The sequence below is a fragment of the Prunus avium genome, chromosome 1 (assembly GCF_965620075.1).
Source record: "Prunus avium chromosome 1, drPruAviu1.hap1.1, whole genome shotgun sequence".
NCBI lineage: Eukaryota > Viridiplantae > Streptophyta > Magnoliopsida > Rosales > Rosaceae > Prunus > Prunus avium.
In genome coordinates this window covers 38,567,122-38,709,478 of record NC_142284.1, presented here as the reverse complement: position 1 = coordinate 38,709,478, position 142,357 = coordinate 38,567,122, and the positions used below count along the sequence as shown (strand labels likewise).

Here is a 142,357-nt window from a genome sequence, read left to right as displayed (position 1 = left end):
TGTAATGAAATTCTGAAATTCTGATTAAGTTTTTCTTAGTTCCACTTTACTTTTATTTGTAATGTACATTCTTTCTTAAGTATTCAAGTTTTATTAGTTTCCAAGTTTCAATTATGGTTTTTGTTCTTATTCATTATGCTTATAAGTTAATATGCTAGTTTGAATGATTGATCACCATTTAGGCTTGCATGTTAGCTATCTTGGTTTGAATTAAGAGTAGACACCATGCTTTAATTCGAATTGAACTATGAATAAGAAGAGTATGTATGGACATTCGACAACAGGGATTAGATACATGCTTGGTTGTTTAAATTGTTCTTCTATGCTTAATGGGTTCCTAATGCTTAGTTTTAGGTTAGACAACAAATGATCAAATTAGGGAATTAGGAACACAAGGTTATGACCAAACACCATGGCTTAATCATACTTTAGCTAGAATCAATCCGTTAATCTAATTGAACTTGGGAACTTATTTGCTTGAGTTATTTCATTTTTCTTGTTTTATTTATTTTCTTTTTCATTTCTGTTTTGTGTAGGGAAAATGAATTGGATCATTCAATCACCAATCCTCGTGGGATCGACCTCGCACTTACATATGCTATACTACCAAACGGCTCGTGCACTTGCGAGTATCACAAGTTGAGGATGCAGCTGAATCTATTTTGGTGCAGCTGAATCGAAGCAACAATATATGGAGTCCTATTTGACAATTTAATCTAGAAGGTGTGAGTGGTTTTCAAAAAAAAAAAAATTAAGACTTTTACTGTTATACATTAGAAGAAGAACTCAAGGTTAAGGCGGGGAGTTAGCTTAGGAACTATTCCTCAATGATGACTTGGTTAATTGCAAATCATGGAGTCAGCAATGACTGTTAAATGCAATTGGATTCCTACCATTCTAGTGCACATACCTTTTCCATCTGAAGTGTCTTATGTGAAATGAAATTGCTTTTAAAGACCTAATTGAAAGGGTTTCTTTATATTCATTCACAGCGGATAAGTAATATCATTGTAAAATTCTTAACTTCAAACCTTTTAGCTAACAGTCTATTGAGTGCCTTTGTGTATTTCCTGCATGACTTGTTCATGGAGTTGACTAATGTGACTAATGCAATTTCAGGTTGGTGACTACCCTGAACGAGATCCATTCAAGGAGGATGAAATCTAAGCAGGTCTTAGGGAGAGTACTTATGTATTTCATGTTTCTACATAATCTTTTTGGGGCAATCGCCCTGAAGTTTCCTTATATTGTGCAAGTTGTTATATTATTGGGAGGGAGGGTCCAGGAATGAAACCGAGAACCCTGCTGAGGTTTGAATAAGAACTCTTTTATCTAGTATTTACATCATTCTTGAACATTGTAATGGAGCCAATCTGCTTGTATGCATATCTAATGCTTTCTGCTGAGGTTCCCATTGATGTCATGCCTCTTTTTTCTTTTTTACTTTGCTTTTTTTATTTTGGCTTGTCATATATGTGTGCCAGATAGCTGCATTTGGCACTATGAACTGACTCGGTGGCAGTTACAAATTAACATAGGCCTTAATTCTGGAACTGCCATTCATAAACTCTATCTCTGTACTTAACCCTGTTTTTTTTGCAGGTCGGTCTCAACCAAGTGTTGATTGCAATATTCTAAAGAAGATGACCATACACTATTATTTTATGTAGGCATACGTATGAGATGGCTTAGCTTTAATTGGTTTGGTTGTTCCAAGTTTTATGTACACAATCTCACAGTTACTGCCGAGTTGTTTTTCATTTCATGTATTTCTCCGTGGTTTTTTTCCCCCAATATTCTGATTATGGAGATGAAGTAAATATTACTGTGGAGCTTATAGCATGTTTAGTTTATTTTGTGGGCTTAATTGTGTGAGAGATGCCCTTATAATGTCAAACAAACAGTATTGACATCAAACTTTTGAAATAATTGAAATCACACCGTTTATTATTATTATTATTTTTGTTTCTTCCTCCGAGAACAAGCAAAGTGGTTACAAATATGAAAGATTCCGAATAAGTTTTCTTCTTTCAAATTCCGCATGGACCTAGAGTTCTACGGTACCATCCAATGATACTTCACACTGGTGTTGGAAGGACATGTAAAAGGGTTATTGTGCGTTCCATTGTACAAGCTTGAATGGATTTTCTTTTCTGTTGTATTTGGCCCTTCTCTTTTCAAGCATGCCAAAAATCATCCTGGTTTTGTAATATGTGGTTTGTGCCCAATTAATTTACCGTGGATATTGCATTTTTGTACCCAATATTTGATAGCTACCTTCTTTTGAACGATGATTCATTGAGGGAGAGAATTACTTTCCTTTTGAATATGAATCGATGTGCAACTCCAACTATCATTTGAAAGGTCAACATCAATTCATGGTAATATAAGGATGGATAACAATTGTCGTGTCCGTGATATTTGAATTCAGGATTACTTTGAACGAAGTGGAGACTGTTATTAGACCAAATGCCATGACATACGATATAATAGCAATATTAGGCCAATATACTTACACTATATAGGCAATATTAGAGCAATATAAGGATAATACGATAGCAATAGTATTACAATATACATCCAATAGGGTGGCAATATGCATACACTATCTATACAATACAAAGGCAATATTAAGCAATATACATACAATATAACATCAATATTAAGTGAATCTACATACAATAGACACACATCCATTACAGACTACATTTTACACATGCAAAACAAATCGCCACCGAACCTTAACAATACTATCCCACGAAGGGAAAACGAAGGCAACAAAAGATCCATGTACTCGGGTGAGATGAACGGAAGCAGCACTCACCCTTACTACAGGTCCATCAAAAGATCCATGTCTTTGTCCTTTCACTTGGGAAACTGTCTTCGGATCAGCCTTCCTCAGTAACAAGTCGTGGACAATTGGCGAAGTCCACTTCAGCTCCTCAATCAGTAGGAGATGACCAAAACAGCTCTCTTCAAACCTTCGTAGCTATTGCTGACTGAATTTCTCCTTCATGGTACTGATTGCAGTCTTTGTATGGGATAGGGACAATGCTTTTCCTTGGAACTTTTCTTCCTCTGCAATCATCAACTTAATTGGAGAAACCATATTTCCTTACACGCCAATATTATAAAAATAATTGCAGTCCGTTGCAATCTAGACAATAACAAGCAATAAACAATTAGCACTTATCAACAGCCTATTATAGGATATTAAGTGAAAAATAAACAAAAAATACAGAGCATAAACAAAACCCCAGCTATTTACAACTGACCTACTAATTCAACGGCTCAAAGCCATTTAGAAAATTGTCATATCCAAATAAATAGTGTTGGTTATAACTCTTTTATCGGTTACAACTGTTCAGTAAGCCAGTTGAGGTTAGCTGTAACTATAATAAGATGGTGCAATGTAATTGAACAAATCAGAATATCTAATTTCTTAGCACCTCTTATCTCTATAACCACTCTGTCAAAGTTGTGCTCACAATGGGGTCTTCTTGGACACAAATACTAATAACTAGCTACTAGCAATACCAATATCCTATGATCAAAGAGTCGTTGTTCATAATGTATGCATGTTGTTTTTCTATTATAAATCAATTGTTCAAAAATATTGCATTCAAATTCATAATTAAGCTCACATATTTTTAAAAAAAAACAAAACAAAACAAACTCAGCACTTATCAATAGCCTATTATTATATCATTGTATTCTAAGAGCCTATTACCCTACTATTGTATTCAAACGAGCATTTTTTACACCAAAAAACACCTTTTGCTATGCAAAATTGTGTATTTAAGGAGCCTATTGCTCTGCATTTTAAGTTTTTTTGCCACTTTTCAACATAGCTCATGCACTTATCAAGCCAGCTTGACCAAACAAATACATTATAGAACCATATCATCAGAAGAGAAAATAAGCATGATACAATGGTGTACCTCCACAAAAACCACGGGAATGAAATACCCATTTATTTACTTGAACTACTCTACTATGTTGAATCCAAAGACTTGTAATTGAAATCTGCTTTTATTTCTTAGATATTTAATACATTAACCACACAAAAAAAAATCACGTAAACATTATCTTTTACATCACTCTATGCAAGTTTCTTTTATTTGAACAAAACAATTTCTTCACATGCACTTTCTGTCCTCAACGTCTATCACTAGATGCACTCACAACAATAAATGATATTAACCTTGCTATGATTATTCTAAGGAAATGAGAAATTGTTAGGAACAACAGAACCAAGAATATACCATTTTTATGATTGGCACATGAGATGCCAAAAACAAAACATAGCACGAGTCAGGAGCTCACTTACATGCCATCATGCTTTCCCAATGGTTCAAAAAACACATATTGCAAATGAGATAGCTCCGAATGGAATTATACCCTGAGAGAAATCATTATTAAAGACAGACAAACCTTCATACACAACACGGCCCAACCCACCCCCATATAAATCTAAGAAATTTTGTAGGGCATGGGAAAGAAATCACAGGCATATGATTCTCAGTAGCCTTAAGCCTCCTGCTTGCATCTTGGAAAGAAAAAATTAATTGGGAATAGCTCTAAAGGAATCCCTATTTGACCTCTTTCCCTTCCCCCAATCTCATGGTGTAAAATTAACTGGAAACAAAGGGAATGCAAACCTAAAGCATAACGCTCCATCAATGCTTTACTAATTTTAGCATCTAATCGCAGTGTAATCTATAGGTTATTTTCTTTCCTTGTTGTGAAAAACAATGGGCACAGATGCTTTACATGAGTCCATAATAATTAATAAATGCGAAGACCTCTGTTCAATATTTTCAACCAGGATAAAGTCAGTAACCAGAAGAAAAAAGATTCTTAGAAACAAACCATTAGACTCTGAGTTTCTGAATATGTCACTAAATGACCACGTGGATTCCCAGTAAGTTTAAGTTTCGTCTGCAAGTAGAAAAATTAATTAGAGCAGTGATCATATATACCAAAAAACACTACATAAGAGACTATACTGAGGGCCTCAGTAAAAGGTAAAGAACAGAGTGAGATTAAATGATGGCAGGGGCTTATCTTTCACTACGACATGATCTTATTACTTACAGGTAACTTTGATACAATGAACATAATCTTTTCATTTTTCACAATATAAAAATATCATGAAAGTTGAAGAGCCAATAACACATTTAAATCCATGCACTGACAGGTACAAACCTGCTGAGGCATTCAACTTGTGTATTTAAGGAGCCTATTGCTCTGCATTTTAAGTTTTTTTTGCCACTTTTCAGCACAGCTCATGCACTTATCAAACCAGCCTAACCAAACAAATACATTATAGAACCATATCATCAGAAGAGAAAATAAGTATGATACAATGGTGTACCTCCACAAAAACCACAGGAATGAAATACCCATTTATTTACTTTAACACTAACCAAAATCATAGATATGAAACCAATCTCAAAACCATATCAAATGACCCAAAACAAAAACACATCACCCAATCCTTAGCTAAAATCACAATCACAATAAAGAACAATAAATTAGGGTAATCTCAAGCCCAGACCAGATATCTCATCAATTCCAAAATTTTAAATGAATAAATAAATAAACTTTAACGAATAATTCAAAATGAAAAATTAGAGCAAAAACTATGTATAAGACTTCAAATAAATTTTCATAAGAGAATTGAATCAACTTAGAAATAGAACAAATAACCACAATAACCATACAATACAATGGCAATATAACAGCAATATAACAGCAATACGACGGTAAAATAAGAGGAACACAATAGCAGTATACCAATAACACATCAGAATCACACTATACAGATCTACTACATCAAATGGAAAATCCCAAGTTTCAAGATTCACATATCTAGACCAATCTAAGTGCAATTGGTACAAACCCAGATGACTGAGCATGAATATTCAACAAAACCTAACCCAAAGCAATTAAAGCCAAAACGAATTTAACACAAACCCAAACAATCAAAATATAACCCATTTCACATAATCCCACTGATTTTAAGAAAATAACCATCAACACTACCTTTTTGAGGTCGGCAATCCACTAAAGCTTCAAGGTTGCAAGCAGCTATTTAGAAGACATACCTAAAGGGAGGGGTTCGCGATTCCAAACAGAGAGCAAGAGACCGAATAGAGGGAGAAAAAGACATAACGAAGCTAGAGAGAGAAAGAGCTGCGCTATGAGAAAGAGAGCAAAGAGAGAGACAGAGAGTTGCGCTAGAGAGAGAGAGAGCCAAGAGAGACACAGAGAGCTGCGTTAGACAGAAACCAAAGAGAAAGAGAGTTGTGCCAGAGAGAGAGAGAGAGAGAGAGAGCTGAGTGACCTAAGAGAGAACAAACTTTCTGAACTTGTGAAAATTCAGCAATAAGTGGACAATAATTTTATATTTATTGGTGATAGTTGTACAAAAATTGGGGAGGGGTGGTATTTTTAGTTAAGATTATAAAATTGGTGGCATATAGGGCTATTTCCCAATTTTCTGTGCAATAGCACTAATAAGTATGCTCAATGCAAAGGATCCACTAGTATAGTGGTTTGGAGTATTTGCTCTCTTTGGTAAGGTTCTGGATTTGAGTTCTGGCATTCGTATAGTGTGAGTGAGCTTAGTCTATTATCGTCCCTCTCGATAGGAAATGTCTGAAATAAAATAAAAATAAAAATAAAGTATGCTCAACTACAACCGATATTTCGTCAACAGTATTACTTCTAGAAAATAATTTTCATAATCACAAACAAGACTTTACAATGAAAAATTGGGTTGAGCATTCTCAATGCAAACTGTTGATACTCAAAAATGATTCGGCACTTTTGGGCCCAACTGAGTGATGTCTGGACTTTTGGTATGCCCTAGGCCTCTGGTAAAGCGATTGATTTGCAAGATGGAAACGCTCGGTAAGGACTTGGGCATTGATCGGTGCATATTTACATATCATTTTGTACCCTTCTAGCTTATGATTTGGTTATGTTTTTGAGTTAAACTTGTGCTTTTAATCCTTTTTGTGTTTATCTTTCAGTTCATTGAGCTTTAGGTAATAATGAGGGCTTTGGATAGTAAATGATGCAATCCATGCATGTTAGGGCCTAATTTGGATGAATGGATGAAGAGCTTAAAGACAAACTCAATTTTGGCTACAGTCCCCTGCCAACCCAGTTTCGTAGGTCATATTGCAAGCTTTGTTTCAGCAACCTACATAGCTCGGATGAGGCCACATTCTTCATGAAAGTTGTTCCAATGGGTGTTTAATATAACATATCCAAAATTCAGCCCCATTGGATAAATATGGAGTCTGTTACCTAGCAAACACAGAGCCATGCTCAGGATGGATTTTATCAGCGCGCAAAATGAGTTAGCAATTTGTTTTGGCCTTAACTTCCTCCTCCGACCTTGGATTGGCCCAAATGATATATGGCTGGAAAGAAGACATTCTGAACTTCAAGTTTGAGTGCTTAAAGTCTTAATTTGCTTAAGGGAAGCCCAATTCGTAAGCCCTTGAAGTTGCTGGTCATGCTGACCTCAGGATGAGCTATTATTTCTGGTTGGAAGCTTGGTCATGGTGACATGAAGATGAGCTAGGGCTGCTGGTGGGATTTATTAGTGAAGTGCATCAACCATTTCAGATTTTATAATGGAAGTGTTGTATGCATTAGTGAAGTGCATCAACCATTTCAGATTTTATAAAACAAAGTGTTGTATGCATTAGCCATACTTAATTCAGATTTTCAGCTTCCTTAGGCCTATATATAGTGAGGTTTCCCAAGCTTGTAAACACACCCCAAGGGGGGGAGCTCTCAAACACTTCTCTAGAGCTCCCTTCCCTTCTCTCCCTCAAATTCTCTTAGTTTCTCTTTCTAGTTTTCAATTGTTATAATGAGATCTTTGTGCTGAAATTTTCCTTTAAGTCTTTCCAAGTTCTACTTTAATTTTCATTGTTATGTAAATTCTTTTCTTTAGTTTCAAGTTTGATTAGTTTCCAAGTTTCAATTATGATTTTTGTTCTTATTCATTATGCTTATAAGTTAATATGCTAGTTTGAATGATTGATCACCATTTAGGCTTGCATGTTAGCTATCTTGGTTTGAATTAAGAGTAGACACCATACTTTAATTCGAATTGAACTATGAATAGGAAGAGTATGTATGGACATTCGACAACAGGGATTAGATACATGCTTGGTTGTTTAAATTGTTCTTCTATGCTTAATGGGTTCCTAATGCTTAATTTTAGGTTAGACAACAAATGATCAAATTAGGGAATTAGGAACACAAGGTTATGACCACACACCATGGCTTAATCATACATTAGCTAGAATCAATTCGTTAATCTAATTGAACTTGGGAACTTATCTGCTTGAGTTAGTTATTTTCTTTCTTCCTTGTTTTTATTTATTTCCCTTCTTTTTCATTTCTGTTTTGTGTAGGGAAAATGAATTGAATCATTCAATCACCAATCCTCGTGGGATCGACCTCGCACTTACATACGCTATACTACCGAACGGTTCGTGCACTTGCGAGTATCACAAGTTGAGGATGCAACTGAATCCATTTTGGTGAAGCTGTATCTACACAACAGGCATCGGTGTGGTACTGGCCGAAGACTCTCCGATGCTTAAGTAAGAATTCAGTACAGAGTATTTAGTAATATGGACAGAGTAATGACTAAGTTTGCCGAAAGTTCCAGTTACCTCCATTTTGGGACTTGTGGCCATTTTTATAAGTCTTGGGAGGTGTGCATGTTGTGTAGAACTTCGATGTGGGACTGTAGACATTTACTGTGGGTGCCCCACGTGTCCCAGTAGGTGCTTGGGGTCTGGTCTTACGCTCGGCAGTGAGGTGTGCCGAACGCTGCTCTACTGATTCCCGTTTTAGTCCACGTGTGGCCTCCTTATTGGTCTGTCAAATTAGGTATAAACAGGAGTCCCCCAAGTGCCCATATGAGAAGAGCTTCTTAGTTGGGGACTTGTTGTTATCTTCGGTATCCTTTTTAGCGCGTGTCGTTGGTCCGTTGCATGATGTCGTTACCGTTATTGGTGCTCCGTTCGATGACCCCATCGGGGGTAAGGGATTTAGACATTTTATTGGTTGTGTTGATGTTTTTCTTTGAGTTGTGCTTCTGGTTTCCCAGGGATCACCATAAATGCGTGTGTCGTTCGGGAGGAGCGTTCTTCAGAACGGTATGGCTTACAGTTTTGTCATCGTGGTGCAACAAATGTCCAATGCCGAACAGTAACTTCCTGAGTCTTCTGAATATTTTGGTGGCTTAATTGACGCTTAGGCTTCTATGCACGGCGTGCACGTTGGGAAGCGAAATTGATTGCACCAAATGACACTTAGTCTTTTGCACTCAGCATGCAAGTCGCAATCATTTCTGATTAGTGCCACATGTCGGGGCACGCGTGTTGAACGAAGTAATGATGGCGTCAGCTGTGTTTTTTAGGTGTACCGGTCGATTCTTTCAGTATAAATAGGGGGTGACTCCGAATTAGGAGATCACTTGTGTTTGCGAGAGCCATTTGAGTGCTTGTGAAGTGGCGATTTCCGGCAAACATCCTTCGACAAGAAAGGTGATTTCCAGCGACTATTCACGTTGCGGAGCAATTTTCGGCGACTCCCACCATCGTAGTAACAAGGTATTTCGCTTTCTCAGCCTCCTTTTTTCGATTAATTGTACCTTCTTGGCTTAAACTAGGCTATGAACATGAAGAATACGAAGAATGTTTGGTAGTCTAGTTGCCGTGGGTAGCAATAGTCGTAGGAATCCATAGTTTAATCTTTGCATGGCATTTAGTTTTCCTTTCATTTCTTTTTGTAGATGTCTAATAACGAGTCACCGTTTGATAGTGAACCCAACGCGTCCGATGGAGAGTCATATGACGATCAAAGGGATACCGATAGTGAGGCACTGAGCTTTGACAGTGCCGATAGTGAAGATGCCGAAGTCGAAGTCATTGGGGAGAGAGTCAAAGCTGTGCCCTCGGTCAGCAGGGGAAAGGTTCTACCAATGGACAAGGCAGTGCCGTTGGTTGCGGTGCCGTGTGGCGATGACAGCACCAGCACGAGTCAGTACTATGAGTTCCTGATGAGGGACACATGGGTGCCAGATCGGCACGCTAGCTTTCATTCAGAGACCTCCACTTTTGGTCGTGGGGATGTTGCTGCCGAATCGTCTTCTTGGCCATTGGTCACAATAGTTCAACAGGGAAACCCTAGGGTACCGTTGGGCCAGCCTACGGAATTCTGTTCGGCGTCGATTGTTTAGAGCTAAACAAGATCATAGAAGCAGAGCTGGCGAAATACCGTACCGAATACCGGATCCCATTTTCGGTAAGATGGAGGATTCTGGGGCCCACTAAGTCCTTGAGAAACCCCAAGGATGGTGAAGTGGTTTTCTTCATGGACATTCTCAGGCTTGGGGTTCGGCTACCGTTGCAGCCCCATGTTCAGAGGATCCTAGCACAACTGGGCTATGCTCCGGGCCAATATAACCTGAACTTCTGGGTGGCATTGATGGGGATTGTTGTCGTGTTCGGACTTGCCGAAGAGGGGGAGCCAACCTACAAGCAGTTCTCCAACCTTTAGAGCGTTACTCGGTCCAAGTGCGTGGGTCATGGAGGCTGGGTCTAAGCCAACTGTCTTCGGGCTTCCGAACAGGGGCACTTCGTGAGGGTTGTGTCGACCTCCCAGAAGTCGTGGAGGAATCCGAAGGTGCTCCTTTCCAACGATTGGGAATCGCCTTCGGGTAGGCCCGTTCGTTTTCACATTCCCACCACTTTCCAAATAGCTGGTAGGTCACTAGGGTGCCGTTCGGTAGGACATCTTGACATTGATTTCGGATCCAAGCTAATATATGTTTCTCGTTTTGCAGGAAAGCTAAAGCAGTTGATCCCCACCAGGGCAAATATCCAAAAGGTTGAGCAGGTGAAGACGAAGGTGCCAGCGTCTGTTCGAATCTACCCAGACTTCCCCTTCACCACCAATTTAATAAAGGCCAAACTCGTCAGTGTCGAAGAGAGTAAGTGTTCCTCCTTGTCGTTAGTTCATGCAGATTGTTGCTTGTTTGCCTCTACGTTGCTTATCGAACTTTTATTCTTGTGCAGTGACTGACTCCAGAAAAATGTCTAAGTCATCCAAGAGGCGGCTCTAGGCTGGGGCGAAGGCCAAGCAGCATAAGCAGCCGCCGAAGGCAGGCTCTTCGGTGCAGAAGGTTGTGGCACCTGAGCAATCGGAGTCTGAGCTAGAAAATCAGACTTTGACCGAATGGCTCAGGCAGCTTGATGGCCAGAATCGGCAATCTGAAGAGTTGGCTATGCTGCCAGGGAAGCCTATCAACAGGTCATTGGCAAGCGGCCTGCTGTCATCGAGCTAGATGCGCCCCCTGCACCGAAGAAACCTCGGGTGCCAGACCATTAAAGAGTTGTCTTCGCTGCCAAGGATGAGGACAACCTGGCTAAGGATCCGGTCATCGTCGCTGTCCTCCAAAGACCGTCCAATTTGTGAACCATACGATAGTTGGTTTGCAAATGGATCTCGTTGAGATTGAGAAGCTACTGAAGAAGCTCCTTTAGGAAGAGGCTGGCCATGCTTTCCGCCTTTAGGCTTCAGTAAGACTGATCACACGGTTCATTTAATGTACAAAATCATGTATATGATGCTGATATACTTTGTTTCGATTTTGTAGGCATCCATGGATATGTGGTTGTGCATGAAGCGAGCCATCACGGCTTCTGAGCGAGTTAAGAGGGCGTATGATGATGGCCGATTGAAGGTGGCCGAGGCTAGCAAAGTGCTCCAAGATCACGCCAACCTCATTAAGTACAAGGAGGCTATCGAACAACAAGTGAAAGTAGCCGATGATAAACTTTCCGAAATGAAGGGTACTTTAGAGGCTGCTAAGGAGGCCGAGGAGGCAAAGGAGGCAGTCACGGTGATGCTTGAGGAGACCGAGTGATCTAAGGGTGCCGAAGTTGAGGCTGCATCAAGGGAAGCAGTTAGACAGTACCGCTCGTCAGAAGAGTTCACCGTCCTTTTGGATAAGGAGGTGGGCTTGGAGATGGTGGATATGATCTATTGTTTCAAGCGTTTTAACCCTAAACAAAAGCTGAACCTTAACTTTGCTAGTGACTTCCCTCCTCTACCGGAGGGTATCATCGAGGAGATGATTGAGGATTATGAGGGTGAAGACGCTTCTCCTCAACTGACTGCTGAGGGTGCCGCCGCTGCTGAGGGCCTTGCTAATGCCGAAGATGTTGCCACCTAATTGAGGATTTGTAATATAACCTTATTTTTGTACAACTATAGTTGCCATAGGGCAGCTCTTTTGAACATCGTTGCCGAAGGGCGTTTTATATATATATATATATATATATATATATATATATATATATATATATATATATATATATATATATATATATATCATTTTAAATTCAGTTTTCTATTTATTATTTTTGTTTTTATTTCTAGTATGTTTGAATGATACCAATGAACAGTGATTGTTACCGAGGGTTGACAACCATTTGTTCGTGAGTGGGATGACCATTTGTAACTATACCGTGAGTCCTTACTGTTCCATTCTTATGGCCGATGGCAAAGTAAATAAAAATATAGAACGAAGTAGTGGGTCCGACGGTAGAATGGATACAGTTTGTTTTATACTCAATATAGGTATCGAAGGCATTAATAGGTATAAGTGATATGACCATCGGTAACTACTGCTGATGATCCTTCACCGTATCATTTCATCGCCGATGGCATAAATAATAAACTTTGACCAGTAAATATGGTTCACATCAGTGTAAATACTGCAAGTATCATACATTTGGATATTACCGAGGGTTAAATAGTTTGTCAACAACAAATTTTGAATATATCTGCCTCAACGGGCTTTTCATTTCATCATTGCCGAACGGCGGGGATACATAGGTATTTATAGCGTACCGATGGTACTTTTACAATTATGACCTGCCATTGGCTATGGGACTATTTGAAATAGTGCTTGAGATGTTCTACATTCCAAGGATGACAGAGGGTCTTCCCGTTTGTATCCTGCAATCGATATGTTACAGATCGGCGTATGCCTATAATTTCGTACAAACCTTCCCAAGAAGGGCCAAGGGTTCCTTCCATTAAGTTCTTGGTCGCAAGCGATACTCTACGCATGACCGAGTCACTGATTATGAAAGAGCGAGGTTTCACCCTTGAATCGTAGTATCGGGAGACACGTTGTTTGTATGCTTCATTCCGAAGGTTTGCTTGCGCTCGGCCCTCTTCGATTAGGTCGAGGTTCAGTGCAAGTTAAGCCTCGTTGGCCTTTGGGGCAAAGTGAGTTGTTCGGTAAGAGGCCTCACGGATCTCGACTGGCACAACAGATTCTGACCCAAAGGCGAGTAAGAAGGGCCTCCTTATTGGTCTGTCAAATTAGATATAAACACAAACAAACAAACTTAATGAAAGGAAAGCATATGAAGAGAAGTTTATATGCAACATGCTCGTATATGTATTGGTGGTAGAAATCCTCTACTGTTTTCAATTTATTTTTGCCTTTACCGTTTTCAAAATAATCTGATCAAAATTATGTACATAGAGATAGAGGGGGACTCTTCATTATAATTACATTAAACTATTCTCAGCATCAACAGGGCAACTTCTAGAATCTCACCTAAATTTTTTTTTAATCGCAACTAGGAAGCAAAAGACTCATAAATGTATAACATTCAAGAATTTACATAAATGGATTGGCAAACGTACAATTTCCAAATGCGTACAAGCAATACAATTCGAAACTTCTATCACTCTCTGCTCAAAGCCTCCAATTTCAATACTAAAATTATGATCAACAATACAATTCACTAAAAAAATAAACTGGGGAAATCAAACCTTGCATATAGGAAATTCCCAAATTGCACTTCCCAGCTAGGTCTCCTAGCTCTGTAGCATCCACCATAAACATAGGCCAATCCGGAGTGGCCTGTTGATTGCTTCAGTTACTACTTGGGCTTCAGCTTAGGTTACGCAATCCAGTGTTTGGAAAACTTCATTCCAAGGTGGCCCACTTAGCCAGCCACCAAGCCAAAAATTTTCTCTCTTGAGGAACCTTATTTAAGTGCAATAAATGAGAACACAAAATTCAGCTGTTAGATCCATATGGACGGTTGAGATCAAATTTCCCCCTTAACTTACAACTAGGTAGGTGAAACCCAAACCCGAATTTAATACCCAGCAAAGGTTGAACACATTCAACACCCACGAGGTTGAAGTTTGAACACAAAAACCCATAGAGCTAAGAAACGTAGCTAAACTAGTTTGGAATCCTGCTTAATGACAGTTGAAGGCAACTCTATTCCTTAAACCCTGAAAAATTAGTTAGTTTGAGTGGAACGGGCCAAGTCGTATTCATTGGAGCAAAGCCGCAATTCTTCCATTTCAGAAGTGATAGGTGTAAATATTCCAATGAAGGAGAGCTTAAACAACCCTAAGTTTCAAGTGGAACCAGCATTTGGTAATCCTTTAAGTAATTTAGTGGAATTTCAGTTTAGGGTTAAAGTTACTGTTTTCCCCTATTTTTGGGGTCATTGGTGTTGGATTTGGCATTTCGTGTTTGTCGTTCACTTGAATTGTAGTTTTTGCTTAGGTATATGTAAAATAATCCAATGAAAATCATGTTAATAAAATATCAGTAACACGTATTTACAGAGTAACAAATTGTCAATAATGAAAGGAACAAAATAATCTTTGATGATGTTAAAGCCGATGAGATTTATCAGTAATCTTTATGTGCATCTATTTCGTCAATTTTGTAATGTGGCTGGTTGATTAGTTGTGTAATGTAATACAATCGCTTTGTAATGTAACTGGGGCAATCACGAGTAGGCAATAAACTCAAGAAAATAGCTAGATAAGTACCCTGAGGAATCGAACCCCAAACCATAGGCCTGACTATGTAGTAGAGGGTAGACATTTGATTAATAAAAAAATATGGGGATAAATCGACATTAGAAACTAGCTTCATAAGAAAAGAAACAACGATAATAAATTTATCTATTTCATTGTCTGATTGATGATCCACTACACTTGATTAATCATGTTTTTCTTTTTTCTTTTGGTTAAAATCTGGTTGCATAAAGTACCTGGTAGTAAGTGCAAATCAAGTTTTGTTAATAACAGTCTCAAATTAGCATAGTATTCAGACATTGTGCATTAGAGATTTTTTATATTATATGTTTTCTACACTTACCTTAGCCCATACTAATATGATTTTCATGGTATTATGTGCATTATATGAAGTCTTAAGGTAATTATAAGTATATATATACACACACCATTAGAATACTCAGAAACAAATTTGTATTTGAGTTGCAGTATACGTTTTCTACTAGCTAATTGCTACATTATTAGTGGACCATAAATTGTTGGTTTGCTTCAATAGTCTTGGGAATATAAAGCTCTTCAAGTTTATCAAGTATATTGTATTGTTGGACATGTTTTATGAAAATTTAGATACATTTACCCTGTTAATTGAAGGAAAACCTTCATGCACTATCATCAATCAAACCCTTATTGAACATATCCATTTATGAAAAAATATATCTATATGTGCTAACGTTTTTTCATCTTGTATTTGTGTAAGAATCCTTTCAGGAAATGGGATCCAACGTGCAGCTGGTATGGCCAAAATCAAAGGCATACGTCTCACAAGTGAATAACTTCTCATACGCAAATTCATGCCTAGCTAAAATTCGAGCAAAGTTGATGGAAGAACAATTAGAGCAATTCAAAAAATCATGCTTTAGTCATCTTGAGAATATTGATAAGATTTAGTTTAGTGGGCAAATTGTGCATGTGATTGTCTTGCATTGAGTCGTCGGGTGTGTTGGTAATTTTTAACAACAATATTAAAACCTTGCAAGTGCACAAATCAAATGATAGTATAGTAAGCAAGCAAGGGTCATTCCCACAGAGATTGTAATCTAAAGAGATGTTTATCAATGTCACACAAAGAACTTTGCAAGGAACTTGGAAGCCAATGCTGTCCATGTAGTGATAGATGCACTAGGTAAAGAATAGAGCCACTCCTTGGCTCGTTCCTTAAGTGAGAATGGAAACAAACGCAATCTGATTGCCTCATCACTAATCCCTCCATTGTGCATAGTCGCGCACACGGCAAAGCAATCCTTGATATGTATGTGAGGATCATCCCCAGGCTTGCCATAGAATTGTGGCAAAAGGTGAATGGTGCCACTCTTGATCTCAAAGGTGGTTGTAGTGGCTGGATACGCAATACATGACGGCTGGTCCAATGCTTTAGGAACCGTGAAATCCTTCAAAGGTCGGGTGAGGTTGTTGAGTGCCAACTCGTCTCCCATCTTGATTGGAAGTGTAGCTTGCGTATCTTTATCTTGACGGAGATAACGAAGTGTGTTCTCTAGTTCAGGGTCGTATGGTATAAGCTTGTAACCTTGCGAACGACGTCCCAGCATATACCTGAAATTGAAAACAAAACTTAATTAGATAAACAATCCCCGGCAACGGCGCCAAAAACTTGTTGGTAATTTTTAACAACAATATTAAAACCTTGCAAGTGCACAAATCAAATGATAGTATAGTAAGCAAGCAAGGGTCATTCCCACAGAGATTGTAATCTAAAGAGATGTTTATCAATGTCACACAAAGAAAACTAGAACACAATTAAACACGAAAACAAAATAAAGATTGAAATCACAAGGACTTCCGCACACACGCCAACACCAAGGGGGTTTTGATTTGATTTTGTAAATAAAAGAAAACAAAACAGAATTTAAATTAGAGTTTAAGAGAAATTAGTTTAAAATCAATCAAGAACAATAGCTAGGACTCACTATCCACCTCCAAACAGTCAATCAATCCATAAACAACAATAGATAATCAATTTCTAGCAAGCATATGATGACGACACTCACAACAAGATCATGGCATTTGACTCGAGTTGTATGATTCTCTCTTAAGTGTATGTAAAGTGTATGGCATTTACATCAATACGTGAATTCTTAATTGAAATCCAGTATGGCATTTACTCAATTTAACAATCAAGAATCCATTAAGATCAAAGAGAATATGAGTGTCACAAAAACCCTAAAACATGGCATTTGTTATTAGGAATTCAAGAATCGATTTCTCATAACTAGTTCTTAACCCAATTATTCGTTGCAAACAAGAACACATTCAATATGGCAATTGACCTATGTTCTACAACAATTTAATTCCGATACATGCTTCAAAGTTAGCTACTCAAAGAAACAAAATATCAGAATTCACATAACATCGAGAAACCGAAATCATCCCACTTGTAGAAACTGAAAAATCCATTCAAACTTGTTTATAGAATTGAAATCATGTTTAGGGCTTCAAGATTAAGCCCTAACTAACAAGAAATTAGTTACTCATGTTCTGGGATGAACTCAAAAATAAATACATAAGAACTGAAAATTAAAAGAAGAAAGGAAAAGAAAGAACTCGCTGGCAGCTTTTTCCTCTTGCGCGGTTGATCTCCTTCGGACGTGAATCCTCTGTATGGGGCCTTGGCTGGCCTTTTATATGACTTAAATCAAAGTCCTAAACCCTAAAATTTACTGAAAAGTCGTCCAAGAAGTCTTGGTAAACAAGGAATCCAAATAGGAAAGTAAAGATCACAATTCCTAACTCCACAAGGAAATACAGCTCAGCCCAATTGTCACACGATTTGGGGATCTTCGGCCTTCTAGAAAAATCAGGAAAAATATATTTTAGAAAGATAAATGTCTTATCTTTCCAACCATATATAGCACGTAACTTGGAAAATTCGGGAAGGCTTCCGTTTCTTCATATTCACGTAACATGTACGAAACTGTCCTGTCTGCACGTGGGCTAACTTTACTTGTAATACTGTACCAATTGGCTCGGTAGAAAATTCTGGAAAAATCACAGATTCAACTTCAAGGTGTTAGCTTTCATCTCCAATTGACCTTGCACTAAAATTCCTCCGAAAAGTTGATTTTCCCTTAAAAACCTTCTAAGAGCGCAGAAAAGCTGAAAATCAGAAAAGTGAAGTAATAAGCCCTTTTTAAGTCTAATTCTTCTACAAAGCCTAAGTAAAGAGAGTACATAAATGAGTATATTTATGGACTTATCAGGGTGAGGTGTGAAAGACTTTGATGGATTGAGTTTCTTAATAGAGTGCGACATTATTCTCCACCATACTCAATACAATCCTAACAAATGGTCTAAGCTGTTGGAATTTTAAAAGGTTTTAGAAATTTAACCGTTTTATTTATTTTGGCTATTTTATTTTATTTATTGTGGGGGTTATAAATATTTAATATTCAGGTTTTATTTCTGGTTGGTGAATGCCTTAATTTTTTGGTTGGTGAACTTTTATGGTTGGTGAAGGTTACATGTTTTTGGATGCCTATAAAAGGCCACTCCTCCTTCACATTTGAAACACACACAGTACACCATCAGAATATCACATACCACTATCACCACCATAAACTAATTCTCTCCTTTTCTACTTTTATATATATTATCTACTTTATATTATTATTTTGGCAATGGTTCTGTGACTTGGATACCCATATCCGTCTATGAACGTGCTCATAGCGGATCTTGAGTTTGTGTACAATGGGTCGTATCTTGGAGTCTTGTAGACCGTCAGTACCTGCACGTAGGGAGGCTACAAAGGCTTTAGAACAGCGTCTTTGACGTGCTTCACCGTACCAAACTCACCTTCTTACTTATTATTTATTTTTCTTTTACTTACCTATTATTTTGTTTTCTTCAATTTCATTATACCTTAAAAGCTTTCCTATTTATTTATATGTTATTTATAATATAATCTTTTTTGTGTTTGGCTTTACGGAAAAGGAAAACTATATTTTGTATATTTTTTATAACAGACTGTTCATATACTATATTCCCCATCTCCATTGGATTATTTTATTTTTTGGTTGAAAAGCACTTTTAATACGAAAATGGAGAAGGGAGAAGACAAAATAAATTGTTGTTTCATGTTGCGTCTACCCAAGTGCAAGTAGTCACACGTAGTAATAATCTTGGAAGTCCAAGTATCGTATCAAGGAGCAGGTAAGCAAATGTCTGCACACAAAGAAATAATTAAAAGTACCAAAATAAAAGTGACAAGCAAAATGGACAAGTAATTTGATTTGATTGTTGTAGAGATTGAGTTAAAAAATGAAATATCAATAATGGAAATGCTAAGGCATCAAGGTTCAATTCTTTAAGCAAAATATGTTTCATGCTCTTTAATCCAAATTAAACTCGATTAAAATTATCATTGATAAACTTTAACCAGAAGATAAAGAAATTAAAACCAATTTACTTTTTCAATGTTATCTTTTATTAATGATTGTTCAGAAAATCTAGTTGCTTAATATCTAATCTTTTAATTTAGAAGCATGCTAAGTCAGTTCTTAACAATGAGAAAAATATAATTGAACTCATGAAAAGATAGTAGCACTTAACATCAATCAAAATAAAAGGATATGAAAATATTGAACAACCAAAAATAAAATATTTAGCAATTCATACCATATATTGGATTAAAGAACAATTCACAAAATTACTCAAAGGACATTCCCTTTAGCCTTAGCTAGAGTTCTAGCAACTCATTACAAAGGAAAACATAATTTTGAATGAAATGGATAAAGAAATCTGTCGTCAAGATGCCTTGCCAAATAAGTTGATGGGTGATTTATAGTAGTCAATGAGGTGAGTGGGAAGTTAATACATTCATGGTAGGTAATGAAGGGTCTAAGTGAGAGATTCATTGGATTAAACATGTGATGATGGTGGAGAGTTGGTGGAAAAGAAATAACGGTGAGGTAGTGGCCGTTAAATGGCTATGAATGACATGAAATGAGCTCTTTAGCTTCAACGGTTTTGTCTTCTCTTTTCCTTCTTTATAATCACAATAATCCCACAATCAATTCTTCAATAAAATCCACCAACAATTCTCTTCACACCTGGCTCGAACTTGGACAAATGTTCATCTTTTGGCTTTCCAACTTCCTACAAGAGATAAATTTACTTAATAAGTTCACCAAATTAATATAGAAAATTCATAAATCCAGTTGGTGAAAATAAAATGTAACAACAAGTGAAATTATGTTTATTAAGCCAAAATTATATCATAAAGTCTCCAAAATAATATTAAAAAGATGTAATTTGAGACTCTCATCATTTCACAACCAAACAAACCAAGGAACCAAAGAAAAGCTAAAACACGCCCTTGGGTAACCCACAAAGGCGACTAAAAACATTCCAAAACTAAATTCTGAAGGCAACCTGACTGCAACTTAAGTTGCTTTTTTTAATCCAACTGTCCAATTTTATCCAAAGGCTGCGATATGTCCTCATTTAAGTTCCTCAACTAAGGTTCCTCAAGAGAGAAGCTCCACCAAGCCATCCTACTACTTTGCAATTGGTGTGTTTTTTTCAGGTCCGGTCCGATTTTTAGTTAACCCGATTTGTTTCAGCAAGAGAGTCCACTATTCTAGATAGAACGTCTTCTTTTTGTTTTTTGTTTTCTTGAAAATAAAGGGAAAAACAAATTTTGAAATTAATCTGGTGAAAGGTAAGGCTTGCAAAGAAAGAAAGTAATCTTGTTTCCTAATTTCCTAGTTGTGGTCCCTACAACTCTATTATGCGAACACTTGTTCAAAAGTCGGATCCTAAAATGGCATGGTTCGCATATGCAAGCAGCAGAATAAACTTATAGAGCATGTGTTGTAACTTGTAATTGACCGGCGAGAGAAAAAAAAGGGCAAGAGTAGGTGGATGTAGACATGGAAATGATAGGATGCATGTTATGACAATCTTAGACTCTCTCTCTCTCCTTTTTCTTTTGCCTTTTTAGGGTTTGTTTTGTTGTATGCGCTCCATTTCCTCCAGTTTGAGTGATCTCTATTCCTTCTATCTACACATAATTCCTTAAAAACACAAAAAGTTTTGTGGATTCTGGTCCTTCACGTGACACTATTACATATCACATGCGCTTTGACTTTGCGTCTTTACTTTCCTAAATAAGGTATTTGTTTACAATGTAGTAGAAATATTCTTTTTTCCATGCCCATTTCACTCTTAGTGCCCGTTTGGCATTTGATTATTTGGGCTAACAAGTGATTTCTGATAAAGTTTTTGAAGTTCACCTTGTTTGGCAAGATAATCACTTTTGGGATAAAATAGCTGTCAACGATCGTGATTTTGGAAAGCAGCTTAAGGGCTGATTTTATTTCAGCTTTCGTGGAAAGCTAAACAACGAACCGGGTTGTTTAATGAATTTTAATGAAGTGCCTATAATATCCTTGTTAACTTTTCTAATTTACATCATCTATCCCTGATCTTCTTCCACCCAAGATCAGGGTGAATCTGTGGGAGGGTGGGTTGGGGTGGGGCTGGCAGGAAGAAGCGTGGGTTAATTTTGTTTTAATTTTTTAATGTTATTTTATTTAGGGTGTCTCTCAACAAAAATATTTAATAAAAGATTTGCATACTTGAAAGTGACAATGTTTTGGCCAAAAAAAAAAAAAAAGAAGTGCTACTATTTTTTTTATATATAATACCAAACACTTGAATGAAAAAATTATTTCGAGGTGCTATTGCCCTCGTCGTGTGGTGGTGCCGCCATCTACTTGTTTTGTTTTTACTCACTATTATTATGACAATCGAGTTCGAGGGTGGTCTAGGTGCGAACGGCAACGAGGATTCAAGATGGTTACGGAATTTACAATATATGTGGTGTTGGCGTGAATGTCTCAGATTTTTAAATTTTTTATTCCATTATTAATTTAATGTTTTTACTAATAGATTTAACAAAATTTGAATGGAAGGACCACTTTGACTAAAATAAACAAACACATGGATCAAATTACTCAAATTAATAACACGGGGACTAAATTGACCAATACGGTAAAATAGAGAGACCATTTTGATATTTAAGCCTTTATACTAAGACCCCCGTGTGCTAAGATTACTGGCATCCATAGTCAATCAAAACGTGTTTTTCGCTGCCAAGTTGCCAATTATGCAAAGCGTCATATCTTCTCTCTCTTTTCGTTTTTGTTTTTTACTGTTTGAGGTAATGGAGTAGGTGCATTATTTTGCATACGGTAAGGAACAGTGCAAAATTGTAAAAGTAAAAAAAACAAAACAAAACCATCCATGAATATAAACCCTAATGCATATGCTTTGGTTCTAGTTGCCCCGCCGCGTGGCTTCTCGTTGTAATTTTATTTTTTCGTATTAAAATACTTTAAAATGTCTCTTTTCAAAACAACGTCTTTTGCAAACCATCAAATTATTTAGTGCTGACTGCTTAATTTCTTCTTCTTTAACTTCGAAATGCAAGTACAATGTACGGGGCCAACCAATATCTATCTATATATATTTATTTATTTTTGTCAAATGATGGAAGCAATTTATTAAAACCGAATTGGAATGTTTACATCAGCAGCAAGAGTGTCAAACAGCCACTCAGGCCAAAGTTGATCCCAGTTAAACTTCCCACCCACACGAGATACATGCGCTGCTACCAAATGAGCAGCTGCATTGCACTTGCGATTCACAAAAGTAAACGATACTTGACCCACATGAGAAGCCAGTACCTTAATATCATGAATAATGCTGTCAATAGTAGTATCCGTCTTCATATGACCATGTAACATCGCAACAAGCTGTTTACAATCTGTCTCCACCATCATCCGAGTAGCTCCAACCTCTAGACCCGCAGCCACCGCCTCTCTCATTGCTTCTGCTTCCGCAGCCAGAGCCGACTGGCACGGAAAACCCCCCACACCCCCTGCCATTTCCATCCAGCCATTACTATCTCGAGCCACCCAACCCGCTCCACCTCGCATGTGCGCTTGCGTCCAAGCACCATCGCAATTAAATTTCATCCAGTCATCAACCGGTTTCTGCCAAGTCTGAAAGTCACTGCAATCCCACTCTGGAGGTCTTGGTTGATCATGTATAAGCGGTATACTAGCCTGTCCTGCTGCCACAAACTCCACAATTTGCTTTTGACATGTGAGAGCAATATCTTGTGGGTGTGTATGCTGCCCCTCGAAGATTACCGCATTTCGATTCTTCCAAAACCTCCATAACCCAATCGCCACCCATTGCAAAATATCCTGAGCATTGTCCTCCTTTGTATATTTTTGAAGAAGAAGATGCCAGCATGATAAAAAAATCCCCTCTGTCGAGGATCCTCATATCTAGCTGCAAAGGGCAAGTGAACCAGAATACCCGTGCAAACTCACAGTGGAAAAAAAGATGTACTTGGGACTCCCCCACACAACCACAGAGAGCACAAACATCCTCAAGATCAACATGTCTTCGCTTAAGATTTTGGCAAACTGCCAGAGCGTTCAAACAAGCTTTCCAGATGAAACTTCGAATTTTTGTCGGTACCGGTAACTTCCAAATACTATTCCAAAGCGGTCTGTGTTGATTCCTAACACTGGGTTCCCCCTGCCCTTGTCTCCCCAGCTCCCCATTTCTTTGTAAATATTGGGCGACCTCATAAGCTGACTTAACTGTAAAGCCACCATGCTTCGTGAAATGCCATATGAGCCTGTCTGGGCAGTCCCATCGACTAATTGCCATTCCATTTATCAGTTTGGCTTCCGACTCTATAAACAAACGTTCCACCTCATCGCCTCTCCATTGTTTCGTACCCGTGTCAATCAAGTCCCTCACATATATCGACATGTCTGCATGGTGTGAGATGGATCTAAAAGTGTACGGAACTAGTAACCATGGATCCTCCTTCACTCGAATGTTTGCCCCATTGCCCACTCTCCATCTTAAACCCGCAATTAGAACACTACGGCCTTGCAGAATACCCTTCCAACCCCAGGATGATCCACGAACCGTTCCAGCAGACAGAAAGCTTCCGTCTGGGTAGTATTTATCGTGAAGAAGCTGAGCCAAAAGTGACTCAGAGTTCAGAACTAAGTGCCACCCAATCTTAGCTATCATAGCAAGATTAAAACAAATTAGATCACGAAAACCCAAACCTCCATTTGTTTTACGTTGCGTCAGTTTTTGCCATGCCACCCAATGTATTCCTTTGGTACCCTTTTGTCCTTTCCACCAAAAGTTTGTGATATCTCGCTCAATCTCCTTGCATAGGCTAATGGGGAGTTTGAAGCATGACATAGTGTAGGTAGGCATAGCCATGGCAACCGCTTTAATAAGCACTTCCTTCCCTGCTACGGATAAATATTGTTCTGCCCATCCTTGCAACCGTTGGGAAATTTTTGTCCGCACATTCTCAAAAACTTTTTTCTTCGACTGCCCAAAATCTGCATTTATACCAAGATATTTCCCAAAGGCCTCCTTCTGTTTTATTTGTAGAATTGCTTCCAGTTGTCGGCGCCGTTGTCGTGAACAATTGTTACTAAAGAATAAGGAGCTTTTATCATAATTAATGCATTGCCCCAACCCGGCCTCATAACACCTTAACACCCGCTGCACACATAATACGTCCTGTTCCTCAGCTCTACAAAAAATGACTGAATCATCAGCAAATAATAAATGGGAAATCTGTACCCCCTCTGGTTGAAGCTGAAAACCATGGATGACCCTGTCCTCTTCATATTTACAAAGCAAAGCTGTCAAACCCTCGGCACAAATAAGAAAAAGGAAAGGAGAGAGGGGGTCTCCTTGACGGAGCCCTCTTGACGGCACAATGTGACCTGTAGCCTCCCCATTAATCAGTATACTATACGTGACTGTAGAGATACATTCCATTATCCAATTACAGAAATTCTCGGCAATACCAAGGGTACGTAACATATCACCTACAAAACACCACTCCACTCTATCGTAGGCTTTTGCCATGTCAAGCTTCAGCGCCATCTCACATAACTCACCCCCTTTCTTCTGTTTCAAGGAATGTAATATCTTATGAACCACCAAAATATTATCTGTGATCTGCCTTTCTGCCACAAATGCCGATTGGTGTTGGCTTATAATCTGTGGTAGGACCTTCTTGAGACGATTTGTGAGCACCTTGGATATGATTTTGTAGATCACATTACACAGAGCAATCGGTCGAAACTGCAGCATGGTTTTAGGGCTAGGTACCTTCGGAATAAGCACCAGGTGTGTATGATTCCATTTCTTCGTCATCCTCCCAGAGTGAAAAAAGATTTTAACAGCTTCTATAACATCTGTCCCAACCGTACCCCAAAACTGATGATAAAAGCTTCCAGTAAAACCATCAGGCCCTGGTGATTTTAATGGATGAATGTCCTTCATCGCAGCATAAATTTCCTCTGCCTCCACTGTCTTCAGTAAATCTCTATTATCTTGGTCTGTAAGCCGTTGTTGAACGCATTCTAATATTTCGTGGCTCCGTGGTGGGTAGTTCGTCGCATAAATATTCGTGAAATATGATACTGCAATATCGTTAATAGAGACCTCATCGGTATACCACTGTCCAGCAGCATCCATTAGACCCAAAATTCGATTTCGTCGTCGCCGAGTAGTGACCTTAGAGTGAAAAAACTTAGTGTTTTTGTCGCCGTCATTTAGCCATTGTACCCTGGACTTGAGTTTCCAGTACCCTTCTTCCGCTCTCAGGGCTTTCTTGAGTTCCTGCTCCTTCAATCTCACTTGCTCCCCATTAAAACAATTGGACTGATAGTCTTGAGATAGTTCTCGTTTTAATAACTGGACCCGCTGCATATTATTACAACCTTCTCGCTTGCGCCATCTCAATATCCCCATCCGCAGATACCGTAATTTTTGAAAAACTTGGCAGCCTTTGGAACCTCTAAATTGCTTTTGCCAACAGCCATGAACTACTTCCTTGCATCTCTCCTCTTTTCCCCATCTAGGATCAAAAATAAATCGTCTCCTCCACTTTCTTACCATAGGAGTCGTATTCAAAATTAGCATAGAGTGATCGGAGCCCGGTAGGACCTGCTGAATAACTTGGGCATTAGGGTATAAATTAATCCATGAGTCCGTAGCAAGGCCTCGATCGAGTCACTCTTGAATAAAACCACCTTCCCGTCTGTTTCTCCAAGTAAAAGGGTGGCCAATATATCCCAAGTCCAATAATTGATTTGTCAACCACAAAACTACGAAAATCTTGCATGCTATTGATTGGACGATAGTTTCCCCCATCCTTTTCAGAACTATCTAAAATATCATTAAAGTCGCCCATTAACAAACACGGCTCAACCCCTCCCTGTATTCGTTCCCTAAGGATATTCCATTGACCTCGCCGAACTCGGTCATCTGTACTTGCATAAATGGCATAGAATCGCCACGCCTTGCCTGTCTCTGAGTCCGTTACTAATACTTCAATGACAAAGCCGGCATATTTCACTAAAACAACTTGATTCGCATCTCTCCAAAAGCACGCTAAACCTCCACTGAGCCCTCGTGGCTCTACTGTATGTAAAAAATCCATATTGAGTTGCCGTTTAAGATATTCATAGCGATGACTCCGGGTCTTTGTTTCCAGAAGCACCACTATGTCAGGGGTGTGGAGCCGCACTTGCTCCTTCAAACTAGAAACTGTCAGGTCACCCCCAATACCCTGACAGTTCCATACTATTAGTCTCATGACGACCGTGGAGACCCGTTATGGCCGGTCTCCAATACCTCCTCAGTAGTGTGTCCAAAAGAAAGTTGTCGTCTAGCCCCAGCTGGTTCCACATATGTCCCTGATATCAGCTCTGAGCTTGTATGCCTCATTCTTTTATCTCTCCCATCATCAATTTCCTCCACACCTCTATTTCTCTGCCTTTTTTTACCATACTGACCGCTCTGCTCTTGGATCCTATCTATTAAAGGTCCCAGCTCAAAGGGGTCAGAGTCCGTAGGACATAGATCTTGCTCCACCCTCTCTATGGCCGGTACCAGTTGTTCCTCCTGTGCAATAAAATTGTGGTCCTCTACTGTCTCCATTGTTTCCGCTATGATGTTGAGATCAAAAGATCTCGCCCCTCCATCAGCCAATGAGGTAGGGGATCCCATGTGTCCTTGGACCACCTGCTCCGCTAGCGCCCTCTCATCATAGCCAGCTGGGAGTGTTACCACGTCTCTATCCCCCCCTTAGGATCTCACCCCCTGGCCCTATCATCCCAGCGTCCCATGCCTGTTCCATAGCATCACGCCGCCTCTGCTCGTCTTCTCGTTGCCGCCTGATGCGCTCTGCGAGGCTAGTAGTGGCCGTACCAGATTTGCATGGGGAAGAGGTCGTATCATCCAATTCTGCTCCTTGTGTTCTCCTCCACAATGTACTAGAAGATCTATCACTATTGGACTTTCGGACAAGACTGTCACCATCACCACAATATTGCTCTTTGCACCACCGTGCCCTATCACTTCCTTTCCCCATGAACTGGCCACTAGTATGGCTACTTTGTGATCGTCTCTCCATAGACTTCAATTTTCTCCCCTTTAAATCTATATCTGCTTCCAGTCCCCTAAAAGCCAATTTCCTGTCCTCCCCCTGTTGGTCAGAGTGCGCCGTAATCTCATCAAGTTCCGCGCATACTCGACTTGGATGACCTAAGCAACCACATATCAAGCAGTACTCTGGTAAAAACTCATACCGGAAATCAACCCACGGTGCCCCCTCCCCAGGAAAGGCCACAAAGGCTCCCCGCATAAGGGCTTGTGTCACATCAATACGTATACGCACCCATAAAAAGCGCCCAACGCAGTCTTCATCCCCCGTTTGATCAACTTCTATTACTCGCCCCACCAAAGACCCAATTTTTCGGGCAACCGCAGCTGTCATGGTCAGCGGTGGGATTCCATGGAATTGCACCCAGAAAGTGCCCAAAGTAAGCTTGACAGATCTGGCATCGATACTCGTCCGCACCGCCGCCAGTAGGACTAGTGAGTCTCTGAATGTCCATGGTTCCATATCCAAAACCCTATGCATGTCCCGTTGATTGGTGAAACGAACCAGGAAACGGCCCTCATCAATCTCCTTAATAGATACCTCATCCGTTCCTTTCCACAGCCGCTTGAAAGCCCCCACAAAACCATCCCGGTGGACCGCTCTGGCAGTAAGCACTCGTGCCACAAGTGTAAACTGAAAACCCAACATCATGTTCGCAATCTCATCTTCTCCGATCACCACCCCTTGTCGCTCTTTGTCAGAAAGTTGCAGGTTCGTACCAAACCTGTTTTCCAGTTCCTCCATAGCCGCCCTTCGTGATTATCGTTGTCTCTATATCCCTATCGATATGAGAGAGTTCTTCCTACCACCAATATACGGGTTACGCTACTAGTACGTCTTCTCCAACCCTAGATGAGCTTCTATTACAAAGCCAACTCGTAACTTGCTAAAGACGCCAAACCAAATCAGCCCCACCACTCTATCGTCCTGATGCCCAAAGATTATTGCCGTTACTCCCAAGCAAAGAAACTTACCTAGGGCAGCCGCCACCGCCAGACTTCTCCAAAAAAACCCTAAGCCTAAACCCTCCTCTCCTTGCGAGAGACCCTTAATTTTTTGCGTAAATTAATAGGTTGATATATCTATCTATATATATAAAGCAAAAGACAGAGAATGGTAAAATATTTAAAACTCCAGAAAATGCCCTTGGTTAATGCAAACGTTAAGAATTGAAATTATTAATTAAATGAGAATAATATGGTAAATTCACACTTTTTCATATACAAAAAATTAAAATTAAAAGAAAAATCAGATAATATATCCTATTTTTATGGAACACAACTACCCATTATCTTTTTTAATTCTAAAATAAATTTAAATTTTTTTAAAAAAAGCCTCTTGCAAGCGTGGAAGCTCATGCGGAGAGGCTAGTATATATAAAGCAAAAGACATAGAATGGTAAAACATTCAAAATACCAGAAAATGCCCTTGGTTAATGCAAACATTAAGAATTGAAATTATTAATTAAATGAGGATGGTATGGTAACTTCACACATTTTAAAAAAAAAACAGATAATGGATCCTATTTTTATGGAACACAACTCCTTATTATCTTTTTTAATTCTAAAATAAATTTAAATTTTTTTTAAAAAAGGCCTCTCGCAGGCATGAAAGTGTGTGCAGAGAGGCTAGTACACTATAAAACAAGGACCCTTGAGTATCATTTCTGCATTGCATTCAACCCAAAAGAAAAAACAAAAGAGTATCAATTCTGCATTAAGTTCAGCCACATGGCTCTCTCTCCCTTACCTCCAACTGCCACCATCACTGGCCTTCGCTTCACCACCACTACCACAACTTCTCTCCCAAACACCTTCACCGCCCCAAAACTTCTACGAGAAGATCATGGGGGAGCTCATCGCGGACCCCACATTCTCTCTATCCTTTTGGAACTTGGATGCGCCAACTGGTATGTACATTCCAGAGATTTTCACCAAGTTCTTGCTCTACGACGAGAAGAAGGATCTGGTGCTCGTCAAGGTTTGAGACTCGCTGGACACCATGACAAAGTCGACATTAAGTGGCTCACGTCAAACAAGAGAAAGGCGACGGTTTCCTCTGCTGATCTGACCACGACGTTCCCGGTGTTAACTATGGTTAGTATGTTAACTATGGTTAGCAAGTCAGTAAGTTTGTTACAAGTTAGCACGTGTGTTAGTTAGACAGCTAAGCTGTGTGGTTAGTCAGTTAAGCCTCTCTGTGAATAAGAGGTGGCTATGTGTTGTAAAGATAGAAGGATTGAAATCAAAACACAGAATTTCTCAATTCTTCTCTATCTCTTTCTCTGCTATCTCTGTAATTCTCCTTCTCTTTTCTTTATGTTATCATGGTATCAAGAGCCAGCATCGCTCACGCTTCTTGATCTTCTTGCTTCCGCTATTCAATTCCTTTGCGATAATTCTGATTCAATTCTTCAAATTTTTTTTTTTCTCGCTTCGATCTGTTCTTCTATTCATTGATTCTTCCATTTGTTCTTCAACTCTTCCATTCGTTCTTTCCTTTCTTCAAATCTTAATTTCGTTCTTTGCTTAGGGTTTTCTTGATTTTGGGGATTTTCTGCTTATCAATGGCGATTTCTTCTTCCTCTTCAGTCAAAATTGACGGGTTGCTTGGGATGATTACTCTTCGTCTCAAAGACGATAATTTTCTCAAGTGGAGTTTTCAATTGGAATCTGTTCTTCAGGGTTATGATCTTTTTGGGCATTTTGACGGAACTGATGTTGCTCCTCCTTGCTTTGCTATTGTTGATGAGGAGGGTGTTACATCTGCAGTTACTGCTGCTTACAAGGAATGGATTCGCACCGATAGGGCGTTACTCAGTTTGCTCATAGCCACTCTCTCCGATGAGGCTATAGAGTATGTTATTGGCACCAAGACAGCTCGTGATGCCTGGTTAAGTCTTTCCGATCGGTATGCATCGATTTCTAGGGCACGAATCAATCATCTGAAGACTGAATTACAGACGGCCCAGAAGGGTGGAGATTCGATCGAGCGCTTTCTCTTGCGTCTGAAAACGGTCCGTGACCAATTAGTTCAAGCTGGGGTGAAGGTGTCTGACGATGATTTTATGATTGCTACTCTTAATGGCCTCCCTCAGGAATATGACATGATCAAGACGGTTTTGATTGCAAGGGATTCTCCAATTGCTTTGAAGGATTTTCGCGCTCAACTACTGGCTGCAGAGCAAACCGCAGAGGCTCGATTGGTTCCTCACTCTGCGATGTTCGTTAATCCGTCGCCTTCGTCATATGCTTCTGTGAAAGCTATGGGCTCTTCTAATTCTGGTATGGGTTTATTGCCTACTCCATCTTCTTTACCAGTTGCTTATATGGGGTCCTATGATCAATCTGTTCTGCATTCATTGGATCGCAATTCTGGTTCAAGACCTGTTCTTGGTAATAATGGTGGGTTTAGTCGTATTGGCAATAGTCAGCATGGAGGGTTTTCTGGTTTTAATCATCATTCTGGTTCTGGTAGAGGCAGATTTCAAAGCAGAGCCTCTCCTTCATCTTTCTCAGGAAATCGATTTGGTTCCAATTCTTCTCAAAAATCTGCAGTTGTTCCTGAATGTCAGATATGCAGCAAACGGGGTCACACGGCTGCTAATTGTTATTTTCGCCATGAGGCAAGCTCTTCTAGGCATGGATCTCCGGTTATTGAATGTCAAATATGTGGTAAGAAGGGTCATGGAGCCTTGGATTGTTTCCATAGATCCAACTATGTCTATCAAGGTCAAGCTCCTCCTTCCAACCTTTCTGCTATGACTGCCCAAGCTTCCTATGTGCCTGATCAAGTCTGGATTGCTGATAGTGGAGCGTCTCATCACATGGTGTCTGATATTTCCTCTTTAAATCATGTTGCTCCTTGTGAATCTACAGAGCAAGTGATTGTTGGTAATGGAGAAGGTTTGAAAATTAAACATATTGGTACTACTGCCATTTCCTGTGCTTCTACCTCTCTTAAAATGCCATCAGTATTTCATGTTCCCCAGTTATCTGCTAATCTCTTGTCTGTGCATCAGCTGTGCAAAGATAATAATTGTGTTATCAACTTTGATGCTTCTGGTTTTGTGATACAGGATCGTGTCACCAAGACAATCCTTCTCAAAGGTCGGAGTAACAACGGATTGTATCCTATTCCTTCTTCTGATGTATCCTCTCATTGTCTGTCAAAGAAAGTAGCTTTGCTTGGTCAACACGTTAAGTCTTCCATTTGGCATCACAGACTTGGCCATCCAACAAATGAAGTGGTGCAATCAATGCTTAAAGCCTCTGGTTTGCAGTGTGCAAGTGATTCTTCCAATTCGAATCATTTGTGTTCAGCTTGCCTTCAAGGGAAGATGCATCGGCTTCCATTTCCTGTTAGACATAGTAGGTCTGAAATTCCTTTTCATACAGTTCATAGTGACATATGGGGACCTTCCCATTACAAATCTGTTGAGGGTTACAGATATTTTGTTTCCTTCCTTGATGAATGTACTGGATATTTGTGGGTTTATCCCCTTTTCAATAAATCAGAAGCTTTCTCCAAATTTCTACAGTTTTATGCTTTGATACAAAATCAATTATGTGCTGCTATTAAGTATTTTCAGAGTGATGGTGGTGGTGAGTTTCTTAGCAAGGTTTTTACAGAATTTTTGGCTTCCAAGGGAATTATGCGTCGTGTGTCTTGCCCTTATACTCCGCAGCAGAATGGACTGGCAGAGCGGAAGAATAGGCATATTATTGAAACAGCCATTACCCTGTTAACTGCAGCAGCCTTGCCAGGTCAATTTTGGTTTCATTCCACTGCCCATGCTGTGTATCTTATAAATCGGATGCCCAGCTCTGCTTTACATAATCAATCTCCTTATTTCCGTTTATTTGGCCATCATCCTGATCTTGCTTCTTTGAGAATATTTGGTACTGCGGTATATCCGTATCTAAGACATTATAATGTGCACAAGTTACAACCGCGAACCACTCAGTGCGTGTTCTTGGGATATTCACCTGGTTACAAAGGAGTTATTTGCTACAATCAAATTACTGCAAAATGTGTAATTTCAAGGCATGTTCTTCATGACGAAACGGTCTTTCCTTTTAAGGACATTAACTCTGGTATATGTGGGCAGTCTTCTCAGTTTCCTTCTACTGCATCAGTGGCTCCTGTCATTATTTCTCTGCCTTCAAGGCCTTATCAAGCTTCTCATAATTCTCAGGATTCATTGTCACTTGCCTCTGATACACAAGTAGCTACTTCTCAGACTCATGGGGCATTATCTCACATCCAACATCAAGCTTCGTTGGATGACATTTCAGTAGCTTCTGCAGGTTCTGTACCTGTGTTAAATGAACAACAATTACAGCCTGCCAACCTGCCAGTTTTATCTTCTCTTGAGCATTCATCTTCGGGTACTTCCTCATCTGTTTCTTTACCCATCAGTCCTATTAATACTCATCCCATGCATACTAGACTTAGGGATGGCATAGTACAAAAGAAACAGTTTCCTGACTATGTGGGGTATTATACATGTTTGAATGCTCGTATTGAATTAGATGAACCTGCAAGCTATAAGGTAGCCTCGTTTTCTCCACAATGGAAACATGCCATGCAAGAAGAGATTGATGCCTTACATATGCAAGGTACTTGGACTTTGGTTCCTAATCCTGGAAATAAAAACATTGTTGGTAGTAAGTGGATTTACAAGATAAAGAGAAATTCTGATGGTTCTATTGCTAGGCATAAAGCTCGGTTGGTAGCTCAGGGATTCAGTCAAGAGCAAGGCTTGGATTTTAGTGAAACTTTCAGTCCTGTAGTGCGTCACACCACTGTCAGACTAATACTAAGTCTAGCTGCAATGAATAAATGGCAGTTAAGACAACTTGATGTTAAGAACGCCTTTTTACATGGCGAATTGGAAGAAGAAGTGTTTATGAAACAACCACAAGGTTTTGCTAATCCACGTTATCCTGATTTTGTATGTAAGCTTAAGAAATCATTGTATGGTTTGAAGCAAGCTCCAAGGGCTTGGAATGCCAAATTCACCGGATACTTACCAGCTATAGGTTTTGAAGCTTCACAGTCTGATCCTAGTCTTTTTGTCAGACATTCAGACTCAGAGGTTGTGATTCTCTTACTCTACGTTGATGATATTATTCTCACGGGTTCTAATGAGAAGATGGTTCAGCTTGTGATTGATGAGTTAAGTTCTGTTTTTGAAATGAAGGACTTGGGTAAGCTTAAATTCTTTCTCGGCTTACAAGTTTCCTATGCCTCCAATGGTGATATTTTTGTTAATCAGTCTAAATATGCTAAAGAGTTGCTTCACAAAGCTGGAATGCAATCTTGTCGATCATGCTCAACTCCATGTAAACCACATACACAGGTGTTAACAGAGTCTGGTGAAGTGTTAACTGATCCAACATTGTTTAGGAGCATTGTAGGGGCTCTCCAATATTTGACTTTTACAAGACCAGACCTTGCTTACTCTGTCAATTCTGTGTGTCAATACATGAATCAACCTACTGATCTTCATTGGCATTTGGTAAAAAGGATTCTCAGATATGTGCAAGGTACTCTAGAATATGGCCTGAGTTTCACAGCTGGTGATATGCATCTCTCTGCATATAGTGATGCTGACTGGGCAGGTGACATCAACACTCGCAGGTCTACAACAGGTTTTGTGATATTTTTAGGCAGCAATCCTATCTCTTGGCAGTCAAAGAAACAAGGCTCTGTTTCAAGAAGTTCTACAGAGGCAGAGTACAGGGCTCTAGCCCATACTACTGCTGATTTGGCTTGGATTCGACAGGTTTTGAAAGATTTAAAGCTGTATCTGCCAGATCCTCCAGTTGCATATTGTGATAATATGTCTGCTTTGGCTCTTAGCTCAAATCCAGTATACCATTCCAGAATTAAACACTTGGACATTGATTTCCATTTTGTAAGGGAGAGAGTGCAAAAGAAGGATTTGCTGGTTCAGTATATTTCAACAGATGAACAACTTGCTGATGTGTTTACAAAGGGTCTACATGGTCCTATCTTCTCACAGCATTGTGCTCATCTTAGGTTAAGAGAGTTACCTAAGTAGGGAAAATGTTAACTATGGTTAGTATGTTAACTATGGTTAGCAAGTCAGTAAGTTTGTTACAAGTTAGCACGTGTGTTAGTTAGACAGCTAAGCTGTGTGGTTAGTCAGTTAAGCCTCTCTGTGAATAAGAGGTGGCTATGTGTTGTAAAGATAGAAGGATTGAAATCAAAACACAGAAATTCTCAATTCTTCTCTATCTCTTTCTCTGCTATCTCTGTAATTCTCCTTCTCTTTTCTTTATGTTATCACCCGGGACGTTGATCGACGCGATCAGCATTGAGGTGGCGAGGCCATCAACGACGAGGCCGAAGACGGAGGAGAAGTTGGAGCAGTATGAGGTGCTAGTGATCAAAGAGATTGAGTTTGTGGGGAACGAGACGGTGAAGTTTGACGTGGTATGTGAATGATGATGCTGAGTCGCTGGGCGGGAAGGACAAATCGGAGCGGGGAGTTTCCACTTGACGCATAAGCATAAGAATGATATACAGACGAATCTGATGCTTAGTATAACGAAGCTGTTGGAGGAAATGGATGCTGAAACGAACGGTACCATGGTGGAAACTTTGGTGCCAAAAGTTGGGAAAGGACAATCACCATTGGTGGCTTCAGCATTGAGCTTTATTTACAGAAATGTGGTATTAATATGCTCAATGCTGAAGCCAGTGATTGTCCCTTTCCCAACTTTCGGCACCAAATTCACCACCACGCTACCATCCGTTTCACCATCCAATTCCTCCAACAGCTTCGTTATGCTCAGCATCAGATTCGTCTTTATATCCGTCTTCTCCTTGTGGGCAAGTCGATGAAACTCCCCGCAAACTCCGATTTGTCCTTCTCGGCCAGCGACTCAACATCATCATTCACATACCACGTCGAATTGGGCTGGGGAAAGGACTTGAGAGGATTCAAAGACTGGCGTGGATATACTAGTATTGTTGATCAAAAACAAAAAATCCTGTTGAGATGATTCCAAGGAGTAGTTGGCAAAGCAGAGGATTTTGAATGATGACCTGCAATACCCTTCTCCTTAACTCCATAGATTTCTATTTTGTGATGAAACATATGCAGCATATTCTATATCATATCATTTCTATTTTGTGCTGAAACATGAAAGGAAAAGGGAAAAAAAAAAGCTGAGAGTGACAATGTGTTAGAAATGAGCAATTACTTGGGATATGGTAGTACAAAGCATGATGTCCTCCACTGCACAAAGCAACAGCTCAGAATCAAGATGACGACCATCGGGATCGTGGCTAAGGAGTAGCTTCTTAATTAGAACTTCTTGTGATAAAGATGATACGGAATTTGGCAAGAAGGTGTCACGTCCAATTAAATCCATGGTCAAAGTGATGGTGAACCAAGAGAAAAGCAACGCATGAGTAAAATATTATGAGCTTCTCAGAACACGAGAATGCACCTACTTAAATTTGCCTGAACATTTAGTTCTCACTGTTTGTGGTACAACTTCTTAGATCTAAGTCCAAAATGATTAGTTATTATTGGGTTAGTCCTCGCTTTTTTGGTTTTAGATGTAGGTTCTTTGACATTTATTACTTTTTTGTTGTGTCTATTTTACCCTTTGAGGTAAATAAGGAAAACACATTGAAAATATAAATTTAATGCATTATTTCCATGTAATTGAATTCTAGAATTTAAATTTTGAATTCTTTTCTTTATAATATTCCTAATATATGGATAAAATGCAATTCAATCAATAAAAAGTAAAGACCCACATGTTATACCAATCGATCAGACAAGCACCCACATTAAATTATGTACTTGACATACAGGTAAATAGTGTGTTATTATTAGCAAGAAAAAATACTTAGTGATAAATCGTGTTACCTATAAGTTAGGAACATAAATTAGAAGACTACCTATAAGTGAGATACAAAAATAGACAAAATAAAATTGTATGTTACCTATAAAAAAAAAGGGGGTACATAAAATACTATTACACATTGTCGATAATATGAAAAAACATATATATACCTATGCAATAGGCAATATGACATAAATGACTATTACCCGATTCAAGTCATAAGGGGCAACATTGGAATAAAAAATAATTAAAAAAATAAAATAACAAAAATATTACATCATAAAATATTTAAAAAGGAATGTAATTCTATGTGGTACAAAAGTCAAAGGACTTGGATCAAAATCACCAAATCCGAGGACTAAAACTAACTCCTCAATAAGAATTTGGATCTTTCATATGTGAAGACCCTTTGAAAAAAGTTTCTGTTCATGATTTTTTTGGACACCCCGAATCAAATTCAAAGCCTTCCCCTTTGGAACTTTTTTTAATCACTAATCTTGAAGAGGCAAGAGCTTCTCTTATTATAGAAAACAACCAAAAGTGGATCATCAGAACAGTAAGAAATGTGATTAGTGAAGTATTAGCTGTGTCTGGAAACAGCTTCTCAGAAAGAAAAGGGCCTTCAGCCTTCTAGCTTTTTGGTGCCAAGGGAATGAAAAACAAGCCCAATGTGTGCCCTATAAATTTAATAAATATTGTAACTCCCTATCAATTATTTGTGTAGCAAAAAAGGTTACTTAAATGCAAAGGACTTGCTCCTCCAGGCAAGGTTCTGAGTTCGAGTCCTAACATTAGTATGTGCTCATAAGTTTAATATATTATTACCTCCCTCAATAGAAAAGACCCTTAAAAAAAAAAGTGACTTAAGTTTATCGAGCTTCAAAGGCAAATTAAGTAAGTGCCATATTAGTTGGTGAAAAATGTATATGCCAAATTTCACCTCCAAAGTCACTTCACTAGCACAATTGGCAGATATTGCTTTTTAAGCTTTAAGTATAAGCCTTTATTTGGCTTCTAAGTCTTTTAACCTCAGTTACTTTGTAGTTGAACTTGGTGACCAAAAAAAAAACAATGAAGAATAGAAAAAAGTAACTAAAATAAAATAAAATAAAATATCAATTCAACAATAATACTAGAGTCATCAATTATTATCCTAACTTTTAATTATCAACTGACGTAACACACGATATATATGATGATTTCTTGCGTCAATAATTGTTAGTATCTTTAGTCTTAATTCAATTGATTTCTTATGTGTATGCCATACGGTGACATCCCATGGCAATTCAAAAATCTAAACCCGTGTTAGAAAAGCAAATAGGTCCAATCTAAGGATTGAAAAAGCAGCTGAATGGGATATGAAAAAGCAGCTGACTGGGATATTAAAAAGCAGCTGAATGGCTTAAATAATCGAAATCAAGAGCAGGGTTGTTCTCATCTTTATGTTTAGTTAGCACATTTTATTCGTGTCCAACTATAATGATATGCCATTCTCAGGTTGAACTTGAAGTACCAGCAGTGCAGGGACAAAAAATTCCATGCATGTCCAAAGTCCCTTGTTAGACAGCTACTCATCTAAAAAACATAAGCTATTAAGAAAATAAGTTAACAATGTATATCAAACTTACGGCCCTTTTATTTTATCCATCTCTTATTAATCTGAGAGATTTTGTTAGATTGGGTCTTTGAGATAAATTCATTTTGCTGTTACGGGAACAACCCTAGTAGGGTTTATATTTTTAAGGTTAATGCCTTAAAAATCAATGGAGGCTGGAGCAGATATAGTTGAGAACTCAGCCAGAGAAAACCAAAAAAAAAAAAGATTATCAATTTGCTGGGGAAAGGACATGAGAGGATTCAAAGACTGGCGTGGGTATACTGGTATTGTTGACCAAAAACAAAAAACCCTGGTGAGATGATTCCAAGGAGTAGTTGGTAAAGCAGAGGATTTTGAATACTGTACATTTAAAACATATGGTTAGTTCGATGGATTAACCATCGCCTTCATTTCTATCCAACTCATCTCTTTTAATATCTCAACTTCTAACCCCACTTTATCTCCTGCTAATTTATGTTAGTGTTTATACTTATAGTTTATATAAACAACTAAGCGCAGAACGCCCAATGTTTCTTTGCCAAGAAAACAGCTTATTTAATCTCTGCATGTGAGTCAAAAAAGCAGGTGGCATCATCAATTAAATTTGTTCCTTTTTCATATCAACGAAGCTGACAACCATTGAAACTTCATTTCTGATACTCTTCTCATCCTTTACTATTAACTCTGCTAATAATCAAAGTACTCAGACAAATAATGACGAACTTGCTTTCTTTCTCTGCAATTCTGAACTTGGTAGGTTTCTGGGATGTGGCTATTGCCTTGTTGGGTCTGTTCATAATTAGCTGCTTGCTTGAGAGATTCACCAACAAGGGCCCAATGCTATGGCCAGTCCTGGGGATTATACCTTCAGTTTTTCTCAACGTAAACAACATGTATGATTGGGCAACCGTGGCTCTGATCAGAGCAGGGGGCACTTTCTACTTCAGAGGAATGTGGTTTGGTGGGGCCCATGGGATCATAACCATTGATCCTTCCACACTTGAGTACATGCTCAAAACAAGGTTCAACAACTTCCCAAAAGGCCAACACTACAGGGAGAGGTTCCATGATTTGCTTGGGAATGGCATTTTCAATGCAGACGATCAAATGTGGAAGGAGCAGAGAAGAGTAGCAACTACAGAGATGCATTCGAGCCAGTTTGTGGAGCACTCTTTTTTGTCCATGCAGGTTTTGGTGCACGAAAAGCTGTTGAAGTTGATGGACGATGTGGTGAATTCTAGAAACAGTGTTATTGATCTCCAAGAAGTGCTTCTTCGGTTTACTTTTGACAACATTTGCACTGCAGCTCTTGGTGTTGATCCAGAGTGCTTGGCTCTTGACTTACCCCAAATTCCTTTTGCAAAAGCCTTTGAAGAAGCTACTGAATTGACTCTCTTCAGATTCATGGTGCCGCCTTTTGTGTGGAAGCCCATGAAGCGTTTTGAAATGGGATACGAGAAGAGGCTCAAAGAATCAGTTCAAATTGTGCATGAGTTTGCTGAGAAGGCAGTGACAGAGAGAAGGAATGAATTGGTTAGGCTTGGCGGGTTAAATGATCGTTCTGATCTCTTGTCAAGGCTCATGGAATACACTGATCAAAACCCGGAAGGACAAGGCACGCAAAAGCGCTTTTCGAATAAGTTTCTGGTAGATTTCTGCATAAGTTTTATTTTAGCTGGGAGGGACACAAGCTCTGTTGCATTGGCATGGTTTTTTTGGTTAGTGCAAAAAACCCCAGAAGTGGAAAACAAAATCCTCAAAGAGATGAATGAAATTTTAGGCCAGCGGCGCCAATGCAGTACTATTAAAGAACCAGCTGATCATGATGCAATTTTTACAGTGGAAGAACTAAAGAACATGGTGTATCTACAAGCCACATTGTCAGAATCGCTGAGGCTCTACCCAGCAGTGCCAATTGACATCAAAGAGGTTGTGGAAGATGATGTGTTCCCTGATGGTACCGTGGTGCAAAAGGGAGGTAGGGTTCTCTACTCCATGTTCTCGATGGCCCGAATTGAGTCGATATGGGGACAAGATTGCTTGGAGTTTAGGCCTGAAAGATGGATTAAAGATGGGGTGTTTGCGAGTGAGAATCAATTCAAATACCCCGTGTTTAATGGCGGTCCAAGGTTGTGTGTGGGGAAGAAGTTTGCTTACACGCAGATGAAGATGGTGGCTGCTGCTATCCTATTGAGGTATGAGGTTAAGGTTGTTGAAGGTCATAATGTTGTTCCAAAATTGACCACCACACTTTACATGCAGAATGGGTTGCTTGTGACTCTCAAGCCTAGGTTGCTCACTAGTACTGTCTAATGCATAATGGAGCAGAGCAGCTTTTTGCGGCAACTGGCGAAGTCCGGGAATAAAATTGATATGGTAAAGTTCCTCTGGGTAGGTAGGACCATGAATCCATGGTTAGTACAAGGTTTCTTTGTTGTGTTTAATATCCTAGCTGTACTAAACTCAAAAATTAATAATGCAACCACTGGCAGACTGGCTTAATTAATAACTTATTAAGCTTTTATTCATTAATTTCTCATCCTAGGAATACATGCGGCTTTTGACATGTATGGACATATTAAGGTACCTAAAATTTTCTTTCTAGAGCGCACCAGTCCCCTTGTTCAGTTGCTTCACTAAATAGTTAGTTGTGATCTTCATCCCAAGCATATCTGCTATACTGAGTTGATCTAGAGCATGGGGCTTGAAGACGCCGAAGTTATCATGCTATCGACAAGTTTGAACCACTGGCTTTTGGGGTCGCACGAACTATCTCTGCTTAAGCATTTGCCAGAATTTGTGACAATGGTATTGCTGGAGTCTACATCTAGGCAAACATCAGTACCATTCAATGTCTTAGGTGAAAGATGCAACCCAGAATCCGAAATGGTATCCCATTGTGAATTAGGGGTCGTGCAAATAATCCCAACTTGTGCTTGCTTGGTTCGTCAACTTGTATGCAAAAATCGTTGGCGTGACTTATGGACCATTGACTTTCTTTCCTTACACACCAACGATTCCCATTACAATTATATTTGATTTACTTTAATTCATAATTTCCTACTATAAATAGAAATAAATATTTATTATTTACTTGCCCATTCAAGTTTCGTTGTATTATAAATATGACCTCCTACAAGGAGAAGAATACACAGAAAATTCCCACAAACAAATATTCTCATATTTGGTTTCATATTTTAGCATGACATCAAAGCGGTGATCTTGGAATTGGTAACTCTAGTTTCAAACCCCCGGGTTGAGTGCCCAGGTGGCTCAGCTCCTACAGATGCAGACTTTGACACCGAACCCGATCCTAAATCAAGATCCTATTTTGACAACCCCGACCTCGACCCCGACTCCGATGATGACCCCAACCCCGACTCTGATGATCATCCCGACCCCGAATTTGTCTTTGATTCAGACCCAGATCCCGACTTCGACTCCAACTCCGGTCCCGACTCAGGCTCAGATCTCGATCTAGATTTCTACTAAACTTGTATCCTATGCATCTTCCGCTGCATAGATTATGACTTCCCGACTAACGACCCTGACACATGGACAAGATTGCGCATATTGTGGTGATCCAAGACACACTCGTGAGACTTTTTTTAAATTGCATGGCTACTCCGAATGGTGGGCTACTCTCAAAAATTAAACACAACGCGATACGACCAGTAATGGTATTGGTTATGGATTCCATACTTCAGATAAGATTGATTCCATGTGCTGGATAATTGATTCTGGTGCAACTGATCATGTCACGTTTGATCCTGATGATTTTCTGAATACTACACAACCCCGACGAACTTGTATTGCTAACGACAATGGAGTTACTTATCCTGTGACAGGGGCTGGCACTATTGCACTATCATCATTTCTCTCACTGTCTAATACTTTACTTGTTCCATCTTTATCCAATAAATTGATGTCCGTTAGTCAGCTTACTGAACAATTGAATTGTTGTGTACTCATTTACCCGAGTTTTTGTTTGCTTCAGGATATTCACACTAAGGAGATTCTTGGTCATGGTATTAAGAGAGAAGGCCTATATTATGTAGATCACTTCTGTCCCGGCATGGCTAACAGTGTGACGCATCCCTCTAATAGCAAACAAAAGCAAATCTGGTTGTGGCATCGTCGATTGGGACATCCATCTTTTAGTTATATGAAGCATTTTATACCATATTTATTCTCAGGTTTCAAGGACTCTGACTTCACATGTGACACTTGTATTTTAGCCAAGAGTCACTGTGTGCCCTATCCGTTGAGTACGAACAAGTGTACTACTCTGTTTACGTTAATTCACTATGATGTTTGGGGACCTTCAAATATCACTGCTCCTTCTGGCATTCGGTGGTTTGTCACATTCGTAGATGATTGTACACGGATAACATGACTTTATTTGTTGAAGAATAAAAATGAAGTGTTTTCCCGTTTTCAGTTCTTCCACAAACAGATAAAAACTCAATTCAATGCTCAAATACGGATTCTTCGCTTAGACAATGGTGGAGAATTTCTCAATCATGACTTTCAGGCTTACTTCCAACAATATGGAATTATCCATAAGACGACTTGTCCTCAGACACCACAACAAAATGGTGTTGCTGAACAAAAGAATCGACATCTTCTTGAAACCGCCCGAGCACTTCTGATTGGCGCTCATGTTCCTCCCCATCACTGGGATGATGCTATTGTCACCGCAGTTCACCTGATCAACTGCATGCCTTCTAGTGTATAGACCTTTAAAACTCCTTTACAAGTGCTTGCGCAACACGGGCCTCTACCCTCTGTTTTGGTACTCACACCCTGAATCTTTAGATGTGTGAATTTCGTTCATCTCCACAAAATCAACATAGCAAACTTGATCCTTGTGTGCTTTGTTGTGTTTTTGTGGGTTATGCCACTCATCAGAAAGGTTACCGTTATTATCACCCTCATACCCGACTTACCTATATCACTTTGGATGTGACCTTTTTGGAATCTGAGCTGTTCTTCCATGACACATCATCCTATTCTATGTTTCAAGGAGAGATACGAAGTGAAGAGCAGAATTTGAGCAACTTGGAAAACGAAGAAATTCTCCTCTGTACAGAAATGAGCGATCGTCCCGAGTCTGGAGCATGAGATTACTCTCTACCGAAAAGCAATCAATCGCCCATTCATAGAGATCAATCGCCTGGCCCACCTAATCCCTGCGAAGATGTTTCTGATCTAAGTCCCACAACTACAGACAATACAGAACAACAAGATGAAGACCCCCTTCTAACTCAACAGTACCGACAGACCAATCTCCTGAGAATATCCTTGAGGTAACTACTCCTACTACACTTGTAAATTTAGAGGATAAATCTATTCGATACCAATTACCTTTTAGGCAGAATTGTGGAAAGCCACCAAATCGTTATTCACCTGATATTGACAAGACATCAAAGTATCCAATTGCGAATCATGTATTCACGAAGAATTTGTCTGAACCACTCAAGGCCTTTGTGCATCAGTTGTCTACTATTCATATTCCAACCAAGGTTGTTGAAGCATTTAAAGATACTAAGTGGGTTCAAGCTATAAAGGAAGATATGAAAACTCTTGGGAAGAATCAGACTTGGACACTGGAAACTTTACCACGAGAAAAAAAGAATGTCATATGTAGATGGATGTTTACCATAAAACACAACGCTGATGGATCTATCGAGCGATACAAGGCAAGACTTGTGGCGAAATGGTACACACAGACTTGTGGTGTAGATTATGAAGAAACCTTTGCACCAATTGCAAAATTGAACACAGTCAGAGTCTTACTATCCTTCGCAACTAATTTGGATTGGCCACTACACCAGTTTGATGTAAAGAATGTCTTCCTACATGGAGAACTCGCGGAGGAGGTGTATATGGATATTCCTCTTGGATATAATACTACTGATACTGGAACAGTATGCAAATTACGAAAGGCGTTGTATGGACTAAAACAATCATCACGTGCATGTTTTGGACGATTCACCATGGCAATGAAGAACAATAGTTTCAGACAGAGTAACTCATATCATACTTTGTTCTTGAAACATCAGAAATGGAAGGTAACAGCTTTAATAATCTATGTTGACGACATAATTATTACTGAGAATGATAAACATGAAATATCTCAGCTATAAGACTATTTGGCTACTGAATTTGAGATGAAGAATCTAGTTGGACTCAAATATTTCTTGGGGATTGAGGTGGCCCGATCACAACAAGGCATATTTCTCTCTTAAAGGAAATATGTCTTGGGCTTATTGACAGACACAGGAATGCTAGATTGCAAACTTGTAGACACTCCTATTGTTCAGAATCATCATCTTGGAGAATACTCAGATCAAGTTTCAACTAACAATGAAAGATATCAAAGGTTAGTGGGAAGATTAATCTACTTGTCTCATACTCGGCCATACATTGCTTATGCGGTGAGCGTCATTAGTCAATTTATGCATTCTCCGAGTGAAGACCACATGAATGCAGTTATTCGGATGCTTAGATATTTGAAGTCTACACCCGGAAAAGGACTTATGTTCTCAAAACATGGTCATCTGAATATTGATGGTTACACAAATGCAGACTGGAAGTATAACAAATAGGAAATCCACATCCGATTACTTCACATTCGTGGGAGGTAATTTGGTTACATAAAAAAGCCAGAAACAGAAGGTGGTCGCCTTATCCAATGCAAAAGCCGAGTTCAGTGGTATGACCAAAGGAATTTGCGAACTCATTTGGTTAAAAAGGTTGCTTATTGAACTTGGGTATAGACCTACATCTGTAATGAATCTCTTTTGTGACAACAAGGCTGCAATAGCTATTGCACATAATCCAGTTCAACATGATCACACCAAACATGTTGAGGTAGATCGACGCTATATCAAACAGAAGCTCAAAGCTAAAGTGATTCAGTTTCCTTTCATAAAGTCCAAGGATCAATTGGCGGATATTTTGACAAAAGCAACTTCTAGTAAAGCGTTCCACAGTTTACTGGACTAGTTGGGCATTGGCGACATCTATGCACCAACGTGAGGGTGAGTGTTGGCGTGGCTTGTGGACCATTGACTTTCTTTCCTTACACACCAAGGATTCCCATTATAATTATATTTGATTCACTTTAATTCCTGATTTTCTATTGTAATTCCTGATTTTCTACTGTAAATAGAAATAGAAATTTATTATTTACTTGCCCATTCAAGTTTCGTTTTATTATAAATATGACCTCCTACAAGAAGAAGAAAACACAAAAAATTCCCACAAACAAATATTCTCATATTAGGTTTTATATTTTAGCATAAATACGTTCCTTTAAAAGTTAGGATCTTCTTGGATGAATAGCTCCAGGCTCCAGATTGAGACCGTAGCTGGATGGAAAATAATTTTAGGAGGCAGAGGCAACCGTGGCTCTGATCAGAGCAGGGGGCACTTTCTACTTCAGAAAAATGTGGTTTGGTGGGGCCAGGGCCGGCCCTGACTTTTGGGTGGCCCTAGGCGATAAACTAAATGAGGCTCCTTCTCTTAGTATACAATTGCTAAAAAACAATAAATAAAACGATTACATAGCGCGTAGAGGGCGTGAATAATGATTTTACGATAAACAATTATAGAGCATAATCCTACATGGTCAATTATAAAGTAGAGTCTAAGTCTCTTAACAACAAAGTCATTGTCTGTGTATAATCTGGAAATGGAAAAAATAGTTTGATGGATAGGAACAAATATATAAATAAATAAATAAAATCTGATTACCTTTTCAATTTCTCATGTTCCTCCCCTCTTGGTCACCATCAATCTCAAAGACAATTTGTGAGCTTTTTAGTGTGAGATTGATTCTTACGGTTACAATATGATATGAGAAAAGAAGGATGAGAGAAATAGAAAATAATAGATGGATTGAAGAGAGATGGGGAAAACAGAGAAAAATATAGTGGTGGATTATTAAGAGATGGGTGAATTAAATAGAGTTCTTCCATGGAGAAACTAACTAGGAGAGGAATCGCCTTCCTCAAGCACATGTTGTTTTTGTTTTTGCATGGGAAATGAAGAAACCTTAGGGAAGAGGAAACAAAGAAACCTAATTTAATCGCGTGTTGTTTCTATTTTTATTTATTTATAAATAAATAAATAAATTAGACAATAATATATATATAAAAAATTTGGGGCCCCTTAATTGGAGGCCCATGGCCAAGGCCCCTCTCGCCCACCCCCAAGGCCGGCTCTGGGTGGGGCCCATGGGATCATAACCATTAATCCTTCCAAACTTTAGTACATGCTCAAGAGATGGTTCAACAACTTCCCAAAAGGCCAATACTACAGGGAGAGGTTCCATGATTTGCTTGAGGATGGCATTTTCAATGTAGACGATCAAATGTGGAAGGAGCAGAGAAGAGTAGCAACTACAGAGATGCACTCAAGCCAGTTTGTGGAACATTCTTTTTGTCCATGCAGGTTTTGGTGCACCAAAGGCTGTTGAAGTTGATGGACGATGTGGTGAATTCTAGAAACGGTGTTACTGATCTCCAAGAAGTGCTTCTTCCGTTTACGTTTGACAACATTTGCACTGCAGCTCTTGTTGTTGATCCAGGGTCCTTGGCTCTGTGGATGCTTGCTAGTAGAGGGAGTGTTTTGAATAGTAGGAGGATAACTGAGATGAAAGGTCTGCCTTGCTTGGCTAAGTTGGTGGAGAAGGAATAGGGTGAGTTGCAATTCCATTGTTTGATGACTATAATAGAGATAACGGCCGCGACTGAATCTTTGGAGAGCAGCGTTTAAGACGGATTCGCCAACTGCCAAGGCGGTTGTGGATCAGCTTTTGAGGCTGATCAAAGATGTGGATAGCCCAACATTGCAAATTCCTGCTATAAAATCAGTGAGGCAATGAACACTCACAGTTGCATGGACTGATTCTCCTTTGCTACCTTGCATTACACTCTAGAAATATCAACGCTTTGAAACCGACTAGGGTGTTGATTGCTCTTGAAGGGGAAGACCGTAGTGCGCTGCCTCAACATCCCGAGTTGAGAGAATTGGTGGTGAAGGCAATATATCACCTCAATCTGTACCACACTGGAAGTCATTCTCAAAGGCGGGCTAAAGGACCGAAGTTTTTTTGCAGGAATATCATTGTGCTGTGCAGCAGTATTAGGATCAGTTTGATACTTTTGAAATGGAAGGAAACAGGGCGCATACAAACATTGTTGATTTATAAGATAATTGCAAAAGTTCACAATTAATTGTTCTTGAGAAAAAAACAGTGATGACTTGTTTATATAAAAAGAATACTCTATCCTCAGTTCAGTTGCATCCTTTCTATTTTCTCAGCATTATTTTGCGACAATTGCATTTCTTTGATGGGTATACTAGTGATTTGCCCCCTAAACTTGTACCTAATTTTCAATTAACCCCTTATCCTTTTTTTTTAGAAAATTAAGGATATGAACTCTTTTTTTTTGCCAATTTCCCCCCTCCGTCTAAATCCACAACATTTCATCCAATTTTCCGTTAAATATGAGGGCAAATTGGTTATTTCCATATGAAAAAAAAAAATTTGAAATTTGAAATAATAATAATAGAAATAAAGTTTATAAATAAATAAAAACCTCACCTTCCATATCTCTTTGTCTATCTCTGTCTCTCCCACTCTCTACAATCCCTTCTTCCCCAAATCAACCACAGCCACAGACACATACACTGTGAATGGAAGACCAACCTCTGCTCCTACGTGGGACCTGACCTCCGAGCGCGTGAAGAAGCTACAATTTGAGGAGGAGGACGGTGCGAAATGGGTTTGGGTCTGTGGGTGGGGATAAGGTTTTCATTTTGGGTTTTTTGGATGTGGGGGTTGATTGCAGGTGGGGAAGAGGGTGGATCATTGGCTGCTGTGATGGCATTGGACTAGTTAAGTTGAGGGATAGGGAGGAGTTGTTTTATGTCAGATGAGTGGTTGGTTGTGGTGATTGGGTGTGTAGAGTAAATTTTTTGGGGGAAGAGAGAGAGAGAGAGATAGTGGTGGCTGTAGGAGGGTGGGCTGCTAAGAGGGGAGGTGGCGGTGAGGAAGGGGGTGGCCTTGGATCTGGGGTTGGGTAAGAGGTTTGGTGATGCAATGGTGGGGAGAGGTGTGGTGGTGATGGTGAGAAGAAAGGTGATTGTTGGGAGGGTTTTTTTTTTGTTTTCTCTTTTCTATAATTTTTTCCCAAAAAAAATATTTATTTTTAATGATTTAACAGAAAATTGGATGAAATGTTGATGATTTAGACGGTAGGGGGGAAATTGACGAAAAAAAAAAGTTAATATCCTTAATTTTCTAAAAAAAAAGGATAGGGGGCTAATTGAAAGCGAGGTACAAGTTCAGGGGGTATTTCACCAGTATACCCTTCTTTGATTGCTGATATGCGTGAATGGATCAATATCTCTATTCTCTAGTATATGATAGTTTGTGGGATGATTAGAGTTGGTTATCAAGAACATTGGGCCCATCTAACCTTCAATCAGCTGCATGTGAATCAATCTATTTTCCTATCTCCATTTGGAGATGTTAAATTTAATGCACACTTGTCTTGAAGAATTTAGACAAATCTAGAAAAAAAACAACAACAAAAAAAAAAAAAGTAGAAACCTCAAGAAATATCCAATAACTTTGACAAAGTCAAGCTTTAAGACATAATTGTTGTAGGCTTCTTGAAAAGTCCTAATAAAAATCTTGTAATAAGGTAATAATATTATATTGTAAACTAGTGGCTATGAGAAGAAAGCCAAGTCCACCGACTTGGACAGTGGCGGCAGCCTATATCTATAAACGGGGTGTTGCCTCTTGTATAAGTGAACTAAGAGTGAAAAGGCCAATAAGTCAGAAAATAGGAAAAATGGCGATAAGCCTAGTAAACATTTTCTAGTTGTAGAAGGCCAATAAGCCTAGTCCTCTATAAAGCCTTGTACTCATTTATTGTTGAATAAATAAAATCACTTTATTGTTCTTCTAAAAACCCAACAAGTGGTATAAGAGCAAAGTTCGATCACTTTGGGCGTAAGGGTTCGATATAATCCTCCATCATGTCTACCGCTAGTCAAACTTCTATCCCATTTCCAATCTTCACCGGAGAAAACTATGACTTATGGAGTATTAAAATGAAGACCTATTTATGTCTCAAGATTTATGGGACATAGTTGATAGTGGCTTCAATAATCCAGAAAATCCAATTGTGGAACAGTTAAGGCAGCTAAAGAAAGATCAACAGAAGGATGCAAAGGCTCTTTTTGCACTACAACGAAGCTTTGGATGACACTATTTTTTCAAGGATCATGGGAGCCACAACATCAAAGGAAAGCATGGGTTTGAAGGAGGAGTTTCAAGGAAACGCTAAGGTACATGCAGTTAAGCTACAAACTTTGAGAAGAGATCTAGAAAACATTAAAATGAAAGATTCTGAGACCACACAAGAGTACTATGCTAGAGTAAAAGAAATAGTCAATCAATTGAGAGCCTATGGAGAAAAAGTTTATGATTCAAGAATTGTAGAAAAAATACTTATCAGTCTCACTGATAAGTATGATCCACTAGTAACTGCCATTAAACAGACAAAAGATATAACTAGTCTGTCAGTGACAGAATTAATAGGCTCTCTAGAAGCATATGAAAAAAGATTGAGTAGGCAAAATGAAAGTCCAGTAGAAAGTGCCTTCCAATTGAAACTAAATTTAAGGTCTCAGAAGTCTAAAGATGATGAAAGAAAATTTGAAAAAAATTCTAGAGAAGAAGAAAATGAACACAACAATAATTGGGAAAATAAAAGAGAAATTGTGGAGAGGAAAGACTATCCTCCGTGTCAGGTATGCAAAAAGACAAGCCATCAAGAGAAAGATTGTTGGTACCAAGGCATACCAGAATGCTGGTACTGCAAAAGATTTGGACATATAGAAAAAGATTGTTGATTAAAGATAAACTATTAAGCTAATTACACAAAAGAAAATGATAAGTACGAGCATGTGTTCTATGCAGGTCCAACACCATCAGAAAAAGACAACACAAATTGGCATATCAATAGCAACGACAATGACCGGAAGACAAAGAAACTGCAGCACAATTATCAGCTGGAGGAAAGAATATGGCATCAACAAGATCAAAATATCTAGCAATAAGTGTGCATTAAGGAGGAGTGTTAAATTTAATGCACGCTCGTCTTGAAGAATTTAGAAAAATCTAGAAAAAACAAAGTCAAGCTTTAAGACATAATTATTGTAGGCTTCTAGAAAAATCCTAATAAAAATCTTGTAATAAGGTAATAATATTATATTGTAAACTACTGGCTATGAGAAGAAAGCCAAGTCCACCGACTTGGACAATGGCAGCAGCCTAGATCTATAAATAGGTGTTGCCTCTTGTATAAGTGAACAAAGAGTGAAAAGGCCAATAAGCTAGAAAATAGGAAAAAGGCCAATAAGCCTAATAAACATTTTCTAGTTGTAGAAGGCCAATAAGCCTAGTCCTCTATAAAGCCATGTACTCATCTATTGTTGAATAAATTAAATCACTGTATTGTTCTTCTAAAAACCCAACAGGAGACCACGTTGTTTCACTTTGAAAAATCTACCAGACTTCTCACATCATCGAAGGAAAAAATTTATAATAACTCCTGGACTTGCACACAATGATGGCTTCATCTTTGGAGCAAACTCGTTAGGGAATTATTTACAAAGAATGTTTTCACGCAAGCTCCATATCATCACATTTTAGATACCTTTGGCCTTCGTTTATAAGTGATCCATGTGTGCCTCTGAGATCTTGTTCCCAAAAGTAAAATTTGCTTACGCAGGAACGCTTTGCAACTAAATACAAAATACCTCCAGCCTACAGCGTAACCACAGAAGACAAGGAAAGCGGAAAATACAAATGAGTTTTCTCATACAAACAAAAATCTCAAGTTTGCCTCCTGGAACTCCAAAATCAATACAGGAGGACCCGATCTTGTCGGTCCTCAACTAGCAGGGTTTCCAACACATGCCCTAATCACAGAAAAGAAATCAGATAATGACTTTAGTACGATTTTTCAGTGGGATGTTTATGAACATTGTAACATCAAGTAATTCCCTGATGACACTCTTTTGAGATTTTACTAACTCACTCTTCCTAAGTTAGCATTGCAAATTTTCTGAGCAATAGCACTAATAAGCATGCTCAACTAAAACCGGTATTTCGTCAACAGAATTACTTGTAGAAAAGTGCATACAAGAACTGTTGTTAATAACACAACACTTTTAGAAATATACATCTGCAGCTGGGGATCTTCTCCATCTCTAATATAGGCAAAACACTCTCCGATGCTTAAATGTGCAAAGTATGGGCAAAAGGTAATTTTGGTAGGGTATGGTACAGATTAGGATTAGTTCCCTTTTTAGCTTAGCACTATTCCTTTTTTATAGGCAAAATGGAGTGGGTGTTTGCCCAAAGTTTTGATATAAGACTTTGGACAAATTGTTGTGGTGATGACACATGTCTCGAGATTAGGTTTTAAGAACTTAGCCTTCTGTAAGAGCCTTCGGCAGGTTAGTGTCAAACCGGAATGGAAAGTCCCTTCGGTACCCTTGGTTATGATGACGTCATCAAAGCCTTGAGTAGGCGGTCTTTCCCAAGTATCTCACCTTCGACAGTTTATGGGTTTTGCTCATGTACAAATATGCGAGGTTGATTTTGGTACCAACATACAACATCATATAAGAGACTTTTCAAGCTCAAAAAACCTTCCACGCTCCCCACCAAACCTCACAACACCCTAATGATTAAGCAAAACAACGCAGGGAAAACAACAAGAATAGTAAAAGAACCACAAAACTAATTACACATTTTTAGGAAGTAGGTCTGCTTAATTAAACTATGAATAATACGATTTAAACCACACATACTATATTAAAGATATATGATTCTCATCTTTAACTAAACCACACATTAAACTATGAATAATACGATTTATTATACCACACATACAACATCTCTAAGACCATCTTCAACCCATGAGGGGCTAAATCCAAATTTTCCCCCTTCAAAAAGTGACTATTTGGGTTTTGCCCCGACTCAAATCATTTTTTCTCCCAACCCTCAGGACTCAAATTTTAAGTCCACAACTTTATTAAATTGTTTAAGAATGGTTTAAGTCTAATTTTTTTTTTTTATGGATAACTTTTCTTCATTCAATCTTTTTAATTAACTTCATAATTAAATTTTTTGAACAATTTGACCTAAAAAAATTAAAATTTCACAAATATAATTTTATTCCAAAAGAAAACACACAACATAATTCTAAAAGAAAACACACGATACTTCAAAGGAAACCATACATGAAACCCAATAGGAATAAATTTCAGCCGTCAAATTCCAGGGGTATTTATAGAGTTTGAAGTGAGTTTTAGGGTTGGATCTAATTTGGATTAATTTAAAATATTATTTTGACCGTTGGATTTAAATTTCAACAGTTGAATCTTTTTTTTTTACCGTTAAAATAGCTTAGATTTAATCTAGATCGTTAATTTAAAGTTACTATTAGAATTTTTTTTAATTTTTTTTTTAAAAAGGGAATAGTTGAATTGCAATGGCCCTTTTAAGCTTGGAATAAGCCAAAATCGTGGGCCCAGCCTCTTTTAAAGTTACTTTAAATTTTAAAATTTTAAAATAAAATAAAATAAAGGTACCCATTTGAATTGCAACGGCTACACAACCAGGCGCAGACACGTGGCGTTGGCAACAGACAAACCTATCAAAATTGGCCCCAGTGCGGACCCCAGTGTTTTTCTGATGCACATGGGCTGTGCCACCTCAGCGTGGGCTCCACTAAATAGTTTTGGGTCCAGGCAATAAGTGGACTAGTATTTGGGTCCAAATTTGGGTTTTTCCAAATTTTGGGTCCTCCATTTTCTTGGGTTGGGGGAGATTTTGGGCAATAATTTGAGTTTAAGTCCTTGGGTTGGAGATGGCCTAACTAAGGCGGGATCTACTCTTATATATGATTGTAAAGAAATTATTTGTACATATAAATTCAATAACTTTAACTCTCCAATTAAAAAAATTTAGCTACCTAATAACCTTTAATTACCCAATACTTTTATATATAAAAACATATAATTACATAATAACCTTTAATTTAGCAAATTTCTTCTCAAAATATAAAACTTTATGCAATACGTCTACAACGATTAAGCATATTGCTAATAATAAATATTTGTAAATAGTAGTAACCATTAAATGTAAAACGTGTTTTTGCCCTGTCAATTATACAAAGCATCATATCTTCTCTCTCCCTTTGTTTTTGTTTTTTACATGCCACTAAGTTATTTGTGTCGTGTTGGGCCGTTTTATTTAAATTCATGCTACTAAGTTATTCATGTCATGTCAGGCCGGCCCATATAATTAATCGGGTCGTGTTGTGCTCGATTATTTATTAAAACCATTGTTGAGGCCCGAATAAATTCCTAGCCCAAAACGATATATTACTGAGAAAAGACCCGATTTGGAGTACACAAAAATCTGCCATGCACAAGCCACACCCCACATGCCATGCCAAATAAAAAATCTGTCACGCTAGAAATTGAGATTAAAATTATAAAATGCATTTAGCTCTGCAAATTCATCGAGTGTCATAATTAAGAGCGTGCCAAGTGACATGCCATGCCAAGCGGGAAAATTATTATTTCACACCCAATTGCACTACAAGCTTAAGTGGGCCCAAGCCACTCAAATGCCCGGGGTTTGCTTGAGTGGGTTGTGGTATGGATGGTAACAAGTTGTCATGAGGCCCATTGATGGGTCAAGAAATTGAAGTCTCGAGTCGCTTGGGGGGCCTCAGGACTCAAGCCCATTTTTTAGGCCCAAACGTGGGTAAGCACAAGAGAGAAAGTAGCCCATTGCCTCAACTAGAATAGCCCAACCAAAGTAGCCCATTGCCCCAATTAGAATAAGCCAACCAAAATGCCCAACACTTGATAAAGTTATCCCATCCATTGGATATATCATGTGGTTGTCTTAAAAAGCCCATGTAATTAGAATAAGAAGCAGCACAAGCCTTGGCACTCGGCTGGAAGACAAAACCACGAAGGAACTTGGGGGATCCACATGTGAAGGGCTGCTGGGAGGCTCCACATGGAAGGAACAAGTTCCAAGCAAAAGCATTCAAGGGACTAAGGGATATTGGCGCGCAGGGAAGGATGCCATCCTTTGAACCAACATACATACCCATTTCTTTTCTTCATCAGATCTGGCCATGGAAAGAGGAGGAAAGAAGAGAAAGGAGATGGATGAAAATAGAAGTTCTCCATTGGACTAGCCGCGGGAAGAGCATTGAGCTCCCAAAAATCTCTGATTTTGTGGGATTGGGCAGAGCTGATTTTTACCACTATAAGGTAAGTCAAGAGGGGGGAGAAGAAAGGAATAGGAAAGCTTGGTTAGATTGGAAAGAAACCATTAGGGTTTCTTGGAGAAGAACAAATCCCAGCAGCTATAAATAAGGCCTCTTCTACCCCAACAAATCAACCCACTCTTCAGAGAGCAAGCTTCCTCTCTTACCTGCAAACTCAGTAATTTTCGTGCTTTACTTGTCTATTCCCCCTTATTTCCCTTATTTCCCTTTTTCTGGCAGTTTGCTATAGCATTGACAGAGTCTTTGTCAAGCTGTCGGAAACTGCTAAGGCCACCCATCATTCTTCCCCATCCTTCTCCCTCTCCACCAAACCTCCTTAGAACCCCTTTCTCCATTAGAACCTCTGTCTCGCACAGGAACTCACAGCTCTTTCTCCTTAAGTGCTAAATTCATGACATTTTTTGCTCCCATGCCACAAGCCTCTCATGCCAAGCTAGAAGATTTATCTGTAATTTGTTGTTATTTTCATTGGTGAAGGTAACCAAGTAGTTTCCTAAGACTTCACTACCCTTTCGAAACATCCTCGGGGCTTAATCTTCGAACTCAGACACAAGGGGGTAATTCCTCCAAATCACTCTTTACAGCGGCCCAGTCCATTTGTAGCTGCCAAAAGAAAAAGACCCCTACAACCATTTATCCCGGCTAGACCCAAAATTTGAGTCCACATTAAAACGAGTCGTGCTCAAGCCATCCGATTTAACTTAAGCTGTTTTTTTTTTATACTTAATTTCTTTTTCAACTTATTTTAAGCATATTAAAAATAAAATAAAAACATTAGTGCAGTGCCGGGCCAAAAACAAGCTCCAAACACAGTCACAACCCCAAAGTAAAAAGCAGTGGCTATGATCAATTGGAGCAGGGTGTAGCAAGACTCGACGGGACGAACTTGCTCATTGCTCTAGGAGCCATGCGTCTATACAACACGACTGGTTTAGAAACCAACCTAGCACAACCCACCAATAATCGTGGTTGGGCCTTGTCGTGCCCTATTTAGAAATCAACCTAGCGCAGCCCAAGATGTTGCCAAGGACCCTGTTTACTTGGCTAAATACAAAAATGTCATCACGCTCATGCATGTCCTACCTGATGACAATACGTGAAGCCTAGCCCAACAGGCCAAAGTCCACTACTCCTACTGCGATGGCGAGTACCCGCAAGTCGGGTCGGATCTGCAGATCCAAGTCCACTTTTGCATAGAGGTGTTAAACAGGTTGTGTCAGCTGTGCCCATTTAAATTTGTGCCACTAATTTATTCGTGTCATGCCACGACGTCCCATATAATTAATTGGGTTGTGCAGTGTTGGCCCTTTTATTAAAATCATTAATCACGACCTAACCGAAACTCCAAGCATGTGCTTGGGCACATGCCTGAGTCCAAGCATAAGCTCATTTAACTTTAATTTTTTTAAACTTATGTTAAGCATATTAAACTAACATTAGAAGATAAACAACTGCAATGAGATGAAGGACGCCATGCTCGGGCCCCTGCATTATTATGCATATGCTATGAGTTGGTAACCAAGGAACAATGAAGAAGATTAAAAGTTAAAAAACAAAACCATCAACGAATGTACTTTAGAATGTCTCTTTTCAAAAGAACTTCTTTTGCAATGTAAGAATTAATTATGCATACAATGTGTGGGCACGCTAATATCCACTATAAAAGAAGCACACTTGAGTATCATTTATGCATTTTCGACCAAAAAAACATATTATCATTTCTGCATTAAGGTTATGCCATGGCTTCCTCTCCCCTACCTCCAACTGCCACCATAACTTTTTTATCTTCCTTCCTTCAAAAAAGGCCCCAAACACCTTCACTACCTTGAAACCCCAAATAATGCCTTACAGGCAAAGTCCAATACAAAGCAAAAAACGGTGGCGATGATCATCTAGAGCATAGTCTAATTGGCTAAATACAAAAACGACATGACACTCATGCAGGTCATACCCAATGACGATCCGTGAAGCCTGGGCCCAACAAGTCGAAGTCTACTGCTCCTACTGTGATGGCGAGTACCAACAAGTCGGGTTGGATATGGAGATCTAAGTCCACTCTTGTGATGGCGAGTATGCACAAGGTTCACGACCCAATATGTAAATATGAAAGGACGCCATGCTCGAGAAGATCATGGGGGAGCTCATCGGAGACCCCACCTTCTCTTTACCCTTCCGGAACTGGGATGCGCCAGCTGGTATGTACATTCCGGCAATTTTCACTGATACCACTTCCTCCCTGTACGATCAGTTCCAAAACGCAGTGCATTAGCCCCCGAAGCTCCTGGATCTCAATTATAGTGGGACCGACGATGACGTGGACGACAACATGTGAATCAAGGAGAATCTAACCACCATGTACCAACATATGGTGTCCAAGGCCAAGTCACATCATCCTTTCTACGAGGAGCCGTACAGCGCTGGGGACCACCCAAACCTCGAAGAAGGAAACATCGAGCGCATCCCGCATAATAGTATCCATTCCTGGATGGGTGACCCTACTTATACCAAAAAAGAGGATATGAGTGTTTTTTACTCGATGGATCGGGATCCTCTATTTTACTCCCACCATTCGAACGTGGATTTATAAATCAAAACTGGGCGGTACAGACATTGAAAAAATCGATTAGCTGGACACTAAGTTCTTGTTATATGACAATAAGAAGAATCTAGACGTGCCGTTTTGAGCTATTTATTAAAACCATTGATCATGGCCTTACCCAAATTCCAAGTCCACATGAAACAAGATGTGCTTGGGCTCGTGCCTATGCCCAAGCACAAGCCCATTTAACTTTAAGTTTTTTTACTTAATTTTTTTTTTTTTTTCAACTTATGTTAAGCATATTTAACTAACATTAGAAGATAAACAATTACAATAAGGTGAAGGATGCAATTAGTGCAAATATGTAAGGACGTCATGCTCGAGCTGAAAAGCATGACGCATCCACCATTATCGACTGTTGCCCACCCACCACCATAACCATTATTGATTTCAAGCTGTTCGACCCGGGCCTAATATGAACAAGGCTCGCGACCCAAGATGTTGCTAAGGACCATGCCTACTTGGCTAAATACGTCATGACACTCATACAGGTCATACCCAATGACGATCAATGAAGCCTGGCCCAACAAGCCAAAGGCCATTGCTCCTACTGCGATGTCGAGTACCAACAAGTCGGGTTGGATATGAAGATCCAAGTCCACTCTTGTTGGGTGTTCTACCTTGAGGTGTTAAAAGGGTCATACCGACCTGACCCATTAAAATTTGTACCACTAAGTTATTCATCTCGTGCGGGTCGGCTCATATAATTAATCGGGTCATGTCGTGTTAGGCTATTTGTTAACACCATTGTTCATGACCCAACACAAATTCCAAATCCACATTGAAACGGGATGTGCTTGGGCTTGTGCCTCAGCCCAAGCACGAGCCCATTTAACTTTAAGTTTTTTTACTTAATTTTTTTTTTCTTATGTTAAGCATATTAAACTAACATTAGAATATAAATAACTACAATGAGGTGAAGGATGCAATTGCTGCAAATGTGTAAGGACGTCATGCTCGAGCTAAAAGCATGATGTGTCCACCACTGTTGCCCACCCTCACCACAACCATCATTGATTTCAAGCTGTTTGACCCGGGCCCATTATGTACAATGCTTGCCACCCAAGATGTTGAAAAAGACCCTGTCTACTTGGTTAAATACAAAAACGTCATAACGCTCATGTGGGTCATACCTAATGACGATCCGCGAAGCCTAGCCCAAAAAGCCAAAGTCCACTACTCCTACTGCGATGGCGAGTACCAACAAGTAGGGTTAGATATGGAGATCCAAGTCCACTCGTGCTCGATCTTCTATCTTAAGGTGTTAAAAAGGTCGTGCCGACTTAACACATTTAAATTTGTGTCACTAAGTTATTCATTTCGTGTGGGCCGGCCCATATAATTAATCGGGTCATGCCGTGTTAGGCTATTTATTAAAACCATTGATCATGACCTAACCCAAATTCCAAATCCACATTGAAACAGGATGTGCTCGGGCTCATGCTTGAGCCCAAGCACCAGCCCATTTAACCTTAAGTTTTTTACTTCAATTTTTTTGTTTCAACTTATGTTAAGCATATTTAACTAACATTAGAAGATATGCAATTACAATGAGGTGAAGGACGTAATTAGTGCAAATATGTAAGGACGCCATGCTTGGGCTGAAAAGCATGACACGTCCAACATTATCGACTGTTGCCCACCCACCACCAAAACCATCATTGATTTCAAGTTGCTCGACCCGAACCACTATGCACAAGGTTCGCGACCCAAGATGTTGCTAAGGACCATGTCTACTTGGCTAAACACAAAAACGTCATCATGCTTATGCAGGTTATACCTGACGACGATCCACCAAGCCTGGCCCAACAAGCCAAAGTCCACTCCTCCTACTGCGATGGCAAGTACTAACAAGTCGGGTTGGATATGGAGATCCAAGTCCACTCATGATGAATGTTCTACCTTGAGGTGTTAAAAGGATCGTGTCTACCCGACCCATTTAAATTTGTGCCACTAAGTTATTCGTGTCATGCCGACCGGCCAATATAATTAATTGTCCCATGCCGTGTTGGGCCATTTATTAAAACCATTAATCATGGCCCAAGTCAAAGTCCAAGTCTATATTGAAATAGGGTGTGCTCGGGCTCGTGCCTGAGCCCAAGCACCACCCCCTTTAACTTCATGTTTTTATACTTTAAATTTGTTTTTTCAACTTATGTTAAGCATATTAAACTAACTTTATAAGATAAACAACTTGCGAAACATTAATCATTGTTCGATGCGTAAATAATTAATTCTTGAATTACAATGTGTAGGCCCGCCAATATCCATTATAAAAGAAGCACACTTGAGTATCATTTATGCATTTTCGACCAAAAAAAATAGATTATCATTAAGGTTCCGCCATGGCTTCCTTTCCCCTACCTCCAACTGCCACCATCACTGCCCTTCGCTCCATCACCACCACAACTTCTCTCTCTTCCTTCCTTCCAAACAAGCCCAAAACACCTTCACTACCTTAAAGCCCCAAATAATGCCTCATGATCACCTAGAGCAGGGTCTAGCTAGACTTGATATGAGGAACATGCTCATGGGTCTAGGAGTAGGGGGTCTATGTTGCGCGATTGGTTTAGAAACTAACCTGTTTGTTTTTTACATGCATGTATCTGCCGCAGACCTGACCACATGCGTCAAGCTGCCCAACTTGTGCCCAATCTGCACAAGTCTCGCGACCCAAGATGTTGTCAAGGACCCTGTCTACTTGGCTAAATAGAAAAACGACGTCAAGATGTGAGTCCTACCCGACGATGATTCGCGAAGCATCGCCTAACATGCCAAAGTCCACTACTCCTACTGCGATGGCGAGTACCTGCAAGTCGGATCGAATTTGCATAGCCAAGTCCACTCATGTCGGATGTTCAACCTAGAGGTGTTAAATGCGCGGCCCATATAAATTTGTGCCACTAAGGTATTCGGCATGCTGGGCCGGCCCATATAATTAATCGAGTCATGACGTGTGCCCATTTATTAAAACCATTAATCACGGACTTGCCCAAAGCCCAAGTCAACATTGAAACGAGTTGTGCTTGGGCTCGTGCCTAATCCCAAGCACCATCCCATTTAACTTTAAGTTTTTTAATAGGACGAAAGTTTTAGGACATAGTCAGTAGACCTTAGTTAACCTATAGGAAGTTTTAGATCGAAGATCGGAGGTCATGGGCCTCACGAGCCCAGTTAACCTAGTTGGTGGGCATGTCGGCTCAGTTGTCCAGATTTCTTAGTCATTGGACACACTTGGGACTACTCCCGAACAAGGGTGGATCCACAGAGGAACAAGGGTTGATCCACAGAGGAGCAAGGGTAGGCAATTGACCCCTGCAACCCCTGAAATCTGCCATTAGATGAGCAAAAATTGACCCTCGCAAGGTGTTCGATGAAATGCCCCAAAGGGGCAACTTGTCTGTCTGTGTGCTCCAGTGCAACACGCGCGCCTTTATTTTTTTGTTTTTGACATTGTTTCAATTAATTTTTTTTTTTTTAACTTGGCTAAAACAACGTTGTTTTTGCACAGGTTAAAAAAAACAAACAAACTGGCAATAATTGTTGTTGCTGCCCCGACAATATCTCTCTCCTCTCTCCTCCCTCCCTTTCTTTTTTCTTGCTTTTCCTTCTCTCTCCTTTTAATTTTTTTTTCCTTTTCTTTCTCTCTTCTCTCTTCTCACTCTCTCTTTCTCCTCTTTTTGATGAAAACCATTTTTTTTTAATAATATTTATAATATTTTCTTTCTTTTCCTTATTTTATAATTAACACTCACAAATCCCTCAAATCTCGAGTGACAACTTCGTTTATAAAATGAAACAAGAGGAAACACAATTTCCTTACCAGGACTTCCTTCAATCTGAAAACAAAATCAAAATGGAATTCCTTTCGATTCTTGAAAGCTCATCAGATTTGAATTTATCTCTTGCTACTCCTTTAAACTAGGAAACATCACATGAAAATGTTGTGTTTCCACACTCCAATTTCCATACCGGTTCTACTTCTGTGCAAGCAGTAAACATGCATAATGAAATTCTATCAAATATACACTTGCATAATGAAATGGCAAGGAGGTCTAACAAAACTGCAGTGGAAGAGACCCAATTTCTCAATGCTCGCAGTACTGCTTCGGTGGCAAATTTAGAATTGCGTCTGCTAGCAAGGAACCAAGAATGTGCTTCATTGAAGGCTGAAGTTGTAGAATTGCAGAAGCTCCTCAAACAATCAAACCGAAAAAATCAAGACTTTGTTGAACTGTGTGCAAGTTTTACAAATATGTGTAAAGACTCGTAGATTATATTTTTATTGATGAATTTAGTGCTTTTAAAGACTCGTAGGGTACCACATATATTTGTCCTACAGCTACAACATTTATAAATTTTCTTAGGGCCTGTTTGGGAGTGATTTTGGAAGGGCCAAAAGCTCTTTCTGATAACTAAAAACGCTTCTGATAGCGTTTAGCAAAAAAGTTTAGAAGCACTTCTAGGTCATAGAAGCGCTTCCTGGAGAAGCACCTGCTATGCGCTTCTTCAGGAAGCACTCCCAAGTGCTTTTCCACAAAGCACTTTAATTTTTTTTATGAAAATTCAAGATTTTTATAATAAAAGTGCTTTTGTTAGAAGCGCTTATGAGTAGAAGTACTTCTTAGAGAAGTAGTCCCAAACAAGCCCTTAGTATCATCATAAATTTAAAGTTGCTTACTCTAGGCATTGAATCTTTGTAAGATCGGTTAATAATAATATGGTCTTAAATTTTTGTAGATTGGTTAATAATAATGTAGTGTATTCTAGACTTGTCTAAAAAAATTTGTGAGCTTTTATACGTTGACCTCCGAAGAGGAAATTCCTAGAACCGCAACTGGCCCCGAACCTACTGTTAGGGTTTCACACACTTAAGGTTCTGGGAAAGATAGGGTTTCACTTTAAAGTCTGGTTTTGGGTTCTCGGTTTATTTTGACAACTCTAATCAGCTTCCCAGGCGCAGCATACTGCTTCGAATGCACTCAGCTTGGTTAAGCGTGCCTGGATCTACAATGAATGAACATTTGTTTTCTAAACTGTTTTTGCAAGTAAATTGATTTATGAATGCAGTAGTAGGATCAGTTTGATACTTTTGAAATGGAAGGAAACAGGGCTCATACAAACATAGTTGATTTATAAGATAAATGCAAAAGTTCACAATTAAATGTTCTTGGTAAAAAAACAGAGTGATGACTTTTTTATATGAAAATAATATATTCTCAGTTCAGTTGCGTCCTTTCTCGTAAGGTTCTATATTCTCATACAAACAAAAATCTCAAGTATGCCTTCTGGAACTCCAAAATCAATACAGGAGGACCCGATCTTGTCGGTCAACTAGCAGGGTTTCCAACACGTGCCCTAATCACAGAAGAAATCAAATAACGGCTCTAGTAAAATTTTCAGTAGGATGTTTATGAACATTGTAGTAAGTAGTAGGAAGAATAATTATACCTGAGGGATCATTTGCTCCATTGAATATCTGCAAGGTGAATCCTGACTATCCTTAACAAGTCCTGGAACTGTCGGATTGATATTGTGAATTCACTTCATACAAGCAACATGGCTGGACTTCGAAAATCGTCTACAGACACAAGTAATTCCCTGATGACACTCTTTTGAGATCATTACTAACTCACTCTTCCTAAGTTAGCATTGCAAAGTTTATGTGCAATAGCACTAATAAGCATGCACAACTAAAACCAGTATTTCGGCAACAGTAATACTTCTACGCCAATCACGTCAAATTTTTAGAAAAGTGCATACAAGAACTGTTGTTAATAACACAACACTTCTAGAAATATACAGATCTTCTCCATATCTAATATAAGAAACTACCATCACTCATCAGAAAGAGGATGACTATGCAGCCCAAAACGGTCGCATGAATTAAAGGGATGATTTTCTAACCATCAGGAAGATGAGGGCAAAGCACGCCATTGGTTGACAAGAAGCATTACATCATCACGTGAAGTTTCTGAAAGCTGTTGAAGAATCACATCCTTGACATGAGCTGATGCACTTTCCCCACCTCGGGTAGCAAGTTCCAAGTAGACTACAGCTTTTATCTTTTCTCCTTCCTGCAGATATTACCGTTAAAACCTCCATCCGTCTACCATAACAAATTAAATACTTACGATAAAAGTACTTTTTTCTTGCTTCTAAATGAGAATAAATTATGATACAAATGCTACAGGGGTATATTTAACAGGTACACAAATGGCATTATTTGGAAGATTATTTAACAGGCTACCACATATCATAAAGAGCAGAATAATGAATCCTTGCAGCAAGATTATTTGGCCCTACAATCAAACCAGTGCCTCCCACCAAAACAATAACTTCATGAATGCAATAAATGATACATACAGAAAAAAGAGCGAGTCCATGCTCATATTGAGCTTTACTGTGCCCACGATCGGCTGCTCTCTTCATCCATTTTCTTGCTTGGCGATGACTGCGCGCTAACCCTTCCTCAAATTTGTAGCACAGTGATACATTGTACATGGCACGCACATAACCACCTTCTGCAGCTTTCAAATACCATCTTGCCTGTATGAAGAAAAGAAAACTTACCAAATTAAGTTCTGAATATGGAAGTACGTTGGGCCGATAGAGGAGCAGACAATCCTAATGCTATTCTCATTCAGAATAGCTGACTTTATAGCTGGAATTCAAAATGCAACTGCATTTGGTTAGGATATAACGACATACCGCCTCTTTTATGTTACGATCAACCCCACGGCCGTGATGCAGACAAAGTGCAAGCTGGTACTGGGCACGGGTATGGCCCTCATTGGATGCATGATATAACCATTTTACAGCTTCCTTTGGATTTGGAGGTTCAACTGCACAGATAATAATATTCATACGCACAAACAAGACTATACACTCAATGCAAACAAACAAACTTCCTGATGAAAGGAAATCAAACTCTGCCTATCATATGATATCATACAACATCATATAAAAGAAATAGCCACCATTTAATTACAACAGTGCATCAAATGTACTGGTTGTAGGAAATAATGAAAGGAAAGCATTTGAAGAAAAATCCATGTGCAACACGCTCCTATATTTAGTGTATTCAAAATAATCTGATCAAAGTTATGTACACGTAATGCATTAACAAATTAAAACTTAAATCATCTGAATCAACAAGGTAAGTTCTAGAATCTCACCTTAAATTTCACTTAACCCCAACTAGTTGGGGGCAACTACAATGATCCTACTTTGCCATTCTAACCAGCTCAAGGGCAACTATTTTTCTCAATGACAGTTAAAGTACATAAAAAGCAACCCAACAAAACACTTGGAAGCTTCTACTTATAGACGTGGATTAGCAAAAGAGCTCATAGAGGTATAACATTCAAGAATTTACATAAATGGATTGGCAAATGTACAATTTGAAACCGGATACGATATACGAGTAAATTCCAATTCCACAAGAATCAAACTTCTATCACTCTCTGTTCAAAGCCTCTAAATTTCAATATCATGACTATGATAAACAATACATTTGCTACTAAATAACCAGGGAAAATCAAACCTTGCAGATAGGCAATTCCCAAATTGCACTTCCCAGACAGGTCTCCCAGGTCTGCAGCTTTCTGATACAAAGCGACGGCCTTGTCCTTGAGGCCTCTCTCCCAGTATATAAGCCCGGCATCCACCATAGCCATGGTGGACCCCAGAGCCGCGCCTTTCAGAAACGCGTCGAGAGCCTTGTCCATGTTGGGCTGGACCCCACCTCGGCCGTGCTTGAACCGCTTTCCCCATCTCATATACAGCATCGCCTGTCTCAGCGGCTGAAGTGCCTCGTACCACGACTTACACGCCAACGACGCCGCTCTGAGGTTCGGGTGGCTCAGCGAAACCCCGATTATCATTATCAATTCGTACGGCAGCGCCGAGAAATCGCGACCGTCCGTTGAAGATGACGACGATGCTCTTCCGCTGGACATTCGATTGCTGTGCTTCGTCGGGTGGAGCTTGTGGTGCTTTTCACCCTTGGTGTTCCATAACCGAAAGGCCGTGAAACGAAGGCCGTCTGATCGGCCTGGCCATGTCGTGTGCTTCATCTCCGTTTATCAGGATTTGCAGAGTCACAGTCTCGCAGACCGATCGATTTGCAGAGTCACGGCCGCCCGACAGCGTCAATGGATGTTTTTGCTCATTTGATTAAATATGGGCCAACCAGGAGCGAGCCTGTTGATTGCCTCGGCTATTACTTGGGCTTCGGCTGAGTTTACGCAGGCCCAAGTGTTTGGAAAACTTCATTCAAAGATGGCCCACTTGGCCACCAAGCCATCCTACTTTTGCAATTGGAGTTTTTTTTTTATTTTTTTTTTTTATTTTAACAAATTCCTTTCACCTCTTCTTTTTTATTGTTTAACCTACCCATCATGGTTGGTTTCTCCTACTAATCCGAGAGTGTAACGGAAATAAGAAGTATGATAAGAGTTAAACAAAGAATAAGAATCAGATCAACTACCCACTTTTAGTTGATTTGATTCATAGTTTTTGTGTATTTGATTAAGAAATTTAAGGTGGAATCCGTGTATTATATGATTTATTATGTGTAAGTAAACACGGAGCGGAACTAGGAATTTTTTAACTGGTGGGCTAGCTGAAGGATTAGGGTAAAATCTAATGAACTTTTTTTTTTACTTGCAATTTCTATAGTCATTGTTAATAATATAAACCACGCTAGTTCATAGCTCAATTGACTAGTTTTCAATAAAATTTAACATAAAACAAATGCATATTAAATGCAACAAAAAAACAGATATTATCAAGCATATGTTCAACAACAAAATTGAAAGTGTACCTATTTCAATATGTACATTTATTGCTGCAATGCAACTAAATTCATAAATAATTAAATTTTTTTTTGGACTTTATTAGATTAATACGTACTGAGTTTTATTTAAAACATGCAAAATATATAGGTTTGATTTTTTTTACCACCCAAAAACATCCATGGGCTCAGCCCACCTTAGTCATTATGGAAAATATTTCCCTTTCTTCTCGTTCTCATTGCTTGCAAGTTTACCTGATGCATTCCTCTTATTAAGCTTGAATTAATGTATCACTTAATGCCCTGTTGAATTACAGACTCACATTATTATAATTAGTCTCTCTAACGTACCAACAAAGAAGGACTCGAAAATGGTGCATGTATGACCTAAGATTTGTATGGACATGGGGGTAGAGTCAAACATGCCGGTGGAGGGTTTGCCACGCCCAATATGCAGACAGTTGCGCATTTTGTTTGGTGATGATGGTGGCTCCCAAATCCCACTAAGGAAAAAAAAATGGTTGCTAGATTTTGAAGCATGAATTCCAAGTACTAATTCCATTGTCGCCAGAGAGTGAAATTGGCCCCCCACATGCCACCCAATCACTGAGTTTTTTCTATGTTTAATTTCTGTAGCATATTAATCAGAGTTCAGTTTACACAAAAAAGTTGTCAATTTCGAGGAAAGAGATAGCTCGCAGAAGGGGGGCATGTGCCGCCCCCACAAAAAGATCTTGAGCCTTTCAGCTCAGTGTTATGGATGCCACCAGGGATTAGCTGCACATAGACTGTTTTACAAATTGACAATTAAAAACTAAAAGAAACTGCAAACTGATCTGGTTTTTGGATATGCTTTTATGGCTTGATGGGTTGTTAAAAGTCAAAACTTTGGGGGTGTGATGAATAAAAACTTAGATATAAACAAGTAGGATTTTGCAGTTTTGTGAATCGTGATTAGTTGAGTGCATTAATAATCACTTGTTTGGGTTAAGTAAACATTTGGTAACTTATTAAACGGTCTCTCTGTGGCATGTTCTAGCATAATCACTCATTAACAATTCTTTGCGCAATTGTCGTTTTTCAATAATAGAAGTGAGCAAAGTTATATAAATGCAAGGATTGGGTTACAATTTTAATCCACTCCATATACATGTGGTCTCCAATAATGGGGGGGGGGGTTTTAATATTTAACAAAAGACTAAAAATTAATAAGAAATCTAATCCAACATGTAGTGAACATTGGCATGCCAAAACGACTGCCAAAAAAAATTTGTATGAAACGAGAATAACACTGTTTTGTTATTCTCAATCAATCGCAAATTGTCACGTGGTTGATCAGGAATAGCAAAATAGTGTTATTCCCCTTTTTTCTCCTCCCAATTAGCATTTGCTGTCTCAGCCCAGACATACGTGTTGCAACCTTATTGTATCAGAGGCTGCTGTGATCCGAAGAAACCTTTGTTTAATCCATGCACACAAGAAAACCTCCCCTAGGTGAACCGCTTATTGGCACTTATTTATTTCAGACTTTCAGTACATACTTTTCCTATGAGCCTAGAAAACAATTGGGTTTCTTTTCTTGCTTTCTCCATGAACATTCCATATTCTATTGCAAAATGCAAACTTTAATACATTTAAATTACATTCAGATAGAATAAGTGGGTTCCTCAATTATTGGTGCTGCAAAACTTGAGCTCGAGAAAGGGCTAAATAATAAGGACCATTCAAACTTCACATAGGATCCTCTCCTAATTTTCCCCTCCCTCCACTTCCACATGTGATTTGTCTTCTACCATGAGAGCTATCTATCAGAATAGCACGAGAGAGAGAGAGAGAGAGAGAGAGAGGGAGAGAGAGAGAGAGAGAACCTGCCCTTTCCTTCCCTTCCCCACTAATATCATAAAGAGTCCGAGGTGGGTGGGCGGTCATCAGTCTTCAGTCTTCAGTCATGGCGTGTGGGGCACTTAGATCATGCATAGACCAAACTCTAAGTCTAAAGAGAAGATGATGGCAGAGCTAAAAAGCCCAGCTGGGCCATGGCCAAAGGTTTCTTGTGGGGCTTAGTTTTGGTTAGTCAGTCGATCAGTCAGCCAAAGGAACAGAGGAACTGCATCACCTTATCTTTTTAACCCATTGAAAAGGATTTAATTTATTGCCCTCTATTGTTGATTTTGACAACTTTTGGATGCTTACTGACCAACATTTTGACTGCGATTTGTCATGCCTGCGCTGCGCATGATCATGAACAGAAGAAAATAAATTCTTAAAGAAAGATATCAAAGTTGAATGAGGAACAAGAGACAAGAAAACGGAGCAATCTCTCACTCAGCAGATACAGTCTACAGAAGAAGGAAACTCAGAGCAAATATTCACGAGCACCGTATCAGATTAAGAAGCATGCAAACGAAACGAGGGTTCATTAACCAATAAAGCTAAGATTGACGATCTTTTATTTATTTATAATAATTACCTATACATAATTATCTCCTAGCTAGCTACCTTCCCAATACAAAGATCCTAAAGATCATGACTTACTGCAGACTAAAAATGAAAAAGTGATAACCCAAAAAGAGAGAGACAAAAAAAACGCCACAAAAACTAAAAGATTAGGAAAGAAAAGAAACAAATCATTAACGGAGCCAAAAGTTTTGAACTTGCAATTCCAAAGTCAATTGGCCCTTTCAACATGGCGTATAAACACAGTTTCTAAGTCGGGAGGAGTGAAGAACTCCCTAACACCAGCGCCATAATTACATTTCGAAGCAGCTGCTTTCCTCTTCCTCGGAGGAGGTGGACACGTCAGCCTCGTCGGAATTCTGGCTTCTTCACCCGTCGGGGTCGTCGAACACTCCTCCCCGTCATCGCCGCAGTGATCCCGTTCTGTCTCTACGGGGTTTGTGTACAGCGGCTTCAACGGAGCTCGTAATGGGATTCCGGCGATAACCCATTTTTGAGTTTCAGAATCCAAGCCTATGTCCACAGGAGTTGGCTGAGACTTCCCAGAAAAGCCCATTTCTTTGTGGACCAATTGAAGCGAACCCAGTGAGATAATTATAGGAGAGAACAAAGGATCGAATAAATAAAGATGGGTTCTTTTTATTTTTCTTTCTCTGATGCGTAAAGGGGATGAAGAAACAGAGGAGGGAATAAAATGAAACCAGTGGGAAAGGCAGGTAAAAGAGAAAAAGGAGGAAGATGAAAACTGGAAAGAGGCTTTGGGTTTTTGGTTTGTGTTTCAGTGAAAGAAAAAAGGAAAAGGGAGGGAAGAGAAAGGTCGCGCTTTAAATGTGGGAGAGTAATGTTTCGATGTTCTGTTTATACCAATCACTCAAATCTGTCACAGAGTCTAACAGAGATAGAGGAGTGAGAGAGAGAGAGGTGGGGAGAGAGAGAAAAAGAACCCGAGGAAACTCGTGACATAAGCAAAGTAATAAATATTAAATTAAATTAATGAGAGGAAGAGAAAATAAATACGAGAGGATGAGGTGAAGGGGTGCCCGTGGAAATAGCTGACCGCGGTCCGCGGACGGGCTGCAGTGGTGAGGTGGTGGCCCACAGCTCACATGAGTGTGGGGTCCACGTGGGATAGGCGTTGTAGGGTGGGGCTTGCACTTATTTGTCTCCCTGAGCAGCAGAGTGCAGGGTGCTCTGGGGGCAGAGGATCGCTGCTCCGACGGTGAGTGAGGGGCAGAAAGGGGAATGACTTGGATTTTGGCGCCAAGATTTGGGGTCTGGGGATCACCAACATTGCTCAAATATTCCCCTCTTTTTATAGACGCCAGCCCTTTTTGTATTTCCGTTTTTATCTTTGGCAGGCTAGCATGCCACTTTCCATTTTATCTTATTTCTTTGATTGGAAATGGTAAAACATATATGCTGGAAATAATCAGATGACGTGTCCAATTGTAAAAGATCATAAACGCAAAAACTGGTAGGTAAAGTTATTATGACATTCGAAAGTTCTAGATTTGATTCATCCACCCTTAATATAACTTGTATTTTTTTCAAAAATATCAATAAAAATATGAGTTTTCATAAAATAAAATAAAATCTTAAATTCATTTTAAACAAATCGAAATTTGTTATAAAAAAACACACACACGCACAATGTGTACATATTTTGGTGGTATCTTTTTATATTTTATTTCTGTATATATATATATATCAAATTTTGACTCTAAAGTAAGAAAGAATGACTCGCTGCTTCTTAAGTAAGTAAGAAAGAATGACTCCTTACACGAAAGTAGGGTTGGGTTGTGGGTTTGTGGCCTTAGAATTTAACCTAGTCTTCCACATGGTTTCTTTCAACTTTGGATGGGTGACTAGACATAATGGTTCAATCTGTACAACTATATTAGTCTCTAGTACATGTTTGATTTTTCTTATCTGACTCCATTTTGAGCAATTTAGCAACCTACACTAACCATTTTCGGGAAAATTGAAATATTTCTGAGCATCAACTTGTTTGTTTTTGTCAAAAAGAAGAAAAGTAAAAGAAGATAAGAGAAAAAGAAAAACAAGTACTTACTTTCACATCCAAAATCAACCTTTCCAAGTTCCATATTCGATGCTCATAGACTTTTGATTGAAGTCACATATAATTCATGGACATATCAAGATCAACCTAAGATGTCAGACTCCCCATTCCTCCATGCTTTTAACACAAATACAAAACAGTACTCCCATGGAAAAGAGAAAAGTCGTGTTCCTCAAAGAGATAGGGAAACTGTGCTGGTAGGCTCACCTCAAAAGATAAAGAAACCAAAATGCAATGTCCCAAATTCTCAATAGGTTTGGATTTGGAGCATAGTCTAAAATATCGATAATATTGACGAAATATCGATGATATTATCGTTTTTTCGAGTCACGGATATTTCGGAATGTATCCAAACACATATTGTATAAATATCGACAATAATATCGGAAAATATCGATGTCGATAATTTCGCTCACACTTCAACAATATTTTGTCAAAATATCGCTATAATATTGAAAATATAAAAAATATCGATGTAATGTAAAAAATGAAGAAAAAAAAAAAACACAAAGCACACACGCAAAGGGGATTCAAACCCCTGCCATTTCACTCATCCAACACCTTAACCACCATGTTGCTTATGTTTTTGTGATAATATGCTAACATATGTATATTTTTCTTGTTTTGTTTTGAACTATTTTTGCAAAAATCAGATTTTCACATGAGAATGTGAGTCTTTGACCTTTCCCTTTTGGGATGGAATCGAGCGGCTCATGGAAAGAATTCGAGACCCAATCTTCAAATGATTTTGCTTATGAACAACGTCAACCAATCTCGGATTCGTATGAGTGGCATGTTAACAATTACATGCAAAACTATTTTGGGGATTTATCATTTGATGACTACTCTTCACAATACACTTACTCTACACATAGAGATGATGAAGAAAGTGAAAATTTTGAACCTCATAGGAACTCTATGTGGTACTAAACAACTCATGTATCTTACGATGCAATGTATAAAGTGTAAAATATTATAGTACATCATTATATATAAATGATTATGGTGTGTTTAATTTTCTTTCATTAATTACTACATATTTTCTATACTTACAGTGTTTGTCAGCTCCTCATATAACTAACTTAAATTAGTTAAACCCATCATGCAATGCATTTCCTTCCAATATTTTATGATAAACTAATAGATAATTGACTAAATAAACATCCTCCAAAGTTTGAATAAAAATTTTCAAATTTTTCTTACAATTTCTGTGGTTTTTATTCAATTTTTATCGATATCGATAATATCCTGATATTTCCATCGAAATTTCCGTGTTTTTGGATTACTGATATTTCTGATACCATCGATATTTTAGACCTTGATTTGGAGAGATAAAAAAATAAAAATAAAATAGTTATATTTACCAGCCAAGCAAGAGAATAGAAAAAGAAAGATTCTAATGGACCCAAATGAAGAATAGGGTAAAAAGGCTTAAATGAAGTGTCACATCACTATTGGTCCCATTCTAGCTTAAAGTTGGAATTTTTAGTCCTCTGCAATTTACAATAGAGGCTGGAGAGCAGAGTTATAAATAGAGACATTTAATATGTAAGAGGTGAAAGTAATTCTGGAGCCTAAGGTAAAAGAAGAGAGTTTTGCAGAGTATTATACATTGACCAGCTTTGCAAAAGCTGGAGATACGAGAAAACTTGCTTTGCTGGATTTTTACATCCTCGAATAGCCTCTGTGATCTTCATATTGCTCCATGAACTCATCATTGAACTTCTTGAAACTATCCATGATGGCAGGCATGTCTTCCTCAGCTGGTAAGATGGTTGTCCTCAAATGGAAGACCCTGCATGGGAAAAGAAAAAAAAAACCCGATTACAAACTGTTGCATTATTGCAGCTAGTAGAAACATAACTAAATAGTGTCCCTCTTCTATGGCAGTGTAACTTACTACAATAGACTCTACGCATCAGAGATTCATACATACTCTAGAATAGAAGATTGCTAAAATTTATTACCCTTCTTTCTGTCCAAACCCTGATCCAGGGACAGTGGAAATGCCAGTGGCTTCCAAAAGCTTGAGACAGTAAAAAACATCCGCAACTTTTCCAGCTCTTTTAGCAGCCTCTATTGCTCTTGGTGGCAAGCGTATTTGAGGGAAGGAATACATGGCACCTAAAATCAATTTTCTTAACTGTTCATATAAGCAGCCATAAAAAATCGAGGAACTTCAAAGAGTTGTAAGAACCAGTAATATTTATTTAAATCAACTTTTTACCTTCTGTGAAGTTACAAACAACATTTCTGCAGTTGTTAAATCCATCAGTCATTATCCTTGCTCTTCTCCTCAGAGATTCAAGGATCCCTTTGCTGCAAAGTTGATAATTAAAAATCACCATTACCTATTGCTTCAAGAAGACATCTCTTGATACAATTCATCCATTACTAATGTTCCAAATTTCAAACCCTTTTCTGAACTTATTATTGTTACTTTTTGATAAAAAAGAAAGACCAATAATTATCATTTTGGTTCATTGTATCTGAAGATTATGGGGCTTAAATTTTTTTTATTTTATTATTAAAGTATATGATACTTTTCGAAAGGTTTTCATATAGATCAAATCCTTTACATGAAAATGATGATAAAAGCTGCGTGAAAGCTTAGCAACAATCTAAGTAGCGATTGTGATTAAGTTAACCATGGAAAAGCAGATCGGTTTCTACAGTCCAGTTTCCAATTAATTAAGGGAGTCAAAACATTCACCTATACTTTTAGAGGGCATACCTTTCCCTAACAAACTGCTCATATGAAATATCTCCAGGTTTGGGAGGGTTGACCATTAGCCCCATCTGTAAATAGACAGAGTAATTTTCTAAATCAGATAAACAATTTTGGACAGAGGGATGGGTGTCAACTTCCACATAGAATAGCAGAACATGAAATATTTAGTGCTCACTCACAAATATTTGTGCAGGAACATTTGGACTGAGTGCAATTGATGCAACCTTATATATCTCATCAACCGTCTGCAGCATGATATCATGAAAACAAACATAACAATGAGATTTGGAGCTTAAATACTGAATTGAAGAACCATGCTGACGTTTGAATCATTCCATTCTACGAAAGTCAAAAGATGGTCAGATTAATTTGAAAGGAAAACATCAAACAAGAACACTATTTTATCATGTGGCAAGAAAAAAGTAGCTTCAATAGTTTCAGTATTTGCTGACATACACTAATCTGAAAGTTAGGAGGCCTCTAGTAGATCAAATCTTCTCCTTGATTTAATCCATTCCTTTCACAAACTTTATACCATTCTTGTATTTTTATTCAAGTCTAAATGCTAAACTCTAAACCCTATTAGAACCATGTTGCATTTACAAGAATGGCCAGCAATACTAAGTAAGAACATAACTTCATTAATGCTGACAGTTGGAAGCATGTTTGGAAAAGTATGTGCTGTCAGTAGACAACTTAATGGAGGCACAAACCTGTGGAGGAATGTTTGTCATCTCAAAGTACCCACCACGCTGTCCACATTCACCCCAGTATCCTTTGGACACAGTGTGGAAAGAAACAAGCTGGACTTCCTTGCTTATGGGTAGCCCCATACCCATCAACACCTACCAGTATTGTCAGGATTAAAGAATTACTTTTTATTTCAGCTGAAACTACAGGCAAGGGCTCGTGCAGTTAATTCTAAAAGCTCAAGAATATTTACCTTTCTTGCACTAATAAAGGGGCGTTCATCCTGGTATATATTCTGCTGATAAACTTCGTCCCCGAGCAAGACTAGGCCTTCGTGGAAACAGAAGCTCAATATTTCTCTTAAATTAGCTTCACTAAGACACTGACCAGTGGGGTTGCCAGGGTTTATAATCACCATTGCTCTCACCTGATTGTATTGCACTAAAGATTTAGTTGGTGGTAAAAAGAAAACATATAGCCGCTACTGTTATTGAAAAGCAGGAATAAGAAGAAACTGACATTTAACACTAAATTCTGGAGGTAAAGAGGAGAATGTTGGACAGTAAATTGTTCCTAAGGCATGCTAAAACAACTCTAAACTTAATGAAATCCACATATTGAAGATTAAACAGTTAACATATTAAAGGGTATGCCAAATGTCAATTCAGATTGTGGGCCGCTCCTATTCATCCATTCATCTAGTTTACTCTTAGTTTCAAAACAGATTCCCTGCATTCTTCCATAAACAAGCCAGAGGAAAAGCATACTAACAGTAATTCCTTTAGAGCGAGCCTGTGCAACTGACTGGCGAAGATTATTAAGATCAAGACCCCAATTTGCTGTTTCCTCAAGGTAATACGGAACAAGAGAACCACCAAACAGAGATATTGCAGCCGAATAGAGTGGGTATTGTGGGACTGGAACCAGAACCTGGTGGTACCCAAAACAAGAACTTAAATGAAAAGAGAATATTTTATACACTTCTCTGTTTTCTATTTATGAGGACATTAATTTTTCTGTGTCATTTAGGAAGTTACATTACCCCATCTCCTTCACCACGGATGATGGTATTCAAGATCTGCATCACACCTTTGCTAGCACCATCAGTGAGATATATGAGTTCTGGGTCACTGTCATTGGGCCACAAAAATAAAACACCTTAAGTCACAACTTCAGAACCAAATTAATAACTTTATTGCCTCTGAAAAAAAAAACGAAAAGGTAAGGCTTGATATCTAGCAACCATCACCTTGGATATCCATCACGTCTCTCAATGAACTCTGCCACTTCCTTCCTAACTCCCGGAATACCTCGAGAATCACTATAAGCACCTGGATATACAACGTGAAGGAACATTGTTCATTTTGAGTTCATAAGTGCAGCTCTTAACTTTTCACAAACTTATGGAACAACTTCTCAGCTTTATTGCAGATAACAGGGATCAAGCAGTCATGTTTTTAAAAATAAATCTAAGATACATATATCAGCAATAGCAAGTTAGAAGGTACAACAATAGATATAAAAAAATTCAGGAAAACCTAAGAATTTCCACAACTATTGATAACATAAAAAAATTATGTCGTTTTTGCACAAATCAAGAAAAGTTCCAAAGCCCCGCCGAGATTATTTAGCAGGTGTGTGATTATAGTCCAATCCTTTTTCCCATCATAACATAACATGAAAGGCAGGTAAGATGAATACCTAGACCACCGGTAGTAATTGAAAGATAATGTTTAGCTTTTGAAATTGCATCAGCAGGGAAGATCAGCCCTACATTAGGGTCATCTATTAGGAATGGAGCTTGGCATAAAGCAACCACCTGTACCAGAAGATTTACTTGGTCAAAACAAGTATTGTAGGCAACTTGAGTTAGCAACTCAAACAATTCAATCTGAAAAAAGTGAGTATGATGACCTGGCGAGGGAAAGTCAGTGGCTTCTGTCCTAGAGCATGAGGGTTTCCAACATTTGTGAAAATAATCTGTATACAAGAGACTGAAATAATGAGGCAGCAGGAATAGAAACTATATAAGTTAAGTTGATTACAGGTCAGAAGCATTGCAAGCCAATTTTCCAAGTGTGAAAGCCAAGAAAACCCCAAAGGGAACTGGTATCTATACCTTCTTTCCTTCCTTCTGAAGCTCAGAAGCTCGAAGATACAACTCGCCTCTAACAGCATATTGAACCTTCTTCACATTCTCATTCAGTGACTCATAGTCCAATGCCTTAGGGGGCATGATGATAGTTTTACCTTCTTACACAGGTCTTACCCAATACAAGGAGAAGGCAAGACAGCAAATTTATGTACACAACCTGAAGATTTTATAAAAAGTTATGAGAATGGCAAGGAAAGCCAAAATTCAAAATTCAAAAAATAAAATATATGGTGTGGAGATGGGAACTTCAATATCGACCCACTTATCAGCCAACCTAAATCCCAGAACTAATTATTTATTTCTAAATTCAGTATGTTTTTCTAAGCGAGACTATGTATGCGCCAATGAGGTGAATATGGCAGGGGTCATTTAGCCAAAACAATAACACTGCATATTAATTATAAACTTGTTCACTGGAGGGAAGAATCATTCTGATTATAATACTAAATTCAACATAAAGCAAAATCACACCTGCATTTGTGAAAGCTATTTAATATTTAAGAAATAAAGCAATAAGAGCAAGCGCAATCACAGACATCAAATCGCAAGTCTAAAGATTATATTACACAAGATGTCATTTTTTTTCGGAATTACCCAAACAACAACATCCCAAGTGGACAAAACTCAGAAAAGAAGCGATGAGAATGGCTAAGAGTTAAAAATTACAGAAGAGCCAATGAGGCAACGATCACAGATCTTCACCAACAAATCAAACTTCAAGTTAACGACCAAAAAAAAACCCAATCAACCCCATTTAGAAGATTAACACAGAGATATCAATAAAGTCCAAAAAAAAACAGAGAAAAATAAGGGAAAAATAATCAGAAGCCTCTTACCTGTGAAGTTGGGTTAGTCTCTCTGAGAAAAGGGGTGGCGGCGAAGTCTTCGGCAGTCAAGGAAAAGCTAGGTATGTTCTGTTCTGCTAACTAAGAAAAGGAGACGCAGCACAAGTTCATAAGTTCACGAGTGTAGTCTGACACATAAATATGAGTGATCAGAGAAAAAGGGAGAACATTATGTGGCACTACGTGAAATGCAATGGCAGCAGCAGAGCCACTGAAAAAATATAAATGGATTATTGGGCATTTATCGTCATTTTGAGCCAAGGAGATAAAGCTCGTGCAAGAAATGTGGTGCAGCTTTAAACTCTGTGTCTTTGGTAGATAATGAGGCTTTGGCCTTTCGGGGTCATCTTCCTTTTTGACACATTGCGCCATGGTCACTCTCAATATCACGCTTATTGAACACAATGTAGTGGTTCATATTTCTTCATTCATTCCTCTCTCTCTCTCTCTCCTTGATTTTTTCGTTTTCTTTTTTTAGCCAAATGTGTTTCACTTAGGCAAATTACAAACGACATTATAATTTTATAAATGGCATTCGCTATTCTAAATTAATTGGTAAAAAATTACAAGGAGAGTCGAAATAACAAAAAAATAAACAAGAATCAATATGGGGTTAGAGATCCTACACAAATCTTCACCAAAATGGTGTGGAATATCAAACATGTAGCAAATCATCTTATTTGCCAAGTCCAAAGAAACCCTAGCTTATCCGCTACAAAATTTGCTCAAATTTTTAACAATTTTTTTCATTTAGCTCAATTTTTTAACTAAATCATATAAATAAGTAGTAGATGTGGGTTGGACCAGTTGTTGAGGCCCAAAAAATCAAGGGTTGGGCCCAAATAAATCCCCGGCCCAATGCGACACCTTATTAAGAAGAAACCCGATGCAGAGCATGCGAAATTCTTCATGCACGCTTGCACGAGCCACAAACACGTGCCATGCCAAATAAATATGCAATTTATCACGCTAGGAATTAAAATGAGCCTATAAAAGGCATTGGCTCTACAAGCTCTTGCTAATTATTTTGTCAAGCATTATGTCTCTTTTCAAAGACGACAAAATTCAAGCACGCCAAGCGACATGCCATGCCAAGCAGGAAATCATTATTTCACACATAGCCACGCTACAAGCTTAAGTGGGCCCAAGCCACGCAAATGCTCGGGGATTGCTTGAGTGGGTTGTGGTATGGATGGTAACGAGCTTTCATGGGGCCCATTGATGAGCCAAGAAATGGAAGTTTTGGGTTGTTTGGGAGCCCCAAAACTCAAGCCTATTTCTTGAGCCCAAACACATGGGTTAGCATGAGAGATGAGAGAATATGACCCAATGCCTTAGGAGAACATCCCATAGGCTGCTGTAGCATTTAGGAAAATCCATGACAGTTAGAATGCCCAAAAACGGATAAGCCACTTCCAGCAGCTGGACGAAAGCGTGCGGGCCGCTGGAAAGGAGAACACCGATAACCCCAACACTGTACATACAAGCCCAGCCCAGTACCTTATAAAATATCTAGCATTGTCATAAGTCTCAGACCCAAGTCAAATAGCAAGCCACTGCAAAAACCAACGGAGATTCATAGGAATACCCATCGGACAAAGAACTTCCTCCATCTCTCTTTTCCTCTGCAAGCTCCATCTTGAAAACCCACAAGGAAAGCAGGTGGCGCCTCACCCTTATGGGGGAGGTCCAGCTGCGTCAAAACCTTGGAACCACAAAGGGCTCCTTACCCATGCACCTTGGATAGGAAAATTGCATCAAATAGGATCAAGTGGGAAGAAGCAACGAAAAAGGGAGGAAGAGGTTAGATAAAATTAGGGTTCTTTGTAGCTATAAAAGAGAGCCTTAGCTACCCAGAAAACCAACCCATTCTTCAGAGAGCAAGCTTCCTCTCTCACCTGCAAACCCAATTTCAGAGCTTGACCAAGCTTTGTCAAGCAACCTGAAATTTACTCAAGCCACCCAATCCTCTTCCTCCGTGGTCTTCTTCTTTTCCTGAGATAAAAAACCTTCCTAATCTTCCTCTGCCCCAGTCTTAATTTCTGTCCTCTGTAAGAAACTCATGCTTTTCTCTCTCTCAAATTGCTAAACTTGTGAAAGCTTAGCTCCCATGCCACAAGCTCCTCATGCCAAGCCATTCCATTACTAATTTGTCACGTTTATTTGGTTCATTGGTGAAGGGAACCAAGGTGTTTTCTAAGGTTGTCACTACTCCTTTCAAAACTCTCTTGGAGCCTGGTCTTTGAACTCAGAAACAGGGGCAACCTCCGCTCATCCTTTACAGCAGCCCAAGCCCATTCGTCTAGCTGCTGGAACAAAAAGACCCCAACACCAGTTAGTCAAGATAGTGACGTTGCTCCATTACACCTAAGTTCGAATTCCTTTTTTCACTTGATTAGATTAATTTAGAGTAATTTAAACTATCGCTTGCATAAAAAACATGTAAATAAATGTAATAATTCCAACACTACATTCCTATTCATATGGTGTTCTTTTGCATTCCCATTCCTATAGTTATAGTACTTGTTTATTTTTTATTCTGAAAAAAACACACTATAGTAATAGTACTTCTCATAATATAAAAAAAAGAGGGAGGCAAGTGGAAGGGGCTTGGATCCTTTAAATAAGAGGTTCTGGGTTCGATCTCAGGCGCTTGCGAATAGAGCAGACTTTGTTGGGAGAGATCCCCGTTTTGCGCCCGACAGTACCTCGAGGGTTAGTCCCCGCAATCGCGCGGGGATACCTTGGTTTTCACCAAAAAAAATAAAAAATAAAAACCTATATACCCAGTATGAACCAGCGGCCCAGGCCCAGTATCACTGGCAGAACAACTGTCCAGCTAGAGGATCCTGTTAGCAGAGAGCTCTGAAAACCCCACCGAGGGTTTAAGAAGCTAGAGGATCCATTTACCGTCTGTTTCTGAGTTTCTCTCATGCTTTGATGACGACGATGGCGGAGAGTGTGAGGCTTCGCGTCACATTCAAGGAGCGCCACATTCTGAGCAAGTCACAGAGGACAGAGGGACTCAAGCGAAGCTGGGTTCTACTAAAACCTCACCACCGCACCGTCTCAGACCTCGCCGCCCATCTCCTTCACGCTTTCGACCTCAACGCTTCTTGCCCCGATGGGCTTCTCATCTCCGTAAGCATCTCCTTTCCCTAACCTAATTCTCAAACAAAAAGAAATTCCTTTTGCAATTTCAACTCAAAGTTTTCTGTTTTTGGTTTCTCGCAGATGGATGGGTTTGTGTTACCGCCTTTTGAATCCACCTCCATTTTCAGGGATAAAGATATTATCAGGTCAGTTTACACTTCTATTATCAAAGTATGCGGTTTTATTTGGTGTGCGTATATTCATTTTTTTTTCTGTACACAGTGTGAAAAGGAAGGGGGGCACATTGTCTGAAATTGCCTTGGTTGATGCTGGGACAGAATCTCTTGAGATAGAAGAGATTGTGGAGAGGCGGCCTCTGAATACAGGTATAAAGCTTCTGGCTAATGAGGAATTTGAAAAGGAGACCGGAGGATATGAAAGTGAATCGGAAGAGGATGAGCCTTACCAGTTGGAAGATCCATTGCCTGTGGAAGATGCAACCGAGACCGGTACAAGCAGACGTTCCAAGAAGAGGAAGCTTTCAAACAAACCTCAGAGCTCGAAGTAAGTATTTTACTTGATTTATCTGGTGATTTTGCAACTGCATGCGGTCAACGCATCTTTTGCTTAGTACATAGAAGCTTTGTGTGCAATGTGGTTATGTACACACTGGTTTCTTAGGTATATGATGTGACCACATTTATATCTTTCAGGAGGAAGAGAATTAAATCTGCTATGACTGAAGAATGTTCAGGTTTTCCAGAAGACCTTCAGAATGATGTCCATGCAGAGAAGCATCAGTCTCGTGTCCTCCCCAGAAAGAGTCCTTCCAAGAAGGACAAGTCATTTGCTGGAGAGGATGAACTGGATAATTTAAGCACCCCTCAAACTGATAAAAGAACCAATAAAACAAGTAAATCTACGTCCAATGGAAAGAGGTAGCGTTTTGGCCTTGTTATATGATGACAACGTGCAATATTTCTTATGCATGTTTCTTAAGTCCTACACTTTAGTCTAGGTTTGGGTGAACTAAACCATGCTATCTCGTGCTATTGGAATTTTATGTTTGCCAAATTTCTGTAAACATCTAGTACTTTCCATTTTGCTCATTTGTCTTTTCCCTAATTTGTGCTTTATAGGTCCTTTCAGCTTCAAGAGAAGGAAATAAAAGGCGTGGTTTCATCTGATATGCCTGGTGGAAGTAAAAAGGTATTAGTTGCCACCATTATCCGAATTGTATGTGTTGTTGTCATCTTACTGTATTAATTTACGACAATATAGTTTTTGGCATCTGTAATTATCAGAGAATTTTTACCTCAGGAAGTAAAATTTGGCTGAAGATATATGATTGCCACAGCTTGCATATCTTGATTTACATGGAGATTCTGATGTTGTTAAAGGAATCTTTGTGATATGTTTCTCTGATACCAATTATAAGTTTAGATTTGTGAAATCCTTTTATCTTTTTGTGTATCAGTTTCCAAGTAGAAGTGCTCGACGTAAAAAGGCCAAAAGGCAATGGTTGAGGGAAAAATTGAAGGGTGAGAAGGAGGAGGTAATGTGGTGTTTATTAATGATAAATAGATATAGATTCCTCTTTCACGTATATGCATCCACACGTGCACATGTGTATACAATCACTAAAAATAGTGAAATCTATCACAAAAATATTCAGCTGTCCATTCTGGATGTTGCGTATGTTTGTACAAATTTTGGGGGTTGCCATCATAAGTTGGTATATTGAAGTACCTATATGTCCTTTTGAGGAGTTATTGTCCTTCATCTTAAGTGGGTCTTCTGAAGTACCTATATCTGCTTTTTAACAAATAGGGCCACTTTTTATCCTGAACTAATATTTTGGCTGTACTGTTCCAATTTCCAGCTCAATCAGAGGCAATTGCTCAAACCAGATAATCAGCAATTATCTGGCAAAAGTAATCAGAGATGTCCTGAAGAACATCAACAACCAAACACAGACAATGATGAAGAGGATGAACAATCAAACACAGATAATGGTGAGGGGGATGAGCAACCGAAAACAGATAATAATGAAGTACATGTGCAACCAAGCACAGACAATGATAAAGAGGATGACATTGTTCCTGTAGTAATTAGGCCTGGGCACATTCGGTTTGAAAACCTTGGAAAAGGTGTGTATGTGTCGGAATCTTCGGATGTACAGTTCAATTACTTATGGCATTTGAGTTTAGCAATTTATTTTATGAGTTCATATGCTATATTAAGAAAAACTTGTGACTCTAATTATCTGATGTATGTACCTGTTCTAGCGGATGCAGATCATCCTATTCAGCAGAATAGAGCCCCAGTGGTATGTTTTTCTTCTTTAAACATCCATGACTTAATCCAATGGGGTCCATGATTTCATGCTGCACTCTCTTTTGGTTTTGGAATTTATTGGTTCCAAACTTATTATTGTATGCCCTGCATGCTTCAGGAAACTTTTCAGTGGAATGGAATAACCAGCAAGAAGAAGGGTCAAAAATGGGGTATGGAGAAAACACCACATTCAAGAAAAAGTGACTACAAAGATCTGAACCCAGAATCGCCTGAAACATTGGGTAGTGAAAAAGAGATTCCTGTAGATGATCCCATAGACTTCAATAAGCTTGAGCTCTGTACCACTTTACCTGAGGTTTGTTTTTTTCCTAATTCATGGATATTGGTTTCCCTCATTGTAGGAAACAATAAAAGAAATAAATTTATTGGCAGTTGGCTTTGTACTATCACACCTTTTAGCTGCTTGATTATTTCTTGAATGTCTTTTGAACATTTTAGTTAATATTCTGGACCACTTTTGGAGTGAATAAATTGATATAATGCCAGAGAGCCCTGTAAAATGTTTTCCATATCATGTCAGTTCAATCCTTTCGCATTTAATGTCTTGCAGGAAGGTGATCAAATTGCATATCGTTTGATTGAATTATCAGCGTGCTGGACCCCTGAAGTTTCCTCATACCGAGTATGAGTCTTTCTTCTCTTAAATGTCTATTAACTCTTTGTGGATATAAAATTTACCATAAAAGATTTACTTGTCCCTGTAGGTTGGAAAAGTGTCATGGTACGACCCTCAATCAAATAAGATTATGCTAGTACAGGTTCCAGGATATCCCATTGTTTTTGAGGAGACAGATGATGAGGCATCTGATGTACTACCAGATGCTTCCCTTTACGGGGAAGATGGCTCTCTAGAGGTACTTTTAGTGCAGTCTCTCTAGAACTATTATAATGTAGCAATAATTTCAAAATGGTTTCAGCCATCTCTCTCAACTTCGATTAGGGCTAACATTTTCATACACAAGTGGGGGAGGCTCAACTGCACAGATAGGTGGATTTGCAATTGCCATTTGTATTCCCATCCAAATCTAATTGTATATTCTTCAACCTTCGCTTTTGCAAGTGCACATGGCGGTTAACCCCCACTCGACATTTGAAACTCCACAGCTGGTGTATGAAATATCAATCCCTTGGTCCAATACTAAATTCTTCAAATTTCATTTTGAGGCTTGGGGTTTTTGTATGATCAATATTGGCATCCTGCGACCCTTGTTGTAGTTATGTACGACCATCTTTTTTCTGCCTAGCAGTGGCTGTGAACAACTGCTTCATATCTTTGATTGCTAGCATCTGACAGGTATTGATCCTTGCAGGTAGATTATTCTTCACTTATTGATGTCCGCATTGTCAAGCATGGCAACCCGAACACAGCAAAAGCGATCACTGGTGATCAAAATGCTGCATCAGATCCCAGGCTCAACAATAACAAGGAAACTCATGCTGCGCCACAAGGTGCCAATTGGATTTCCATGCTCGGAATCTGTTTAATAATTTTTTTTTAAATATGATTCGTTTACATGTATAGTGCATTCTTGTTTACATTTGTAGAAAATGGAAAAGTAAGCGCATGGGATGAAATCAGCCAGGCATTGAACGCCAAGAAGGCAGAGCTGTCTCAGTCGGATGGTTGGAGTAGAAATGAGGGCTCAGTAAGGAACTCATGGTCATATAGGGGCTTGAGAGGTAGTGCATTGGGTCCAACCGTGGCTCGTTTAAGAACGCAAAGTGGGCTGTGAGGAAAGATACCTAAATAGCATTGGGGTAAAATGTCTCCTATGGGTTTCTCAGTTAGATCAGCTACAGTCCATAGTTTTGGGAACTTTGACAGAAGAAATAGAATACAACTGGTTGTAAAAGAATACTATTTTGGGTGTATGTAATGCGATGCGAGGTCGTTGGTTGCTTATCAAGGTTCTCTCTCTGTCTCACATGTCATCGGTTTTGTTTTCAATTAACGACTTCATCAAAGCTTGCCCCTAATCTTGCCAATGGCTAGTTATAATGAGCTAATTAATAAGCTTCTTCTAAAATTAGAATAAAGAGTCAGAAAAACTGGTTCAGCTTGCATCTAGGTACATCAACGAATGAACCTTGAGCAATTTCAATTATAAAAATACCCATTTTCTCAATTTCAATCTTAAAGTATGAGTTTGATTTTCATTTCAACCTAAATGGCAACACCTTCGGTGCTGTACAGGAGGAACAAATATACTCGATTCACTTATTTCAATTGTGACAATATTTAATCTGCCTTGAAAACAAAAATGTAGTAATAATTTCTATCAGCACAAAGCTGATTTGTTCTCTGTACATATTTTCTGTACCACTCCACAACATCGCACAAGCAGATATGAAACACTTTACACTGCCGGGATGCCAACTCCCCTTGCAAAATCTGCAACTGTTTCATCCCCACATTCCTTCATTAGCTTGGAAGATCATGAACCCAAATCCTTCCAATTTCTGCTTTAAACATGCCTGCAGATACCGGATATCAATTTTAAATGTATGTTTAAACCAAACCATCGCATAAAATCAAAATAAAAACAACAAATAATAATAAACATGGTCAAAGAAAGTTGATTAGCAGCAAACATCAAACACTAGAACGAGAAACCGACTAATGAGTTTCTTTTTCTCTTTTTCTTTTTTATGCGGAAAAGGAAATTACAAAGCGAAACCTCAGGGGAGTGTAACCATATTAGATAATTGGCATACCTACATTAGAGGTTGGGCATATTTTCTAAGAAAAAACTACTTGTAAACTATACTGTAACTTAGAAAACAAGAATTAAACAACAGTTATCTTGGTAGAGATTTTTATATGATGCTAGATTTAGTTGACTTATTTGCTATGCAACATGTTATAGAATCAATCTAATTCACGGATGTGCACTAATTATATAATGATTAGATATTTCCGAAGTAACTAAGCAATAATAAATTAATAATAATGAAAAACAGAGAACAAACAAAGAAAAAATTGGCAAAGCAAAATACCTGTACAGGGGGCATTCATAGGCAAACCCATGCGATCAAGGAAGCTGTGTCCTACGGTACAAAACTGGGTTGATCACTTCTACAGCTTGGCTGATCATTTCACATTGCAATTCCTTTTCAGGGTTATTAATGTCCACATCTAACATTTGCTCTTCTCTGTTGCTCTCATTTTCAGATTGGTTGCAATCAGAGTCCATCGCATCATCACCCATGTCAGGTAAAGAGAAGGACCATGATCGTACCAAATTCCTCGGAACTTCAGGCGATTCATCCACTGATGGTACCAACATTCGAGGTGGAGGATTACTCCCTCTGCGCTCTGCAAGAGAAGGGGAATTCCCTTTACATGGCAAACATGAATTTGCCACTTCCAAAGTAAAATTAGCAGAAAATGTCTCTTCAGGTGAAGAAGGAGATTTTTTGAAGAGTAAGCTTGAGTTATCTGCCAAAGAAATATTCTTAATATAAGATGGATCCGTAGATTCCAAGCCAGAAGGTGAAGGCTGTTGAGAAGACAAACATGACAAGTCCGACCAATTAGAAGATGATGGTGAAAAGGTAAATGAACTAGAGTAATCAGAGTTTGAAGGGGACAGTGTTGGGGATTTGGAGCTGAACTTAGGACTGCTGTCAGGAAAACAAGAAAAAGAATCTGGTGAACGACAATGAGTTGTAGGTAATGATAGTTTCTCGGTAAAGGGAACAGAGCATTCTACTTCTCTAAAAGTATCTCTTATCCTACATGGGCTGCTACTTGGAAAGCATTCAAAGGAATCAGGTGAGCTACGAAAGTGGCGTGAGGCTGATAATGGCGAAGAAGGCTCAATCAGGGAAACAGGGTCTTCTGCTTCTTTATGAGTTTCCACAACCATATCCGACTCATCACTGGATGTGCTAGTGTTACAGTTCAGCTCAGAAGACGTGACCAAATCTTTCATAACACCGCTTGCAAACTTTTGCCGCAATCTACCCCATCCATTTTCTCTGGCTGGAAGGCAAGTTTCTGATTCAGTATTAGATACTGAAAACGGTGGGACAACCCCACCTGCAATTGCCTTATGGAAAATTTCGAAATCCAAATCATATTCAACAACCTTCCTTTCACCCACCGGAACACACCTAGATGCAGCAACCTTATCGCCTCCAGAAGAAGAAGTTTCTACCTTTTTCACATCTTCCTTGCTGTGATCTTCTGCTAAGACCCCACTGGAAAGAGCTTCCCAAAATTCCGGAGGTTCTTCACCTTCATTGATGTCCACAATCGGACCCTTTGCCCTCTCATACTGGATGACCTGAAAGGCAGCTGCCCTTGCATTATCTGACATCATTGTGTTGCAATCCTTTCCAATCCAGACATATAAAGCTGATGGAACATGCACAACGAATGCTCCACGAGAGTCAAGTCCTTGTGCACCTGGATGGCCTAACGTCTTTGGCACGAGATGAAGAGGATCATATGATGAATGCGGGGCCATCCGGTACATCCTTAACATGGAATTTGGGCTTGCAGGCACAGCATGTACCCTCTTCTGGCACTGCAGGAGTTGACAAGCAAAACCCATATTCGGGTTAGTCACCCCTCGAGCGGCCTTCACATACTGAAATGCATCTTCAAAGCTCTGGCTCTCTCTCCACATGAGGTACGCAATGACCAAAGAAGTTGACCGAGACACTCCCTGACAACAATGCACAAGAACTCGCCCGCCTTGCTTTCGAACATCTTCAAAATAATCAAACACATCATAGAGTATACTTGTAATGTCCTCCGACGGGCTATCTTTCAACCAAAGTGTCTTGTACACAAGATCATTCTTGAAATACTCGGGAGAAACAAACCCAACACAGTTGAGCACATGGGTGATCCCGTTCTTCCTCAAAACCTCACGGTTCTTAGCCACCGCATCACTTCCTAAGTATATATGATCAGCAATTCTCGAGCATTCTTTATCGAAAAAAGCAAGCTTATCCTTCTTAAACTCAAATTCTCTCCCGGGTTGTTCTGGGTTCGAATTCAGAAGGGGTTTAACTGATCCTCTTGGGGTTTGGGGTTGAGGCCATACCCCAAGATCATCAGAACCCGCCCTTGGCCACTCCTGAACGGTGTTCCTAGCTATTGAAAGGGGCTGAAGTGGAGGTAGGCAAGACCTCGCCTTACTATTCAGCTGTGGCCTTGGATATGGATTGTTAGGTTTAGAGGGTGAGCGGTCAGACCACGACACCGACCGCAAATACGTTTTCCGGGTATTTCCGGCGAGCCGGTTTTTCTCTTCTTCGCCTAACATCTCAAAGTGGTTTGACAACAATTCTAAAAACTAATTGGTACCCATTAAAGGATTCTTCCAGGAAATGACATAGAAGCCATCAAGTTGAACTTTTGGAATAAATAGCATGGTATTGAATTTTCAGCATCTGTCTCTCTCTCTCTCTCTGTTCTTTTTCTCACCTAAAACCCTTGACCACCCTCTCTCTCTCTCAGTAAAGGTTACAGCTTTCAATCTAGATAGTTGATTAAGAAGGAAATTCAAACACGAAAACGACTGAGTAAACCCTAGCTCAGCTCAAGTGGGGCGCCTAGATTCTACCAATAGAGACAAGCAGAAAGTGGAAAGAAGAAAATAGTTAATGGGATTTAGTTAAAAATTATATAGTCGATATTTTTGAAGAGAGACTTACTTGAAACTTTGAAAAATAAAAAAAAATCTCTTCAGCTGAAGGGTCGCTTGGTGTTTGTCTGTGACAGACTTTGAATCCCCGTAGAGACAGAGAGAAGGGAAAGATAGGAAGGGACTGAGTTTTGGAGAGAACGAGTTGGACTGAGTCACTTGGTTGGGGTTGTTGGCGGGTTGGTTTTAGACTGGAGAAGGAATGGGTCAAACTGCCACGCCATCATTCACGAATGGTCTAACAAAACAAGCATGCATGTCGAGTCTTGTGATGTCATTTATGTATGTATGTATAGTTCAGAGTTCAGACCGAGATTATGGGGAATACATGAATTTATAATTATTTCTATTTATAGCGGATATTTGGAGAATTTATTGCATCATATTTAAATACAGGTAGTATAATTGGTACACGTGTTATAATATTAATATGAGTAGATATTAAGGTTAAACTTTTCCATATTTAACCACCAACGCAGCAAGCAGCACAATAGTGTTGTGTTAGGTACCGTCTCTCAAGTCTTGGTTGTCTCGTACACTGTTATGATATAAGTGAATATTTTTTCTATTAACGCTATACTCTAAGTGGTTTTTATTTTAAGTTTGATCAAAAGTTTTAATTCAGTTATTTTTAGCTGAGCTGAGAGGCATGGAAAATGCGTAACATGTGCTTTCAATTTCAGAAACAAGTAAAATATCAAATATTGCACTTTATACTATAGTGAGGGCCAAGTTCTTCAGACATTGCACTCAAATATGTTTGTGTATTTTACTAGTTTTGTTTCAAAAAAGAAAGATGAAGAAGTCATCAAAAGATGGCTGGAAAGTTGGAAAGGGGATTAGGAACTAATTAAGCACTCAAATCACATTATAAAACACTCTAATTCCTAGTCATACATTCTAGTAGTTTGATCTAATACAATATCTCGATGGATCAATCTTTGAACCTCACAGTAAACAACAGAAACTAATGACTTGTTGATCTAGGTTTATTTTTTGTTCTTTTCTTTTCTCGGACTGCCGCTAATTAATTAATATAATTTATTCTAAGAGCATTCGCAACCGAAATCTTAGAAAACAAGAAGAAGAAAAAAAGTGTCATTATTTCTGGGAGGTGCCAATTGGCTCTATTTTCATGGCAAATTGTTAAAAAAAAATGTAAGTGACCAAAACAAAGCCTTGTTGGTCAACGACGGTGCTGTATGGGGGCTTCACATATTTCTCACCTAATGAGATGAAGAAGAAGCAGCAGCAGTTTAAATTTGACCAAGGATTTAATTATGACAAAATTAAACGAAGCCAACTGCATGATGTTTGTTCAATCAAGTGGGATGTTTGGTCCAGTGTGCTCGATTTATACAAAAATGGCCGACGTTCCCTTTTTCTTTCTCTTTTCTTTTTTTTTGGATTGGGGGGTGAGAAATGGACGTGCATTATAATTTTATGTGAACGCAAGACCCTTTGAGTTGCAGTCAACGTCAGTTGCACCAGGAACAATAAATAAATAATTTTTGGCAGAAGATAAAAAAATAACGGTCAAAAAAGGTAGGCAAGAAAGAAAGAAAATAAAGAATCCAAATTGCCTTTTTTCTTTCTTGTCTGGTCCCGCCACCCCCACCCAAAGTTGTAGTTGTATTTTGTAGTGGTCTTTTAACTTGACCCCGGTGGGCTCATTAGAACAAAGGGACAAATAAAACTATATATCATCACGGATAACTCTTAGGAAATGCTGAGCCAATCAATTCTAAGATATATTTTGAGAGATTCACTATTATACCCGATATAAGAGCTCAAATTCAAAAAAAACCTAGATGAAATGGACTTTAGAAACACACCGAGAGCCCATTTACAACATAACAAAAAAGACTTTTAACTTCTTTTAAATTACAAAACTGCCATTGATTTCTTAAAACAAACACAACTCCAAAACCTCATAAAAAGCCCAAAACACTCAATAGGTCATCAAAAAAATTTAATAATCAAAATTAAATTCAATAGAGTCTGCTATCATTTTTTGGGTTTGTTTATAGAAATTAAATGGTGTAGGGTTTATTTATAGTTTTAGTGCTGAAAATGGGTATATGACTAAATATCTCATATATTTTCTGAGAATATGTGGCAAAATTAATACTTGAAGATTGTCCAAATTGTAGATAAGATGGAAGCATGGTTTTCCACTTGTGTGTGAGTTGGGATGATGGAATAAGTGTCTAATAGATCATAATCATGGATGACCTTTTGCTATTCGTAACGTAGTGCCAAGTGAAAAAGAGACTTTATATATGATATATGACATTGTAATTTGTATGTATATCATATTGTTGAAGATATATTTTGAAAATTCTGCATATGTAAAGTAAAGAGAGTCCAACTTTGACTATAATATGAGGATGAATATAATTGTATTAGGGTTATGATTAATAAATATGATACATATAACATTACTTGTTTATTATCGTTTTAAAACTATTTGCAAGCAAATGAGATTGGCCTAATACAACCTACTATAGACATGTGACATCGGTCTAAAAGTTAAAGTTAAATAACTTGATAACTTAAGTACCAATTAGTTGTTGATCTAAAGAAAATACTTCCCACCTTACCATGTAAGTAGAAGTTTCTACATTCTTGTCAATATTAGTGTGATATATGTGCATGAGTTTTTCTTTTTGTGTTTTTGATGAATTCTTTTTACATATGTGTCAAACTGTGATTCACATAAAGGAGGAGTATCTCTTTACAGGGAAGGAGGCAAGCAGTATCCAAGAAGTTCAGAACGTTAATGCAAAAAAACAACGTTCTCAAGCCCAATGTAGCCCACTAAATTTCCAAGTAAGGCAGCCCAATCTGAAGCCCAGTTTAGACTACATTGGGTTTTGGCTTGGGGCCCTCAAAACCACCCACTTACTCGACCCATCTCTCTTGCCCGCGACGTACTGAGTTAATCTCCATTGCTGAAACCAGGTGGGCTTGGCAGCTGCCATAGCTTGGCTATACCTTCTCTCGAATGGATATACAACCATTTTCGGGTAGCAATTTCATTTCCGCTGTAGCTTTTCCTGTGCCTGCTCGTCCCTTCTCTCTCACCATTTTTGGGGTTTTAGGCTTTGATTTCTCTGTCTGCCTGATACCATACCTTCCGATGCATTAAGTTCCTATTCGTATGTATGGTCTTTGCTATGCATTCACTCTGATATGTATCGCAGTCTCGGCGTTAACCGCCTCATATTCCGCAGTCGCATAGTTTACTACGTGAAAACTGGTCTCATCGATCAAGCTCTCCAAGTGTTCGACGAAATGACCCGCTCCGATTGCCGCGTATTTAGCATTGACTACAATCGCTTCATCGGCGTGTTGGTCCGCCATTCGCGTTACGATCTCGCCGAGCACTACTACTACGAAATGGCGCCACAGGGCTTCTCTTTAAGCGCATTTACTTACTCTAGGTTCATTTCTGGGCTGTGCAAGATCAGAAATTTCACTCTCATTGAAAAACTTATTCGAGACATGGATAGGCTTGGGGCTGTGCCTGACATTTGGGCTTTCAATATATATTTGAATCTTCTGTGCCAAGAAAACAGGACACATTTTGCTCTGGAAGTGTTCCATAGGATGGTTGATAAAGGAAGAGAGCCTGATGTTGTATCATATACTATACTTATTGATGGGTTGTGTAAAGTTAGACAATTTCATAAGGCAGTTGATATTTGGACTAGTATGATTAGGAAAGGGTTCAAGCCCGATAATATTGCGTGTACAGCGCTTGTTGTTGGATTGTGTGATGGTGGGAAGGTTGATTTGGCATATAACCTTGTAATAGGTGAAATGAAGGGTCAACTCAAGTTTAGTAATTTGATGTATAATACGTTGATTAATGGGTTTTGTCGAGCTGGTAGAATTGATAAGGCACAGGCAATCAAGTCATTTATGAAGAGGAATGGGTGCGAGTCAGATTTGGTTACTCACAATGTGTTATTGAATTATTGTTGTAATGAGTTCATGTTGGAGGAGGCTGAGAAGTTGATGAAGAAAATGGAGAGGAGTGGTATGGAACCTGACGTGTATAGTTACAATCAGCTTCTCAAGGGCCTTTGTCAAGCTAATAGAGCGGATAAGGCATATTTGTTGATGAGGACTAGGATGGAGCCAAAGGGGCTGTGTAATGTTGTGTCATATAATACCATCATCACAGCATTTTGCAGGGCACACCGTACTGGAAGGGCTTATAAACTGTTTGAGGAAATGGGTCAAAAGGGCACCATGCCAGACGTGGTGACGTTCACTATTCTTATAGAAGCTTTTTTAAGAGAAGGTAGTTCAGATATAGCCAATAACCTTCTTGATCAGATGACAGTTATGGGTCTGTTGCCTGACCGGATATTTTACACTACAATAGTTGATCACCTATGTAAGAGTGGGAAGTTTGCAATGGCTTATAGTGTTTTCAGTGAGATGTTAGAGAAGGGCATCGCCCCTGATGTGGTTTCATTTAATGCTCTTATTAATGGGCTTTGCAAGGCTTCTAGAGTGAGTGAAGCTATGCATCTCTACGAGGAAATGCAGAATCGAGGATGTTGTCCTGATGAGGTAACTTTTAAATTGATAATTGGAGGTCTCATAAAGGAAAATAAGCTTTCAGTGGCTTGTAGGGTATGGGATCAGATGATGGAGAAGGGCTTTACTCTTGATGGAGCTGTCTCTGAGAGACTGGTTAATGTCATCCATTCAAAAGATGGCATGAAAATGCAAAATGGTCAGTATGGTATATAAACCCTTGTATTTTTTTTCTGTTCATGTATCCATATGTGCCATGCTATTTTTATGGAGTAGCTTATGTGTTTTACTTGAATGATTTGTTAATGGGAAAGTATTTAATAGCTTTATTTACACGGCAGCGCTGTTATTCCATTTACTCAATAGCAAATTTAATTTTTCTTCACACCACTGAAGTTATATTGAATCTTATTTTCTAGTGCTATAAGTTTGGTTCTTATTATTGATGAATCGTTAAACCTGTGATGCTGCCAACCTCTTTTACTTTTAAAGATGGTTTCATTGGCTGTAGTGGATTGTGAGGTTGGTTGTGTAGCTCTGTGTAAAGTTGTTACAAATGGTATGATATTGACTATGCTATCTTATTTTTTGGTGAGTTGCAGAGTCCATTGTTAGAGGCACTTGCTAGTTGACGATTACACCTCATCAAGCCTGGTCTTGTTTCTATCTTGCGCCCTTTCTGGCAAGCTGCAAAAGAACTCAGGTATGAGCTTATGAGCTTTTGTTTATTTCTGTACGTATTCAATAGATGAATTTATTGCTGTTTTGTGAGTGTCAAACAGTATAGATGGGTGTGGGTGAGGGGTTGGGGGAAGATGGAAGAGGGGGCAGTTTAACCGTTTCATTGTGTGCTGAATAGAAAATTAGATATCCTGAATATATCCATTTGTCTTGTGCTTATGAAGACGCAGTTCATCCCAAGAAAAATTGAAACAGTGAAATTTTTCGTTGTTGTTACGGTATTCTATTTGAGGCACCAACTTTAAAGTTAGTATTGCTTCATTATTAGTTGTCTCCAAAAATATATACCCTTCATTTTTTTTAATGTCTTCTCACCATGTTCTTGTGATCGGCCAGTAATATTCTTTATGCACATGCGGTGCAGGATTGGACCTTGGATTCTTTTGAGCCAGATGTTTTTCAGAGCTTTATGCTTATCCTTGTACAATTTGTCTCCCTAAATTGACACATTCTTTCTCCTTAGAATGGTAAATGGTACTTTAACCTACTTTGTTCTTTTCTTTGTTGGTTGTAATACATACATATAACCTGATACTGCTGTTGTTTAGAACAATAGGTATTAGGTAATGTGAGTGGGTTTGCAAGAACCAGACTACTTCATGGTTACCTTGATTCTCTTCTCGGAGCACATTGTTATTGGTTGGTTCATCCTTGTTAATCTCTCCAAATTCGTCTAAGGAAAACAGACCAAAGAGACACCTTATGAAGATTTCAGAACTACATAGTGATGTGGTATCCCTTTTACTTTCTGGACTATGAAGTCAACCCTCAGGTGTTAGGTGTATGTCTGGTCTTAGGTGTTATCTACCAATATAATTCTGAAACAATCTAGAATTTTGATTGTCTTTTTCTTTTTGAAGTAATAATAATATGGGATGATGCAAGTGGTCACATTTAATGCTCATGAATTTGCTTTTGACTTCTTGCTTTGTCAGTCTGAGTATGTCGTGATCAGGTTAGGAGGGATAATAATTTGTGTGTTCTGTTGTCTCTGCTGTGATGTTTGCTGCATTCCTTGACATTAGGATATGAATATGCTGTATGACGTGCAAGTAACAATTCTTGTATTGTTTCTGCTCCTTGTTCTTCTCATTTAATGTCTCTCTCTGCTACTTAAATCCCTTATAAAGTTTTATATTTTATTTTTTAGGATGCACGATGACCCTTCTTGGGATTATAGCTGACATGCAGAGGCTGCAGATCCATTTTGAGAACGTTAGCGTGAGAACTATTGATCAAATTTGGGCATGGGTATGGCTTCTAATGTGATATGCAGTGAGTGCCACCTACTGCAACTATTCCCTCCTTTTTGTGTGTGGAGGTTAGGTGTGGTCTACTGAGGCAGAATTATGAATGAGGCCGTTGTATTCTTCCTTTGTATGTAGGGATTGACAAGAAAGAGCTGCTAAATTTTATGGTCATGTCCTGCTCTGAATAAAAGCGGATTAAAGCATAGAAGCTCGGGTTTCCTTTGCCAAGCTGGAGTGTCGAGGATGGAAGAAAGTGGAGATAACTTACGAGTTCTAACGAATCACTATTAATTATTACAATCATAATGGAAGTGCTGACAAGTTGCTTTTTCAATACTTGGGGCATTTTTGTAGCTCGACTCCGAGTCACAATACAACATCTTCCCTGAACGTGTGAAGATGTTCTGTGGTCGTAAACAATTTAACATTGAGTTGTTTATCTTAATGGTTAGTATTTGGATTTTTGTTTCAGTTTTGTTGTTTTTCTTTCGAGTTGTGCGTGGCAATTTATTTTGTTGTTGTTGATGAAACAGAGGGGAAAGAACCCCAAAACCCCAAACAACATGCGTGGCATTTTATTTTTTCTTGTTCATTCAGCAAAATAAAAAAGGGGTGATAATGTTCATTCTAATCTCTTTTCTAAAGGGTATCCCAAATCCGATATGGTGGAGAACCTGTATAATGTATTCGTTCGCATTGGCCCAGCCTAGCCTAGCCACTCTAAAATACAGAAACAGAACCACTTGAAAAAAGTTGGTACCAAGATTACTTGCCTCCCATGCTTAGCAACGTTTGATTCTTTGCCTTTCCAAAAATCATCCTTGAAGTTTTCTTCAAGTCATCCTCTTTCCCTGTTGGCCTCCAATTCCTTATTATTCTTCATCCCTCGATCTTCAGCTCTTCTTCCTTGCTTACTACTTGTCCATGCTACCATGCATACCCAAGGTGACGCCAACCCTCATTTTGTCAGACCCTTTCAACCAGAAGGTCCAGACCAATATCCCCAAACACCTCCTGTTGGTCCATTCCGGCATCAACCACATCACCAAGGCCCTGTGAGCCTCGGTCCCGGTTGGACTGAACAACACCACCCTGAACCACCACCAGATGTTAAGCCAGCCCGTCGTCACCGGCAAAAGCATTCAGGCAGGCATTCTCGGCCACTAGGTCCATTGGTGTCATTCCATCCACACTTTCAAGACCATCCTCATCCACAGCCAAACCATTCAGGCCAGCAAACCCAGCCGCTAGTCCCCCAGTCGCCCATTGCAAACCAAGATAATGAAGACCCACAACCTCCGGCAAAGCGTCAAGGCCAGCAAACCCAGCCACTGGTCCCAGTGCCAATGTCAAGCCATGATCATGGACAGCCACAACATGGCCAGCGTACTCACCCGCATGGCTTGCTCAGGCCACATACTCAACAAACCAACCTCTTTCAATGGTCATTAGCCATCTTCTGTGCAATTTTTTGGGTTCTCATAATCATAGGAGGCCTAGTGGTTCTCATAGTCTATCTTATTTTTCGCCCCCGGACTCCGAAATTCGATGTCTCCACTGCCACCCTCAATGCAGCCTACCTTGACATGGGCTATCTGCTCAATGCTGACCTTACTGTGCTAGCGAACTTCACCAATCCAAACAAGAAGGTGAGCGTGGACTTTAGCTCCTTGATCATTGATCTTTATTATGGAAATACCCTAATTGCTACCCAATACATAGAACCCTTTTCTGCACACAGGAGTGAGTCCATGTTTGCAAATGTTCATATGGTGGTTAGTCAAGTCCGTCTTGGATTGTTAGAGAGCCAAAGGCTTCAGAAGCAGATGGAGACCGATAGAGCCGTTTTTGAAGTCAAGGGATCTTTCAGAGCACGTGCTAATTTTGGAAATATCCTACGGTACTCTTATTGGTTACATGGTGACTGCAAAGTTGTGTTCACCAGACCTCCTGAGGGGGTTCTGGTTAGTAGAAAATGCAAGACAAAACACTAAGGAAGCATTTGGATTTTCATCTACATTTTCATCTGTTTTCAGATTATGTTTCGATTTTCGTACACTAAGGAAGCATTTATATTGACGTTTCGAGCATTTGATTAGTGAAAGCACTCTTTTTCCAACGACCTGATAGTCTGGTAGTTGAATTTTGATGTGTCTTTGCTGTAATTGTACTGTAATTTCTCTTCTTGTTCAGAATCTGATCATTCGAAACCCTACTCAAAATTCAATATCGAGAAGCAAAAATATAACCACTCCAAAATTTGCCACTTGCAAAAATCCATATGAGATAACAAGAACGAAATTTATTGCAATATGTGAAGCACAGTATTATTCAGTAGCATGTCTGTAACAGCCATATGTTCATTTTCTAAGAAAACTTAAACAAACACATGCACATGCTTATGGTGAAGGCTAAACTTGTTCAGAAAGCGGATCACCTCATTGTATGGGAAACTTGTTACATTTCATTTTCATGGTACAAAATCGAAGGAGAAACTTATGAGAGAGGATATTTACAGAATCTTTCACCCGAAAGTGAAATGACGGAAATTGAGAATTCCTGGCCAGCCCTTTATGCTTGTGTATGCCAAGAAATAACAACATTCAGGAAAGCAAGCAACCCCGCTCTTCAAAAATCCACAACTTCACAATGCACTCCAATTAAACCTACTAACACTGCAAGAATGAATTTGGCAACTCATCACTAAAACCTCCGGAAATGATCCCTGGTAAAGAACGGATGCCTGAGGGCCTCAGGAGCTGTTAGTCTATTGGAGGGGTCATATCTAAGGAGACCTTGCAGGAGGTCGATGAGATCCCCAGCTGAATGATCTACATGCTGCATAACTATATTCTGCCAAAGACAACATAAATTTGTTGACTTTAAGGTGTTACTGCAACAATGTTCATGAACATGTTTCGAAACATAAGAATTTAATATATTTAGAGAAAGTAAAAATTCTACATACCTGGAGACGATGTAGCTTTAAAACGGCTTTAATACTTTCCCGTGAAGTTGCACCTTCTGGCCAGTCCAATCTACCCCTCCTGACATACTTCTCAGCGTGGCGGCTAAACCAAAAAAAATACAGAAGTAGCAAAGGAGAAAGTGGTGAATACAGACGAACAAATGTCATCTGAACCTTAATATATCAAAAGTATGATAAAACTCTTCAAGAAGCACATACTCTGCTCTTCTCAACATGTGCTGTGGAAATGGACCTAAGACCCTCTCCATCATAGCTAGATGTTCTAAGTTCTCATGTGTCTGAAACAAAGCTTCTCCCTGAAAAGAATTGCATTTGTTTTTTTTCATCAGAACTTCTTTTATAGACTTTAATCTAATCCAGAAATTTAGCAAACAAACCAATGCAATTTAAAGACATACCGAACACAATTCTACCAATATGCAACCAACACTCCATATGTCACATGGATAACTCCATCCAAGACCTGTAAATATAAACAATCACATGAATGCTAAAATATAAATTAATAACAATTATTCAAAAAGGAAATGATTAAATGGAAAAAGAGAGCATAATATTAGCATACCAAGAATAACCTCTGGTGCACGGTAGTGCCTTGTCGAGACAATGTAGTTGTGCTCTTGATGGTCATAGGCAGTGCTGCCAAAATCAATGACCTTGATAGCACTAGACTTTGGCAACCTTTTATAACAAGTTCCATCTTTTGGTGACCGGGATGTAAACTACGACAACAAAGGAAAAACTTGAAGACTCAAGGATATTTGACACAATATTAAAAGAACGCAGGTAAAAATGGTAAAAATAATAACTGCATTGATAATGTGACATTGGAAGGGGCAACAAGAGGAAAAAAGAAAAGAAAAGAAAACACCAACTGCAAAGCAATGACATAACAAGCGGACATACCTTGTAGTCTGGTACTTTAACATACTCTGAAGACACAAAAAGGATGTTTTCAGGCTTCAAGTCAGTATGGATGAGACGCATATCATGCATGACTGCAAAATGTTACAGGCCAGAGAAGGCATAAGAACTTAATAGCAATGCACTTTTATTGAATTCAATGTCCACCTACAACCTCTATATGGTATCATACTAGACATCCGAACAGATTCTACGAAGATATTCATACATGTGACATGAATAAGCTATACTAAATATAAAAAAAAAAACAAAGCAGAAACTACCAGTAAATTAATTAAGAAGGAAAGGTAAAAACTTATGGAATGGTACAATTGCTGCTATAAACTTTGAATGGAATAAGAGCAACAACAGAAGTCCAACTACACACATGCTACACATTCCAACAGTTGCCTGCCAAGCTCGCGGACAAGATCAACCGGAAATGGGCGATAATTATTTTTCCGGAGGAAATCGTATAAGCTTGGTCCAAGCATCTCAAATACCTGTTAAGACCATTTAAATCCAACAAAGTCTTAACCCCCAAAATATTTGTGAAGTTGGGGAATTATGTTATCAAAAATCAAGCATATACTTACTATACATATATGGTTACGATAGTCAAACCAGTTCCGTATTTGAACACAACTGCAAAGAATAAAGCCACTTAACAATTGACCCAAATTTCATTTTACAACTGCTAAGAAGAAAATGAAATAAGCACATCAGGAAACAATACTCACCGACTGCCATTTCTGTCATACTTCCCAAGCAACTGTAGCACATCAACTTCTATCATTGCTGCTTCACGATATTTCTTAATACTTCTGACAACTTTTATAGCTACCATCTCTTTTGTTTCCCTATCCCAGCATTCCAAAACCTGACCAAAAGTTCCTACATAATGCAAAGAGCCCAAATATGAGAAGACAGATCGATGAAACATAATTTCATCCAGACACAGGTCTAAAGCCAGTGAAGAAACCTAACCTTCACCAATTTTTCTGTGAATCTTATCTGCAAGTACAGAAACAAGAAATTAAGGAAATATTTTACAAAATATTATATCAACAGAAACAAATAGGTGTTGTGTCTTAAATGTAAACAAATATTCTAAACTTGTTAAGACTAAAATATGTTTACATGCACACAGTAAGAAAAAAAAAAAGAACAAAAAGGGACCAAAAGGAGAAACTTCAACTCGTTCGATATATATATTTTCAAATTCAAGAGCAACCCTAACGTCCCAAAAAAATATGTCCTAGAACTTTTTTCTTTTAAGTATATTTATTTTTTAAAACATTGGAAATAAACCATTGAGGAAAAAAGAAAAAGAAAAGATGGAAGCACATCAGATTGATTTATTAGGTTCTGAAAGTTTAAAATACAGCATTAAAAAAAGGACACAAAGAATGTAAAGAAAAATTTTCAATGGTGATTGAATGTAATTACAGCGAGAAGTTAAATTCTCTCCAAGCGCAAACATGTAATGCCCATCTTTGTCATCATCTCGCCATGGGGGAGAGCCTTTTTGAGTCAATCCCTTTACAAAAAGACTAGGATGGTCTGGGAGTACCCTTGGAGGTCCAAAGCTTGTCCCATTTCCAACATCTTGCTCATAATATATTCCTGACTGAGCCTACACACAGCCATTTATTCATACTCCACTATACAAAAAGTAATAGAAAAATTTAACCCCTTAGCAATCTATCATTGATTTTCCATCATATTGTCTGAGAATCAAACAGAAACACAGTTTATGCAGAATAAATAACACACATATAACACCAGATCAGGAACATATCCAACTTTTGTTTGCCAATAATATTAATATGACAAACCTACCAGATAATGACAACTTCAATTCTTCCAAATTTTTAAACCCCATAATTTTATACCATCAACTTTTCCCAAGAAAAATAAATTTATGTCTAAGGCGATATCTTATAAAAGATCAGACTTTTCCAGGCCAGAGTAACAGATCGCGAGACTTTGAAAAATGAAATCATTTCTACAGTCTACCCTGCTATACCTATAATTGTATCATTATTTGCTACCCAGAAAATGTTTAACACAAATAAAAAGGTAAACTGGGATGAATTCAAAATATTAGAAAAATAATTTTGAATAACAAGATAACCAATTCAAGCATAAATAATGAAAAACGGACTTTGATTTTGAGATAGTTTAAGACTTTAAGGGTAAAAATTGCACCTTTGGGTGGCCTTGAGGGACGTCCCAAGCAATCCTGGGCCTCTTCCTTGGACGCCGATCAATGTGGGAAAGAGGGAACTCCGTCACATAATCCATCTCCATCCGATTGAAATCCCTAACCCTAGATTTACTGATTGAACAGATATCGCTCTGATTAAACGAAGGAATCGAACGGGAAAACGCCCCAACCCTTGTTCTTTGTGAGCTACCGCGAGTCGTCGGATGCGATTCTGGGGCTTAATCTGCACTGTTGGTTGGCATGCTGAGCAGTTTTGCTGACCCCACGTAACTAATTATGTGGCCCAATTTAAACCCTGGTTGAGTTGAGTTAGGGCGTGTTTGGAACATTATTAATTTTGTTTTTCTTTTTTCTCTTAATGTTGGGCTGCAAATACAAAAGGATGAAAGTGACGGATCAGCTTGTAAATTATGGGCCGTAAGCCCAACTTGAAAAAGCCATGCAGTCTCTTTGCTTTGGGCTTCTACACCAAGTAACCAAAACAAACAAAGCCCAACTTTTTTGGATGACACGTGTTAATTAGTATTGAAATTAAGAAATTGTAACTTGCAAGTATCTACCGAAGAAATTAGTATTGAAATTAAGAAATTGTAGCTAGCAATTTTAATTTTATTTTATTTTATTTTAGAGTTTTGAATTTTGACTCCATATGGGTGGAGAAATTTCAAATAAATGTTTTGGATTTAATAGTTAGTCTAAATTTGTTAGAAAAACTAAAAAAATATTAAATTGAACGTATTTGAAATAATTAATGTCTTACATTTCAAATGAATGAATTCGAAATAACTATATGTAATAAATAATTTAAAATTTACTTGTTTTATTTATAAATACCATGAGGTGTCCTCACACTTGAAGGGTGAGATTAATCCCCGTTCAGAGTTCGACTTGCTCCTGACCACAAAGTGCTTTCAACGAATTTTGAACCTCATATTTATCAATTCTTCGCATATGTGAACAAACGCTTTATAATGTCATCAGAATGTCTAAATTTAAAACAATTCTATCCGAATGGGCCGATGACATGATGCTAAAACATTGTAGTGGTGATTGAATTATTTTCTTCTTTTTTTTGTTTTGGTTGATGTGTATTTTCTTTGGTCCCCAAACTAGGGCACGATGAGTTAGCTAGCTAGCAAAGCTATCAACGCAGTTAAGAGGAGGACCCTCTCATTTCTCAAGGTGTCCATTAAATATAGGGGATGTCATGGCTATTTCAGCACTAATAACTCCATGGATGTTAGACAGAAAGTGAAACAACTGCAACACATGGCTGAAAAGATCAGAGTGCACCGATGAATGGGTCCAAGATTCGAAGAAAACAAAGGGCTGGCAAGATGTTTGATGGGACTTGATAATAGTGGTGGGAGGGCTAAGTAAGGGGCCAGAAACACTGGTCCACAAAATTAAAGTTCATGGAATTAAGCACATGCCAACATAAAATTGACATCGATCCTTTTATTTTTAATTAATTTGTTTGTAAAATCACATCAGAAGGTGACTCCGGTCGGTCTAATAATGGCTGGCTGGCTGGCTGGCTGGCTGGTGGAAGGCCCGAAGGATTTGATCAATTCTATACTATTATTACATGGCCTCAAGGGTTTCCGTTTTCGTTTTTGGTTTTCGTATAGCTTCAAATTTCAAACATATGTCTCGACACGACACACAAACAAACAAGACGAACTCATTTCAAGGAACAGACGAAGTTTAAGATAAGGGTTTCACTTCAGTTCAGTATGGGCAAAATACCATTTCGCCTCTTCCTCCACCTAACCTAAGCTAATTTAATCTTTTGTCATGCTTGCTCTTGGCAGTTCTCCAAAAATACGGCCCTGCTGCTACTGCACATGTACCAATTTAATTGAAATAATTGGATTGTTGCAATCAACTGAATTGTTTGTTCAAGTACAAGTAGCAGTTCCTTAATTGAATTGAACATACAAAATTTCCTTTTTTGATTAATATTAATAGTGATTAGCTAAAGTTTGCGGGTTTTTTGTGCTCGGTTAAAAGGTGGTCGAGCGCTGGCTCGCATGCTTATTCATCGAACTGACAAGAGTCAGTTTTGTTAAGATGTAAGAGAGATCTGATGCAGACATAAATAGACACTTCAAAACTTATTTGAATATCGTATTTATAAAAAGAGAGATAGATTAGTGATGCACAGTGGCAGACGTAGCCATTAAGGGACCAGTCTTGATCTCTCATCTATTTATCTCTCTTAAATTTTTTAGGTTAATTTATGATATTTGCACTAAAAACTCCTAAATTTACAACATTTCTTTCTTTTTATCTTTTATTTAACTTAAGCCCTGTGGATTTTTTTTATTTCCGTCCTTTTTTCATGTGCATTGAGTTGGGTACCTTAGTGTTGGGATTTATGAATTTTTTATTTATTCTTCTCTATGTTTTAATATAAATGAGTGCTACTATTTTCACCCACCTGTCCTATTTTCACACCCACTTTATCTTTAAAAATTTAAAGACAAATTAACTCCTTTGTAAAATGACTTCTAAGGACTCATGAAAAAATCTCAACACACCTATAACCTCTACAGCCTTCAACATCTTATAACTCTTATCAACGTTCTCATGTGCTTTTCGGAAAAAATGTGTACCATCCAATATTCAAACAAACCCAATAAGAAAACATTAACAAGTGCTCAAAATTGTGAAAGAAATTCAAAATCCCAACATTTCCTGAGAGATCCGCTGTTTGGTCACTAAGAAATTAAAAGGAAAAAAAAAAAAAGAAGCTCTAAAACCCATATTTGGTTCTATTAAGAAAAGTAAAGGCCAAGTCAAACTCAAAGTGATCCATAACTATTGGTTTCATGTTCTTGTTGAATAAGATTTTATGGCAACCCAAACAGAAAGTTAGGAGAAGACCCACATGGGTAGTACGCATGGAGGTTTCAAGTGCGGAGAGGCAGTGGTCAAAGGAGCCGAGAATGGAGACGACACTGTTAGTAATGGTTTGGCTCTTTCGCAGTGACTCGCTCATCATGGCTGCTCGGATGCTCAGTGAATCTCTGCCCATTGTTGCTGGCAAAACACCATCTTCTTCCTCCTCCTTCTTCCCTCTTCTTCTGCGTCCTTGTTTGAGAGTTGGAGAGAGAGGGATTGAATCTAATTGCATTATTAATTAATTAAAGGGTATTTTAGGAAGAATGGTGGGTGGAAAGATAAGATTATGTTTTTAGAAATTTACATGGTGGGTGTGAAGATAAAGTGGGTAGGAAAATAGGACAGGTGGGTGGAAATAACAGCACTCATATAAATTAGGCTTTTTATCACAAATGGTTCTTGACGTTTACAAAATTGTTACGAATGGTCCTTGAGGTTTTTTTGTGACATTAATAGTCCTTAACGTTATGGCTTTTTATCATAAATAGTCCATGCTGTTAGAAATGCTGTTAAGTGTGATGTGGAAGATAAGTAGAGCCCACATATCCAATCACATTGTGACATGTGGATAAAAAAAAAATTATTTTAATGAAAATTGCATTTTTTTTTTCTGCAACTTTTCACCCCCCTTCCTCTACTTCGTCTCTCTTCCCCTTTGCCCTTACTCTCCACCAGCTGCCCCCTATGCTCTTTCTCTCTTCTCCCTGTCCTCTCCTTCTACCTCTGTTTTTTCCTCTACCCCCTCTCACCCCCTCTGCTCTCCCTCTCTCCTCCATGTCCTCTCCTCCCTCTGTTTTTTTCTTGCCCATTGCCACCTGCAAAAAAAAATAAAAATACAGTGGTAGAGAAAATATACAGTTATAAAACTATATCTTTGTGGTGGGTTGCGGGTGGGCATGGGTTGGTCTGGTTGTAGAGGCAATAAAAAAACAGAGGGAGAGAGAGAGAGAGAGGCTAAATGGATTTTCATAAAAAAAAGTCTGTTCCTAGAAATGGTCAATGTTCCTGAGCCACAATTTTCGATTTAGATATGGAACTTAGGATCATAGGAGGGAAACCCTTTCAATACCACTTTAGCTTCTCTGGCATGGAGATGACTAAACTGGGCATTCAAGAACCATAACCTTTTCTAGGAACATATTTTATGATTATAGAATAGGCATTTATAATCCTCCTTCCATACAAAGAGTCTATGAGCCCTTCAGCTAGTTTCCTCTCAATTTTTTCTACATATCATTTCTATATCAAGATAAAATTGATTCATGTACTCTGAAGTTTCTTAGGGTTTTATTTGTTTATTTGTTTTTATCAACCTGAATTGGAATAGCATGTTCAATGGGACCGCAATGCTGTCTGCAAATTGGAACAGAGGGAGAGGAAGTGGGAGAGCACAGGGAGGAGAGAGGGCAGAGGGAAAGAGAGAGAGAGGCTAAATGGATTTTCATCAAAAAAATATTTATTTATTTATTTAATCCACATGTTACTATGTGATTGGACATGTGGGCTCCACTTATCTTCCACATCAGACACTTAACCGAATTTATAACAGCAGGGACCATTTGTGATAAAAAGCCCTAACGTTAAGGACTATTAATGTCACAAAAAAACCTTAAGGACCATTCGTTATAATTTTGTAAACGTTAAGGACCATTTATGATAAAAAGCCTATAAATTATTAAGTTCAGTCTTTAATAGTGTAGACGACTTAAATATGAAATTCATATTTCTAAAAATAAATAAAAAATTCATTACAATTATGATTGTAACGAATATATATATTATTAATTTATATAAAATGATATTATGAAGTGGGCCAAAATGAGTAGTTAGTGTCGAATTAACTTATTAAGAGGTTAGCGCTTTAACGCTCTTATTCAAATTATTTTTAAAAATTTTGTGAATAGCCCCCTCTAATATGAAATCAAATCTTGACTCTGCCACCAATGATGCATGTTGTTTTCTTAAATTTAGACTTTTCTACGGCATTTGGATCTAATCAAAGGATCAAGGATATGGATTGCAATTTGCAATATGCTGTTCAAACAAATTGGGCTGCACAAATTTGGTGTAACGTCATTTTTCTTTGACAAGTAAAACCACTTTTGGACGCCAATAATTTATAGGGTCATGCTAGGGAGACCAATTTGGGATACCAACTTGTGTACCAACTCTTTAATAGAGGTGGAGCCCACCAATACAATGGGTCTCACGCTCTATTAGAGAGTTGGTATCCCAAGTTGGTCTCCCTAGCATTTTCCTAATTTATAATTGTATGCATGCGCGCACACTGAAAGCATATATATACATGCATGCATCGATCGATCCCAAGGCCATGGATTGCTTTCAAAAGTAGCCTTGCATTGCAATTGGACAACAAACATCATAGTAATCTTGATAATGAAATCATGGTGGTGCTAATTAATTAATATGCAATCAATCACCAAAGATAGCAATTAGCATCCTTTTAAGCACTCGTCAGTAGAGGCATCACATTTTTTGTCCTCTAGTTACCATTTTCTTACCTGCTGTTGCTAAATTCCAGTCGCACTACGACTAATCAGCAATATTAATATATGTATAATAATGACTTTCATTGCTTTGTAAATATCCGGCTAGCTAGCTTTATATAAGAAACAAGGAAATAATTCTCACAGAAACAAAGACAACTGATAAAGCACTCCAATGGCTCTCATCACCCCACTTATCCTGTGCCTTCCATTTCTTCTTCTCCCTCTTCTGGTTTTACTCAAAAAGAACAAGCAACAACATAAGAACCCACAAAAGCACTATCCACCAAGCCCTCCCAAACTTCCCCTCATAGGCAACTTGCATCAGCTTGGCTCCTCGCCTCACCAATCTCTATGGCAGCTCTCCAAGAAGTACGGGCCAGTCATGCTCCTCCATCTCGGCCGCGTACCGACTCTCGTGATCTCATCAGCAGAAGCAGCCAAAGAGGCCTTGAAAACCAACGACCTCCACTGTTGCAGCAGACCCAGCTCGGCCGGCACCCGCAGGCTCACATACAACTATCTAGACGTGGCATTTGCGCCTTATGGCGAATACTGGAGAGAGATTAGAAAGATATGCGTGCTTGAGCTCTTCAGCGTGAAGAGGGTCCAGTCGTACTGGTCTGTCAGGGAAGAAGAGGTGGCTAAATTGGTCAATTCAATCTCTTCTTCCTCATCTTCTGGTGCTCCAGTTGATCTTACTGAGAAACTGTTTGCTTTCACTGCCAGTATAATTTTCAGGATTGCTTATGGGACAACTTTCCAAGGAAGTAAATTTGAGCATGCTAAAAATATTCATGAGTTGATCCATGATACTGAGGCCATGATGGGAGGCTTGTCTGGAGCCGACTACTTTCCGTCTTGGATCGGATGGATTACAGACAGGGTTTCCGGGGTGCATAAAGAGTTCGATAGGATTTCGAGTGAGTTGGATGGTCTTTTCCAGCAAGTGATTGATGATCATCTCAGGGTTGGGACGGAAGTGGAGAAAGATCATGAAGACATAGTTGATGTGCTGCTTAAGATAGTGAGGGAGCAAACTGGGTTTGGAGCTGCTCAACTTGGTCATAATAACATCAAGGGAGTTCTCTTGGTAAGCGCTGTAAATTATCTTACTTTTTTTTGGGTTTGATTTTGATGGAATAATTAAACTTACTTTGACACTTGTGAATCAGAATTTGTTTTTAGGTGGAATAGATACCAGTGCAATTACAATGGTGTGGGCGATGGCAGAGCTAGCTAGGAAACCGAAACTAATGAAGAAAGCCCAAGAAGAAGTCAGAAGATGCATTGGAAACAAAGGAAAAGTCACTGAAGGAGATACAGATGAGCTTCAATACCTCAAGATGGTAATCAAAGAGACCTTCAGACTGCATCCTCCAGCTCCAATGATTCTGCCAAGAGAAACCATGTCCCATTTCAAAATCCAAGGTTATGATGTCGACCCGAAAACACTGGTGTTTGTTAATGACTGGGCAATTGCACGAGACCCTGAGTCTTGGAAGGACCCAGAAGAGTTCGTCCCAGAAAGGTTTGATGGCAGCTCCATTGATTATAAAGGGCAGCATTTTGAGTTTTTGCCATTTGGAGCTGGTCGAAGAATTTGTCCTGGGATGTACATGGGAACAACAACGGTAGAGCTTGGACTTGCAAATCTTCTCTACTGGTTTGATTGGAAATTGCCTAATGGGATGAAGGAGGAAGATATCAGCATGGAAGAAGCTACTGGCCTTGCCCTCACCATCTCTAAGAAAACTGCTCTCCACCTTGTCCCCGTGAAATTATCTCAGGAAACATAAGCTAGAGGAGCTTTTTGTTGCTTGTAATTGTTATGTAATTATATAAGAGATTTTCTATTTAAACCCCGCACTTCTCTTTGTTCACCCCAATACTTAAATCATTAAGCTGTAAGTTTTATTATTGTGTAAAAAGACAAAAAGGTCATCCAACTTAATAATTAACCATAGTACATTCATACACACACCCCACCACTCTTCATATCAAGTTTTAGAAAAATACAAACTTCTCTACATCCTATTGCCAGATTACTCTTCTCTTTTAAAGACATAGAAAATTGACGAGCCTACCTCTTTAAATATGCGTGGGAGTTGATGGAAATGCTTGTTTATTATCAACTCAACAATACCAAAGTGTTGGAATTCCATTTACGGTTCTTGGAGAGAGGTAAAGTTGTTCTCTTTCTCTAGAAAGTATTAAATTTTAGGTTTAGGGTTCTATTTGTTTGTGTTTTTTTTTTGCTGGGACCAAAGAAAATTGTGGGGTTTAAATAGAAAATCTTTTTTATTTATTTATTTTTATTTTTTAGTTTGAGGTGTATTTAAGGGTAGTTTGGGAAGATAATTGGGTTTTCTTAGAAATTGTGAAAATTTAAATTAAAAGATGGGGTGAACTTAGAACATGGGGTGAATTGAGAGAGGTGTGGGGTTTAAATAGAAAATCTCTTATATAAAACCAACTTTAAGAGAGAAAGGTTCTTTGTGTTTCTGAATTTGCTTATATGTTTGATTCATCCAAACAAAAAAGGAGAAACAGCAAAAAAGAAATTTCAAGAGAAACTAATACAAGGCAAAGAGCTGCCCATTTCATTTGAACTACTTTCTTCTTGTTGTGTGTCAGAGCGACTGCCATGGTCAATGCAGTCCAAAGCAATTTGTCTTTGGTTTTTTCTTTGGTTTGGACCAAAACAAACAAAGCCCAATTGTTTTTTGGAGGACACGTGTTACTTCAAATGGTATTTACTAAAGAAATTGGAACTTGTGAGATATATATATATGGGACTTTCTCCATTACGAAGTGCAACTGTGCAGAGTCGATGCGGAGTTCTATTTGTGGCCGTTAGATTATTTTTACGCTGTAGATTTGAAACTCGATTGAGAGAACTCATTTTCACATCGTAGTAAATATAAAAACTTTTCAGTCTTTTCGTCATAGCCAAAATTTCCAGCGCTTACACCTCTAATCCACTAACCTCTATTTCTTTCTTCCACCACAACACCTTCTCTTCCTTATGCTTTCATATGATATTTTCATCAATTGCTATATGTGACGCTACATATGCAATACATCATTTCCCTTCTTGTCTACATTGATTTTCTATTTCATTTTATAGGGATATCCTCGCTGATTTGGGTTTGGCTTTTACTTGGTCTTCGTATAAACTTGGCTCATTTTTGTTTCGTTTTGAGTTTGGTGAGGTGTTGTAGTGTTGGGAGGGATTTTTTGATATGACCTTTGTTGGCATGACTTGTGGACCATTGACTTTCTTTCCTTACACACCAAGGATTCCCATTATAATTATATTTGATTTACTTTAATTCCTAATTTCCTACTGTAAATAGAAGTATGAATTTATTATTTACTTGCCCATTCAGGTTTCGTTGTATTATAAATATGACCTCCTACAAGGAGAAGAATACACAAAAAATTCCCACAAACAAATATTCTCATATTAGGTTTCATATTTTAGCATGGTATCAAAGCGGTGATCTTGAAATTGCTGACTTTAGTTTCAAACCCCCGCCACCGCTTTGGGGGTTGATGCTTTTTTCAACCCTCATGAAGGTAGCACCATCGACTCATTCTCTCATTCTCAACCAACCATAGCCAAGTCGAGTGCTCAGGCGGCTCAGCTCCTACAGATGCATGCTTTGACCCCGAACCCGATCCGAAATCAGGATCCTATTTTGACGACCCCAACCCCGACCCTAACTACGACGACGACAACCCCGACCCCGACTCCGATGATGACCCCGACCCCGACTCCGATGATGATCCTGACCCAGAATTTGTCTTTGATTCAAACCCAAATCCCGACTTCAACTCCGACTTTGACCCCGACTCAGGCTCAGATCCTGATCCGGATTCCTACTAAACCTGTATCCTATGCATCTTCTGCTGCACAGATTATGACTTCCTAACTAACGACCCCGACACATGGACGAGATTGCGCATATTGTTGTGATTCGAGACACACTCGTGAGACTTGTTTTAAATTGCATGGCTACCCCGAATGGTGGGATACTCTAAAAAATCGAACACAACACAATACGACCAGTAATGGTTTCCATACTTCGAATAAGATTGATTCCAGGAGTTGGATAATTGATTCTGGTGCAACTGATCATATGACGTTTGATCCTGATGATTTTCTGAATACTACACAACCTCGACGAACTTGTATTGCTAACGTCAATGGAGTTATTTATCTTGTGACAGGGGCTAACACTGTTGCACTCTCATCCTCTCTCTCATTGTCTAATACTTTACTTATTTCATCTTTATCCAATAAATTGATGTCCGTAAGTCAGCTTACTGAACAATTAAATTGCTATGTACTCATTTATCCGAGTTTTTGTTTGTTTCAAGATATTCACACTAAGTAGATTCTTGGTCGTGGTACTAAGAGAGAGGGGCTATATTATATAGATGACTTCAGTCCAGACATGTCCAATAGTGTGACGCATTCATCTGATAGCAAACAAAAGCAAATCTGGTTATGGCACCGTTGATTGGGACATCCATCTTTTAGTTATATAAAGCATCTTATACCAGATTTATTCTCAGGTGTCAAGGACTCTGACTTCACATGTGACACTTGTATTTTGGCCAAGAGTCACCATGTGCCCTATCCGTTGAGTACGAACAAGTGTACTACTCCGTTTACGTTAATTCACTCTAATGTATGGGGACTTTCACCTATCACTGCTCCTTCTGGCGTTCCGTGGTTTGTCACATTCGTAGATGATTGTACACGGATGACATGACTTTATTTGCTGAAGAATAAAAATGAAGTGTTTTCCTGTTTTCAATCCTTCCACAAACATATGAAAACTCAGTTCAATGCTCAAATACAGATTCTTTGCTCAGACAATGGTGGAGAATTTGTCAATCATGACTTTCAGGCTTACTTTCAACAACATGGACTTATCCATGAGACGACTTGTCCTCAGACACCACAACAAAATGGTGTTGCTGAACGATAGAATCGACATCTTCTTAAAACCGCCTAAGCACTTCTGATTGGCACTCAGGTTCCTCGCCAAACACTCTTGACCAAATTGCCCTTCTAACAAAAACCAAAATTTCTTTAAGGTTTGACTTCGGCAGAGTCTTCCCTGTGAATACTCGTTTTCCAAAAATTTACACCTGTACGAAAAGAAATTTAAATAACCACAACCAATCCGCATGCACAACAATAGAATTCATGCAACCAAACATCAAATCTTTATGGCCTCATGCCTTACAGAAATCCTAGGGCAATTTCAGAGCAATCTAATTCAGTAATGTAAAATGAAATAGAAAAATCATAGCGAAATATCCTACATAGAGAAAAAGAAGGAATGATGAGTGATGGCCGCCTTGTGGTGGTGCTCTGGTACACGACTACTACCTGGGGGCGTAAAACATTTAAAAGTGTGAGTGGACAAAATAAAGTTTTGGAAAATAGAATATTAATATACTAACCACATTGTTAAAACCATTTGAAAATTTAATTATGTCCATGTTATATATTATTAGTCATACATTCAATCAAATCATCAAATCAATTTAAAGCATTGAAAAGAAATAATTTCCTTCCACCTAGGTATACCCATAATAAATCTGTTAATTCCATAATTTTCTATTTAACTCCCACATTATACTGTCAATTCCTTATGTCACGTAATGTGACACATCCCCACAGGCCTCGGTAACACAAAGTCGACCCGAGCTGCATTCCTCGCAAGACTCAAGAGACATTTGATCAACCTGAGCCGCATCCTTGCTCCTCACGGTCTGGATATCCCTAAGACTCGTGAGGCAAATGTCAAACGCGCGCAGACTCAACCGAAGACAACTAGAATGTCCGTGGACATCATTATAACCGAAGGCAACAAATTATCTGAAGGCAACATTTTTGGGTACCTATGGTGGTTTAAAAAGCACATTTTTTGAAAAATTAAAATACTAGTTCTCATTAAATCATTATATCCTATTATTATTTTCTTTTCTACTTTCCAAGCCATTCATAAGTAAACATAAACATAATTTGATAAAAGAAATATTTGAATTCAAACTAACTGCTTGGAAAGCGAAAGCCATATATAATTCTTTAACTTAACTCAATCATGAAAAATCCTTCAGAATTGTTCTCAAACTAAATTCGAATATGCATAAATACTATTTTGAAAACTGGAAATCATAAATTACCAATTCCATAAGTAAAACAATTAATAATCACCATTCAAGAATTTCTTAAAACTATTTAGAAAACAAGTGTCCACTCACTGAGCATCTGAGCTTGCCTGACCCTTTGAGGGTCCTTCCTGTGGGTTCAATGAAGCCCGAGTACCTATTTAGGCAATTAAAAATATTTAATTAATAAAATAGCTCAACCATAGATATTTAATCAAAACCCTAACACCATACATCAAAAGTGCGTGTACAAAATTTAAGAAAGTTCCTAGGCCCATTTCCAACATTTCTGATAGGTGGAATGGTCAGAAAAGACCGGAGGTTCAACAAGCGATTAATTCCCATAATGGTCAATCTGGTACCCTGTGGGGTTCACGACCTCCAATTACCAATCCGAGAGTTCCTATAGGTTCAACACACTTTACTAAACATGCCCTGCAAGTTTGGTTTGAATCGAACAGTCGGATCACTCATGATCGCACGATAGGACGGTTATCGTTTATCCTAAACTTGAATTATTAAATTGGAGTATTCGGGACTCCGATTCACGATCCGCAAATTTGCACACGATCCTAGAGGTGTCTAGATTAACATATTTGAAAATGAAGTCGATCCAACGGTCCGAACACATCGAACCCGAATAACGCCTAATATGCGATATTCGATTGATGATCAAATGGTAACCAAATTGAAATCCGAGCATACCGTCGTTCTTGGGACGACGTGGGGAACATTCTAGGACAAAAATCCAATCTTGAGAACCCCGCCGACGCGCTGCCACCGCAGGCGGGTGTGTAGGGCAATTTTTCGGCCATCAGAAAACTCCAAACCGCTGGCCAATAATCATACCTACAGATCAAGCACATCAAGGGGACTAACTTTATACCTTGGTTCGACGATCAGTTCCACCTTTAAAGCCTTCGAACGAAGGTTTCTGTCTCTTTAAAAACCTAGAAATTCTATGTTCGGATTCGACGGTTTTCGGATGAAATCAAGTCGGGTCTTTGAGGGGAAAACACAAAGGGAGGGTATGAGAGTGTTTTGAGTGTGATTGCACGGCTTGGAGTGGCCGGAGTTGGCCGGAAAAGTCCTCGAAAACCACTATTTTGAAGTTACCCGATTTTGGGCTGAGTTTGGCTTGAATTTTGGCTTAATTTTTCTTAGATTTAGGGCTAGAAACTGGTATAGATATGTAGAGGAGTGAAAGACGAAGAGAATGGGACCAATTTCGTGGCCGAAGACGGCCTGATGTGGCCGGAATCGTTGCTGGAAGCCACGGAGGTAGTGGCTATTTCTGAACAGAGGAGAGAGAAAGTGGGGTCTATGTGAGTGGAGAGAGAGAGAGAGAGAGAGAGAGAGAGAGAGAGAGGTTCTAGGTCTTTAAAAAATCCATTTTTGAAATCATTACGGTTTTACCACTGGACTTCTTTTGAGCGTAACTTCTTTGATATAACTCCGATTTGAGCCCACTATGTGTCTACGGACTCATCTCGACATGCTCTATGCAATAGTGCAATTGAAATCCTCAGATTCCTGCTCGAACAAAAGTCAACTTTTAAACTATTAAAATATTCCCGGCGTAAAATTGTCTTTTACTTGAATAAATTAATAATGAAATATTAATTTAGGATTGGGTTATTGCATGAGCTGTTCTTCCATGACCCATCATCCAATTCTACGCTTCATGGAGAGATACGAAGTGAAATGCAGAATTGGAACAACTTGGAAAACGAAGAAATTCTCCTATGTACAAAAATGATCGATCGTCCCAAGTCTAGAGCACGAGATTACTCTCTGCCGAAAAGCGATCAATCGCCCATTCATAGCGATCAATTGCCTGACACACCTGATCCCTGCGAATATGTTTTTGATATGAGTCCCACACGTACAGACAATACATAACAGCCAGATGAAGACCCCCCCTCTAACTCAACAGTACCAACAGACCAATCTCTTGAGAATATCCTTGAGGTAACTACTCCTACTACACTTGTTAATTTAAAGGATAAATCTATTGGATACCAATTACCTTTCAGGCAAAATCGTGGAAAGCCACCAAATCGTTATTCACCTGATATTGGCAAGACATCAAAGTATTCAATTGCGAATCATGTATCCACCGAGAAGCTGTTTGAACCACTCAAGGCCTTTGTGCATCAGTTGTCTGCTATTCATATTCCAACCAAGGTTGCTGAAGCATTTAAAGATCCTAAGTGGGTTCAAGCTATAAAAGAAGAGATGAAAGCTCTTGAGAAGAATCATACTTGGACACTGGAAACTTTACCACGAGGAAAAAAGACTGTCAGATGTAGATGAGTGTTTACCATAAAACACAACGCTGATGGATCTATCGAGCGATACAAGGCAAGAATTGTGGCGAAAGGGTACACACAGACTTATGGTGTAGATTATGAAGAAACCTTTGCACCAGTTGCAAAATTGAACACAGTCAGAGTCTTACTGTCCCTTGTAGCTAATTTGGACTGGCCACTACAACAGTTTGATGTAAAGAATGCCTTCCTACATGGAGAACTCACGGAGGAGGTGTATATGGACATTCCTTCTGGATAATACTACTTAGACTAGAACAATATGAAAATTACGAAAGGCGTTGTATGGACTGAAACAATCACCATGTGTATGGTTTAGATGGTTCACCATGGCAATGAAGAATAATGGTTTCAGATAGAGTAACTCAAATCATACTTTGTTCTTGAAACATCAAAAAAGGAGGGTCACAGCTTTAATAATCTATGTTAATGACATGATTATTACTGGGAATGATAAACATGAAATATCTCAACTACAAGACTATTTGGCTATTGAATTTGAGATGAAGAATCTAGGTGGACTCAAATATTTCTTGGGGATTGAGGTGGCCCGATCACAACAAGACATATTTCTCTTTCAAAAGAAATATATCTTGGGCTTCTTGACAGACACAGAAATGCTAGATTGCAAACCTGTAGACACTCCTATTGTTCAAAATCATCATCTTAGAGTATACCCAGATCAAGTTCCAACTAACAAAGAAAGATATCAAAGGTTAGTGGGAAGATTAATCTACTTGTCTCATACTCGGCCAGACATTGTTTATGCGGTGAGCGTCATCAGTCAATTTATGCATTCTCTGAGTGAAGACCACATGAATGCAGTTATTCGAATACTTAGATATTTGAAGTCTGCACCCGGAAAAGGACTTATGTTCTCAAAACACGGTCATCTGAATATTGATGGTTATATAGATGCAGATTGGGCAGGAAGTATAACAGATAGGAAATCCACATCCGGTTACTTCACATTTATGAGAGGTAATTTGGTTATATGGAGAAGCAAGAAACAGAAGGTGGTCGTCTTATCCAGTGCAGAAGCCGAGTTAAGAGGTATGACCAAAGGAATTTGCGAACTCATTTGGTTAAAGAGGTTGCTTCATGTCTACCAATTGGATATTTGTAAATCCAATTGCGTTTCATGTTTGCATAATCTGCATCATTTTGTTTTTATGTTCCATTAATCCAGCTGTGTGCTAAGTAAATCCTTGGCCATTTGATTGATTGTTGAGAGTATGTTTAGTTTTCTCAACTTGTTTTTGTGAATTCCACTGATGCAATTGGATTTCACATAATCAGTTACCTACTTCCTGTCTGTCAATTGAATTTTTGTAAATCCAATTGCACTTCAATTATCTTGTGTCCAACAATGTTTGTTATTTACTTGTCCGAAAGTAAAGGAAATCAAGTTAGAGTAAAAGAGGAAATTATAGACCTTGAAACTGAAAACTACAACGAAGACTGTGAAAACAAAACTAGTATTGCTAATAGAAGAAATCGTAAGGTATACTCTATTTTATATCCTTACATCTAGGGAAGATTTGTATGTGTATTTTTTGTAACGGCTTTTTTTTTCACCCTTCTCTTAATTATGTTTGAATTTGGTGATGAGTAGACAATGCCATGTTTGGAAAGAAACCTACAACTGATTATGTAGAGGAAACATCAAGTGGATGCATCTCATTCAAATCGGATAATCGATGTTTTATGGAAACCATGAAGAGGCATAACCGATATTGCTTGGTGAGTACTTTGTCACCAATTCTTGAGCCATTGTGTTTTTTGAGAACTTTTCCATATTTTGTTGGATTAGAGTAAAAGATATATATTTTTTTGGAGAAAACATAGTAAAAGAGTTGCAATATGGAAGTTAATGGAAAAACATCTTCAATAATATTTTCTTGAAGTTCTACCCCTTATTAGGCTTGATTGTTTTCCCAGCTAATTTATCTTCGTAGGCTTGAACTTTTTTTGTCCTTAGATATCAATTATGTTCCAAATTGCAGATGATTCTGAAGAAACTAGCCAAAGCTGAAGGTCTTAAGAGTGCAAGGAATGTAACGCTTCGATATCCAAATAGGAGATTATGGCTTGTTAAACTTGTAAGCTGTCCCAAGTCATCTTGCAAATGTGTGGAATTCACGATAGGTTGGGGAGAATGTTGTCAAGCGAACTATATTTCAGTTTAGGACACCATGGTTTTTCAGTTTGTTAAGCAAACTGCAATTCAACTTTATATTTTCGGAGCAGTGAAAGGCAAGAGGTGTCCTGTGGTACTTGATGCTCCCAATGGTGAAACTTAAAGCTAGCTGACTCTTGAGTTTCACATTGCAATGTTTTTATAATAAAAAAATGCTTTGACTGCAACATTTACTTTAGCATTTGGAGTAAACGATGGTTTTCTTGCATTGTATTATAGGTTACGTTTTATTCCTCAACCACTATTCGATTTTTTTTAAAAAGAAAGAACAGAATGGCAATTACATAGTGCATGTTTGCTGTAGCAAAATAAAGGAATTTTGTATGAGCTTGGTGACGTAAGACATGGGCTAAATTGAAGATGAGAGTGATGTGGGAAAGTCCCAGTCTTTTTTTTCTGTAGTGGAATGTAGTTCAGTTTTTTTTTTTTTTTTCTATTTCTATTATTATTTAGCTTTCAAACTTATGTTATTGGCAGCATTTTCAATTTTGAGAATGGAAACACATTATGTGATTTGTCAATGCAATTGACAAACAGATAGTGTCATCTGCATCATAGTCTTCGTAATTGACAAATAAAGTAGTCCCATTTACATTCCAATTGCGTAATTACAAGCTATAATTGATCGACATAAATAAAGTTACAAAATATTATATTTCTCACATGTTAAGCTTTTTTTCTACTTAAAACTTTTTTTTTATGCTAAGTCATGTCTCACTTTTCAATAATGAAGGAATGTACAAATGATTTTTAAATTTGAGAATGTCAATATAGTATGTGATTTGTAAATTCAATTGATAAACAGGTAGTGTCATTTGCATTCATGTCTTACAATTGACAAACAAAGCAGTCTCATTTACATTCCAATTGCGCAATTACAAGCTATAATGGATAAACATAAAGAAAGTTACAAAGTATTATATTTATCACATGTTAAGCTTTTTTTTTTTTTTCTTTTTAAAACTATTTTTTTATTAAAACTATTTGGATTTATTACCCAAGTTTTATTCTGTTGAATATGGATATGTTGTAGCAAAATAAGGAAATTTGTACGAGATTGCAAGTTGGCGTGATGGATGTTGAGACATTGGAGTGCAAGTTCGCGTGAGGGCTTTTCCAAGTGGCTTTAGGAGCTTAATTAGTTTAAGTTATTTATTTTATTTTCCTTTCCTTTTTTAATAAGGATTTGTTGTCCAAGTTCAAATAGAAAATATTAGTTTAATCATTTACGAACTTTTATAACATTTGAATTGTACCATACATTTGGACAAGTTTATTTCCCCTAAAAACATTTGAATTAATTAAGGGTAAAATAAATACAAGTTATAACAAATGGAAAGTATTAGGTCATACGGATCGACATAAATAAACCAGAGAGCATCCAATTGCATACCAATATGCAATTGCATGTTAAGTACAATCTTATAATTAACTTACAAGTTTAGGGATTCTGTTTACGACGTTATAGTATTATCATAACCAAAACATTGTAACATCGGTCCTCACACTTGTAAACTTTTGTGTTTACTAGAATAAGGGCCACTTTTTACATCACAAAGGTCTAACCTTATCAATTCTTTGTAATGTGGATTCATATCTTTATAAAATAAGGATCTATAACTTTATGGATTTGGTGAACCCTAACGTTGTAATCTTGATGCAAAAACTTGTAAATTACTATCCAAATCTTGTAACTTATAAGTTTTGGGATTCCCTTACAATGTTATGGTACCCTCGTATCCAAAATATTGTAACATCGGTCCTTAATCTCGTAAACCTTCGTGTTTACTAGAATAATGACCCCATTTTACATCTCCTAGGTCCACACTTATCAATTCCTTGTAATGTGGGTCTATATGGTTGTAAAATAAGGATTACAACATTATGGATTATGCGAACCCTAATGTGATAACCCTGGTGCATAAACCTATAATTCGTTACCCAAATCGTGTAACTTACATGTTTATGGATCCTTTTTACAACTTTATGGTACCCTCGTATCCAAAACATTGTAAAATTGGCCCTTAATCTTTTAACCCCTCATTTCGCTAGAATAAGGACCCCAATTTACATATTCATGGTCAAGATTTACCAATTCATTGTAATATGGATCTATATCCTTGTAAAATGAGGATTTACAACATTATATATTGGATGATCCCTAACTTTGTAATTCCGGTCCATAAATTTGTAACTCGCGACCCAAATCTTGTAATGTACATGTTTATGGGTCCTCTTTGCAACGTTATGGTACCCTTGTATTTAGAAAATTGTAAAATCGGCCCTTAATCTTGTTAACCCTCATTTTACTAGAATAAGGACCCCAATTTACATCCTCATGGTCCAGACTTACCAATTCTTTGTAATGTGGGTCCATATCCTTGTAAAATAAGGATTTACAATGTTAAGGATTATGAGAACCCCAATGTTGTAATCATGGTGCAAAAATCTGTAAATCACTGCCCAAATCGTGTAACTTACATGTTTATGGATCATCTTTACAATGTTATGGTACCCTCATATCCCAACCATTGTAAAATTGGCCCTTAATCTTGTAAACCCTCATTTTACTAAATTAGGGACCCCGATTTACTACCTCAAGGTCAATACTTACCAATTCCTTATAATGTGGATCCATATCGTTGTAAAATGAAGATTTACAACATTATGGATTGGATGATCCCTAACTTTGTAATCCATGTCCATAAATTTGTAACTCGCGACCCAAATCTTGTAATGTACATGTTTATGGATCCTCTTTGCAACGTTATGGTACTCTTGTATCTAGAAAATTATAAAATCGGCCCTTAATCTTGTAAATCCTCATTTTACTAGAATAAGGACTCTAATTTACATCCTCATGGTTCGGACTTATCAATTCTTTGTAATGTGGATCCATATCCTTGTAAAATAAGGATTTACAACATTAAGGATTATGAGAATCCTAATGTTGTAATCGTGGTGCAAAAACCTATAAATCACTACCAAAATCGTGTAACTTACATGTTTATGGATCGTCTTTACAACGTTATGGTACCCTCATATCCCAACCATTGTAAAATTGACCCTTAATCTTGTAAACCCTCATTTTACTAGATTAGGGACCCCGATTTACTACCTCAAGGTCAACACTTACCAATTCCTTATAATGTGGATCCATAACCTTGTAAAATGAGGATTTACAACAGTATGGATTGGATGATCCCTAACTTTGTAATCCCGGTCCATAAATTTGTAACTTACAACCCAAATCTTGTAATGTACATGTTTATGGATCCTCTTTGCAACGTTATGGTACCCTCGTATCTAGAAAATTGTAAAATCGGCCCTTAATCTTGTAAATCCTCATTTTACTAGAATAAGGATCCCAATTTACATTCTCATGGTCCGGACTTACCAATTCTTTGTAATGTGGATCCATATCCTTGTAAAATAAGGATTTACAACATTAAGGATTATGAGAACCCTAATGTTGTAATCGTGGTGCAAAAACTTGTAAATCACTACCCAAATCGTGTAACTTACATATTTATGGATCATCTTTACAACGTTATGGTACCCTCATATCCCAACCATTGTAAAATTGACCCTTAATCTTATAAACTCTCATTTTACTATATTAGGGACCCCAATTTACTACTTCAAGGTCAACACTTACCAATTCCTTGTAATGTGGATCCATAACTTTATAAAATGAGGATTTACAACATTATGGATTGGTTGAACCCTAACTTTGTAATCCCGGTCCATAAATTTGTAAATGACGACCCAATTCTTGTAACGTACATGTTTATGGATCATAATTCCAACTTTATGGTACCCTCATATAAAAAATATTGTAAAATCAGCCCTTAATTTGTAAACCCCCATCTTTACTAAAATAAGGACCTACTTTACATCTTCAAGGTCAACACTTACCAATTCCTTGTAATGTGGATTCATATCCTTGTAAAATGAGGATTTACAACATTATGGATTAGGTGAACCATAATGTTGTAAATCCCTACCCAAATCTTGCAACTTATAAGTTTTGGGATCCTCTTACAATGTTATGGTACCCTCATATCCAAACTATTGTAATACCATTCCTTAATCTTGTAAGACCCTATTTTACAAAGAAAATGACACATAGTAAGACCCTAATTTACAAAGAAAATGACACATAGTACCAAGGTAAGAATGGACCTTGAAGAAGTTAAGTTGTGTCATTATCCTTGTAAACACAACTGAAAATCTTGTAATATACTAGAAAACTTGTAAACTTTCTACTTTTATACTTGTTTTTCTTGACTTTTAATCCTAACAATGTACTATAAAATCTATGGCCATGTTAGGAAAAGAATACAAATTTATAATACTTCTAGGATGTCTATGAAAGTACAACCATGTAACATAGAGTTCAACAATTAATATAGTTCTTATTTTAGAAATTGATTTTACACATGCAATGGATATGCAGTAAGGTATACAATTGAATTGTTCTTTTCAACCAATTACATAAACAAAACTCGAGGTGAAAAAATTTGATGGATAAAGACTTTGAATCTTTTAAGTAAATGTTGATGCGCATTCACCAATTCTATGAAACAAAAGAAACAAAAATTGAAACCACCAACCTCAATTGATTTTTAGAAACTAAGCATAAGATACGAAGGAATTAACCACAACTAGCTATCATAATTCATATAAATAAAATCAACAAGTCATAATGAAATTGAGTAAACCTACAATGAGGTGACATATCGGAAAAAAAAAAAATTCTCCTTTGGGATAAATTATGACAGTAGCAATAATTAACAATTATGATGCATCTATTTTATATTATTGGTAAATGTATGTTCCTAGTTAGAAAAGCTTTGATATCTTTGGATATCCAAAACAAATCTAAATAAGACATATACAAGTTACCTCATTTATATCACCAATCATATGAATAATGGATCCACCTTTGGGTGATCCGTATATCTTATGAATGATGAAAATCAATATACTCATGATGTTCAAACCTTGAAAACAATATAAGGTTCAACCTCATTTATATGCATCCTTAAATCACAAGTAATTGATTAATTATCATTTAATTTGATATTCAAGGAACGTTCTAGCTTGGCCACTTTGGTGACTAACAAACCATTCATTATATGAATATCAAATTAAATTGATAACAACTATAATAGTTAATCGATTACATAAGATTAACTGATACACTCTTTAATGGTTAATTGATCATTAGATTAACCGATAAATATATGAGCTCGTTAACATAGTAGTGGGCAATAGAACTTTAGATTGCCTCCCTTCATAAGACAAAGTACAATGACAATCAATACGCTTACATTATTATTACTAATTTTTAAATTACTTTAATTCATTCTACATGTCTACACCAAGATCTCTGTAGCAGGTGTTCGTCGGTCATACAAAATAGATTATCTAATTACAAATTCCATTGAATATAATCTCATTTCTTAATTCGGTGCAAATATTATGCAATTTTCCCAAAATTAGTATTGCATAAAGGGGAACATTAGGCATCCAAATCAATTATCAAACCCTATGAAATTTATATCTACTACACTAAAACCATAGCCCAGCCATCCAAATCAATTATGCAAAACTGATTGATATGTAACCAAAAGCACTTACACCAAGTCATAATATACTTTAATAACATCGCATATATAAATATATATTGTATCTCTCTATAATGCAATTAAAATACATAATTGCTGGCACATCCATATGATTGCACGTAGAACTTCTTCACCAAAACAAATTTCTATTTTTTATTCATTCTATGCATAGAGAAGCATGTTCAAACGACTTCATGGATACAGCACTGGAACCAAAGGGAAATAATATTCATAAGATTGACCATACCGCCAACTAAATGAAAGTAACCCTTCTTGGTTTAATGGTACATATTTCATATGGCACAACCAATACATACATATATATTATTCAAATAAGTATAAATCAAATTGTAAAATTCATAATGGAAAATCATGAAAGCTCTTAACTATGCTCTGATACCACATGTAAACTTAATATTGGGCAAAACCATAAGAACGCAATTCATGACTCAAGATCTTGAACTTCATGATTTTCACAATAGCATTAGGGGGAAATTCAATTAGACTTCAATTACATTCATAACTTGAATAATTAGTCTTCTACTATATCAAGATATTTGTTTTGAGCGATCCGTAGGCGAGCCGTCAGTGTGGAGGAAATAGATTTCTCTCTCTAGCCTTTTGCACTTTTAGAAAACCCTAATACGTGTTTTCATTAGTGTACACATAAAATGGGTATGTGCACTATTATAGGTAGAGAGAGGACCCATTTCCTAGTGAAGCCCATAATCAATTACCACCCATCACGGTAATTAAATAGGAAACTACTTCTCTTTATTTGGCCAATATAATTATTCTGAATAATATTTATTAAACCAATTAAACAATTTATTTACCACATAGGTCACTTCATGTGGACCACACAGAATATTTATAAAATATTCTTACATTACAAAATATCACCACTTAGAGGACGGTAACGAAATTATACTGTTGTTTGAACTTTAAAACCATCGTCTAAGTGGTTAACAGACGACGGTGAATCACTGTCGTCTAAAATATCACAGTAGATGGCGGTTATCTACACCGTCGTCTAAAATGTCACAGTAGATGGCGGTTATCTATACGCTAGTCTGGGAGCACATTAAACAACGGTGGTCCACCGTCGTCTAGAGCGTTTTTTGTTCTAGTGAGTTTGGGATATCTTGAACTGCGACCGAGTCGTTCGATTCGGTTTATGGACCGAAAACCAAAAATTGATTAAAAATTACTGAACCAATGGCTCTCCTCACCCCACTACTGATCATATGCCTTCCATTTCTCCTCCTACTGCTTCTTTCACTCAAAAAGAATAAGCAGCAACATAAGAACCCACAAAGGCACATTCCACCGAGCCCTCCCAAGCTTCCCTTCAGAGGCAACTTGCACCAACTTGGCCCCTTCACTCACCAATCTCTCTGGCAACTCTCCAAAACGTACGGACCGGTCATGCTCGTCCATCTCGGCCGCATACCAACTCTCGTAATCTCATCAGCTGAGGCAGCCAAAGAGGCCTTAAAAACCAATGACCTCCTCTGTTGCATCAGACCCACCACAGCCGGCTCCCGCAGGCTCACATACAACTATCTAGACATGGCATTTGCGCCTTATGGCGAGTACTGGAGAGAGATTAGAAAAATATGCGTGCTTGAGCTCTTCAATATGAAGAGGGTCCAGTCGTATTGGTGTGTCAAGGAAGAAGAAGTGGCTAACATGGTCAATTCAATCTCTGATCATGTCTCTTCTTCCTCATCGTCTGGTTCTCCAGTTGATCTTGCTGAGAAGCTGTTTGGTCTCACTGCCAGTTTAATCTTCCGGATTGTGTTTGGGACAAGTTTCTGAGGAAGCAAGTTTGAGCATGATACAAATACCTAAGTTGATTCATGACAGTCAGATCATGCTTGGAGGCTTGTCTGGAGCTGACTATTTCCCGTCTTGCATCGGGTGGATTATGGACAGGGTTTCCGGGGTGCATAAAGAGTTCGATAGAATTTGGAGTTTGTTGGACGGTCTTTTCCAGCAGGTGATTGATGATCATCTCAGGGCTGGGAGGAGAGTGAAGCAAGATCATGAAGACATAGTTGAAGTGCTGCTTAAGATAGTGAAGGAGCAAACTGGGGTTGGAGCTGCTCAACTTGGTCATAATAACATCAAGGGAGTCCTCATGGTAAGCGCTAACTTTTTCCTCGCATGTGGCGAAATTTCAAGTTGGACAATTTAAATAGAAATTAGTCTTGAATATTGTACTTACTATTTTTTGTGTGGTTTTGGTGGAATATTTAATTCACTTTGGTACTCTGTGAATCAGAATTTATTTTTAGGTGGAATAGATACCAAAAGCATTAGTCACATTTTTATAGCAACAAAATAGTTTTGGTGACATTTGAATGGGTGGTCAATGACTTTGGTTACTAGTCACCATTATTTGTGATTAATTATCTCACACTTTAAAGAATTGGTGAGTATTGATTTAAATATAATAAATATAAAGCAGCTGACGCATGAACAGTAATTTTTTGAATATAATATTTGAGGATAATCTTCTTTGAGAGTAGTAATCCAATTAAATATGTATAGAACACAGCAAAAAGGAAATACGTATACAAAAATAATTAAATATTACAATGGTTAACCAATAAAGTATTGCAAATTTATCTAGATTCAAAGAAAACAATTTATTACAATTTAAATTAACTTTCCAATACTTCCAGCAAAACAGAAAAACACTCCAATAAAATTACAATTCACAATTGCTTCTAATTGGTATTAAAGAATACAACTTCTTGTCGCATCCATCCTTCCCTGCGAATATTTTAGATTGCATCCATTCCCAGCGGCGGCTCCATTGCCAGCAGTCTTGAAGAACACGGTTTGTTCTTGCCCAAGTGGTTTCTTCAAGGACTATCTTCTTACTCCTACTCCACAGCGGCGATTGAATTTCTAAAGGTGCCTCCATTCCCAATCCGAGGTTCTACCTCCTTATTTTTGTATGTTGTTATATCAATCATAAAATCTTAATCCTTACTTTTTAGGGCTTGTAGATTCTTAATTTGATTTTCGTGTATTATTTGGATTTTAAACATGAAATTAGGATATTAGGCGCCAATATAGTGTGTTTTGGTGCCTGATGAATTATTTTGAGTTTTAAATATATTTTTTTCAGATGTTAATTATGCTTTGGGAATGCAAAACTGGCATAAGTGCTTTTTCACAAACTCACTTTACTCTCTTGACAAAAGAAAAACCCACTTTACTCTTTGACAAAAGAAAAATCTACTTTACTCTGCCTCTCTATAGAATACATGGATGATACTGCTTCGTTGGATGCAGACAACGACTCACAGTTGCCCCTAAGAAGCACACATACAAGTATTAGGAACACACAAATTGACAATTGGGAAGAAGATGACGTGCCAAGAAATGTGGAAGGAATTGTAAATGAGGCTGTTGACGACCATGATGTACAAGATTGGCGACGTTTTGAACGTGGAACGACACTAGGCGATGCATGGAAACGAATCAAGGTATAAAGTATTTTGTGAGTTGGTTTTGTTTATAAATAATTTTATCTACACAATATTCTACTAGAATTATATGTTTGTATCACATGTATTAATATGTAAAGGATTTTTATCAGGGACCACGTTGACTCCTGGGACGATGGAAAACACCATTTAAGTTGGTATCTTGACCCATTGATTGGTTGAGTGGTTGGGCAAGAACAACCACTGCTTGTTTGTGGAAAGCCCTGACTAAAGGGAATCAAAGCAGCGTCCAACTTCTGCTGCCTTGCTCGTTATAATCCACGACATGTTCATCTATATATAATTCATATCTTGTATATGGTTCATTCTTATATCTTGTATGGATCTGCCATTGCTTCATATCTTGTATATGACTCATTCTTATAATCTATTCTCATAGGCATCTTGTATACATTCTACAGATGAATAGAACTCAATAACCTCAATTATCTTGAGCTCTACCAATCATGATATGTAACTTATAGGGTTGTGGTAACCAAGGTATTAAATATCGATAATATCCCCGATAATATTTGATTTTTGGGGGTCCGATATTTTAACAACTAACCATAGTGTTATCGTCAATATATCGATATTATCCCGATAATATCGGGAAGATATTTTCAACATTTTTATGAATGATTTGGGCAATATATCGAGATATTATCGATAATATCCCAATAATATCCGGATAATATCCCGATATGAAACCCAAAAAATGTAGAGAACTGAAAAACCCACACCAGCAAACTCACAGACAAACAAACCAAACAACACAACAAGCACGCAGATTCTCAATGCTCAAGCAGCAAAATATTCTCACACAGACACAGAAGAAAAATAGAAGGAAGAAGACTGAAGCTAAAACTGATAAGCTTAATTCAATTAATTCAAACAGCAAGCAACAACACAAAATACAAATAGAGGCAACGCCTCTTTTGAGAGAGAGAGAGAGAGAGAGAGAGAGAGAGAGACATTTTAGCAGAAACAATAAAAACATCCTAGATACAAGACAAGAGAGCACTCTACGGAAAGCATGTCTCCGATACTTCCGATGGTGAGGCAAACTTCACGCATGCAACACAAGATGAGGACCATGGCAGTAGGCGGGCAGGACCAGGAATTGGTGCCATAGGGAAGGACTATACTCGTAGAGAAAGAGGCAAGGGGACTTTGTCAAGTCAAGAAGATGACTCGTTATCTATAACTTCGGACTCTGTCGGAGTTGGAAGTAGTAACTATGGTTATACTCATAACCAACCATTTCCCTACCCTTCATATCCCATTCCTGTTGGGATGGAATCAAGTGACTCATGGAAAGAATCCGAGACTCAATTTTCAAATGATTTTGCTTATGGACAACGTCAACCAATCTCAGATCCATATGGGTGGCATGTTAACAATTACATGCAAAACTATTTTGGGTATTTATCATTTGATGACTACTCTTCAAAATATACTTACTCTACACATAGAGATGATGAAGATAGTGAAAATTTTGAACCTCATAGGAACTCTATGTAGTACTAAGTCACTCATGTATCTTACCATGCAATGTATAAAGTGTAAAATATTATAGTAATTCATTATATATAAATGATTATGGGGTGTTTAATCTTCTTTCATTAATTACTACATATTTTCTACACTTACGGTGTTTGCCAACTCGCTATATAATCAACTTAAATCAGTTAAATCCATCATGCAATGCATTTCCTTCCAATTTTTTGTGATAAACTAATAGATAATTGACTAAATAAACATCTTGCAAAGTTTCAATAAAAATTTCCAAGTTTTTCTTACAATTTCCGTGGTTTTTATTCAATTTTTTCCGATACCGATAATATCCCGATATTTCCTGCGATATTTCCGTGTTTTTTGACTTCCGATATTTCCGATACCTCCGATATTTAAGACCTTGGTGGTAACCCACTAGGTTATTGTGGATTGCCCTTTAGTCGATGCTTTTATGAATCTGGTATTCCATTTCAGATTAGTATGTTTCTTCTTTACTTCTTTTGATATATGGTCATATGTTCTCTTTATGTAAGGCTCATCACCATGTATATAGGACTTACATCACATAGTAGCAATACATTTCTGTGCATTAATGAGGTTAAAATCAACAGGAAGTAACAAGTGATGCAAAAGTATAATAACCAATGAGAGCAGGAATGTAACTTTTCAATGCAAGTTAAAAGGTTTCTTGTACTTTAAGAGTAGTGATTTGTCAGCGTTTTTGGTCTTCGTGTTTCAGTTGACTACTCTGATTAACTTATACATGTCAAACCACTAAAATGTTAATGTATATAGTTGAATATGAATGCAGAGGACAATTGATTGGTCTGATCTGGAAACTAAAAAGAAGGCACCCAAAATACGAGCCGTGGCTAAGCAGAAACTCAATCATCTTTGGAAGAAACACAAGGCCAATCTAAAAAAGAATTGGTATGATCCTTTTTTGAATTCAGAGGAGCGATGGAATTGCACTGATGACAGGGTTAGCAAAGAACAGTGGAGGTTATTGGTGAAATATTGGAAGACTGGTCCAGCGCAGGTAAAACATGAAATATGTCTTTGCTTTTTGTTTTTTCAAACGGTCAATTTTTTGACGCTATATAAAATATTCATACAGAAACGATCAATCACAAATAAATGTAATCATACGAAGTGCAGGATGCACCACACAACGGGGACAAAATCATATGCCCAAGTGAGGAACCAATATGTAAGTGTCACAGTGTTTTTAGTCAATTAATGTGGAGCATGTTATCATATTGTAAGTCTACTTATGTAAGTTCTCATAATTTTTTGATCGTATATAAATGATAAAAACATAGAACAGCTGGTATGTACTTTCAATTTTTTAATTAATGGGCCATGAACACACAACCGACATCAGTATTAAAATTGCATCAAACCTAATGAGTAGATCCTATGATCATTACAAAAACATTGCATGCCACATGCTAATGTTGAAGAAGAGATTATAGCAACCTCTATGATTTAAAATGATATTTGATATGTGAATTGCCTGGTGGATTTTAGAAGGTGAATCACAGGGGTGTCTCCCCTGACAGATGCAAAATGTTTGAACTGTGCCACCTAAGAAAGAATGGAACACCTGTGAATGAGACAGCTGCAAAAGCTATGGTGAGGCTGAATTTGATTGTATTTGAGGATCTCTTATCTTGTGTTGTTTGTTATAGAGACATCCATGTAGTTGAATGCACAGTTAACAAATATATATATTCTTTGTGATTACTTCATGCAGGAATATATGAATTCAAAGATCATTGATATTAGGGATAAAAAGAAGCAAAACCAACTACCAGATGAAGTAACAGCAGAGGAAATCAATATTGTATATGCTGAAGTGCTTGGAAGAGAGAAGGGTAATCGGGTGAGAGGATATGGCATAGGGGTGAGAGCTGAGGATGTTTTGGGTGTGTTGAGAGAAAAAAGAGGTTTGAGGCTGGAGTTTGATGATATGCGTGAGTCTTACGAAGAAAGAATAGTGCAGGTCACAAAGGATGCAAATGAAAGGGAAGAGAGAATTAAAAGGGAAATGAGAGAGGAGGGGAGAGCCACAACGGAAAAAGTGAAACGTTTGGAGCAACTTTTAACGAAACAACAAGCCATCATGGAAAAGGTTTTAGCTAGTGCAAGCAATGTTTCTAACATTGATTCTGAATTGCTACTGGGACATGTTTCATCAAGCACTCTGTAGGTAGCACTTGGTTCTAATAGATTGGAAGAAACTATGACTGCAACCTTACATTCACCTTACATGCCAAGCCAAACATTAATTGATCCAGATGGTTATAGACCAGTACTAAGGGGATAGAAGAGGAGGAGCATGCAAGGAATGTAGGCCCTGCGTTCAAAGTTTGAAAAATATGGTTAGAGTTTATGGTATCTAGACCATGCAGTACCATTATGCTTTTTGTTAACACCATTCTTATCAATATATTTGTGTTTTGGTATTATGAAATTCATAATACCAAAATACATGTTAGTTTGGTATTTTGATCATAACTGCTTCGTTGGTACTAGGGTATGCCATTTCCTTTTTGAAGACCAAGTTCAAGTGGGATGAAATTAGTTATTTTGAAAGTAGATCCCAAATGATTGTATATTTAGTTACTAGTGACTTAATATTTTGGGAGGTTTAATCCTCCATATGTGTAAATTGTAATGAAAATTATGAAATGAAAGCTAATATGTTTATGAAATGTTTACTGTACTGGAAGAAATTGCAATGAAAGTCAATGTCTTTATTAAATTGTTTATTGAATTTTAATGAAATTACAATAAACACTAGATATCAATAAAAACAATATTTTTATTAATTAATTATTGGAAAATGAAAAGTAAGAAATGTACAAATAGAAATTGTAATTCTTTTTAATAATTCTAATACACAGAATAGATTTAAGTAACAAAAATGTATTGTCAATTTGTTGAATTTGATGGGCCCTACTGTATTTAAATGCTATTAACAATCAAATACGTAATATGAAGTTGATTGGATTGTCAAATAAGTAATAAAATATTATAAACTGAAGTTGATTGGACAGATGATGGGCCCCACATGCTGTTAAGAGTCAATTTCCACAATGTAACGAATGTTGGAGAAATTTTTAAATGTTTCGGGTACACCACGTGGTTGGTGTATCATCCAATAAACATAGGACATATGGAATTATTGTCCAACTTACTGTATTTCTTTTTATGACATGTGGCGGGCTGCATTGGAAATATTCCATATGTCCTCCATCCATTGGATGGTACACCAGCCACATGGTGTACCCGGAACACCCAAAAATCACTCCGAATGTTGTTATAACGGTGACAATAGCGGTGACAATAGCCTTTAGTAACGGCTTCATATGTAATGAAGCCCAAAATTGTAACTGCACCGTTACTATTGCTTTTACTCACCAAAAAAGGTGTCTAATGATGCCAACAGTCACCAATAAAAAGGTAACAATTGTTGACTTTTTTTGTAGTGAGTGCAACTAGAATGACGTGGGCAATGGCAGAGCTAGCTAGGAAACCAAAACTGATGAAGAAAGCCAAGGATGAAGAAACCGAAAAATCAGCGAAGGAGATACAAATGAGCTTCAATACCTCAAGATGATAATCAAAGGGACCCTCAGATTGCATCCTCCAGCTCCATTCCTTATTCCAAGAGAAACCATATGTCTCATTTAAAATTCCAAGGTTATGATATTGACCCCAAAACGATGGTGTTTGTTAATGTCTGGGCAATTCCAGAAAGGTTTGATGGCAGCTCCATTGATTATGAGGGGCAGCGTTTCGAGTTTTTGCCATTTGGAGCTGGTCGAAGAGTTTGTCCTGGGATGTACATGGGAACAACAACAGTAGCGGTTGGACTTGCAAATCTTCTCTACTGGTTTGATTGGAAATTGCCTAATGGGATGAAGGAGGAAGATATGGACATGGAAGAAACTGGTGGCCTTTCCCTGAGACCATTGCTAGGAAAACTGCTCTCCACCTTGTCCCTGTGAAATTTTCTCACTCTTAGGAAACATAAGCTAGAGGAGCTTCTCTACATAACTTAGGATTTGGGGTGTTCTTTGTTGCTTGTTGTTATGATTATATAAAAACGAACTTTAAGAAAGAAAGATTTGATTGGGTTGATGATAAAATATCGGTGCTTTTCCATGTGCTTGTGTTTCTGAATGTTTAAGATTTTATTCATCCAATAAACAAAGGAAGAATAACAGCAAAAAAGAAATTTCAAGGGAAAGTAGTACAAGGCAAAGATTCATATTCAACTGTTAAAATATCAAATAGACAATGTCCAAGTAATTTCCCTTTCCATTCCAATTTTTATTGATCCTTGGTATAACCGTAAATTAGCAGGAATATGAAATATTAAAAGAAAAAGGTTCCACCAAGAATTTGGATTAGAAACTACATCACGGTGAGAAATATAGAGAAATAATCACTTACGCTGTAAGCCGCTATGCAAAAACAATCAAACATCGAATTACATTATCACTAAAAATAAGAGAGCACTGAAGAGTACAAGTATTACAAAATTATGCCATTTTTCTTTTTTACTGTTCTAATTTTGGAAGCTGACAATAAATACACAAAATAAAAAGTATAAAGATGGGGAAAAAGTGATAATCAAAGAAGTCCAGAGCGACTGACCCCTGCAAATTCCAGCTCAAGCCACTGCCATGTCAGCATTACTTAGAGCATCTACAATGATTGTTCAATAGTTCAATGCAATAGTTCAATTATTTTGGTATCTATTGAATTGAACTACAGTTTTATTTGCAATGGTACTGTCCAATAGTTTCAGATCAATAGTTAATTGCCATATTTTTTCTATTGCATTGAACTAATGCATTGAACTATTGAACAACCATTGCGGATGTTCTTAATGGCATAATGCATTAATTGCTGCATTTCTTCTATTTTTAATTAGCATGTTTGCAATTGAGGGTTCATCACATAGCACCCTCTATTGCAATTGCATCTATTGCAATGAACTAAGGGGGGTGTATTCAATTCTAACTTTTAATGACTTTTAATGAGTTTCGTTTATACCCAAAATGAATGGCCAATGAGAACGAGACACGTGGAGGAAATTGAGCCTGGTCAGGGACGCCCTCGGCACCCTACCTACCGATCGCTCCATTAGGGCAACACACTCTTCTGGGACACGTGGCATGCTCCCAGGCGACGTCCACAGTCCCACATCGAAATTATCAACAAAGTGCACACCTCCCAAGGCCTATAAAAGAGGCCAACTACCCCAAAACAGAGGTAATCAAGACTTACGGCATACAAGCCTATTGCTCTGTCAGTTGAACTTTCTAATCCCGAACTTACTTAAGCATCGAAGAGCCTTCGGCCGGTACCACACCGGTGCCTTGGGTCTTACCGAGCGTTTTCTCATATTGCAGATCACGCTCCCTACCGAGGCATTGAGAATACCGAAGGTATAAAATTACTAAGTTGACCCTCTAAGTCAGAGAACCACTTTTTGGCGTCAACAGTTTGGCGCCGTCTGTGGGAAACGATAAACAAATCGACCCTTCATCCCGAACATATGGGGACCACTGCAAAAACCACGTTTGTACCACAGGAGGGAATGTCGTTCGGTATGCCGAGCGGGGTTAGCCCTGCACCACCCCCATACACACCGGCAACTAATCCACCAGTACTCCAACCCGCTGAAAACGCGGAGTTTTTAGCCCAAGTCGTGTCCCTCCGGCAGGACATGGCTAGGTTACAAGAACACAACGATTTCCTCTCATCCAGGGTGGACGAAACACAACAGCTGCTGAACCAGCAGCAAACGCAAAACATTCAGACCGATCGATCGACCGAGAGCCTACAGACTCCCCGTCGGCAGAAGAAGGGCAAGAAGGCGGCGAAGGCAACGCCAGCGCCGTCTAAACAATTGGTAGTCCCGGCACCAAAGAATAAGCCCCACGTGCCGAAGAAGGTTTATTCCGATTGTCGACACAGGTTGTTGGACCGGGAAATCGAAAGGCAAACCGAACGACAAGGATCGCCGATCAGGATAAACGCACACCTAGACGACCCCCGCCTGAGAAATATGGGGAGGAGATCGAGGATACGAAGGATACCAGTTCTGGAGTCAACGGCAGAGTCTGACCAAGAGTACGCCCCTTCCACAAATCGGTCATCTTCCTACCGTTCGGCAACGCCGACGAAGTTCTCTGAGGTTAACCCTGTCAGGTCCCAGCAGCGATCGGTGCATCAGACTGCGGAGGAGATACCGGACAGGGATCCTATCATTCGCCTCCTCCTTCAGAGGGTACAGAAGATGGAGGACAAACGAACTCGTTCACAGGAGCCCGATTGGGGAAAGCTTCGCCCATGACCTTTAACTGAGCGCATAAGACACTCACGGCGGGACAGAGATGTGCAGCCCTTGCGCATATCCGCTTACACAGGCGTGGAGGACCCCTTGACGCACCTTCACTCCTTCCAATCAGCCGTGGGATGCCGAGGGCTGAGTGACGAAGGACAGTGCCTGCTGTTCCCCTCTTCGCTCACGGAGGCGGCTCTGAATTGGTTCTACCGTTTGGAACCAGGAACAGTCGATTCCTTCGATGAGCTGAAGCAGATCTTCCAGAATCATTTCATGATTCAAACAGACAGACTATACTCTGCCAATGATCTGTATACCATCCGGCAGAGAGATGATGAACCATTGCGCAAATACGCCGCACGATTCAGCCATGAGTATTCGAGGTGTCCGGATACCGATGACAGGGCAGCCTACGGCGCCTTCAAGAGTGGCCTACGGACCTCACACTTTCGGTATCTGGTACACAGCAGCAACTGGCGTACGTACGATGAACTCATGAAGCAAGCGGCAATCCACGCCAAAGCCGAATACTTCAATTCGAGGGCCGAGCCCACAGCTCGGCTGATCGAATCCGTACAACGATCCGCCACGGTACAGGCATCGCCGTTCGCGCCAACGGCACCACCCGCCGAGTACCCTGAGAGCCACAAGCGCAAAGATGCCGGAAGCTCCCAAAAGGGGCATTCTAAGAAAAATAAGAGCAGATACAGCAGGGATAGCTACCGAGCGCCACTGCCAGCTCATAACCAGGGGACGGAAGTGTTCACCCTGCTCAACACCTCCTATGAGGCGGTGCTGATGAACGAAAACGAGATAATCCCGAAGCCCGCGTTCCGGAAGCCTAGTTGGCAGGATAGCCGGGATACAGGGAAATTCTGCCGATATCATCAGCAGAATAGCCACAATACCGAGGACTGCATAAGCTTGCGAAAGATCGTCGAGCGGATAATCCGGGAAGGCAAACTGGATCAATACATAGCCAGACCGCAACAGGCGCCAGTGCCGAACGCCAATCGGCAAATCAATATGATCAGCACTATCAATGGAGGCCCAACCTTCGCCGGAGGATCTAACCGGTCAATGAAGCAGTATGTCAGTGCGGCACAGTACCCCCAAGTCCTCAACATTGAGAGCAGCCGGCACATCAAGATGCCGAAGGTCAGATGGGAGCCCATCACCTTCTCCGAGGAGGAAGAGGAAGGGATCATCTACCCACATGACGACCCTATGATCATCTGGGCAGAGATTGCCGAATTCGATGTCAGACGAATTCTGATCGACACTGGGAGTTCGGTAAATGTCATCTTCGCCGATGCATTTAAAGAACTCGGAATAGATGACAGCCAAGTCAACAGACAACTCTCGCCTCTCCTCAGCTTTTCGGGAGACTTGGTCCAGCCGATCGGAAGTGTCAGCTTGCCAATCGCCTTCGGCATAGCCCCACGAAGGACCATGGTCTACGACCAGTTCCTTGTAGGGGTGAGCATTATAACCGAAAACCCGACCGAACCGGCCGAACCAGATCGCTTTAGGTGGTTTGGTTCGGTTTTTATACTTAAAAATCATAGAACCAGTAGAAAAACTAGCCGAACCGGCTCTGAACAGGGTTGGATCGATTTTTTTCACTCCAAACCGTTGAAAATTGGACCGGACCGAGTATTTTAATTATATTATTAATGAAACAAAATAATACACATGTCAGCGGATGATTAGTGGATTCATTGGTGTATCGTACTCCTTCCTACACCAGATTATGCGAAACCCTAACATCTGAAGGGCTTCGAAATGTTTTCTCATTGCGCCTCTTTCTTCTTCCTCTGTGACCCGACTCTCTCGTCTCTTCCTCTGTCACCCGACTCTCTCATCTCTGCCTCTGCCTTTTTTTTTTTTTTTTCCACATTTTCCCAGCCGATCTCTCACTTTCTCCCTCACCCGCTCTCTCTCATCACTCGACTCTCTCAGTGACTCAAGTTCCTCTTCTTTTTTTTTTTCCAGATTTTCTCACCCGATCTCTCAGTCACACACTCTCTCTCACCTGCTCTCTCTCAGTCACTCTCTCTCTCTCTCTCTCTCTCTCTCTCTCTCTCTCTCTCTCTCACTTGCTCTGACTCTCGTCTCCCTTAGCCAATTTCTACATGGTTCTCTCTCAACAACTCCCGCTCTCTGTCAGCCGCTCTCTCTTAGTCTCTCTCGCTCTCTCTCAGTCATTCTCAGTCTCCCTCTCTCGAGTTTTGTAGGTTTGAGGTATGAATATGTGTAAACCCTAATTAAAAAAATTTAGGGATTTGACAATTTTTGTTAATTCTATTTATCTGATCTGACTCTGTTGTGATTTGTTGCGGACAGAATTGATTTTGGGATCATAGGAAACGATTGGCTTGCTCTAGGTAATTTCTGTTGTTGTTGCTGTTTGATTTATCATTTATTTCTGGTGTTGTAATTTTAAAGTATACTATCTGCATTTGATGAGATCTTGAGGTAGTTTAAGCATTATATATAGATTAGAATGTTGAGCAAGCAGCAATGAATTTTTTATTTAAGTTGCCATATCTGGTAAATGAAATTGTATACAACTTTGGTTAGAGTTTATTTAGTATTGTATTATTTCACCCTTTCAAACTTTTTCTGTCAATGTCCATGAGTACAAATTTAAGTTCACTGAAATTTTCTTTTATTATCATCAATGACTTAAAATCAAATCAATGGAATAGAATAGAATAAGTAATTTCTGGTAAATTTTTTCTTTTATTATCATCTATTTATATATTCTAACTTTTTATATAATTTTTTTTCTGCGCAGAATTGATTTGAAGGCAAATATGCAAATTGTGATTGAGATTACTCTCACAATTTGCTATGGACTGTAATAATAATTAATTTCTGTATTTGGAGATGTGTGGTGGATGATGATTTGCTATGGTTTTAAGGTTTTTTTAAGTATTTGAATGATGAAAACTTCAGATATGCAGATTTGTCAAAACTGGAAAAACTATATAGAAACTGTCAAAACTTGAATTGTTGAAATCTGACAAAAAAAAAAAAACAGAATGGGTCTGGAAAACTTTAAAAAAAAAAGCTTTCAATTGTTGCCTTTGTTGGGCTTCGGCAAATACCCGAACCGAACCAACCCGGCCCGATCAAATCGGGTTTCGACTTAAGTCGAAAATGGGCCTAAAAAGGAGGTCCACGGTTTAGCATTTGGGCCTGCCAACATGGCCCGGTTCGTTGTGCGGTTTGGGCCCATAACTGACCCAACCCGACCCGTGCACAGCCCTAGTTCCTTGTGGTGGACTGTCCAACGGCCTACAACGTCATAGTCGGCCGAACGGCACTCACGGCAATAAAGGCCCATTTGTCCCCCCACATGCTACTCATGAAGTTCCTGACTTGCTACGGTACGGGGGCAATCAGGGGCGATCAGTTGAGCGCTCAGAACTGCTATCCCACGGCATTAAAATCGGCAGCCCCTCAGAAACAAAAAGAAACCTTCACGGTCGCAGACCTGCCGAACGGCAATGCACCAGTGGATGACCCAAGGGAAGAAACGCCTACTCCGATTGCACAACCTGCCGAAGATCTCGAAACCGTGGCGCTAGATGAAGGTCAGCCAGACCGGAGCGTACGAATCGGCACCATGCTAAACGCCACCCTCCGCGCCGAATTCATCCAGTTCCTTAGGCAAAACTCGGAAGTCTTTGCCTGGTCTTACAAAGACATGCCGAGCATATCCCCTGATGTCATCAGCCACAAGCTCAGCATCTCACCGGCGTTCAAACCTGTCAGGCAAAAGCACCGATCCTACAATGCCGAACGGTATGAAGCTATGAAGAACGAAGTAGACAAACTCATGACCATAGGCTTCATCCGGGAAGATGTATACCTGGACTGGCTGGCAAACTCTGTCATGGTTCGGAATGCAAAAGGCGGATGGCGAATGTGCCAAGACTATACCGATCTGAACAAGGCCTGTCTGAAGGATAGCTTCCCGTTACCGCGCATCGATCAGCTGGTTGATGCCACTGCCGGTCACGAACTGCTCAGCTTCATGGACGCATACTCCGGATACAACCAGATTTTCATGCACCCTGCCGACAGCGAACACACGGCGTTCATAACAAACAAAGGCCTATACTGTTATAACGTCATGCCGTTCGGCCTAAAGAATGCAGGGGCAACTTACCTGAGACTGGTCAACCGAATCTTCGCCGAGCAAATCGGCAACACAATGGAGGTTTATGTGGATGACATGCTAGTAAAGAGCCGAACGGCAGGTGAACATCTGGCGAACCTATCCCTAATGTTCGGCATCTTGAAGGATTACCGAATGAGACTCAACCCGATGAAGTGCGCCTTCGGCGTATCTTCGGGAAGATTCCTCTGTTTCATGATCAGCCAAAGGGGTATCGAGGCAAACCCCGATAAAATCAGGGCCATAATCGACATGGAGGTGCCGAAGACACAGAAGGACATCCAGAGCCTTACCGGACGAGTGGCAGCCCTCACTCGCTTCATCTCCAAAGCCACAGACAAGTGTGCACCGTTCTTCAAAGCCTTAAAAGGGGGCAAGCACCATATAGAGTGGACCGCTGAATGCGATAAGGTGTTTCAAGACTTGAAGGACTACATGGGCAGAGCGCCGCTGCTGTCTAAACCCATTCCTGTTGAAATCCTCTCTCTATATATATTGGTATCCAACACTGCCGTCAGCTCCGTATTAATACGGATACCAGAGAAGGCAGAGCTACCGATTTTCTACGTCAGCAAAGCCTTACAAGGAGCAGAATCTCGGTACCCCCCACTCGAGCAGCTAGCTTTAGCTCTGGTCGTTTCTGCCCGAAGATTGCGGCCCTACTTCCAAGCCCACACCATCACCGTCCTAACCAACCACCCCTTTCGGCAGGTATTTCAAAAGCCTGAAAAGTCCGGTAGGCTGATAAAATGGGGCGATCGAGTTGGGAGAGTTCGATGTGCAGTTTAAACCTAGACCTGCCGAGAAGGGACAGGCCGCAGCGGACTTCATCTCCGAACTAACGCCTTCGGAAGCATCGGCACCCGGGAACTCCTCTCCACTTGTTGACATGCCGAACGGTAGCTGTTTCGACCAATCAATTCCTATTTGGGCCATGCACGTGGATGGTTCGGCAAACCAACAAGGGTACGGGGCCGGCCTGGTACTCACCGCCCCCGATGGAACCAAGATGGAGTATGCCATCAGGTTTGGTTTCCGAACGTCCAATAACGAGGCAGAGTACGAAGCCCTCTTAGCTGGCTTTCGGCTAGCAAAGAGCATGGGGGCTAGGCAGATCAGCATCCACCGCGATTCACAACTCATCGTGAACCAGGTCACTGCCGATTTCACGGCCAAAGATGTATCTATGGCGGCCTACTTGTCATCGGCACACTCATTACTTCAGCAGTTCTAGGCCTACGAAATTCGGCAGGTTCCCAGGTCAGAGAACAGCCATGCCAACGCATTAGCCAAATTGGCTTCGGCAATTAACGACAAGATCGGTCGAAATGTCCCTATCGAGATCCTTACCCAGCCAAGTAACGTGTCCGTCGACATATGTACCGTGCGGTACGAAGACACCTGGATGTCGCCGGTATACATGTACTTAGCAAACGGTACCCTCCCGGCGGACAAGGTACAAGCAAGGAAGTTGCGTTATAGATCGGCAAGGTACATCGTCATCAACGACGTCCTGTACAGACGCGGCTACACAACCCCCTACATGAAGTGCATCACTGAAGAACAAGGCGAGTATGTCCTTCGGGAAATCCACAGCGGTGTCTGTGGCGACCATTTCGGCAGGGCTATTATTGGCCGTCCATGCATCGGGACGCCATTGCGATGGTGAAAAAGTGCGACAAGTGTCAGCGATTCGGCAATATTCTGCACTTACCTGCCGAGCCCCTTACGCCGATCGTCAGTCCATGGCCGTTCGCCCAATGGGGGCTTGACCTAATTGGTCCCATGCCGCAAGGCAAGGGACAGGTTAAGTACGCAATCGTCGCCGTGGATTATTTTACAAAATGGGTCGAGGCCGAAGCCCTGGCCACCATTACAGCGGCAAGGATCGAAGACTTCGTCTGGGCCAATATCTATTGCAGGTTCGGCATCCCCTATGCCATCATCACCGATAACGGCAGGCAGTTTGATTCGGAGCTCTTCAGGCAGTTCTTTACTCGCCTCAAGATCAACCTATTCTTCGCCTCCCCAGCTCACCCTCAGTCAAACGGCCAGGTAGAAGCCGTGAACAAAATTATCAAGAAACTCTTGAAACAGCAACTCAACAGTGCCAAGGGTGCCTGGCCGGAGAAGCTCCCCGAAGCTCTGTGGGCCATTCGAACGTCCTAGTTGAGATCGGCGAGTCGTCATACCGAACGGAAGGTTTCAAACCAAGGGCGAACGAGGCCGCGCTTTCATTAAGCCTAGACTTAATCGAAGAACGCCGAACGGTATCCAACCTTCGGAACGAGGCATATAAATAACGCGTCTCTCGGTACTACGACTCAAGGGTCAGATCCCGCTCCTTCAGAATCGGAGACTGGGTTATGCGCAAGGTCTCGCTTGCAACCAAAAATCCAACGGAAGGAACCCTCAGACCTTCCTGGGAGGGACCCTATGAAATCATCGGCATCCTTAGATCCGGCACCTACAGGCTCCGAGGTACAGATGGGAAGACCCTCGGTCACCCATGGAATGTGGAGCATCTCAAGAGCTACTTTAAGTAAAGCCCCCTAGCCAACGGCAGGGTGGATTTTGTATTTTTGCCTACGGCACATATATAAAATGAGATTATCTATACAGTTGCACATATTGGTTTGGAACAGTTTCTTGCCCATCGGCAGTCTGTGGTAAAAAATGTTTCGGCATGGCTCATTATACAAGAGCCACTGCAACATTGCCTACGGTAACCGAAATTATTAGTAATTATCCTAAGCAATTATTAGCCTATGGCAGTAACAAGCATCAGTGGAGTTCAGACACAAGTCGTAAAGTAACAGTCAATTAATTAAACACTTAAAATTAAAAGGATGCCCTCGGCATCAAGGTGTTCAGAAAGACCGCCATAGGGCGAGTACAAAACAAAAATTAATTAAAAATACAACTCAAATTCAAACGGCAGCGGAGTCCGGGGCTTCGGCAGCGGCAGTGGGACCCTCTTCGGCAGCGGCGGGACCCTCCTCAGCAAGAGTGTCGTCTCCAGAGGCCTCCTCCCCCTCGTAATCCTCGATCATTTCTTCGGTAATCCCTTCGGGAAGGGGAGAAGGATCGGCAATGAAATTGAGGTTGAGCTTCCGGCCGGGGTTGTACCGCTTGAAACGGTAAATAAGGCCCGCCATTTCCGAGCCCACTTTGCTGTCCAGGAGATTGGTGAACTCCTCAGATGAACGGTAGGCCTTAATCGCCTCCCGAATGGCAACCTCGACCTCAGCAGCCTTGGCCCGCTCATATTCCTCCAGCGCAACCCGCACCGTCTCTTTCGCCGCCTCGGCATCCCTGGCTACCGTTTCAGCCGCCCCAAGTGCCGACACCAATTCTGCAATTCTGGCTTCCTGAGCCTTGACCTGCCGTTCGGCAGCCTGCATGTCCAGCACAAGGTTTGCATGGTCCTGCAACGCCTTGCCCGCCTCGGCAATCTTGGCCATGCCGTCCTCGTATAGCTTCCTCGAGCGCTCGGCAGCGTTGATGGCCCGCCTCATACAGAGCCACATATCCATGGATGCCTGCAGAAGGAGCTGGTTAGTAAGCGACAAAGGAGACGGAAACTAGAAAAAGAGAGTAAGGGACTTACGGCAGCCTGCAGACGGAAGGCACGCCCCGCCTCATCCCGAAGCTGCCTCTTCGGGAGCTCGTCAATCTCAGACAGCTCCATTTGCGAACCAAGGATCATATGGTTCGCAAATTGGACCGTCTTCGACGGGCAAGCCAAGGTGACAAGCTCCACAGGGCCACCCTCCTCTTTGGCAGCCAGGGTTGCCTTTGGCAGATCTGATTGCCGACAGCGCTTCGGCGTCGTCTCTCCCTCCAAATCCACAGTCGTATGCCGTTTCCCAGAGGCCTTGGAGGTTGTAGCATCGCCCCCCTTCCCGCCTTTGCCCGCCGGCTGGGCCACCGGCGCTCGACTTAACGGCGCCTCAAGCGCTCTCTCCCTCTGCCGATCGGCAAGGGACTGGTCTTCCGGGTCAGCCGCCGACGCTGGGGGTTCCGAGGCAGCCTTAGCCTGCCGAGCCTTCTTCTTCCCTTGCAGCCCCATCATCAGCCGCCTTTTTGAAGAATCGTTCATCTTTTTGTTTTCGGCGGTCTTCCCTCTTCGGTCACTGCACAAGAGAAGGAGGGTTCGGTAAGAAAAGAACAAACCACATTGTGAACACAACAAAAAGCACAAGTACACTTACTCTCGGCAGGGTCGATAAGTCGAGCTCTGCTCAAGTTCTCGGTAAACGGAAACTGGGGATAAACTCTGGAACCGGCAGGGACTTTCTCTCTCATCCTATCAATCTGCCGAATCTCGGCCTGGGAGGGAATCGGCTTCTTCAACTTGCCTGTGAAGATAACAAAAAGAAAGTTAAAGTCCGTAAAACAGGAATAACCGTTCGCCTACCGATCGGTAGTGTGGGAACCTACCAGTAATCTGGAAGGTGGTAGGAACGTGAAACCTAACGGAGAGTCTCCTTAC

The 142,357-nt window shown here is 39.1% G+C and overlaps 12 protein-coding genes, 1 long non-coding RNA gene and 3 pseudogenes across 25 annotated transcripts; 10 read left to right on the top strand and 6 right to left on the bottom strand.

Annotated features, from left to right (window-relative positions):
* Nucleotides 1-343: 343 nt before the first annotated feature.
* On the top strand, nucleotides 344-1,867 carry LOC148297791 (uncharacterized). Its single transcript, XR_015835200.1, has 2 exons — nucleotides 344-723; nucleotides 1,120-1,867. It is a non-coding gene; the product is annotated as an uncharacterized LOC148297791 (long non-coding RNA).
* A 14,143-nt stretch (nucleotides 1,868-16,010) lies between these two features.
* LOC148297790 (uncharacterized) lies at nucleotides 16,011-25,785 on the bottom strand. The gene is made up of 3 exons (XM_088248340.1): nucleotides 23,329-25,785; nucleotides 22,480-23,195; nucleotides 16,011-16,503 (listed from the first exon to the last, which is right to left on the bottom strand). The coding sequence occupies exons 1-3, from the start codon at nucleotides 25,783-25,785 to the stop codon at nucleotides 16,011-16,013; spliced, it is 3,666 nt and encodes a 1,221-aa protein (XP_088104466.1).
* A 12,898-nt stretch (nucleotides 25,786-38,683) lies between these two features.
* Nucleotides 38,684-40,460, top strand: CYP86C3 (cytochrome P450, family 86, subfamily C, polypeptide 3). Its single transcript, XM_088248331.1, has one exon. The coding sequence runs from the start codon at nucleotides 38,684-38,686 to the stop codon at nucleotides 40,280-40,282; it is 1,599 nt and encodes a 532-aa protein (XP_088104457.1). The 3' UTR covers nucleotides 40,283-40,460.
* An 8,819-nt stretch (nucleotides 40,461-49,279) lies between these two features.
* Nucleotides 49,280-57,065, top strand: LOC110760523 (polyphenol oxidase, chloroplastic-like; annotated as a pseudogene).
* Nucleotides 57,066-62,094: 5,029 nt separating this feature from the next.
* LOC110760546 (F-box family protein) lies at nucleotides 62,095-65,160 on the bottom strand. Of its 3 annotated transcripts, none has more exons than XM_021962831.2 (6): nucleotides 64,527-65,160; nucleotides 63,692-63,825; nucleotides 63,347-63,529; nucleotides 62,888-63,057; nucleotides 62,432-62,581; nucleotides 62,095-62,338 (listed from the first exon to the last, which is right to left on the bottom strand). In XM_021962831.2, exons 1-4 carry the CDS (start codon nucleotides 65,056-65,058, stop codon nucleotides 62,890-62,892), a joined length of 1,017 nt encoding a protein of 338 aa, XP_021818523.1. In that variant the 5' UTR covers nucleotides 65,059-65,160; the 3' UTR covers nucleotides 62,095-62,338; nucleotides 62,432-62,581; nucleotides 62,888-62,889. The 3 variants fall into 3 exon arrangements, with proteins under 3 accessions (XP_021818523.1, XP_021818522.1, XP_021818521.1); XM_021962830.2 differs by having other exon boundaries at nucleotides 62,432-62,561; XM_021962829.2 differs by having other exon boundaries at nucleotides 62,432-63,057; nucleotides 64,527-65,159.
* A 3,036-nt stretch (nucleotides 65,161-68,196) lies between these two features.
* On the bottom strand, nucleotides 68,197-69,193 carry LOC110760495 (cyclin-dependent protein kinase inhibitor SMR6). The gene has a single exon (XM_021962769.2). The coding sequence runs from the start codon at nucleotides 68,788-68,790 to the stop codon at nucleotides 68,446-68,448; it is 345 nt and encodes a 114-aa protein (XP_021818461.1). The 5' UTR covers nucleotides 68,791-69,193; the 3' UTR covers nucleotides 68,197-68,445.
* Nucleotides 69,194-71,694: 2,501 nt separating this feature from the next.
* On the bottom strand, nucleotides 71,695-77,043 carry AOAT2 (alanine-2-oxoglutarate aminotransferase 2). Its single transcript, XM_021962784.2, has 14 exons — nucleotides 76,727-77,043; nucleotides 75,855-76,047; nucleotides 75,650-75,715; nucleotides 75,437-75,554; nucleotides 74,985-75,066; nucleotides 74,778-74,865; nucleotides 74,507-74,665; nucleotides 73,989-74,162; nucleotides 73,759-73,890; nucleotides 73,225-73,290; nucleotides 73,049-73,113; nucleotides 72,542-72,633; nucleotides 72,282-72,438; nucleotides 71,695-72,109 (listed from the first exon to the last, which is right to left on the bottom strand). The coding sequence occupies exons 2-14, from the start codon at nucleotides 75,969-75,971 to the stop codon at nucleotides 71,980-71,982; spliced, it is 1,446 nt and encodes a 481-aa protein (XP_021818476.1). The 5' UTR covers nucleotides 75,972-76,047; nucleotides 76,727-77,043; the 3' UTR covers nucleotides 71,695-71,979.
* A 2,504-nt stretch (nucleotides 77,044-79,547) lies between these two features.
* Nucleotides 79,548-84,093, top strand: LOC110760533 (sphere organelles protein-like protein). Of its 2 annotated transcripts, none has more exons than XM_021962815.2 (13): nucleotides 79,548-79,876; nucleotides 79,970-80,034; nucleotides 80,111-80,392; nucleotides 80,542-80,766; nucleotides 80,968-81,037; nucleotides 81,306-81,383; nucleotides 81,711-81,978; nucleotides 82,126-82,157; nucleotides 82,284-82,481; nucleotides 82,737-82,808; nucleotides 82,891-83,040; nucleotides 83,497-83,635; nucleotides 83,732-84,093. In XM_021962815.2, the coding sequence occupies exons 1-13, from the start codon at nucleotides 79,676-79,678 to the stop codon at nucleotides 83,917-83,919; spliced, it is 1,968 nt and encodes a 655-aa protein (XP_021818507.1). In that variant the 5' UTR covers nucleotides 79,548-79,675; the 3' UTR covers nucleotides 83,920-84,093. The 2 variants fall into 2 exon arrangements, with proteins under 2 accessions (XP_021818507.1, XP_021818506.1); XM_021962814.2 differs by having other exon boundaries at nucleotides 82,117-82,157.
* Nucleotides 84,094-84,370: 277 nt separating this feature from the next.
* LOC110760516 (protein-tyrosine-phosphatase MKP1) lies at nucleotides 84,371-88,062 on the bottom strand. Its single transcript, XM_021962794.2, has 2 exons — nucleotides 85,184-88,062; nucleotides 84,371-84,661 (listed from the first exon to the last, which is right to left on the bottom strand). The coding sequence occupies exon 1, from the start codon at nucleotides 87,463-87,465 to the stop codon at nucleotides 85,219-85,221; it is 2,247 nt and encodes a 748-aa protein (XP_021818486.1). The 5' UTR covers nucleotides 87,466-88,062; the 3' UTR covers nucleotides 84,371-84,661; nucleotides 85,184-85,218.
* A 2,702-nt stretch (nucleotides 88,063-90,764) lies between these two features.
* LOC110760548 (Pentatricopeptide repeat (PPR-like) superfamily protein) lies at nucleotides 90,765-94,862 on the top strand. 10 transcript variants are annotated; one of them, XM_088247315.1, is made up of 6 exons: nucleotides 90,765-92,599; nucleotides 93,003-93,103; nucleotides 93,506-93,608; nucleotides 93,690-93,873; nucleotides 94,292-94,392; nucleotides 94,527-94,862. In XM_088247315.1, exons 1-2 carry the CDS (start codon nucleotides 91,042-91,044, stop codon nucleotides 93,026-93,028), a joined length of 1,584 nt encoding a protein of 527 aa, XP_088103441.1. In that variant the 5' UTR covers nucleotides 90,765-91,041; the 3' UTR covers nucleotides 93,029-93,103; nucleotides 93,506-93,608; nucleotides 93,690-93,873; nucleotides 94,292-94,392; nucleotides 94,527-94,862. The 10 variants fall into 10 exon arrangements, with proteins under 10 accessions (XP_088103441.1, XP_021818532.1, XP_021818528.1 ...); XM_021962840.2 differs by lacking the exon at nucleotides 93,690-93,873; XM_021962836.2 differs by lacking the exon at nucleotides 93,690-93,873 and having other exon boundaries at nucleotides 94,292-94,416.
* A 294-nt stretch (nucleotides 94,863-95,156) lies between these two features.
* On the top strand, nucleotides 95,157-96,623 carry LOC110760543 (proline-rich receptor-like kinase). The gene has a single exon (XM_021962827.2). The coding sequence runs from the start codon at nucleotides 95,324-95,326 to the stop codon at nucleotides 96,383-96,385; it is 1,062 nt and encodes a 353-aa protein (XP_021818519.2). The 5' UTR covers nucleotides 95,157-95,323; the 3' UTR covers nucleotides 96,386-96,623.
* Nucleotides 96,624-96,673: 50 nt separating this feature from the next.
* On the bottom strand, nucleotides 96,674-100,768 carry LOC110760524 (serine/threonine-protein kinase AFC2-like). Its single transcript, XM_021962799.2, has 12 exons — nucleotides 100,495-100,768; nucleotides 99,733-99,919; nucleotides 99,271-99,297; nucleotides 99,024-99,177; nucleotides 98,880-98,928; nucleotides 98,672-98,786; nucleotides 98,287-98,378; nucleotides 97,946-98,102; nucleotides 97,779-97,843; nucleotides 97,579-97,676; nucleotides 97,360-97,462; nucleotides 96,674-97,244 (listed from the first exon to the last, which is right to left on the bottom strand). The coding sequence occupies exons 1-12, from the start codon at nucleotides 100,594-100,596 to the stop codon at nucleotides 97,095-97,097; spliced, it is 1,299 nt and encodes a 432-aa protein (XP_021818491.1). The 5' UTR covers nucleotides 100,597-100,768; the 3' UTR covers nucleotides 96,674-97,094.
* A 5,265-nt stretch (nucleotides 100,769-106,033) lies between these two features.
* Nucleotides 106,034-107,796, top strand: LOC110760531 (cytochrome P450 71B36-like). Its single transcript, XM_021962810.2, has 2 exons — nucleotides 106,034-107,020; nucleotides 107,103-107,796. Exons 1-2 carry the CDS (start codon nucleotides 106,103-106,105, stop codon nucleotides 107,724-107,726), a joined length of 1,542 nt encoding a protein of 513 aa, XP_021818502.1. The 5' UTR covers nucleotides 106,034-106,102; the 3' UTR covers nucleotides 107,727-107,796.
* Nucleotides 107,797-114,031: 6,235 nt separating this feature from the next.
* On the top strand, nucleotides 114,032-116,755 carry LOC148297789 (uncharacterized; annotated as a pseudogene).
* Nucleotides 116,756-123,503: 6,748 nt separating this feature from the next.
* LOC110760522 (cytochrome P450 71B36-like) lies at nucleotides 123,504-131,466 on the top strand (annotated as a pseudogene).
* Nucleotides 125,567-129,518, top strand: LOC148297788 (uncharacterized). The gene is made up of 5 exons (XM_088246760.1): nucleotides 125,567-125,788; nucleotides 128,118-128,345; nucleotides 128,424-128,516; nucleotides 128,837-128,941; nucleotides 129,063-129,518. Exons 1-5 carry the CDS (start codon nucleotides 125,567-125,569, stop codon nucleotides 129,516-129,518), a joined length of 1,104 nt encoding a protein of 367 aa, XP_088102886.1.
* Nucleotides 131,467-142,357: the final 10,891 nt, after the last annotated feature.

Excerpts from the sequence above, each read along its gene's own strand:
- LOC148297790 (XM_088248340.1), bottom strand. The coding sequence starts at position 25,785 with ATGGGGATATTGAGATGGCGCAAGCGAGAAGGTTGTAATAATATGCAG. Across the intron at positions 23,196-23,328 it reads GTTGTGTGGGGGAGTCCCAA|GAGGACAATGCTCAGGATAT; the intron begins GTACATCTTTTT and ends AAATATACAAAG. Across the intron at positions 16,504-22,479 it reads GATGTAAACATTCCAATTCG|GTATATGCTGGGACGTCGTT; the intron begins GTTTTAATAAAT and ends TTTCAATTTCAG.
- CYP86C3 (XM_088248331.1), top strand. The coding sequence starts at position 38,684 with ATGACGAACTTGCTTTCTTTCTCTGCAATTCTGAACTTGGTAGGTTTC.
- LOC110760546 (XM_021962831.2), bottom strand. The coding sequence starts at position 65,058 with ATGAAGCACACGACATGGCCAGGCCGATCAGACGGCCTTCGTTTCACG. Across the intron at positions 63,826-64,526 it reads GGGAATTGCCTATCTGCAAG|TTGAACCTCCAAATCCAAAG; the intron begins GTTTGATTTTCC and ends TTATCTGTGCAG. Across the intron at positions 63,530-63,691 it reads ATCGTAACATAAAAGAGGCG|GCAAGATGGTATTTGAAAGC; the intron begins GTATGTCGTTAT and ends TTCTTCATACAG.
- LOC110760495 (XM_021962769.2), bottom strand. The coding sequence starts at position 68,790 with ATGGGCTTTTCTGGGAAGTCTCAGCCAACTCCTGTGGACATAGGCTTG.
- AOAT2 (XM_021962784.2), bottom strand. The coding sequence starts at position 75,971 with ATGCCCCCTAAGGCATTGGACTATGAGTCACTGAATGAGAATGTGAAG. Across the intron at positions 75,067-75,436 it reads AATTACTACCGGTGGTCTAG|GTGCTTATAGTGATTCTCGA; the intron begins GTATTCATCTTA and ends TTGTATATCCAG. Across the intron at positions 74,866-74,984 it reads AGACGTGATGGATATCCAAG|TGACCCAGAACTCATATATC; the intron begins GTGATGGTTGCT and ends GCCCAATGACAG.
- LOC110760533 (XM_021962814.2), top strand. The coding sequence starts at position 79,676 with ATGACGACGATGGCGGAGAGTGTGAGGCTTCGCGTCACATTCAAGGAG. Across the intron at positions 80,767-80,967 it reads TCTACGTCCAATGGAAAGAG|GTCCTTTCAGCTTCAAGAGA; the intron begins GTAGCGTTTTGG and ends TGTGCTTTATAG. Across the intron at positions 83,041-83,496 it reads GGGAAGATGGCTCTCTAGAG|GTAGATTATTCTTCACTTAT; the intron begins GTACTTTTAGTG and ends TGATCCTTGCAG.
- LOC110760516 (XM_021962794.2), bottom strand. The coding sequence starts at position 87,465 with ATGTTAGGCGAAGAAGAGAAAAACCGGCTCGCCGGAAATACCCGGAAA.
- LOC110760548 (XM_088247317.1), top strand. The coding sequence starts at position 91,042 with ATGTATCGCAGTCTCGGCGTTAACCGCCTCATATTCCGCAGTCGCATA. Across the intron at positions 92,600-93,002 it reads TGGCATGAAAATGCAAAATG|AGTCCATTGTTAGAGGCACT; the intron begins GTCAGTATGGTA and ends GGTGAGTTGCAG.
- LOC110760543 (XM_021962827.2), top strand. The coding sequence starts at position 95,324 with ATGCATACCCAAGGTGACGCCAACCCTCATTTTGTCAGACCCTTTCAA.
- LOC110760524 (XM_021962799.2), bottom strand. The coding sequence starts at position 100,596 with ATGGAGATGGATTATGTGACGGAGTTCCCTCTTTCCCACATTGATCGG. Across the intron at positions 98,929-99,023 it reads TATGACAGAAATGGCAGTCG|TTGTGTTCAAATACGGAACT; the intron begins GTGAGTATTGTT and ends TATTCTTTGCAG. Across the intron at positions 98,379-98,671 it reads ACTGTTGGAATGTGTAGCAT|TCATGCATGATATGCGTCTC; the intron begins GTGTGTAGTTGG and ends AACATTTTGCAG.
- LOC110760531 (XM_021962810.2), top strand. The coding sequence starts at position 106,103 with ATGGCTCTCATCACCCCACTTATCCTGTGCCTTCCATTTCTTCTTCTC. Across the intron at positions 107,021-107,102 it reads ACATCAAGGGAGTTCTCTTG|AATTTGTTTTTAGGTGGAAT; the intron begins GTAAGCGCTGTA and ends CTTGTGAATCAG.
- LOC148297788 (XM_088246760.1), top strand. The coding sequence starts at position 125,567 with ATGGATGATACTGCTTCGTTGGATGCAGACAACGACTCACAGTTGCCC. Across the intron at positions 128,346-128,423 it reads GGAAGACTGGTCCAGCGCAG|AAACGATCAATCACAAATAA; the intron begins GTAAAACATGAA and ends ATATTCATACAG. Across the intron at positions 128,942-129,062 it reads AGACAGCTGCAAAAGCTATG|GAATATATGAATTCAAAGAT; the intron begins GTGAGGCTGAAT and ends TACTTCATGCAG.